Source organism: Melitaea cinxia, chromosome 14, assembly GCF_905220565.1.
Source record: "Melitaea cinxia chromosome 14, ilMelCinx1.1, whole genome shotgun sequence".
Taxonomy (NCBI): domain Eukaryota; kingdom Metazoa; phylum Arthropoda; class Insecta; order Lepidoptera; family Nymphalidae; genus Melitaea; species Melitaea cinxia.
Window position 1 is genome coordinate 6,480,260 of NC_059407.1, and position 104,528 is coordinate 6,584,787.

General features: G+C 33.8%; 1 protein-coding gene and 1 long non-coding RNA gene across 2 annotated transcripts; both read right to left on the bottom strand.

Moving 5' to 3' along the window:
* Window positions 1-9,569: 9,569 nt before the first annotated feature.
* Window positions 9,570-69,728, bottom strand: LOC123659715 (protein-L-histidine N-pros-methyltransferase-like). Its single transcript, XM_045594899.1, has 4 exons — window positions 69,660-69,728; window positions 69,172-69,378; window positions 31,012-31,202; window positions 9,570-9,781 (listed from the first exon to the last, which is right to left on the bottom strand). The coding sequence occupies exons 2-4, from the start codon at window positions 69,283-69,285 to the stop codon at window positions 9,751-9,753; spliced, it is 336 nt and encodes a 111-aa protein (XP_045450855.1). The 5' UTR covers window positions 69,286-69,378; window positions 69,660-69,728; the 3' UTR covers window positions 9,570-9,750.
* Window positions 41,458-42,476, bottom strand: LOC123659717. Its single transcript, XR_006744074.1, has 2 exons — window positions 42,110-42,476; window positions 41,458-42,036 (listed from the first exon to the last, which is right to left on the bottom strand). It is a non-coding gene; the product is annotated as an uncharacterized LOC123659717 (long non-coding RNA).
* Window positions 69,729-104,528: the final 34,800 nt, after the last annotated feature.

The following is a 104,528-nucleotide window of genomic DNA, read 5'->3' on the forward strand; positions in this document are numbered from 1 at the left end:
GTTAATAATCGTTAAAGCAAATAGCTGATGTTATAAAATCATCTGAAAATTCCTTAAATATCGTTCTATTACATAAATTGGGTTTTTTTTTCAATTAAGAAGCAATACTAAGAAAAGTCATTTCTTTTCTTAAATCATGCAATATGTTTTTATTATTCTCTAGGCAATTAATATAGGGCCAATTGGAATGGAAGATAGAGTGTCATTTAATATTGTTTTGTAACAACCCCTTCTTGCAATTAACGGTACTGCTATATTAGTTAGGCATATAATTAGCTAGAACAAAATTGTGTACATAATAAATTCATAATAGGTACTTATATACTCGACGTATCTATGAAGCGGCGTAAGTTGAGATAGGAAGAACTCCACCCCTCGTATGTAGATACCTACACGTTTGCTTTGCTCAAAGACATTGTCGCTTTCAGGCACCTCATTAGAGCGCGTCCCATGTGAGCCTACCCTCCCCTGCTCGCTCCCACCCCCCCACACACACAAAGGAGAGCAATTCTTTTCCACAGCTCGCCAACTCGGATAGATAATTACAGATAGGTACCAACCCGTTTCATGTTTATCTTAGTTAAGTCCGTACATTTAAAAGAAATTATAAGAACGATAGAAATATCTCTACTCTCTAATTTCCTATAACTCTATTCAATTTCTAAGGGGTACATAGAGTGACTTCAATAATATTTTTTTCTAACCTACAAGCGAGTAAACAATGACGATAAGTTCACATAATGCGGTGTGTGATAAACGTCACGATCATGTCAGTTCCTTACCGTCACACATAATACAACGAAGTTAGCTCATATAGACTGCGATTTCGCAATAAAAATCAAATTTGACGGCATATTATCGAACTGTCAACCGAACAGTTCGTGTCACAACCCCGAGCGACTCTCGAGTCGCAATAAACTATAAAAAGTGGATAGTAAAATGTTATAAACAATGAGAGCACGGCTAAAACGTTTTAGTGTTAAGAGTGGGCCCATAAACCGCCGACACGCACCCGTAAAGTATTAACGATAGCGACGAGAAAAATGACGACTATCAATGTACGAACCGATTTTCGGTCGCTAGGACGCGCTACAAATAATGGTGGGGCCGAATTTATACGCGGACCAGAATTGCCTCGATTGAATATTTTACCGCGCCACGAACGCGTCCGACGATATTTTTCTATTTCACCGCCCATTCCTACTATCAATTGCTTAGTTTCCTCTCTAATACTATTGCAGAGATCGAAGATTAGGAAGTGATGCAAATGATGATGCAATTTGTTTGTAGCGTCTAGTTTTCTTTTTTATACAATAAATAAGGTTCAATTTTTACTTCTGAAGGCAAATATAATAATTATATTAAAATATTACATTTCAATTATATATATATATATATATATATATATATATATATATATATATATATATATATATATATATATATATATATATATATATATATATATAGTTTTAATATGATGAGTACGTATGCTAGAGATTTGTGCGTCAATAACATAAGTAGGGTTGCCAACCATACTTTATAATAAAGTATTTTACTTTATTTTTGGTAAATATACTTTATACTTTTGCATACAAATAAAGTATATGAAAATACTTTATTTTCAATCTTTACTGTGATGCGTGAAACATGATACTCATTATGGGTACTTAACTATTTAACGGTACACATAAGGTAAAACGGATGATGGAAAGGATTTAAAATTACTGAACGAAATGTTAGATGACAGATGTGGTGTTTTGAATGTGACAGGACAGGTGACAATCTGACATTTGTCACAGATGTCACTACTCACTATCAACGATATTGTAGAAAAATTGACCGTTGGCTTTGTTTATATGCAGTTAAGGAATCAATGGTTGGAAAAATTGTTTGACCTTAGCGAAGATAACTGGCTTTCAATACTCCCTAACGTGTCCTTAAAAAATGCGGTTAAATTTGAAAATTTTGAAATGATAATTATAAAAACTAAATTACAAGACGGATTAAATGTTAAGATGCAGGATATATATTCCGAATGTATAAGACAAAAAAAAATCACTAATGATGATAAAAAAATTTCAGTGAAAAGTACAGTTGAAAAATGGCAATATATACTTAAAAATGCACCTGATAGCTTACCAAATATAAAAAAAAATTCTTACTTACTTTCTGTTCCCACTACTTAAGCTTTTACTGAAAGGGTTTTTTTAGTAATGAATCTAAAGTAGCGAGAAGAGAGAAATATAGCGTCAATAAATTTAATTAGAAACGAATTTTTATTTATATAAATTTAAATAATGATTTTTAAACAAGTTTGAAACATTTAAATATAACAAAAAATTGTTAGCATGTGCTAAAGGCACACAAAAATACGTTTTTAAAGCAATAAAAACATAAAATTTGAAAAATACTTTTTTTTTCTTCCAAATACTTTATTTTTTCCTATCCAAACCATTTTATACGTTTTTTTTTGTCAAAAAAAGTTGGCAACCCTAAACATAAGCAGTAAGACTGTATTAAATTAATATTATCTTTGAGAATTGTTACTTGTTATTTTATATTCCTTACTTAATTTAAATCTTTAAGCTATCTTCACGAAAAGAAATCTTGAAATATTTTTCTTTGTGCTAGCTACGTGAGCTTGTAATAACGACTTTACATTAAATGTTTTAAACAGATAAATTGTCCGTCGTTAAGAAGATTAAAGTTTGGAATATCTTAGATATAACTTTAAGCTTATAGAGTAATAAAATATTAATTAGAATTAATATATAAATTAAGAATTTATATATATTTAATTCTTAATTCGTTGTATCGATCCAAATATTAAATATTATTTAAGAAAAAGGATAGGTAATTCAATAATAACAATTTTGTTTTTGTTAAGTCTCTACCGGTAACGAGTTTAATAGGAACAAAATAAATGGAAACCTGCAGAATAAAGTATCCAGCGCTCCTTGTAAAAGGGAATCATGAATTATGATAGTTACTCGAGAAACCGGCGACTAGTGCTTTGTGTAGCGACCTATTTCACAATTGCAGGTAAAAATAAAGTAACTTTTGAGTGTTCTTTTAAAATACATAGATTTTTAATTTTTCTTGTTGAAGATGTACCTACTTACCTACCCAAGTGTCTATTTACTGTCGACTTTTCATTTATAATTTATGTACGAAAACATAAACGTTTTTTTCTTTCAGACGATGTTGCTTACAATTTTACATAGGTACCTACTTTTTGGCTTATATTATATAATAATAGCTGCAAGAAGTTTTTTTTTAAAACGACAGCAAGCAATAAGTTTAGCGTTTTGGAAACACAATAACCTTTAAAAGGCGTAAAGTCGCATCCCAGTCAGACTTTAAAATAAATTCTCGGAGGCGTATAGTTTATTGCTTATTGAGTAGGCCTGACGAAACGCGCCTGTGAAGCTAAAACATTTCAAAGTTAAATCTCAGTCAATATCACAATATACGTGGCGACATTGAAATTATCGCTCGGTGGGAGGTGCGCCGGGGCCCGCGATGAGATGGACTTGACTAAAACAAAATGAGAGCCGTTTGAAACAATGAGCATTGTCGCGATGTCCGCAGCGCGCGAGCGAGCGCGGGCGCGGACGACTCGTTAGCGGGCTGCGCGCCATTGGCCGCCGGCCGGTGGGCGGGGCGCGCGACAAACTGCGCACACGCAAATAGCGCACTCACACACAAATTAAAATAATAAAATGAAAGTAATAAAACAAAGTAAGCTCTGAAGAGTACTCGGTATCGAGCCTTAATGGCCGAGCGGAGGCGACGCTGTTTCGATTTATTGAGTCGCATTCACACCACCGCGCCGCTGACGGCGTTACGAGCATTCGACTGAATAATACGCAGTCGTTTTCATTATTGGAACTGTTTATGACCAATAATATATTATAAATCTAGAACATTTACATGGGCATTGTTATGGCATTAAAGCAATTATTTAAGGTGATTCTAGAATAAAAAAAGTAAAAAGTTACTACTACTTCTAATTCTTCAACTTACTTAGGTACATAGTTATTTAAGTATTATTAATAAAACTAGATTTAATAAAAACAAAGATAATCACGATTTTAAACATCAAGGCAAAGTTATTGTTTTTAAAAATGGCTTGTATCTTTTTATTATTGTAAATATTGTTTTTGTTTTATAATATACCTCCCTAGCCTGGCAATCAATTGTCTTATACTCTTAAAATGTAAATTCACGTAAGTACCTAATACACCCAATACTTTTTTAATAACAAACACATTTTTAACGAAATCTTTAACGGAAAAATACGTCGTGACAAATAATTTATTTAAATTAATCATATCACTTTCGTTGTCACCTTCTAGAAGATACATCGTGGTTCCAAATACCAGAATAAGTTAGATATGGAATAATAATAATAATAATAATAATAACAATAAATACTCTTTATTGTACACCACAAAGAAACATTACAACAAAAGTGATACATGAAAAGAAAGATGTACAAAGGCGGTCTTATCGCTAAGAGCGATTTCTTCCAGACAACCTTTGGGCATAGGACATAGCAAGAGAAAAAGAGAAGCGGTAGGGAAGTGTACAAACAATGTGTGTGTGGAAGACACTTTAAACGTTAAATTAGTTCGGTGACACGCAATACCGGCGTACGTATTATGTTAAGTATTCGCCTAATTTTATTGCTATATTCCAACGTAGTCGTAACATAAGCATAAGATTTAACGATACGCTCCTTAATTTAATATATTTATTAAAGGAAGCTTATTTTCTTAAAAATACGTAAAAACGAGAAAAACTTTGTCCGATTTTTCCGAATATAAATTAATTGTCAGTAAATTTCTTAATAAGACAAGTCGATGCACGATCAATTTAGTTCAGAAGGCTTTCAAATGAGAGAACAGTCGGGCCCGCTCCGCGTAACGAATGTCGTCTCATTTACTAATGTGTCACATACAGGCGGTGCTGTTTCACGGGCTTAAGGGGCGAGGGGGTGGTAGCGGGGATGGGGGATACGATGTGGGTATATGACCAATTACGGTCCATGGCTTTTACGTAGGTAAAAGTTAAGTCTTCAACTAAACACTGTCTATGGGTACATGTTTCAAGAGGAAGTCTCATTGCGAATTCCGTCTTTTTCTTCCGTCCCATTCATAATAAAATTGGTTTTGATTCTTTATTTAAGAAACGTTGCCAGCAATTACGATATATTTTTACTCGCTGTCTGATTTTGTTTACCAAAGGGAAGATGTAATGTTTTTCCTCAAAGAGGCGCGCTTTGTTAGTTAGTCGACTAGGAGAAAATATTTGACGTCAAAGCGTGATTGTGAAAAGGATCGTGATTATTACTGTGCGCGTAGTTAGCGGAGGCTTCATTAGACGGGGAGGAGGGCGGCGGGCGGCGCGGGGGCTACGGGAACTCATCTCGCCGGGTGCATCGTGGCTGCGCGCGCAAACAAATTAAAAACGTAAGACGCGCCCTAATCAATAGCCGACTACGCCGCGAAGCCGAATTAACTCGCCCGAATGAAAAAATGAACAAAATTATATTCGCGGGAGACCTCGATCCCCCGGCCTCCCCGTCCGCCCGAGGAAATTGCTTTTCTTTCAGTGGGCGCGCGGGGCGCACACACGGCCACGCGGCCGGCGGAGGCGACGCGCGAGAGGGTTAGCTCCGGCACACACAATATTATAATTTACGTTTCCTCGTATATCGCGTTGTAAGTAGGCACTTTACCTGGGCGTTTCACGCCTGTTCAGCCCTCGGCTCTCGCTAAATCTGAGCTTTATACGTTCACTTGATGCGAGGAGAGCGATATTAGTTTTCAGCCAGCTCCTGCGCTACTACAATATTTATTAATTCTCCTAGAGGTTACGTCTGTACGTACTTACACTACCGACTTTAAAATATTCACGAGATATTATTATTACCAGTTCAAGTACATGAGCTACTGCATAAATAATACACAAGCATATCGATAGGACTTATAAACTTATGAGGTTCTTATCTGCAAAGCGAGATCTCTGCTACCAGAACCTAAACGACATAAATTGTATAACATAATTATGTAATCCCACTATATATATTAATCTAAATTAACGAGTAGGCATCAAAACAATAGGTAGAAAATTAGTAAGTCAGTCTATCAGAGTAAATGAGTACATAGGGAGCCGAGGAACTCTCATTAATCGAGAGCGCTGGTCTAATCCACGCGGCAGGCCGCCCAATTAACGCGTGGGCGAAGATCTGCCGCCCAGCGCCGGCCAATGGCGGCCGCGCGGGGATTAATTAAGTAACTTCCCGGCAGTTCACCCTGACCCCCCACCACCCCACACCCCCGCACGTCCGCAGACTCCGCGGACACGCCCGGAAAACTAACCACCTAATGAGGGGAGATGACCTCACGTGTTTGTGTGCTTTGTCTACTTGTGTACGTACAAACTGTGTCCGAGCATCGTGTGCTCGTGTTAGTCTTTTGTGTACCCGTTATGTACTGTACTGCTTTGTGTTTTAAGTTTCATTCCCCATTAGATTCCGTTCGATGCAACTGGAGAGAATGAGAGGTATCTAAGCTATGGTGGTACACCCGCCCATAGTTTGTCTTCTCGATCGCTTTACTATTAATACTAGCAAACACAAAAATGTAGCATGACACATATTCGAAAAGTATTGTATTTGTTTCTTTGTATAACAAATATGTAAAAATGTAAAATATAAAATCAGTTAAAGGGATTTTAATTCAAAGCACGTCAATGTTCAACACGTAACTAAATATGAAATTTTTTAATTATTTTAAATGTTTATATGTTTATAACACAATGTAACGTAGGCGAGAATAAAGGTCAATTAACAAGGCAGTGTCAGAGAACCGATGACAGATGACAGAGCCTGTTTAAACGCGTGTCCTCTGCGGATGATTGAGCGACAAAATGAAATATATGCGTTAGATATAACCTCCGTAGCGCAGATGCTATATAATTTGTGACAGAGTAATCTTAGACGAAACTTTGTCAACTTTCTTCTCATTTTAGAAGGTAATGTTGTTAAAGAAAACTTCGAAGATACCTTGTTCGAAGGGCCTTTAATCTAAGAAAGGTCCAAGTCCATTCATTGTGGCCTTTTTATGGTTTCTACCTTGTTGTATAAAACCTTCGTAGAGTGAGATGAACACAAGTTTTTGCACAAATTTAAAATTGTGAAATAATCACATATGATACAAGTTCGGGACTTGACGGGACGATTTCTGAAAAGCAATGTAAATATAAATCTTTTCATCAAAGATTTCCTTTGTATGTATCTCATGTTTATGATTGAGGCGAGTATTAAATATGTAGTCAACTTCATAAATAAGTTAACAGCAATGAAAGTTTTATGGGCCCATATTCTTTATCATGCTTTGAATTTCATCAACGCTACTCTGAGGCCAGGTTTTATTGGTTGGGATATATATTTTGACAATTTGTTATAAACGGTAGGATCAATTTTAAAATAGATTATAACATACAACATAACATAACACCAACAGGTACACACATACTATAGATAGGTAGGTATAATTTTAATTGGGGTTCTATATTGTTGAATTTTTGCCATAGGTAAATATTTGCAACTTACCGAAATACTAACTACATGAACTCGCTACAAATTGCAACGACCGATATTTATTCAATTTAAAACTAGCTGTGCCCAGCGGTTTCACTCGCGTTCACCCGCGCGTGCGAGGATAAACGTACTAAAATATTTTAAAACCATTACTTGTAACTCGGGCGACTTACACACGTGCGCGGCGAAACGCGGCGTAGTTTCATTTCAATTTACATTATCTCTTGAATTCTTGAATTGAATGAGGACATTTTTGCTTTGATTTGAATTAATTGTTTTTAATGGCCACTATTGTCTATACAGTCCACACTACCTAGCATCCTCCATCGTCATCTCACATAAATAGAGAACTGTGATTTCATGAAATTCCACACAGGGAAGAGGCTATTTTTAATACTAGTTTATCTGTGTTTAGAATTGTCATATTTTTAATTATAGCAACGTAAACAAGTCGGTGGACATGAAACACAGAATACCTAATGTTTGTACATTAGGTATTCTGTGTATTTTTTCAACGTTTTTATTTAACTTGCAATGTATATAAGTATAGTGTGTATAGTGTGTGTATAGTGTGTATGTTTGTAAGGGTGGAATCTTTGACCTTTAATAATTAAGTTCAATAACAAAAATTTCAAATCCAGTAAATCTAGGAACCAAAAATATTTGTCCGTTGCCCATTTATATTGTAATTTGGAAATTTATTCTTGAATTACATTATAGGTATTATTTAAAACATTGTTAAACTCTATTTGAATTTGACTTCGTCTTTTTGTATTCGGTGCTGTGAAGAACTTCGATAAATGACTAAATAATAATATTATATTTTAATTAAATATTGCTGCGTTGGACTACTGTAATTTATTTGTACACTGTGTTATATCGATGTATACCTACTTATAGTTATGATGAAAATATATAGTTATAGTTATGGCAAAAACAAAACGGTCTAGTATAATCGTCGGCGCGGGATGCAGGGGTGCCAAAATAACTAATAGTTTTCGCGGGGGCGTGTTAGCATTTTTCTTCTGGCGGTGACGGGCGGGTGGCGGCCCGGGAGGAGGAGGCTGAGTCGACTTCGGCTCGCGGATCATTTACACTTCATCGGCTCTCTTAATAACACGTTAGAATCAGTTGTGATACTTTTGTTTCTTCTGCTGTGAAATCAAAATGTATCAATTTTCGGGATTGATTTGAGTACGATATTGATAAAGATTCATAATTATAATTAATATTGCATTACTCCACCATTCCACTCATCTCTAGTGTCTCTTACTCAAGTATTTTACTATCATATACAAATGTTTAAGACAATATTTTGCTTATACATTGACATCTCTTAGACAAGTACTTAAGCTTACTTAACTTTCATTATCGACTGTAGGTACGTCACCCTTTTTAACCATGATTATTTAAGGGGCTACACTACCTCAGCTCGAATTCAGATTTTACCCGTACTAAAACACATGAGAATTGAGAGCGCTGGTTGTTCATCGCGCGAAGTATATGTATTTTCTCCCTACAATCATTACCAATAGTTATTTTTTAAAAAACGCAACATATAAAATGTTCTTCATACTTATTTCAATTACCATGCCTAATCTCAAGTCCATAACTTCTATAGTTCTTCTATTCTTAGTGAGATATTAAGGTTTTAATACAAAAATAGAGGTAACTTTGCGATTTTTTTGTATCGAGAAAATTTTATGGAATCGTGTTTTCGAAACATATGAAAGATAGTTTATGTCCTGAACTTTACCATACATAAATTTCAAACTTAAATATTCAGTAGTTTGGAAGATATGGACATCCTGCCGAGTGGAAAATAAGCAATTTGAGGTAGTATACACTCTTAAGAGACTTTTTTTTAACTCATTTAGTAAGTAAATCATTACGTTCTTGGAACCTTTCAATTTCGTATAACATTTAATAAGCTCTCTATTGGTTTAATGTTTCGGGGCTCACGAATTGAATCGTGAGTATCTGGTAGGTGAATAAAAAGTCTCGTTTAGTCAAATAGTGGCGCATTTAGAGGCGTAATGAGATGCGTGGAGGCCATTTACAACGTGGAGCGGCGCGAAATTCTCGCTTCTACTAGATTCCGCATGAATGTCTTACATGAGGGATATTATTAGATTCTTTTATTTGCGGCTAAATTGCATAAAATTTGATCTGCGAAAAAAAACATTTATTACAAATATGTTTTTTATATTAGAGGTTCTGGTCGTTAGCATTTTCATTTTGATACAAACACTTGTCGCTCTAAGTTATAAAATGTGGCTACCCTAAGCTCAAACTCAATTCCCTCTACCTACATCTGTTTTACGTTCCAATGAATAGCTGCATGCAAATAAAGCTGCCTTATTGTTTCTTTGAAGGGTCTGAAAACGGTTTTGGATAGGCGATTTTTCATCGCGTAAATGTTTTAAAAGGAGTTAACAACCTTTATTAGAGGCACTAACTTCTCTATTCTTTACGACTGCGTTGTTTCGAATAGCGAACATACATTTTTACTTTGAACTTTTATTTTTTTTGTATAGAAATGTAATGTGATTAAAAGTAATACATGAAAGTGATACAAACTTTGGTTTCACAGATGTTAATTAAGAAAAAAAACCTTCATTTAAGCATCATTAAAGCTGACAGAGCGACGTGTACCTCACAGAGGCGGACGAAGTGTAAAGACGGGTACCGGGAAGGGAGCGATTAATCAACGCCCTCACAGTAGAACGCCCGGAAAATCAACCCTTTCGTCTTAATTACCACGCCTCGTTTCAGTCGCCGGCTCCCATTGGCCGCCTCTCGTGCCGCTCTGTCGCCCCGTTGTTTAATTGGTCGCACGTAATTAGCGCCGTATAATCACCAACCGCGCCGAAGCTTGCCGAGGGGACGACAGTCTAATTTAAATTTTTAATTACTCCTCTACGTAAATGTTTCAGCGTCGCCTATTGGTCGATTTTCCCTCGCCTCGTTTACATAGAAACAACGTCTATTGTCTTACCTGTTCAGTTAAATGCCTACTATATATTATCGCTTCTTCATTTATTAATAAAAACTAATAACTACTTTTGTTCCAAAGACGGACAAGGTAACTATTTGGCTACATTATTTCTACTAGTTATCATAAATATAGTAAATTGGACCATAACTAATTTAAATTATAAGTTTGAACATTAAACAAAAGAGTATATATGCATGTGTGTTAAATACATGGTAGAGTGTGTAATGTTGTTTTTTATTAATTCAATGTATTTTTATGAATAAAAAAATTTTGCATTCTGCACACCTAGTCCTCCATCCGCGCAATTTTGTTAAAAAGGTGTACAAAGTTTTTGTTTCACGTATTAAATATATTGAAGATAGATTAAGGTTTATACCTCTTGATTTCATTCATTATAACTTTTAATCAGAAAAGGATGGACGAGACAGTATCGTGATACTTTCACGTGAAAACTTTTCGATTGTCATTCAAAAGTTTTGTTACGAATATTCACAAAAAATATTTAGTACCCACCTACATGTAAAATTGAACATTGTGTCTCTTTGCTTTTTGTATTATTAGTCACTTGTTCTTTACATTTTTCGGGATTTTTCCAAGGTAAATTCCAAGTCCAATACCGATGATACCTTGAGTCGATGTTTAAGTAGGTACTTCAATACCTAGTGGGTACCTAAACTACTTATTCAAAGATGTCAATAATTCTAGCTAGTACCTATATTTACTTATATATTAATAATATATGTACCAGTATCTATAGGTATTATATTTACTTAATATAGTGATGCAAGTTGAAATAACTATTCAAAACATTGTCAAAGCTATTTAAACAGACTAGTTGTCGCCCACTGGTCTAAATTCGACCATTATTAAAAATTTAAATGAATAAAAAACAATAAATAATGAAAATAAAGAACCTTTTTTAAAAAAAATTCCCTTTGGCTACAGACTTTGACAGTCAACAAAAGATATGATATGCATGTGTGTGTTAAATACATGGTAGTGTGTGTAATGATTTTTTTATCGATTTAATATATTTTTATGCATAATTAAAAATAAATATTGGTATTCTGCACTCCTTCTCTATATAAACTATAAGTGTACGAAATTTCATACTTCTCCTTTCGCGCAATTTTCGTAAAAAGGGGTACAAAGTTTTTGCTTCACGTATTAATATATGTACAGTGAGAGCACATAAGACCTTACACAAATTTTGGTCTACGGCCATTTTTCGTTTTCTAAAAAAAATCTTAAAAACGTCTCAAACTTATTGCTGGTACCGCTAAACATTTCTGGTGTGATCAAAGGTCGTGCAGTCACCAAAAAATGTTTCGACTTTTTCAACAATGTCGTTTCTGCGTTTATAATGACTGGACCGTTATTCAAAACTGAGGTCCAATAGATTTTATGCAGGTATTATAAACATGTACATATGTATCTTGTACATATTTATCTATCTTGGTGGTCAGTGTATTTCAGTTGTAGTCAAGACTACTTGCATTGAATATTCTATATAGCGTAGAGCGTATCAAACACTCACCTTTTAGGCTATTAAGCCATTATATAAAATCGTATATTTTTATGTTTATGAAGCCGGGAAAACAATAAATATTTGATTTCTTATGCGTAGTGTAGCGGTAGATTAACGAAAAGCCTTGGCTGGTGTTTTGTGAATGGATAAACCGAACACGTTTATGGAAACAATTCCGCGAGACCCTAAAACGGGGAGCTAAGGAGGTGTTTATGCGGCCGCGCTGGCGGACTGACGTTGAGTGACGCGGCCGGTGCGCGGCTTCCCTTAATAAGGTAAACGAGCTGCAGCGTCTGCGCAGGTTTTTAGTATAATTAGCGACGAATAAATGTGATCTGTTTGAAAACTAGCTCTTTGATGTTACTTTATTCTAAATCATATTTTTTTTTCAGTTATAGTAAAACCTAGTTGATAAGCAGTAATCATAACTACCTGTACGTTATTTTCACTCAATTAGAAAATTTTCCGTATACTATAAGGTACCACAGGTACTATAGGTTGTTTCAACGCTTTATTTTCTGGAGTTCTTAGAATCTCTTTATATGTATCATATCATCTATAAAATCTCTTTTAGCGTTACTTATTTAGCAAACTTTTTGAGTACGGTAAAACACGAACTTATCGCTACATAGTAGAGCAGTGTCCATAATATTAAACAATATGACCGCGCGGTCCAGTTATTTTAAAACCGATAAAATTCAATTTTTACCAATTTGTACGCTTTTTGCTAATAAAATTTGTCGTATATTTTGTGTTAAAATAAGCGTCCACAAAAACCAAAATAACATTTTATAATTACATAGTTTAAAAATGGCACCGACAGACTTCATCAGAAAAATAATCAGCTAGTCAGCACGAGTAGTTTTTCTAAAAAGAATTTTGTCAACGTTATTTTTATCGATAAAAACGTGTCCGATTACATTTTTTATCCAATTAAAAGTGGTTCGGTGGGTTTTTACGATTCGTTATTAGTTTTTAGTGAGGTTTTTGCCCGGGGCACGGGTCAAGCTCGCTGAGACAAAGCGCGGCGTGGAGCGTCGCGTCGTGACGCGCGCTTGGTTCCGCGTGCCGGCCGCCATTCAGCTTTAATCGCTTCATTCACCGCCGGCGAGCGCTTTTTCCTGCGTCCGCGCCTCTGCGACGATCGGTCATGCATTCCGAGAGCAGCCTCTCGAGCGCAATCTGTCGCTCACCGGCCGGTATCGCGCTGTGGCAAATTAGGTAACGAGCTCTTACCATTTCACTGACATTCCATACCAGATCTGCTGACATCTCTTATTGTTTTACTTTTGATTTAAATATCTAAAAGCACAATACAACTTTTTGACGTAAAATTTCTCTAAGCACGCTTGACTTGGGGAGTAAGCTGGTGAATACGTGACGATAGCGTAACTAAAGGTGTGATCGTGCGAGGCGAACGGAAGTTGAGAGGGAGATATAAGCTAGGGAAGATAGAAAGAGAGACAGAGTTACGTTTCGTATATTACTGTAGGGGCAACAAAGTTTTACTTCAGTCGTGTCTAAGACACATTCGTTTTTTCTACATTCATTTCATTATTGAAAACATTGAATAATAACCTATTCTAGTTAATAAAACTAGTGCATTGTAAAAAAAAGCCTGTTTTAAACTTCAGAATTGATGCGCAATTTCAAATACCGGATTTGAATCGTCTGTAAATTTACTTTCACGAAAAAGAATTCGGAAGCTTGACTTGAATGTAAATAATTTGTTTTGCTTCTGAAACATAAAATTATACTTGTTTCTCTTCTCGTTTATTACGAGTTCAAGGTAAAAGTCTAAAAAAAAGTTGTTTCTTAACGTGATATAATTAACCCGAGTAGAAAAAAGGTCAGGCTCAACCAGATCATGTATCTGGACCGGATCAGGATAGAATAAGGCATGCCTGATCCGGCAAGCTCTATCAGGACCAGGTCCGGTCCAGACAAGGATAGCCTGATATAAAATATAATGAAGTATGGTAAGGCATAGTGGATCAGGACCAGGTCCGGTCCAGACAAGGATAGCCTGATGTAAAATATAATCAAGTATGGTAAGGCATACTGGATCAGGACCAGGTACGGTCCAGACAAGGCTAGCTTGATGTAAAATCTTACCAAGTATGGTAAGGCATACTGGATCAGGACCTGGTCCGGTCCAGATCAGGATGGCCTGAAAGAAATGACGCGAACTGAGCCTGAATCGCGCTATTAATGTTTTTAAGCGCACTTAGTATATATACAGCTATCAGGACAATCTAGCAGGGAGTATTCTACACAGGGGTATTTCTACACAGTGGAGCAGTCGTAAGTAATAGTAAATAGTAGTTAGTAGTTAATCATAAGAAGTTAATAAATAAAATTTAATTAATAATAATAATTAATTAATAACATAAAAATAAATAAAAATAATTAATATGTAAAGTAAAAACATAAATAAATAATACATTGGAAAAAATAAACGGAAATAAATATTATAATAATTATGTTAATACATATTTATATCAATTCGCTTTTTTTTTGTTAAACAATTTTTTCAAAAATATATATCCGTGTTTTTTAAAAGGACCGAACTGAACCCGCTGATCAGGTCCAGATCAGGAAATCTCATCTCATCCTGATCAGGTCCAGACTAATCATCTGCGTTACATGCCTTATCTAGTCCTGATCAGGCATGCCTGGTCCGGTCCTTCTAAGGAAGACGAAAAAATTTCTACTCGGGAACGTAGATAGGTAAGTACTGTTTTTTTTAACTTATGATGGCAAACGAGAATCTATTACGAGGAATTCTTACGAAAATCATTAAACCAAATAAAATAATTGAAAAATTCATTTCATAAAATCGATATAGATTCGAGAACAATGATATTGAAAGAGCAATTAAAAGCAGAAATAATTAAGCGTCGGTAGCGCTGCGGTTGCGTCGTCGTAAATTTCACGGTTCGTTGGAGTCGCGACGCGGGCGCAGTGCGTTTATTGCGACACGTCGAACCATCACGTACGCTGCATCGACTATAAAACTTATTTAATTAGCCATATTAACACACAGCATTTTATAATGACGTCAGATTTCAAACACTGCAAGTACTTTTTTTATAATTCAACTCATTAGTCACATTAATTCTTTTAATTTGTAATTTAGGTGTTTTTAGAGTTGAGTTTTGAAAAAATAAATACAAACACGTAATGTGAATTGCGTGACGGGATTAGATAAACAAATTAAAGATAATAATTCTTATACATTTCGTTTATACTACTTTCGTTATTTTATGTAAAGAAATAAAGAAAATCGAGCTTAAGTTTAAGAATAAATTAGTCAAATGAAATTAGTCTAGTATGAAAGGTAAATTAGTCTAGGATTACAAATAGATTGATTCGGCTTACAAAATAAAAAATGTTAGTAACAGCACTGCCATTCTGTGAATATAGTAAAGTCGTTTTATTGATAATATATAATACGTTTCAACGACGAACAGTTAAACGCAATAACCGTCAGACCATTCAAAGTGATTACTAGCAAACAAGAAACTTATACTGGGTATAACTCGGCAAAGTAGTTAGATCAGCGTCCGCTAAGCCGGCGTGAAATAACACTGCAACAATGACTACCCGCTACTCGACAGTATTACGTACTCTTAAATAATACCTGCCTGCAGCTCACAACATCAGTCGCCTTTCGAAACATTCAATTATATCAACTGCGACTTCTATCACGAAAGTTGTTTTTGTTTATCAAGCTCGGCATTTTGGTACGTTTCGGAATGCATCTCGATTCGCTTCGAAGAAAGTGTTACCGTTTTCGCGCAAATAAAAGGAAGTCAGTTATAAAAAATAATAATTTTTGTAACGACGATTTGTCCGTCCGAGGATCATGATGACATGATGACTTCATTAAATGTTGTTAAAAACAGCCGTTATCTGAGACGGACGGTTTTCAAGGAAATCTTAATAAAAAAAATTCCATAACGTACGTATAACGTTCTATAATCGAATAAATTATCGGATCAATTTTATTTTGTATTTTGTTCAGTATGTTTTCAAACGGCTAGGAATCAAGTCTTTTGTGTGTGTTATATGTACGAATGAAAATATTCTATGTGTCCTAGATTCTGGAGAGGTAGATGTTACAATTTGTCATATTGTCACATGTGCGGTGTACTAGATCAGTAAGGGTTACTATGTGTGATGTCAAGTGTTCTGACGGAGCAGCAGGATGTGGCGGTCAGCGGGCGCTCACGTCCGTGAGTCAGCCGCGCGCGATTCACTCGCTGTAACCCAAGCTGCGGTCGCAGCGGCCGCGCCATAACATAATTAAAAATGATTTAAAGCATTCGCTCCGGCTGCTTTGTTTCGCGCATTATATTTCACTTGTTCGCGTCGCCATTGCCGTCGCTCGAACTCCTCCATTTTAAACGCGTCCGTTCTTAATTCTGTCACAGTTTATAACCCTTTTATTAAACGGTTTTATTTAGCTCACCCCGTTTGTTTTATTTATTTTTTATTATTTATTCTTGGGTCAAATTTAGTAATTCAAATTTCACCCTCTTCCTGTCAACCGATTAATCTGAAATTTTGTATACACTTTGGATTTTGGTGACAATACAATTATGTTTATTCATTATCATTATAAATTCAAGATGGCCGCCGCTACAAAATGGCGGATAATTTATGTTTTATTAATCCCATCAATATGGGTATCAAATGAAAGGGCTCAACAAGCAGAATACAATATACTATAAAAAATTGAAATCCAAGATGGCGGCCGCTACAAAATAGCGGATAACGTAGGTTTTATCAATCCCATCAATATGGGTATCAAATGAAAGGGCTCAACAAGCAGAATACAATATACTATAAAAATTGAAATACAAGATGGCGGCCGCTACAAAATGGCGGATAACGTAGGTTTTATCGATCCCATCAATATGGGTATCAAATGAAAGTGCTCAACCAGTATAATCAATGTACTATATAAAATTAAAATCCAAGATGGCGGCCTCTACAAAATGGCGGATAACTTAGGTTTTATCAATCCCATCAACATGGGTATCAAATGAAAGGTCTCAACAAGTAGAATACAATTTACTATGCAAAATTGAAATCTAAGCTGGCCGCCGCTACCAAATGTCTGATAACAATTTTTTATCAATCCCACCAATATGGGTATCAAATAAAAGGGCTTGACAAGAAGAATACAGTGCACTATACAACCTCAATATTTAAGATGGGCCTTGCAATAATGAAGCACTAAATGAATTAAACAGAATGCGAAATAAAAACTAAAAACTAGAAAATAAAAATAGGTAAAAAAACTTTTTAAGTTAAACGGTTTTATGTTAAACATACATTGCAATGTTTAAGATAAATGTACTAAAAACCAAAAAATAATAAAATAGATACAGTCGTGGGAATTATAAACATATGCATAGACTAGAGTAAAATAAAACCGTGGGGCACGTCAATTGTCTACAAATTATCGACTTAATGTGCGATAGAAGAATCGTTTAATTCGTCGTTAAAATAGGCAGTTGGCCCGCAGACGGTGAGGAAATTACTTACTATTTTCTTGCTCATGGAAATTCCAATAGTTATACACTCCATGTAAATAAAAGAGATGTTTCAACTAGTTTATCGTTGGACATTCACACTGCTGGCTGGCGAGGAATCGTTTCACTGCTCGTAGTTTGTCTTTAATCGACAAAACATATGATAAAAGTACTACTCGCTCACCACTATGAAACCCTAAAACTCGCTTATAATCGAGCTTGCTAGCTTGTTTCCACATTCTAGCCCTACTTATCACACGTCCATCGTTGTCGGTTGAACAACTGCCTAATTATAGTGTAACATTACAAAACAAACATTTTAATCAACGATTGTAGACAATTGACGTGCCCCACGGTTTTATTTTAGTCTAGTCTATGCATATGTTTATAATTCCCACGACTGTATCTATTTTATTATTTTTTGGTTTTTAGTACATTTATCTTAAACATTGCAATGTATGTTTAACATAAAACCGTTTAACTTAAAAAGTTTTTTTACCTATTTTTATATGAATGCCCTTTTGGCTCCGGTAGCGCTACGCTTCTCGGAAAACGGTTTTGACGCAACATTTCTTCGATTAGTCGTGTCCGCTTTAATTAAGCGTCTGAATGTGATGCCTTTAATTTCCGAATATCGAAACAGCTAATTAATTAGTCTTTTTTAATTTATCGTTTTTTATAGCATTCAGCATTAAAATATATTTGTACTACCGGCGCAGTTTTATCCTTATTCCTTTCCTTGTTATTTCGTTTTATTACAGGTATTGTGAGGATTCTGTGATAGTCTAAAACCTGCCACGGTAAACTTAGCAACAAAATTAGCAAGTAAACAAACAAATTATTCTGTTTCATATATTAGTACAGAAGCAATTATTTTGTAGAAACAAAAGAGTATAAACACGATTCATAAATATATAAACATTATTAATCGTTTTCAAAGCGAAGGCGAGGAAAATAATAAAATTTTAATAAAAGTTTGGTGAACAATAGCGATATTAAGGCGGGAGGCGCGAGCTTTAAATAAGTATGAGAAGGATTAACTGCGGCTTGTTGACGCCTCGGTCGTCGGGTTTCGCGCGCAGAGCTCGTTTCTTGACCGCGGGGTGATTGCGTTCTGAGTACCCAAAACTAATTATCCACGGCCTTTACATTGTTTCATACATTACAGTTTGTAATGAGGACGACATTTGCGCAACAAATCGAAGGCTATGTTAAAATTTATTGTTTTTTTTTATTTATGAATCTAACTAAGTAGTTTTAAAAGCGCATATTCATGTATTCATAACTTATCTTTGCATTACACAGTTATAAAAAATATTGATAAAGGAATTGTCTAACCATAAAATCACTGTATTGATTATTGGAATAAAAGCATTGTATTGTATGTGATATTCTTACAGTTCGTCTTTCTGGAATATTAGTCGCATCCATACATCTTGTAAAACTGTTGCCTTTGCGCTGTTTACCCCGGTACATTCACTGTGCTCGCCTGCGATCCATCAAACGGTCTATCCGTCACTGACTTGCGCCGACGATGCGACAGACAGACGAACGCTTGTTTAATAGATTACGAGCTGACTGACATTACTATATGTTAGTGATAAAATTAAAATTAAACAACACTGGAATCTGTTTTTAGTATATATTTTACTACCATCCCGCCCCGGCTTCGCACAGGTATTTAAAATATTTTTTCTCCTAATTTTTTTGAAAATATAATATAGCCTATGTCATCCGCGGATAGTGTAGCTTCCTAACAGCAAAAAAAAATTCAAATCGGTTCAGTAGTTTCGGAGTCTATTCAATGCAAACAAACAAACAACAAAATCTTTCCTCTTTATAATATTAGTATAGATTAGTATTTAAAACTAATTGACCCGACAGAGTTTTCTTGTTATACGAACTTTCAAACGCGTAAAGTTTTGATAATCGTTGTTTTCTTTAAAAAATTTAATTTTCTGTTCAATTTATCTAATTTTTTTTTTCGTGTTCAGTAATCCTTAGGAAAAAAAAAATTAAATGTGTACAACTGTTCTCGTGTTTAGCGCTTAGCAATATTTAACAATTTATTTTTATTTGTAACAGATAGGTCTATAAAGTGTCTAATTTATTTAATTTTATTACACGCAGCGCGGTAACCGACAGCAGTATAAAATCAAAGGTTTGTTTTTAATTCATCTGCAGTGCACCGGAGCGAGCATCGTGCGCTGCCGCGAGAGCAGTAGGCATCCGAGTCCATCTTTGTTAATTAGTTTTTTGTGAGGCGGGTGGGGCGGTCGACGCCATCAAATTACGATGAGTCGGCTTTTCGGCTACCGGCGCCGCGCTGGTAATAATTATATACTCGTTACTACCGTGCTGCCGCGGCCTGCCGCTCACCACCGCCGCTGACCGTTCTAGACTAATGAAACGGGTGAAATCACTGATGCCATTGTACGAATGAGCATTCTATTGAGAGACATTCTGACATGTCATTGTTTTGCTTGCGATCTTGTGTTGAAGTAAGCGTTTGCTTGAGGTGGCAGTTGTAAAAATTAAATAACGAATTACATAATAAATCTCTACAGTGTTAATTATGAATGGTAATCAAAATAAAATAAATTAAATATAAATGGTAAATCGCTAACTTAGTAGTAGGTAAACTTCCCCCCAATACCTAAAAAATCTCGTGTTTACCTATAACTTGACTAAACTACCCTACCTCAATTTAAACTTCGTTTATTTATTTAGATTTAAGTAAATTGTAATAAGTATGAGTTTTTATAGTTTGTATTGATTCAATTTTTCTAGTTTATTTTCGTCTTACGTACCATTATAATCCAGGGCTTATATTTGATTTATTAAGTGCATAAAGAATGTAGCAGTGTAATCTGCTTATCTATAGCACTTTGTATAACGTAATCAATGCATCGATTCGTTTTTTTCTAATCACATTGCGTGAAGAGCATAGGGCCGTGCGCGAGTCGCTTAAGTATCGACGATAAATTCCATCGATAAAATCGGCGACGTCGACAGCGCGCTCGGTAATTTCTTAACGACAGCGTAACCCGGTGGCGACGCGTGCGCGTACGCATTTTATTTCTCTGAGATCGAGAAGCCGACTCGGAAATAATCGTCATCCACTCAACATAGATGGTAATCAAGTCGACTATTACGAAGATTTTAATGTTACTTTTTTTTGGGCAACGAATGAACGACAATCAAAGATTGAATCTCGCTCTATCGGCGCCTACACGTGTTCTGCTTTTAGAGCGTTATTAGAGATGGCCGATTGAGATACAACTTAAAATTTGCTATCAAAGCGTTGATTTGGAATGGATCGAAGCTAATTAAAACATGTGTATTTATTGAAGTAAAACTTCTTTACCTACGCTTGACTTGAGAAGCACTTCAGTCGTGTGGTCTAAAGGACACTCGTTTTTTAAAAATTTGAAACGTCTCAAAGGGATTAATTTTGATTTTGGTGACATATATATTTCAACATTTTAATGTTGTTCGTAAAATTGAATTTAGTTGACGCGAACGTTGTATTGTAATGTTACTCGATTATTTATTATAGAGTGAGGGCCGCGGCTACCGACTTAGTTGCTTCTATTCAGACACCGAATGAGCTTCCTTTTAATTAACAATGATATTAAAAGATAAATTAGGGCTGGAAATAAAATTTATTCGAAGATATTTATTATTTCAGTGTCAATATGTAAGTTATATAAGAAATTTGATTTATACAATACAATTGTAAGTGAAATAGGAAAAATACTATAATTTATATTCCCTCCTCTCTCTTCTATTTTTACTGCAAATAGATAACACGAAAATTGCTTGCAAAAACATTTCTGTGAGTTTAAATATATTTAATGATGTGATTTAATTATCATATCAGATTAATCAATGATATAATGTATAAAATAAGTTATGAAACAAAATTAAGGAACATAATTTATATAAACTAGTACTCTTGGTATTGAAAAGAAATAAGTTTTAAGATAACTCAAGACTGACAGCCCTGCGGACGGTAGCTATAGCGTGTATAGCTATGTTACATTATCTTTAATTAAAAACTGGAGAGGCCATCACTAGATTAGTCAGAGCGGTCAAAAAAAGGGTTACGAGGGATCAGGCGAAACACCTTCTCGATTCGTCACGAATCACAGCTTTATTTTTATTTGAGGGAGCCCTTTGTTGAAGTTAACCGAATTTGCTGTTCAATAAAAACACTCTAATTAAGAAATGTTCGGACTGCCGTTAAAAGTTTTAGCGTTCTCATGTTCTGAATGTTCGGACTCAAATTTTATCGCGTTAAAATATTTCATTAGTTAATTCTTGTGATCGAGCGTCGCGCTTTTTTTTATGAACGCAGACCGTTAAGCCTGTCCTTCGACATTCAATACTTTACTATGAGATAACTTACAACCTTCGACCTTTGTTTTGAAATTTCCTGCAATATTTTATTCATATATGTTTTTAAAATAAAACACTAAAATACAAACTTGATATGAAAAAACGTTTTTAATACTGCAAATTCAAGGAACTTTATTTATTTTCATTTTTTTGTCATAATATTTGTACATGGTATAGCATATATAGGTATAATATATATTGTATATAGGTATTCAGTTATTTGTGTAAACTAAACTGTTTGTTATATCAATTTAATTTTCGCCCTACAATCTATTATTATTTAATAGTAAGTATTATTACTTCGAACTAATTTCTAGAACGATTCCTAGTAAATTTAACGATACGTCTTATTTATCTCTAACACCGAGAAGGATTTTATAATTTCCGATTATATTATATTTTTATATAATAAAATTAGTATTCCAATGGAACCATTATTTAACTTTGGTTTTTAATATGACTATCAAAAACAAAATTTGTTATTTACCCGTGTATTAGGACTTTAACAGGAGCAATACTGTACATTAAAGATGTTAAAGAACTGTTTGTTGGTTAATCTATAATAGATACTGACGTCAACATAACATTTTTTATTTCTGTTTGTCTGTCTGTATCTTAGATGCGCATCACGGCGGTACTAATGAATGGATCTGAATGTAACGTACCTAGTATGATTTATGTTCAAAGTACGAGCTATGACACGGGATTTTTTGACAGAAAGGTAGAAAACAAACGTGCAGCGCCTAATGGTTAGCGGATACCTTAGCCCATGGACGCCAGTAACACCAACAGTGTTCCAAGCACGTTGCCGACTCTATCCCTGACCCTCCCTTGGAGCTCTTGCTAGCTTACTCTCCACAGGAACATAATATTAATTGGAAGTGTTATTATTTTCTGTGTAATCTTCTGTAAGATTGAGATAATCAACCTTCTTCTCTGGTCTACTTCTATAAAACTTTTTATCTTCAAATCTAGTGGGTGCGTTTCGCTTCGTGAGGCTGAACGTCAAAATAATCGTGACCGAAGTCACGTGTACAGTAAGTATATATGTATAAATTAAAAAGCTATTATTTATAAAGTGATGTGACAGATGCAAATGAACAGGACATTCCTTCAATGTGTCATCCGCAAGAGCGGGAGGAGAGTCGATTAACGTCCCGTAAAATTGCTTAAGATAATAAGAATTGATGAGCTTTTCTGTTTATAACATTTATGGTTCGTTCGACTACAAATTATTAAACAATATTGAATTGTTTTAACAAATAATAAATACTGTCTATGTCTATATTTTTTTTCCTAAATTGTGTATACGATTTAAATAATAGGTTTTTTAAAAGATAGCTTCCTGTGATGTTGTAAATTTTGCGACAAGGTACTGGCTTTTATAAACGTAAAAAAAAAGGTTTAAATTGAATGGTCCGAAGAAAGAGGTACTTTTCATCGAACTTATTTTGAAAGTGCTGTAAAAAATTAATTATGACGAAGTAAACCGTGATAATTGCAGATACGTGATTTTCTTTAAATAACTTATTTCAAGAGCTAAAAAACGATTTGAAAGAAATATAATTTCATTTGTGTATATTCCCGTTAAATATTATTATTAGCACCACTACTGTACTTTAATTTTTTAGTACGTACTTTAGAAATTTTAGAGACATTCTTATTTCTGAACATTTCTTAGCAAAAACGTTTTACGGAGTTGTTATGTCGTAAAGATACATTAATTGATAACAAATTATAACACACGCTAGCGTGTACCTGCCTCGGCTTCGCACGGTTGCAAAAACTATCAGTGTTCCTTATGCATATATTATACATATAAAGCTTCCTCTAGAATCACTCTATTCATTAAAATAAACCTCATCAAAATCCATTGCGTAGTTTTAAAGATCTAAGCATACAGACAGTGGGAAGCGACTTTGTTTTATACTATGTAATGATTATTAAAAGTCTGTTTTTGTTCATAGGAGCTACAGATGTTCTTTACACGTTACTTATAATAAAATAGACACACTATATATTACATAATATATTACATATACTATAATATATGAATACAACGTCACATAAATGTTTTAAAATATAGTAAATTTTTTGCGACAGAGCGACCACCTAAATTCTAATTATAATTATAAATTTATATGAACTTTAGCTGTTCAATAAATTTAAAGCTAATATAGCAAGGCTTAGGGAAAATATGCTGAAATCTTACTTAAATTAAATGTAAGAACACCAACGCGAAAGAAGTCTTGTTTTTATAAAAAAAGTCTTCATAGATTTTTACGTATCTAATCTTAAATGATTAAATACATAAAGTACTTTATTATATGAAACAGAAGTACGGAGTACTTTACGATGTAATATTTTATCTATCATTATTTAGATCTAGGTCTAAGAACAAATCCTGTTCAATATGAAGAGTATTAGAACTTAAAACAAACTAAGCAATTAGTAAATACTACACAAAGAAAATGTATGGGGTTATTTAAAAGTAATCATATAATTTATTTCATTCATACTGACTGCTCTACACTAATACGGTTGGAGGTTTTAAGGAATATGTTACATAAAAAACTCAAGACCAAAAATTTCATTATTCAAGTAGACTTCAGAAGCACTTTCGAATAATTACTTTCCAAATTATGTATTTACGTTATAATTAATGTAAAACTACCACCAATTGAGAATATATGTTCCGTTGAGAAGAACCGGCAAGATAATCAACATTAGACACTTTACATCGTCGTCTTTTTCCGATACGGCTAAATAACTATACAATCTACTCATTTATTATTTATATTGATGTGAAAAAATAATATAATAATAATAATAATAAACCACTTTATTGCAACTATAAAACTAATAAATAGCAAACCTTAATAAAAATGAATTAATGAAAAATAATTTACTAATACAAGTCTAACACAAGTCTATCAATATACTTAGAACAAAATCGAGGCGATGATTGCAGGCGAGTGGGTTTAAAAGCTTTTGTAAAGAGATTTTAAGTCACTTCGTAATAGAGATAGGTCTCGTGTTGTTATGGACATAATTATACCTCAGACAATTGCGGTGCAGGGTGTTAACGCGCTTGTGCTGACTATCGGGACCTTAGTTTAGTTCGAGGCATAACTATCATTTTTACATGCGTTTATTTTCTAACTACTAATTTGTGGTCTACGTCTTTGTATGTACGAAATCAGGTTTATTTAGGAAGTATATTTTTGTCCCCGACAGTATTAATTTAAACTTGGTCAAATCTACACGTGAATAATATCCATATCGGAACGATTTATAGCTAAATTACCGACATTTAATTAGTTGTATTAAGGAGTTCGTATGAAATAATTTTGAAAATAAAACCTCATTTTAAAATAAGTATAACGCGATTAAATCTACGAGTAGTATGCTATCAACATCGCGATAATGAAAACATCACTGGATTTCGTTATTTGAAAACAGGCCGTTAGCTTTCATTAGGTAGTGAAATAAATCAAAATAATACCAGCGTAAAGATGGCGCATGGAAAATCAACCCATCCCCGCTCGGGTGATTTATGCCGGTAATTTTCCAGACGGTTACGAAAGCAACCTGCGATTTTTCTTCGCACACACGTAATTAGATAATTTTAGACGATTTTTTTTCTTTTTTTACTTAGAAATAATAAAAATTTTATATTTTCGAAAGATTTATTTTTATCGAAAGCTGTGTACTCATTTAGACGGTAAATCATTGAGTAGGTAATGGTTACAAAGACTTTATTTACTTAGTTGTAAATTTTTTATTAAAAATATTATAAATATTTTTTTGCTGAACGTAGGCAGGTACTTAATATAACTCAGTCTGTGTGAGTCTGAAATAAGCTGACACGATTGTAAATTTATAAATGAACAAATCAAGCTCATGTATTAACTTCTAACTCAGGTTTAATTACTGACTTCACGCTTAAGCTTTTAATAAATTCAGAGATAGTCGGCTTAGCTCTACACGACCAAAAAATTTCTCAGGGCCCTGCCTCGCTCGGCGAAAAAAAGGACAGATTTTAATTTATAAGAGACAGGACAAACGATTAATAATTTATTTGTATCCTCCGTTTCTTGCGCGAGAGGGTCCGAGCGTTAAAAACAACCGTTAAAACCGGCGACTTTGTATAGCTCGCGCTTAGCCCGAAATGCCAATTGCGGGTAGACACAAGTATACAGCGAGTCGGAATGTCGCTTTAAAAACCTCGCAAATAAATAAATCGCGTCGCACGCACCGGTCGCGCAAAAAAAAAACAACCCCCATATTCGATTCTTTAATGTGATTTTAAAAAAATAGAAGTAAGCGGAGGCTGGCTTCGATTGAAAATGAATGAGGGCGAGCGCGATAGTGGAAATTAGCATTGAGCTGGGATTCAGGAGCGGCCTTTGTGCGATCATATCGAGGTGTATTCTTTGCGCTTTTTACGGCGACGCGCCCGCGCCCGCTCCCGCGCCCGGCGCGCTTTCAGCTCTTATTACGATTACGCGGCCGTCGCACGGCGTCGCCTTCTTCTTGTCGATAATTACGGCCTTAAAGACCGATGCGCGTACCGCAATCGAAGATCTATATGGAATTTTAAATGTTTAAACATCAACGCTAACTTTGTGCCTTACGGACTCAATCGTTTCGTCGATTTATACATAGGCATGTCATTTAAATAATATATATAAATTCGAGGCTACATATTACAATAATTCAATTTATTGTACCCACATGTGTTTTATATTCGTTTTCTAGAACAGGGTAAATATATGCTAGAGAAGATCCAAGGACAGCTCACGTTGTTTCAATGCGTAGGTATATAAAACATGTTTATATTAAAATTAATTTTACAACCTTATAATGGTTTTAATGAGTAGTAGTAATGTAGATACTGTTATTTGGTCTGCAAGGAGCGAGATTAAATCTAGCGCACTGCATTTTATAAATTAACGATTAAGCACATATCGAATAATAGAGGCAACAATGGGATTCAATGCAGATGAGCAGAGGGCGCGCGGGCTCAGAGGCGATCGACATTTGTATGCGATATCTAAGCTCACAATTGGACGCCGGCGCGAGTCTTCGCGCTAATGGTACACTATCGAATGATCGCTCGCCCGCTTGAAAAGCGGAGACCGCCTCGACCGACCACACGGTAGTTTACTACCCACAATAAACAAACATAATGCGACGATTTATTAAACACCTCAAACTAGTTCATCGATTCTAAAAACAAATAAATTAAATGTTAACTGTAAAATTTCCCTCGGTCAAAATGGTGAAATATGTAAATTAAAAAATTAAAAGCGCAATAATCATTTAAAGCCGTAATCAAAGATTTTTTAAATCGCTATCGCAATGCCGAATAAAACGTACTTAAATGCCTTTATGGTCAGTTTTAGCGCAATATAAAAAGGTCGAAGTAATTAAAATGTCCAAACGGCATTTTATTAATGCGAGACCTTTAATATTTTTGTTTATTAATTATACATACCCTTACCGCAATCTTAATGATCTTGACACGGAAGAGACGTGACTCATATTTTAAAGCTTTTGTAGTGTTATAAAATGAATAATTACACACTCTTTAAATATCTTTGAGTTCTAAATGAGGTTTGATTTCTTATGGTAGGTATATGGTATATGGTAGGTATTGTAGGTAATGAGTTTAAAAAAAACAATGTAATTAATAATTAATCATTACGTGCTTTAACTTTACAATAATAGGGATAATGGAAAAAAATATGAACACGATGATATAATAAGGCAAGAAATCTTCATAAGAAATATAAGGGTTTCTGGCATTTCCAAACGGGGGTATACAAAAAAATATTGTGGGCAGCCTACATACATAAGTAGGTATGTAATTTTTCTTAAAGTAAAAACTTAACAAATCATAATTAAGATTTCCCTTTACTACGTAATCAAATTAATAAAGTATCGACATCAATCAGAGGAAGCATTATATTTTCTCTTCAGTAGTTCTTAGAGATTTCTAAGAACTTATAACCGCGTCTTTTATTCAAGTTCCAATTAGTCGGTCAGGCTTACAATCTTTTGTTGATGAAGTTGAAGTCGCCGACAGAACAGGTAATTTCTGTAGTTGATTGAGTGCTCATAAAACGCGAATGAGCCAGCGAATTGGCACCCGATCACTGTCATCGAACCTGCCGATATTATTAGATATTGTGACTGTCGAGTCATACTGGCAATGTCCAAAGCGTAATTGTAAGCATTTCTTTATTATAATGTACATATACATTTCTTTTTTAGTACTTATTAGTAGTTGCTTGTTTTAAGACTTCATTTAATTGAACTCTTGAAGCTTTATATAAATGATACAGTCAATTTTCTTTTTTTTTATATGCGACATAATCGCGTGGCTTTTAAAAATTATTTTAAGATTTACAATAAAAACTGCTATCAGATAATTTTTGCCCTTGTATAATTATCAGATATAAAATATTAGTTGCCTTATTTAAACTTTTTAGTAATACATCGTGATAATTATTATTTTTAGAATCCAGTAATTATTTAAATGTGAAAGAAACTTGATTTTTTTGCTTGACACGCATAAGTTTATATGTGCGAACTTTAAAAAATCTAAACATAATAATCAAAGACTTTAGAAAATTAATATATTTGTATGTCTATTAGTTTCAAAATTGGGAACGAAACAGTCATGAACGATCACGCTTCGATTGTTTTTTTTTGTAAAATAAAAAAATAAATTCCAATAAATTTATCGTTTCTCGTGCTCGGAAAATATTTTGAAAAATTCGCTTGTTAACATGACTGATATCTGGCGTTGAGGGTAAATAGTTCGAGTTTGTATCGACGGCTGTCGCTCTGTGGGACAACAACGCGCCTGTCGAACTGAAGCCAATTGATTTTGGCAGTTTATTGGCCATGTCAACAAGTCCGCGGCGTCTGACGCGCTGATTGAAATGCGTTGTTTTTTTAATAACTTAGAATATAACAAAGCAGTTTTTTTTTTGAAAGAAAGAGTCTAAAGCAGTTTTTTTTAAATAAAAAAAAATGTATACAATTTACCTCATTTTAAAAGCTAAAATTGTTGTAAATAATTTATTTCAATGATTAAAATAGATATTATGCAAGATACTTTCACTTGTTATTTATTTTTAGTAAATCATAATTGAATGAATACAAATCACAGTTTCACTTTCAGTGATTGATAATAAATTAATTTAGACATTTACACCGGAAGAGGCAATAGTGTTCTAAGCGAGCGTTCATTGAGTCATTTATCCTAACTATGGAGCAATGATTAATATCCCGGATATTTTGCTTAAGGGGAGCCATGCTGACGTCACAACCGCTTCCTGATAGGTTATTTGTACGGGTAGTTTGATGAGAAAACATTCGAATAATTAGCTCTCAATTAATTAACAAACAACATGATCTACTTGACGTACTAGGTGTATGTAGGTTATAGAGTTTTACTTAAAAATTCGCTAATAATAGTCAAGTATTTATAAGATAACCAACGCACAATATATCAATATTCTAGGACAAATGCAAGTATGCTTCAAACGTATGAAGCTAAAAAACAAAAATATAAATATTGTGTGTTCTATTTTTGTTTTGTTTTTATACAATACTTGTAAAAGTTTTAGATTTTAGATGATGTGTTTCAAATAGAGACCTTTAAATAATAAATATTAGCCAGTTATATTCAAACACTGATAAAATGTCGTTTCTCTGACAAAACGTCGCTCTATCTGTAATTACAAACTCGTGGGAATTGCCATTTGTGTTCAGGTAGCGGTTTATCATTATCATTGTATATTAACCATAAATTGTATACATTGAAGAGTATGCAGTGCCAATAAAATTAGCGACACCTAAGCAATATGCAGAGCGATTGCGCGGTAGCGGCGGGGCTTTGGTCGACAAGTAGTAAGTGATAAATAAAGCGTAATTGAAAGACGGAAACAGCCAATGAGTAAATCTCGTCCGTCAATTTATTTAAATTATTTATTAGTGCCCGGCTATAGACACCCGGAGCCGCGATCGTTTTCAGTGCACGTTCACAGAGCGCGCTCCGGACGCGACCAGTGCGCCCTCGCGGCGTATTGTGTCGATATCGATAAAAGTTTATTAATTCTACAATAAAAGTTTAATATATATATTTTAAAGTAGGAAATTTAATGTATTTCTATATTATTACGAACCATAAATCATGTGGGAATATGAGAAATAAGACGAATTTCTAAGAGATAAAACATAGGTGTTATAGTAGTCACTAATAGAGATGCAGCACATCCAACAAATCTTTATAGTAGGTAATTGTAGGAACACTCTATCTTTAGTTTTGGTGAAGGAGGTACTCGTATATGAGGATAGCAACTGCATTACATGAATAATGTACAAAGATTCGTCACCATCTATGTTATCATTTCTCATAACTATGTAAAATAATAGAAAATAATGGTACAATTGCCCTGAAAGGTTATAAACGATTTCATTTACTTTATTTGCAACGATAGAAGATTAATCAGATACAGACAAGCGATACGGTCGAATAGCACGAAAACACTTTGTTTTATGGTGATAGTTTTATCGATAAATATACGTTCTAGCGGCGAGCTCGTAACTAGTGGCGACTCGAATTAGTTAATTTGTGCAGATACGACACAATGGATGAGGAAATAATATACTCACATGTACTTATGACTACCAGGAGATTGTAATTGGCGTAATTGGACGAATCTGGACGCACTTAATAATGTTTTATTGTCGTGATTGAAATGGCAATTCATCGTTTGTGTAAGAAATGATTCATTAACTACCAAGGTTAATGTTTTTATTTGAGACAAAAGTTTTATGAAAAACTTTTATTTGCTGCGATGAATAATTGTTTTATAATTATTCTCGTTCTTTGAGTTAATACAATACTTACCCGTTGATGTCTGTGGTGGTCCAGAAGTGTTTAAGGACAGCTTTGGCCAGCAAGTACCAGATCTGCGTCCACACCCAGCTAGACTTGTCGATGGAGTTAGACAGAAATTCTTTTGTCTCATCATCCGGCTCCAACTGGACGAACTTCTGCTGCAACTCTTCATTCACTCGACTTTTATCGACGCGGTACCACTAAAACAAAACATTATGTAAGGTGATTTTCTATATGGTTTTTTTTTGTTTACGGCATTAAATTTTTCGTATAATCTTTATGTGATATTACATTTCATTATAGTGGCTATCATGTTGATTCAATAATTGGTGGAAAAGGTGACGAAATGCGAGCCGTGAAATAAAAGATTTATTGATGATAGCCAACAAAGATTTTATATAGAGCCAGGAACGAGCAAAAAATTTTCTAATACTCAAAGATGAGTCTTGATCACCTCGGTAAATTAGTAAAGACGTTATTAATGTAACGCGCGAATCTCGGGAGCGTAATCGTAAATTGATGTTTAACAACTCCCCGGCTCAGATTTTAATGAAAGTATATAAAAAGAGTAATGGAGTGCAAATAAGAGAGTGTAGTATGAAAGAACCGTGTAGCTCGTCACCCGTTGTGTGTTTAAGTCAGCCGCCGCGGCCCTACAAAGAGCAATGCGGCGACTGTTAATTTCACGCTGCCTCGAATTAACATTTCTTTACGCCACAGAATAATAACGAATTAAAAAAAACTTCTCGCCTCTACATGTACCCGTAATGACGGCGGGCGGCGAGCGAGCGGGACGCCGCGAACTCATCAGCCCAACTTAATTAATGCCCGATCTGTCTTTATATTAAAATCGAAGTCGGCAGCGGCGGAAAAAATTGATAACACACGTACTTGAACAAATGGTCGTGTTATAAGCGGCTACAGAACAAAACAAACTTTATTTACGCCTGTCTTCTTATTCTTACTTAATGCGTAAGAGCTTGTTGTATTTTGTTTATTAATAAGTATAATTTATATGTTTATTAAATGACTTAAACTAATGTTTTCTCTCCGATATCTAATTGGCCAATAATCTTATTTAAAAATACAAAGTACAGTATAAAAAAGTCGAGACAAATAAATATTTATTAAGGAATACTGATGGCGAATCACGTTGGTGATTATGCAATGCGCCGTCTTTACATTTAAAATAACCTGCATCGGAACTACGGGATCCGACGAGGCGAATTCTCCAGACAGAATACAAATCGTGGAAAATTTTGAATGCCGCAGTCATTGATAATAATATTCTGTTTTCAGATTATTCGTTGAACGGTGATTTAATTTTTTATGTAACTAGAGGATGTAAATTGATAAGATCATATTAATACAGGCCTACGTGACCTCAGCTGCGACTGTCTCACGTGTTGATTTAAAACGACAGAAATAATGATATAAAGCTTATTATTATTCCGACACCTTGTTGAAGCTGGATAAGTCAAAACATATTAATAGTAATATATATCGAAGCGTTTATTATTGCCCAACACTTCATTGAAATTCAAAGATCAAACACGTGCTGAAAAGTCTAGATATACCTATCAAGATAACTGTAACTTAAAATGTGTTTCCGCGTTGTTGTTTTTGAACAATATGTAGTCTAAGAGGCGCCTGGCTTGATTATTTATGAGACCCAAGTTTAGGATTCAATTTCTGCTCGTGTAAAGCTAGGTTTGCATGAATAAAAAAATATGTATTTTAAAAATCTACCTGCTAAGACAGACAAATCGAGAATGATTTATTCAATTCGAGTTATCGAGGCCGAATGAGTTTTGTTTATTTTAGGGAGCTTATGTGGGTTACCGATTTTCTCATTCTGGTCAACGGGTGTGGCAATAAAAAAGTTTTTGTGCATTTTCTACAAGTCGACTAAAGCTGTCATATGCCTTGAAAGCGATCATTATCCTTCTTTGACTCGTTAGCGTTCAGGTCAACGGAGGTGCATCGATGGAACGAATGGAGGGATGCAGATCTTTTATCCGCCGGTCGTTCGCCTCTCGGCTAATGAATCAAAGACCTGCGAGCATATTGTCAATACAGAGCGAAACATTAACGTTGAATGCGTTCAACCTGTACAATGCCAGATTAATTCCCATTTAAGTGTGTGAAATAAATGTTGACGAGAGGCAATTCACAGGCGACTGTAGCCGATGTATTGCGAGTACCGGCTTCCAAGCTAACGTCCGATGAATAGCCGTCAATGCAGCAATATAATTTAATGTGTCGCATATTAGCTACTAATGACTTTGTCAATAAGTATTCGTATAACATTCTTTGTTCAAAGCGTAATAAGTACCTATATAATAATAAAGAATTTTACTTCTTACTTTACTTCTATAATACACGTTAATTAAGAACAAAAATATCAATGTCAAAATGTTAAAAAACAAATTTAGCTAGAACACATATTAACAACTTAGTTAACACGAAAACCTTTGTTGCATACAATTTACTACTGGATAAAAATATATTTGATTAAAACTAGTTTCACTCAGAAATCTTAAAATAACAATGTAAACTGTTTATTACGTTCTCGGTTGCGACAAAATAGTCCTTATGACCTAAACATTAGATTTTAACAGCAATTCTTTATAAGATAGATAGGTAGGTTAATTTGTAGAAGCACATAAATCATTACTTGTGTTTTTATGGTCATTGTTATCCGTTTTCAAGTCTCCAGCTAAGATGACGTAATTTTGTAGCAAAAGAGGCGATGTTTTGTTCATTATTAATTTAATAGTAAGCGATAACTTTTTTTCATACAAGATTAATCTAAGTACTTACCATAGCTTAAATCAAAGATGTATGTCGTAAGCCAAATCTTTGATTAGTTAAAGAAAAAGTCTAGCTGACAAAAAAAGCTGTACAAATAAATATTCAAAACAAAGATCTTTACTAAGAGGTCTTAAATCCGAATTCCACCTTCCATTGCAATGTTAGTTACTAAATCTGCGGTGAAGTAAAACTTTTCTGTTTCGGGAAAGTTCTTAACTATGCATATGTAAGCGTCAATAAGCAGGGGAACAGTGTTATCAAAACCTCCTCGTTAACAGGAAGAGAACCCTGTCCCCGAGAACAAATCATTTTTGTTAGTTGTTCTTTAATGTTATCAAAACAAACTAGGTAATTCTCGTCATTACAAAAACATCTTTAAACTACTTTCAACTAGTAAAAAACGAGTTCAAACAAAAAATAGTTTTTGTACCTATATATGTATTTATTTTCTTGTTATATGAATGCATCGATACATTACTCGTTATATAAACACACGTAGCGTAATATATATAGTAATATGTAGCTAAACAAATTCTTTATCGATAATTTAGTTTCCTTTGAAAATATGATAACTCATATTACTTAGATATAGTTTAAGTTAAAGTACTTATAGCCATTTATTTAGGAAGTAGATGCTTTAAAAGATAGTTGGAACTAAGTGGCGCATAGGATCTCGGTGGATTTGCCGTAAGCGGCTCGGGAGCTTGTTTGCCGGGCGCTCCATTAAAATGGGATCAGCCGTGATGCAGATTGCTTGGACGTTCAGCAAGAGCTGAGGAAATTTAAGTATAAATTTCTGTGAATAAGATCTTACATACAAGTATGCCTGAACATGTGGCAGTGATGTATGATGCTATGAGCTATTTTAAAATACATATGTACATTAGTAAAGTAATAACAGACTAAAAGCAAACAATAAGAAACGTTGACAGGTTATATTGTTTAATTATATCATGAAAATTTATACTCGCTTTACATTTCATACTTTAAATATACATTAGACATCTAATGGGGTGGTATCGGTACATAAATAATGTATTGTAATAGCCTCGTGGAAGTATAAATGTCTGTGAGTCTCAATTAAGTATTAAAATGACTTATAGCTTTAAAACAATTGATTTCGATTAACACTAGACAAAGCTACTAGCAGATATACTGTTTTATCTGCATTCTATACATTATAATCGATTTATGTACATATAGACGCGACTCAATATTATCAAAGAATAAAAGACATGTCTGCAAAAATATAATTTTATTTGTTGAGGGAGCTTTTTTTGTTAGTAGCTTGATAAAGTGTACTTTTAAAATATAAGTCGTTTAAGTGGTAATACATTTAATAAAATTAATTCAATATGTGACTAAATTAATAATTATGACCAATGGATACGAAAAACTTATGAAACAAAAAAAAGTAGGTATATAATGTAGTAAAATAAGTAAGTTACTCGGTATAATTAATTAAAAATTTTATTTAAGAAAAGCTACGTTTACTATTTGCATATCTCTTATTCTATGGTATCACGAGCAGCCTGGGGGCCACCGTTGCGTAATTGTTTTGAACTCGTCTTTTAATTGTTCTATCGGGGGACGGGATTTATGGGCTCACGTGACCTCGAGCCACGAAGGCATTCAGATTCATTTTCACTATTATTTCCGCACGCCAGACCATGGGAATGCATCCCGACAATAGCAATTTTAATCAAAGATCACTCGTTCTTGCCCAATAGAATTAACATTTAGAATAATTGAATCCATTGTTTTTGTTTATGTAACTCCGGGTGACCGTTACGGAACTCCGACGTAGAATCTAATCAGTATTTTGAAATTGTAGATTCAATATTCAATTCGATCAACATTTAAACATAGTATTTTGAAACATTGAAGTAAGTATTCGTTGTAAGTGGATATCGATGTTGTAAAACTTGACACGTGGAAGTGTACAGGGTGTGCAGTGTGAGCACCTATGAGATGCAATGTGATTTGCGCGTGGGCACGCGCTCGAAAGATTTACGAGTGTATTTAAACTGGTTTTACATTAAGCTCCAACTGAGCCGATTTGATCGTAAAATCAGCCGTTATGTCTCGAGACAATATCTTGGCTGCTTACCACCCAGGCCGAATGTTAAATTAACTTCAGGTTAACTATAGGTCAGGTTTGTGGCCGAATTGATTTCACTTTTTATATACTATTTATCACCAGTTTTATTTAATAACGTTTAGTGTATATTAAATTTGTGATATTTTTCAATCATAACTGAATTAGTTTTTTTTGGGATGTTACTAGTTACATATTACTAAAATAATATTTAACGTCGACAATGCAAACCTACAGAAGGATATAGGTATCTTCACGAGGAAATTAAAGCATGTTTTTATTGTAATCAATTCGCAATCATAAGCAAACAACGGATGAATTGAAGAAGTATATCAAACTGTTGGCATACAGTTATATTAAGCAAAACACTTATGAAGATGTTGGAATGAAAATTACTGAGCGGTAAAGACAGCAATTAAGCGAGCTCACGCCAAGCTGATTGTGCGGACGCGAGCGACTGCTCGCCCCATTGTCCGCTGAAATTAACAGCAGTGACAAAAAGCGGCGGCTTTTGAATCTCCGTAGAGTCCGCCACGAATTAAAATAACAATAAAATTGTTTTAACTTTGTAAGATATCGAGCTGCCGGGTCTTCTTTTTGCGGACGCCTAACACGCGATTAAGGAGCAAAAATCTTAAACATTGTCTACATTAATAAACGTTACGGTAACTCTACAAACTAAAAAAATATTTTATATCTTAATTTTATTGCATAAGGAAGTACGTTTTGAATAGAAGTGTACAAACAACGGTAAGGGAATATATATATATATCTATAATATATATAAACGCGAAAGGTCATTCATCACGAAATCTCCGAAACTATAACACCTACAAACTTGAAATTTGGCAAGTAGGCTCCTTATAGGACGTAGGCATCCGCTAAGAACGGATTTTACGAAACTCAACCCCTAAGGGGGTAAAATGGGGGTTGGAAGTTTGTATGAGAATCCCATGTTTTTGACGTAAGAGACTTGAAATTTAAAATGTAAGCTCTATAGATAGATGGTGAAAAGGTGTCCAAATAATGTATCTTTAGAAATCAACCCCTTTTTGGGTTAAAACGGGGGATAGTAGGTCGGCTCACTGATCGCGAAATCTCCGAAACTATAACAGTTACAAACTTGAAATTTGGCAGAAAGACTCCTTATAGGGCGTAGACATCCGCTAAGAACGAATTTTACAAAATTCGACCCTTAAGGGGGTAAAAAGGGGGTTGGAAGTTTGTATGAAGGTCCCATGTTTTTGAAGTAAGAGACTTGAAATTTAAAATGTATACCTTATAGATGATGAGAAGGTGTTCAAATAATGAATCTTTAGAAATCAACTCCCTTTTGGGGCTAAAACGGGGGATGGTAGGTTTACTCATTCATCACGAAATCTCCGAAACTATAACACCTACAAACTTGAAATTTGGCAGATAGGCTTCTTATAGGGCGTAGACATTCGCTAAGAACGGGTTTTACAAAACTCGACCCCTAAGGGGGTAAAACGGGGTTTGGAAGTTTGTATGAAAGTCCTATGTTTTTGGAGGAAGAGACTTGAAATTTAAAATGTATGCTCTATAGATAGTGAGAAGGTGTTCAAATAATGTATCTTTAGAAATCAACTCCCTTTTGGGGTTAAAACGGGGGATGGTAGGTTGATTCACTCATCACGAAATCTCCGAAACTATATCAGCTACAAATTTGAAAATTGGCAAGTAGGTTCCTTATAGGGCATATACATTTGCTAAGAACGAATTTTATGAAACTCGACCCCTAAGGTGATAAAACGGGGGTTGGAAGTTTGTATGAAAGTCCTATGTTTTTGAAGTAAGAGACTTGAAATTTAAAATGTATGCTCTATAGATGTTGAGAAGGTGTTCAAATAATGTATCTTTAGAAATCAACTCCCTTTTGGGGTTAAAATGGGGTATGGTAGGTTGACTCACTCATCACGAAATCTCTGAAACTATAACAGCTACAAACTTGAAATTTTGCAGATAGGTTCCTTATAGAGCGTAAACATCCGCTGAGAACGGATTTTACGAAACTCGATCCATAAGGGGATAAAACGGGGGTTGGAAGTTTATATGAAAGTCATATGTTATTAAGGTAAGAGACTTGAAATTTAAAATGTATGCTCTATAGATGGCGAGGAAGTGTCCAAATAATATATCGTAATCTATATATATATAAACGAGAAAGGTCACTGATTGACATCACGAGAACTCAAAAACCGCTGGATGGTCCATCCATCCAAGATGGACAAAGATGAAATTTGGCAGGGAGGTAGATTATAGTTAGTAGACGTCCGCTAAGAACGGATTTTGCGATATTCCATCGCTAAGGGGGTTTAATTGAGGTTGATAGTTGATATGAAACATATACAGTAGCAACAAGTTCGCCTGATAGGTTATTCCTACTGCAGCCTGAAAATAAAACTAAAAATGTGCTGTATAGAGAGGTTTTATAAAAATAACTATTAAATTATACTAAATTGTGCCTTTGAAAAAGTTACTCAGAGTGATAAGCATTTCAAGTGACTGAAATAAAAAAAAAAATAATTTGCGTTAAGCATCTTAATAGTAATTCATATCTTCATAACCACGCGGACGTAGTCGCGGGCAACAGTTAGTGTATTATAAAACAAAGTTCCCAAAAGCGTATGTGACCGATTCCCTCAAAATCTACTTAACGGATTTTCATGCGGTTTCACAAATGGAGAGAGGGCTTCAAGAGGAAGGTTTACGGAACGGCAAAGCCGATTTTGATAAAAGTTTCACTGGAAGTTTGCCGGGAAAACTTTGTGACAAACTGATTTCAACGCGGGCGAAGCCGCGGGCACAGCTAGTATATATATATATTTACTTTAAACAAACATCAAATTAGATTAACATATTTCTTACACGAAATTGTTCGATAATTAATCGTCGGTGTCTCGCTCACGAAATTGTGTGAGTCCATATTTCGAATCTATTTTTATGATTTTCATGGTCCGAATTTCTAACATCACAATATTCGGGCGTCAAGAGCCAATCGAATGGTGGTTGATTGAATTGATTTAAAAAGAAATGGAGACGGTAGAGGCGGCCTCATCCGGCGGTATTTTTATAGCCTGTACACGTCCCAGAACGCGGTGGCGACACATTCCCATCGAGGTTAAGTTTTTGCTCGCCAAGTTTCATTAGACACCGCGCCGCGGGGAATGAGGCGTTTCCTTATAATAAATGAGTTATGCCTTTTATAAAAATGCTTTTTTTTATATAAATCGAAAGTATGGATATTAATTTGGTTACGATTTTGAAGAGTAAAAGTCGACGTTCGCGTTGTGTTTAAAGTTTTTTTTTTATTTTGAATACTATATAACAGCGTTTGCGAACAGCCCTTTAAAATGCTTAAACGTTAGATTTTTGTATATAACTTAAAAGTAGGAATGGTTGATGATTAACACATTGTGTAACTAACAAGGTTCCTCACAGTATAATTAGATTATTTTTGAGAGAAGTCTGTTGATCCTTATTTTATACGCATATATCTATACATATATCAACTAAACTGCAGACTGGTTTCGTTTTTTAAACAAGATTTATATTCTGGGACTCTTAGGAAATAAAATAATCACAGCGGCATCGATTTGCATACAATGGTAAAATAATTTTACGCGCGTTTCGCCGCGCTTAATTCTACTTTTTATTTGGCCTTTCGCCTGCTATCTATGAATCAACAAGACTGGACGAGGAGCCCTTTAAGTGTTGACATTTTTCCAAAGCGAGAAGTTATTGTACGCCCAGACTTTGATATTTTATAAAAGTCACTAATTGTCCCTATCAAATAAGTTTTTATAACCCTGTAAGTTAATGTTATGATTTTAGAAACATGTGCTATATGTTTTAACGTTTTAGTACGTGCTTCGATAGGGAATTTCGCAAGTGCCAGACTGCGTGGCGAGGTCGCGCGGTTCACGGGCACCAGCAGTCGACTTGGCGCCGTCTACGAGCACAGATGTGTACCCTGCGTGCGGCAGTACATTCCCTTTTCTATACGTAGTACTATACTCATTTAAAGCTTAAAAATCAATAAAATGCCGTTTCTTCTCGAACTTTATTTACATTCAGAACAAACATCGCCTGTCATAAATTCACAAAAGTGCGAGCGAAGGCCGAGTAGCAACAAAGGGGCATGACTTTTCCCGCAAAAAGATGATCCTTAATCTGATTAAATCACCATCGCGGCGGACGTCGGACCGTGAAAGATTAATGAATATTTGTGCGAGGATTCCCGGAGCCGGGTTGGCACGTAGCACTGTCATAATCATATTAGCTGCGACCGGAGGTCGACTAGGCACGCACGCACGCACCGCTGGGTACACTGGCTCTTCGTCGACGCATCGGGGACATGCCGCACCGAGCGTGACACCCATCCTACATTGAAACTACGATATAACTACACAGCATTCGCGGTTACTACGAGACCTACTAAACGTACTATTAAACCACTTTAAATTTTGGTACTATTAAATGATTTTATTTTTCAAAACGTGTTGTTAATTTTTTGCCTATAATATACATGCTAGGAACAAATCGACATTTTTATTACGAAACAAAATAGTGAAGTATCTACGTAAACAAATAACAGTAATCATATTATTTTGTAAATACATCTACGTGAATTTTACTAATTAAATATGATACCATTTATTCAATAGTGTCAACGAAAAGTCTTTTAAATTGGTTTGCTTTATTTTAACAGGAATTCGTCCTATTAGTAGTTTTCATGAGACATTTATCATTGTATCCTCCATTGCGGACCCTATCTCAAAGTGAAAACAAAATATTCTATACATTATACCTACGTATGGGCCTTACCGTACTTAACTCAACGGCATTAGTACTTAATATAAAATAATGATTTTGACAATACTTAAAGTATATTTTTTTCACACATTTTTAGGTGAATTGTAGTATTGTAGGTATATCGAAACGACATTGTATTAAAGTAATTATGATCGCTACAAATAATACTATGTCGTTTAAATTAAATAATATAACATATAAAAGTCATGACTGTCAGAAATTTTTTTTGACTGATTTGGATTTTCAAACAAAAAAAAAATATATATATATATACACAGGTCATCAAAAAAATCGACCCACCCACTTTTTGTTTAATATTTATCGATTGTTTCACAGATAAGCTGATTCACACGTTTGTTTTTTATTTTGAGGGTCGGTTACGATGTTTGGCATCTTATTTGTCGTAAATTTTATTGAACTTGAAGGTACTTAACCATTTCTTATACAGAAACACTGTTGAGTACTGATTTGATGGTTTTACATCGTAACAAATTCGAATCGTTCTTTGAGTCCGGAAGAGCCCTTTGTAGGGATTACTTGTTAATAACGTTAAGTTTATTTACTGTGGCTGTATTTTGATTCATTTTGACTAAAAATAATGAACACTACAGAAGCTGAGGCGGCCCAAGTTGTGGCTTTGCTGCAACAAGTCATAAGTCAACGTATCGTGGCCAGGAGGTTAAATCTGAGCCGTTCTGCAGTTCGGCGAGTTTACCAAAGGTTTCTGGAGACTGGGCAGTATCGAAGAAGGTCTGGATCTGGAAGACATAGAGTGACAACTCAAAGAGATGACCGCTTTATAGTGTTATCAGCTCTACGGAATCGACACCTATCTGGTGTTGATCTCCAGCGACGCTTACGCGAAGATCGGGGGTGGCTATAAGTGACAGTACTGTAAGAAGGAGACTTCGTGAGCAGAATTTAAGACCACATAAGCCAGCAACAGGACCACAATTGACCACAGCTCATCGACAAGCCAGACTTCAATTCGCACGTAATCATATCAACTGGACCATAGGCCAATGGGAGTCAGTTCTTTTTAGTGATGAGAGTCGAATGACTTTACACGGTTCTGATGGACGCCGTAATGTCATGCGACGGCCAGGTGAACGTTATACCCAGTGTTGCATAAGCGAAACTGTCAGTTATGGTGGGGGCTCTGTAATGTTTTGGGGTGGAATATCTTTGACTGGACGGACGGAGCTGGTTTTCATACGAAGAGGTGCTTTAACTGCTGCACGCTATATCACAGAGATCTTAGAAGACCATGTGATGCCTTATGCCGGCTATATTGGAGAAAACTTTGAATTAATGCATAATAATGCACGACCACACGTAGCGCGCATCACCACCGATTACCTTCAAGAGGTTGGCATTCGGGTAATGTCCTGGCCAGCAAGAAGCCCCGATCTCAATCCTATAGAGCATATGTGGGACACCCTAAAACAAAAGGTTAGAGCCCGTAATCCAGTCCCTACAACATTAGGAGACCTGAAAACCGCCATTAGGGAAGAATGGAACTGAATCCCTCAAGAGACCATTAAAATCTTGATAAGGTCATTAAAACGGCGGATGCAGGCCGTCATTCGAGCAAGAGGAGGGAATACGCAATATTAAATTGCAACAATTGTATGCATACCATTTAAGACTAAAAAACTAGAGCGTATTAAAAATTAATCAAAAAATCGTGTAAAATTAAAGATTCTGATTTTTAAATCAAAATCTTAAAAAAAAAACATTTTGATGTTTTAATTGTGATTAAATTGTTGTAAATAAACAAGTTCAATAAAACATTATTCAGTACTAAAAAGTTTTGTTGTGATTTGTTTAAAAAAAACGTGATTATCGGTAAAAACGCAGGTGGGCCGATTTTTTTGATGACCAGTTTATTAATACTCAAAATTGTACGTTTTAAAGTTCATATTATACCCAATACTAAACTTTTTTATCATTTCCTACTCAAGTTTACCAAATTTTACTATTTTTATTTTCCATATCGACCTAAATTAGTTGACTAACAGAAAGGCATAAATGTTTTAAGTCATAAGAGTAAAAAATTGTAGGTACAAATTTCAGAACAAAAAATTTTTATATCGAAGTAAGTAACATTTCTACAAGTTCTTGCTCATTGAGTGTTTATGTTATGAATGGACCTATCATCCAAATTTTATGTACATACGACACATGTTTTCTGTAACAGACACACAGTTTATTGTAACAGACAAACACTGTGACTACTCCATGAGATATTCATTTTAGGGCACAAACCACTAACAATGGGATAATTTTCTTTTTGTGATGTAATAAATGAACTTAAATCGATATGAAGGTATATGTTACGTGCTAAAAATAAGTTAAGTGATAAATCTCAGCATTTAAAAATCAAAGTCGACATTTCGTATATTGAAAACGTAATAAACACACTCGTAAAAATATCAATTGAGGCCCATAAAAAATTAAACGTGAGAATGTATTGTTTCCTATGGACGTGCAAAAAAACTCTGCAGCGTTAACCAGGTCTCAGGTCGTTTTCGACTAACTCATTGAAACAAAAGTGCTTTTAATAAAAACTGCGTTTACGACATCGAAGTATATATACATTTTTTAAAAGCTTTTTATTAAGTATATTGTAACCAATCTAATATTAATGTAAATAATGTTTTTTTTTTTAAATATTTTGTAAATTATATTTATCAGACGTAGCTTTGTTTAATGAAATATACCAAACATATATTTTAATTCGTAATTATAAAATGAATCATCTTCATTAGTATACGATCCTAAGAGATCTCGTTGCCATTGAATATAATAATAACAGTAAATATTTATTAATAATTTCAAAACATTACACAGTAACAAAATAATTAAAAACACAGCCGCCACACAAAAGAAAAAAAATCCTTGGCTCTTGATTGAGTTCATATGCACGAGAGCGCGTTGTTATTAACGTCACTTCGGAGGCAAGTAATTAATTATTTGACATTGTTTGTGGTAGCAATAAAGGCTCCATCAATGATTCATCGAGGTGAACGGCGCGTGCAGCGCGGGCATTATCCGCCGTAAGACATCATAAACGGGCTACCATCATCTGGTCTTATAAAAAATTCATGTTCATCTCACATTTCGCCGCCCCTCTTAATTTCGTGAGCCTCTTCTAGGTTCGTGTAAAAACTTCGGGTGTCTTTTTATGACTTTTACTGCGGTATAATTGGGAGGGGCGAAAGCTTGCGTCCCCGAGGTGACATAAATACACCCCCCACACTCCACGCTTTCAACTACTCCGGCCTAATCTCATGTAAGACTATAAGGTAAGAGATGTTTTGGCAAGTATACGTTAATTTTGTTAGGAAACAAATAGTGACTTGGCAAGGATTCTCATAACCGTGAAAACTTAAGATTAAAAAAAAACTTTTTATTATTATACTTTACGATCGAATATCATACACTCGTATGTATAATTATAGTGCGGTCAAATAACCTTTGTTTCGATAAAGTTTATGTTACTTATAATATTTGCAATTGCCTATTGTGTGTATTCAAAGAACAAAAAACCTAAATTTTATGTAGATACAGTTACCAATATTGGTAAACGAAAAACATAGCTTTCAAGAGGCAGACACCAAATGCGAATTCAATTTTAAAACTAGTAGTGATGCGCCAGGCGATGCGGGTTCGGCATCGATGCATGTATTTATTTGCAAATTCCGAATAGCTTTCAATATGTAGAGGTGCGACTGACTTCCGCCTGTCGATCTCTTCCAATATAGTATCCGGGGACGTCACGGAGGCGGCACTTGTATTCGAGGTGGGGACGATTGGATTGAGCCGATAGTTTAGGTCGCAGTATGATAGATGAGCGACGCAAAAAACATAAACGTAATTGAGATTTCTATTATGAAAATTGATAGCGATCTGTTTTTTCTGTGTTTGTTTACATAATGTGAGTGGCGACAGTGCGCTATCGCGTTTCGGAAGAGCAAGCGGACGTCGATTTGTATATTGTCATTATTAAAGCCGGTGCGGAAAGTTTGGTTGCGTTCATCCATCATAGTGTGACGGGTGGCCGGACCGATATCGCTCCTAATTCGTATTGATTTCCCACTTAGCGTTTTTCTTGTGAATCAAGGCGCTCCACCCTTCCGTCTGACGCTTAACGAGCTGTTTGTCCTCCACTCGCGATCAACTTCGACGTGACCCGCTAATCCGAATGCGACATTTAATAAGACGCAACAAAGTAGAAAAGGAGTAAACATAATAATTTTAATTGGTTCCTATTACATACTTTTTTGTTATGTCTACGAGTATAGTAAGGAGTAACTTACAATCAACAGAAAATAGATCAGTAGATCTAACCTTTCTTATTATCTTTCATAAATAATTTATTTAATTATTTTAAGCAATAACTAGATGCTATGCTTGTTTATTAAAGGTTAGGTACGATGACTAATCCGAAGGAAACTGATTTTTATAAATTATCCCTACCGATAAGTTACTAAAGTCTAATTATTTATACAATTCTTTAGAATAATTTAAAGTGTTCATATAAAACACGATAGTGTGTTGTTAGTAAAGTTATCTTTACTGTTACTGTCGCGATTTACACAAAGCTAAAAGAATGAAAATACCGAAAATATCTAACGAATATGTGTAAATGATTAAAGAATTGCGTGGAAAAGTGAAAAAAAAAGCTTCTGGAAAATTTGTGACATTATTTTATAATTTTTAAGATTTAATTTGGGGTCTTAAAAAAACAAAACAAAATTTTGTTGCCTATATTCATTATTCGAAATAAAATAAAAAACCTACGTAAAAACTGACTTCAAAAACTAAACAGCAAAAAATAACTTTATAAAGTTTTAATTTGAAAAACATTTTCTTATGCAAACCCTTAGTAAAATACTATTATTTATATGTGATACCTACTGATAGGTTTAAAGTCGCTGCCAGGCCCAACAAAAAATAAATAATTAAATAAATAAATAAAATAAAACTAAATAAGCCTAAATGAATACTGGTAAATTACTGTAATGAAATTCCTACTACGCTCGGGTTGATTTGTTCTAGACAAAGTCACGGCAAGTGTTACATTTACTTTTGATAACCTTCTTCTTTTTAAAGTCGGTTAATGACTGTAAGATTATAAAAATAAATGTTGGTTTCTGTTAACCATTTTAAAATTTTGCCAGACTTTTAGTGGATCTTGCACTTTTAAAAGTTTTAAAAATATATTTTTACAATTGTTTCAACAATATAAAAATTATTTGACGATTATAATTTATATAACAGCGTTGGACTACTGTTCAGAAGATAAGTTTGACACTATTTAGTTTTTTTAACGCAAGAAAATTAGTAAATTATACTGATTCCAAGACGAGGCGAGTCCTTCGAACAAAATAAAAATAAAAAAAGTTATATACAAATATATAGAGATGTAAGCATATTACCGAATTTTAGCATAAAAATTAATATAACTTACAAGACGAACACGTAATATGTGTAATGTAATAAGTTCTTAGACAGTGTACATTTATGTAAATGCTGAAGAAAAAGATTGCGTCACCAAGGTCCCCCGTGGGGGTGGAAGCGAGAACAATGGTTTCGGTTCTCACACGTGTGGAGGATTATTTGCATTCGGAAATAAAGAGAGGAATGATAAAAGAAAGGCGCGAGAGGTCCCACCGCCTCGAGGCAGGGTGTGGGAATAAGGGGGAGGGGGGTGAGTCGGGAGGCTCCGAGGGGGGAGGGGGCTCGTTACGCGAACAATGGAGGAATAATGTACAGATTGCAGTGAGCGATGCGCCCAGTGCGACTCAGGTGTCTTAGTTGTGTGCGGACATCGCGCCTCTTGTATGGTTGACGTGTCGACGGTTGTATATATGTACATATGTACGTGTATACAGACAATGATCGAACATTATTAAGTACTGAAAATAAGAAATGGAAAACTAATAAAATGTAAGCTTTTAAATAAAAGATTCATAGATAAGATATGGTATATTTTTGTGGAAACGAAAACATAATTAAAGATATTAATGGAGTAACACTATAGGTACTTTATAGGTATGGCTATTTATCGCAATAATTATAAAAAAATACAGGCAGCGAGAAAAAAGAATCACCAAAAATATATTATCCTTTATTATATTATTATATTTGAATTTCGGCTTAATATCCTTAAACTTTTAATTAAAGTGTATAGGTACATTCTTATAAAAAGCCAAGCCATTGTTACAGTTGACTACATAAACTGTCACAATAAGACAAAAATAAATAATTGTGTTTGCAGGCAAACGAAGAAAAACCAACTTCAATTGTATCGACAAGTATACGTAGGTAGACGAAAAAATAGTCAAGTAAATACGCATTATCAAAGATTACTCCAATAGTTGTAATCAGATCTTGATGAAATTTAAATGTGACATGATCAACATCTGCTTTCGGTTAAATTAAAAATCATTAAAATCAGTACACCCAGTAAAAAGTTATGCGGATTTTCGAGAGTTTTCCTCGATTTCTCTGGGATCCCATCATCAGATCCTTATCATGGTACCAAACTAGGGATATCTCCTTTCCAATAAAAAAAGAGTTATCGAAATCGGTTCATAAACGACGGAGTTATCCCGAACATACTTACATTAAAAAACAAAAAAGAAAACAATATATATATATATATATATATATATATATATATATACACATACATATATACGGTCGAATTGAGTCACCTCCTCCTTTTTTTTAAGTCGGTTAAAAATAAATATTCTATTACAAATCGATCAAAAAATTGATTTAAAAATGCCAAAGTACTTTTCCCTTCACTTCTATAGATATAAATAAATATCGTCGTCCAGAGGTCGAAATTCGATCATAATAAAAATTTTAATTTGAAAAATAAAAAAATAATGAAAATATAGAATCATTTTTAAAAAATTTCAATTTGACTACAGACAGACAGAATAGATAATAATAACATTATACAATGTTTTTTTTTTTTATTGATTTAATATATTTTTATGCATAATAAAAAAAGAATATTAGCATTCTGCACTCCTTCTCTAACTATCAAAAATGTACGAAATGTCATACTTCTCCGTCCGTGCAATTTTCGTAAAAAGGGGTACAAAGTTTTGGCTTCACATATTAATATATAGATACTTTTCGCAAATGCTATCAGTAAGCGTTTAAAAAGCTATATTCGGTATTTAAATTAGGACAAAGCAATTAAGATAGTCGCAAGATATTCCTTAGTCGATTCTTGTTTGAATTTCAAAATGCGTTGAATAAAACATTTTTATCAACAGGGATATTATTGATATCATTATAAACTGTGAAAGTTCAACTGCTGAGCGTATTTAATCTAATAGGGGCTCGAATTTACTATTACAATCTCACAGTTCATCAAGTCTGGTCATAAATCAAGCGTTCTATTAAATACATTATAGGTTTTACATAATATGTTACTAAAACTGTCAAAGCGTCGATGCTCAACCATTGTAACAGTGATGTAATTGCAGTCTCTTGTACCAGGCTGCCAGCGAGGCCGAATCATTTCGTAAAGGATGCCTCCATAGGAAGCGCGGGCAATCACAACACAATCACCCCATCCTCGCGTGACACCGAAAACGTCCTCGTTCATAAGTATAAATTAAACCATTTAGAACGGTCGCCCGGCACCGACCGACCGACGATTAACGGAAACGTCTACTTAACTAATTTATCCCCGGGTGGTTTTAACAGAATGGATAGCAGTGATTACGGCTGATGGCGAAGATTGCACGATGCGGCTGTGCGTACGAGACGTGCACTCGGGGAAGATTTTAAACATGAGACTAAGCGAATTGTTTCATAATGTGGAATTTCATTTCAGCTTACGCTAATGTACACAAAGCAAATATTAAAATTAACGTTTTGTCGTAGTGTGTTGAACAAATTCACACGAACGATACACGATATAAAATTATAGTTTAAATGCATTATTCTTCATTTGAATTATTTAGACTATATAATTTTATAATATAAATTTATCCATGCATATTTGAGTTCAAACAATGTCGCGAAGTAGTCGTTATACTGGCCACCCATTATTATCAAGCGGCTTATACGATAGTCAGACGTTTGTAATCCCGCAAGCCTGCGATATTTTAATAACATTGATCAAATAGAACAAAAGTATGTGGACCGAGCACTCGACAGAGATGAAAGTTAAAAGGGTCGCGGGGCCCGTGGAGGGGGGAGGAAGAGCGGGTTGAATGTCTTATTCCCTCCACAATTCAGAGGTATTTCGTGTTTTTCATACGCAAATATATCCTCGTTACCGAAGCACACGTGAGTCCCGATTGCATGTATATAAGCTACAGATATAAGCTCGCGCGTATGATAGTTGTTAGAGAAAGTGTTTTCATCCATCGAACGCGTTTTGAGTTAGTATTTATAAAGTAATAAAAAATTATAATATTATAACTTGGCGTAATAAAGTGATTATGTTGCAACGACTTTGAAGGTTTTAGTGTCATCAGTTTATTGAGCTTCAAAAAAAGGTTTTACTTTTACTGAGATCAATTATATTCAGTCAGCAAAATAAGCGAGTCAATAACCTTATGTCACATGATCATACTCAAGAACGATTATAAACAAAAGCATAGATCCTGATTCTTCACTAACCACACGCAACAAAATTATGATAGTATCTAACTTTAGCGTTTTTAGTTTCTGGGTTTGACAGCAGACCCCGACCGAGACTGTTAATATATAATCTTCAGTCAATTAGTATTAAATTATTAGTATTTAATACTATTTTATACTTGTCGTTAATGTACAGAGTTATATTAGATAGTCCCAATTTGGAACAACATAATATTATTAAATAGCAAAATATAATAAAATTAATTTGAGGTACAATAATGATTTTTCTTTTATCCATGTGCCTGTTTAAAAGCATAGGCTTGGAGTAATTGTAAAGACTTGTAAACGAAAAATAGCCGACTTCAATTACATCGATAAGTAATACGACGTAGGAAGTCGATAAAACACTCTATTAAATACGCATCATTAGGGATAACTCGAAAAGTACTCATCGGATTTCGATCAAACTTAACTGGGACTATATGACAAACACCAGTTTTGAATTAAAAAAAAAATTAAAATGTTATCCATTTTCAGTTAAAGGTAGCACACATATAATACAGTCGAATTGAGTATCTCCTTCTTTTTTATAAAGTCGGTTAATAAGCGACGTTGTTATTTTCCATTCTTAGACTATAGTTCTTTGATTCCCGACTTTTAGTCTAATTAAGATCAAAAGCGTTCTTACTGCTATGTACTGATAGCAGAAGCTTTTCACTCTTTCTTTTATACTGATGTAAAATTCGAGTAGTTTGTATCGTTGTTCGTGATAATTTATCGAGCTATTACCACGTAAGTTCTCTACTTTTGAAATCATTTTTCTTTCGAACCAAACCCAACAACCAAAATGTCTAAAGGATTTTTTGAAACCCTTTCTAATTTGGTTGTTTGTTTGGTACGAGATCCCACTGCAAATTAGTGCGTGCATCGAGGTTTTGCTAAAACCCTACTTTTTATGTATATTTATGATTAGGAGAATATATATCGACCTGGTTGCCTATCAAGATGTGGCTGGTTAGTATTTTTAATTAAACTTTTGTTAATTATTTTTTGTTAAAAAATTTCGTTCACTTGTTTTTTAAATAAAATATCGTCTACATCACGGCAATATATATAAAGATACTCAAAAATCACGGTTGCACGGTGTAAACAGGTACGATTTCGATACTTTTATACGTTCGTAACGAACATTTATGATTTATATATCAAATTAAAACTATTTTTTCTTTCTATTTATTATTATATATGGTATGGTGGAAAACAAGATTCACCAAAATTATTTGTAAACAATAAAATGCCTCTGCCCTCTAGTGGATAATACAGGTAGTTCACAACGTTATACGATAGTTCGAACCAAAAATAACACCATCTCTCGTTACGACGACGAGGCGTACGCACCGTTACATAAATACGCGTTTAAATATTTACCTTTTTAAACACCCAGAAACGCTTATTTCTATTATAATATAATTAATGTAAATAATTTTTTTTTAAATTTTAACTTAAATTTTTATATAAAATACGAAGAAACTTTTTCACCGACCTAACTACAATTTCAGTACTTATTTTCAGTAAATATTTACATGCTTACATACCGATAGCACCGCTACCTACCGAGACCAATTGAGATAAAAACTACCCTATCTCCTAAGTTAGACCAAAGTGCAGATGCTTAAAAAATTTGATAAAAATTGGTTCAATAGTTTCGGAGTTACATACCGATAGCAGCGCCACCTACTGGGTCCAATTGAGATTAAACTACCTTATCTCCCTAGTTCGACCAAATTACAGATGCTTACAAAATATGATAAAAATTGGTTCAGTACTTTTGGAGTTACATACCGATAGCAGCGCTACTTACTGGGTCCAATCGAGATAAAAACTACCCTATCTCCCAAGTTGGACCAAATTACAGATGCTTACAAAATTGGATAAAAATTGGTTAAGCAGTTTCAAAGTTTATCGGGAACACACATCGTGACAAGAAATTATATAGACTAGCGGATCCGGCAGACGTTGTCTTGCCTGGAAAACAGTTACCAAATTTGATTGCTTACATCGCTGTGTAGCTATCGCTATAGCAGCGCCACCTACTGGTTTCAATTGAGATAAAAACTACCCTGTCTCCCAAGTTGAACCAAAGTACAGATGCTTACAAAATTTCATAAAAATTAGTTCAGTCGTTTCGGCGTTATATACCGATAGCACCGCCAATTATCATATGACGTTGTCCTGCCCGGAAAACAGCTACCAAATTTGGTTGCTTACATACCGATACCAACGCCCACACAGTGGGCTGAAATTCACGTTTCATGACATTCAAATTTATTTTTTCAAGTGACGCTTTTTTTTTGCTTGAATGCGATTGAGAATAACTGCTATATGCCTTATATAATGAACTTTCAGGTTTATAATCGTAAAAAGCGCACTTAGATTTTTTTTGTATGGATCTCCATAATCGCACAATTGCGCCTAATATCCTCTATACTTTACATTTACTCAAATTAATTGTGTGCTATATTATAAAGTGAAATTCATTAAAAAACCATAAAAAGATTTAATTATTACAATAAAAATATAATATGATAAAATTAAATAAGGCTATGAATATATTATTTTTATTATTGCCTTTTTTATCACTATCTTCAGAGTTGAACTCAAAGTCAGAGTTATTTCAGCAATGTTCCTAAACTCGAATTGAGGTATTTGAAGATTCAGCAGATCCATTGTTTCCAGCAAACACATTTTTCTTTTTCTTTGCATTCATTCGTTGGGTATTACTGCTGAAATAAGTGGATCGGACGAATTATCATCATTTCATCATTTCAGCCTAATACAGTTCACTGCTGGACATAGGCCTCACAAGTTCAAGAACTCATGTGTTTTGCTCATAGTCACCACGCTAGGCAGGCGGGTTGGTGACCGCAGGGCTGGTAAGTGTAGGATTGAAGTACAAAACCTAAATGTTTTCTACTAAAACCTGGTTTTGCTATTCATTTGTTTAAAGCGCGAGTGAACAGGCTCCTTCTGGGCGAACTCGCTCCATCTTCGACCTCGTCTGTGCTCTAGAGCTAGACTGAGGTCAAGAGTAAGCCCATAACATAATAAAAAAAAACATTGTTCCTTATGAAACAATATAAAATTAATGATCCTTTATAGATAGCATGTTAACAATAGAATGAACAGTGAAGCCGAAAAACCGTGACGCGTTTGATCCGTAAAAAATTTACACCCCATGCGCCTAAAGAAGTTTCACTTTAAAAATAACTTTTCTTTTGAGCTAATGGAAAAGAATGAAGAAAAAAGAAAGAATTCTAACAATAGTTATATTTAGAATATAACTTTAAACGAGCAATTCTTGTACATTATACATAAGATACTAAATTTTAAAATCTTAAATCTTTTAAAAAATAATGGAGTTAAGGCAAAAGTTTGGAGACCTTAGACCCCCATATAAAATCTATGGTATAGACGTTATAAGAACGTTTCAAATTTCTTGGTGATTCCCATGAACGCTGTCTTCGTTCTGATAGTAACCTTCTTGAAATTCCTTCTCACTTCTCTTCCTTTTATGATAAATCTTTTACAGTTCAAGCCTCTCGCTTATGGAATACCTTGCCATATATATATATATATATATATATATATATATATATATATATTTATGATATTTTATGATAAATCTTTTACAGTTCAAACCTCTTGCTTATGGAATACCTTGCCCTTGAATATCAAACGTGTACAAACACCTGCAACTTTTATTAAGACTGTTTGGAAGTATTTTCTTCAAACTCAACAATAAACAAGTAATTTATAATTATAATGCATATAATATGTATATATATGTATGTATGCATGAACGTGGGTATGTATGTATATATGTCAGTATGTATGTATGTATGTATGTATGTATATGTTTAATTATTTGAATATTTATTACAAATTAGCTGACCCGGCGAACTTCGTATCGCCTAACAGTGACTTTTAAGTATTATCACAAATCTTTTGTATGGGAGTATAGAAAAGTGTTGTTTTTAGACTTTTTAAGGAAATTTAAATTTTTTTTTAAATTTTTCTCTCCGTAAGAACCATCCTCGTACTTCAAGGAATATTTAAAAAAAAGAATTAGCGAAATCGGTCCAGCCGTTCTCGAGTTTTGCGCTTAGCAACACATTCAGCGACTCATTTTTATATTATAGATTTGTTGTAACTTATACACCTATGCTGACGCTAGACCATTTCCTTTGCCCTAAGGTTGCCTGGACGAGATCGCTTTTTAGTGATAAGGCCGCCCTTTGTACCTAATGAATATATTGTTAATATTTTTCTTTCTTTGCTATGTATCATTTTTGTTTTTGGGGTACAATATTTATTTATTTATTTATTTATTTTACAGGAAAACTTACAGCTAAATAACATGGATTTAAATATACAATTAGGTACATAAAGGCCAATTAAAAGTTTCCACATATAGGTACACAAGTGAACTTAAATATAGGACAGACACGTGCAATAATGCGCTAACAAAAGACTAGAGGACTAAAGTTAAAAAAAAATAAAATAAAAATAAAAATTTGTTTCCCTAAGCCAACAGTCTACCTATGGTTAAATAATTGTGTTTGCTCGCAAACTAAAAAAAAAACCGACTTCAATTACATCGACGAGTAACGTAGATCGACGAAAAAATTGTGGCGCGTTATCAAAGATTACTCAAAAACTAGTTATCAGATCTCAATAAAATTTATATGTGACCACATGATAAATATCAGATTTCGATTAAATTAAAAATTATTAAAATCGGTACACCCGGTAAAAAGTTATTGCGGATTTTCAAGAGTTTCTCTCGATTTCTCTGGGATCCCATCATCAGATCCTGGTTTTCTTATCATGGTACCAAACTAGGGATATCTTCTTTCCAACAAAAAATGAATTAAGTACACCCAGTAAAAAGTTATTGCGGATTTTCGAGAGTTTCCCTCGATTTCTCTGGGATCCCATCATCAGATCCTGGTTTCCTTATCATAGTACTAAACTAGAGATATCCCCTTTTCAACAAAAAAAGAATTATCAAAATCGGTACATCCAGTAGAAAGTTATGCGGTATAATACAACGTAGGTCGACGAAAAAAGCGTCAAGTAAAAACGCATTATTAGATATAACTCGAAAAGTAGTTGTTAGATCTCAAATAAATTTAAATGGGACCAATTGACACACACCACTTTTCGATAAAAAAAAAAAATTGTCGAAATCGGTCGACACGGTCAAAAGTTCTGATGTAACATACATAAAAAAAAAATACAGTCGAATTGAGAACCTCCTCCTTTCTTGGAAGTCGGTTAAAAACTGATCAGCCATAAGACGTTTTAGATAGTGACTTGTAGTGTTAAATAGGTCTAAATCCAGTTTATCTGCAGTCTCATTAAAAAATCTGCTCGCTCTCACCAAGTAACGATTCTGGCTATAATTAGTTCTAGTACTGGTTATAAAGATTTAACAGGGTCTTCTAGGTGATGAAGGAACTCTCAGACCGATACGTTCTAATAGCTCAGGACAGTCGACCGAGCCATTTGCAATGTTCAATAAATAAACTAGATCAGCTATGCGTCTTCTATTCTGTAGCGGTAGAACATGAAATTTGCGACAGCGTCTCAAATAACCAGGTATACATTCTTTTGTTCTGAATTGTAGATACGATAAAAAGCGTTTTTGTAGACGTAATAAATTGTATTATTATTATTATTTTAGACACTATAGATCATAGTCCATACCATAGATTTTAAGGCTTTCATTTTAAATACAATGTGACTACAATATGCCATCTATAGACGTTAGAAGTCATTAAGATTTGTAAGATAGTTTTGTAGTTAACATTGTTTATTTTTTTTTTACTACAAACGCGATTCTACTGTTGTGTACTAGACGATCTACGTGGTGACACCAACTTTGATGTTTGAACTGCGACTGACGCCTATTTAACGTATCATGACGTAATAGACATACACTATAGTCCTCCTCGACAAATAGGCTCCCTAAATTTAATTCAATTATATCATCTCAATCGATACAATGCATCTTCAATATTAGTTTTTCAAATGAACGAACTAATATTGAGATGTTAATAATGAAATGGACAAAAAAGCACTACGTGACAATATTATATAACTTCTTATTTATGTAGTATGAATTTATACATACATATATATGTATATGTAACCAATCTATCAACATATATGTATGTCTATTTATTGAGTTATTTTACATTATTTTCTATAACATGAAACTGTACACCTACACCGTCAATATATCATCTCCTTTGCTCTAAGGTTGCCTGGATGAGATTGCTTTTAAGCAATAAGGCCGCCTTTTTTACATTTTTAACCGACTTTTTTAAATCATCTTTTTTAATCGTATGGTGGTTTGTGTCATGTAGTCCCATTTAAATTTAATTGAGATATATTTTATAACAAGTACTTTTCAAGTCATATCTAATAATGTGTATTTGCTTGACTATTTTTTCTTCGATTTACGTTTGTATTATAGGTACTGCATAACTTTTCACTAATTTCAGATGTTTATGTATGCATGTTTGTATTTGTTTATGTATGTATACATGTATGAATGTATTTGTATAGTATGTACTATATTAATTATTTGCTCGTGTATATAATATCCCACCAAAAACATTTTCATGTAAAATGTTGCCAAGACGAGATCATATGGCTCGCACTGTCAAAAAATTATCAGATCTCATGTAGAGCCAAGCTTCTAACTCTACACGCCCTAACTCTACAAACCCTAACTTTACAAACTCTACACCTTAGTCAAAATACGTGGCTTGGCCGTTTCGCTACCGTCACGTGGGCGTAAGGTGAAAAATTTATTCACTGTTTATTACTTTTCTGTTATACAATAGTTCTATTAAAGAAAAAATAAAAAGTAAGAAGAATAATTGATATACATATAATACAAAAAAAAGAAAAAAAAAAAATATATATATATATATATATATATATATATATATATATATAAATGAGACAGGAAAGTCGTCATCTACAACATCGGCAGCCGGTAGTAACGAAACGGCCAAGCCACATATTTTGACTAAGGTGTAGAGTTTGTAAAGTTAGGGTTTGTAGAGTTAGGGCGTGTAGAGTTAGAAGCTTGGCTCTACATGAGATCTGATAATTTTTTGACAGTGCGAGCCATATGATCTCGTCTTGGCAACATTTTACATGAAAATGTTTTTGGTGGGATTTCACTTCTTTTTGTAAGTTGCTTATGACAATATTATAGCTGCATTTTACCTCCGACACATTTTATACCATAAATATCATCCAATCTTCACAATATTCGGTTTAAGCACGCTGTTTTTGATTTTATGTTGAACTGATATGCAAACGGTGACCTCCGCCAAAACTTAAATACCAAAATTACAAAATGTAAATTTTCGACATAAACTAATAACCGATTTTTATTTTTTATGTATTTTATTATTATTATTAATAACAAGGAGTCCCTATATCAATTTTCAGACCTCTAGCATCAAAATTTGCGGAAGTCTCATACAAACTTCCATCTCCTAGTTTAAGGGGTTGGGGGGTAAAAGTTCCAAGTTTTAGAATTTTTTTGTTGTTTGTGTACTAATACTAGCTTACATACCAAATTTCAGCTTTCTGGGACTTCAGGAAGTACTCTATGAATTTTGATGATCATCAGTGAGTGACGAAATCGGGGTTTTTTAGGTATCAATAAAATCTAAAGTATAAGAGCTATGCAATTGAAACTTTATATGTTTAATAAGTCCACTATTGACATCATATCCTGAGAATTTTGTTTATTTGGTATAATCCAAACCCAAGTTATGAGGGTCCAAAAAAACGACGAAACACTTCGAGAAAAGATAGGTAGTGCTTTTCTTTTTTTTTTTTTTTTTTTTTGTTTCGTCTTGGCGGGGGCACTACCGTGCCCCCAGATAAGGATTGTCACTAACATTACCTCATTTTTTCTTTTTTTTCTCTTAATGTAAATTTTACTGGTTTGGTTGTTGGGGTGGCGATACAGGCCGTGGCGATGCATTGACACGCATGAAACATCTATAGGCAAGGGTAAGCCTGGTTGTTGGCGTGGCGATACAGGCCGCGGTGTTGAGTTAATTAACTAGTGCAAACATTTTCTTTTTGAATTCTGTAATCGATTATAGTTGAATCGATACCTAAATAATTTGATGAAAACTATCTTTCTTAATTTTCTCCGCTTCTAGATTCAGAATTGAGCTGATATTTTATATTTTAAAATAAAAAGATATGAACAATTTTTTAAACAATATCTCTACTCATTACATTTTGGCCCAAAAGTCCCCATCTCCTTTCATTCTTTAGATAAGAATTAAGGTTAAACATTGGCCAGAATCTCGCGTAGTTTTAATTTTATACAATAACTAGTGTGCGTAGGACCTTACAATTTCTGCGCGCTGACTCCTGTCTCATGTGGTATCTCATTATTAAAGTTGGGGACAAAACATTAGTACGAAAATGGAATTTATTACTAATTTGATATTAAACAAATAATAAACCAACGGTCTGGCGATTTAAAACTTGTATAATGGTTTTTTTTACAAATCAAGTGTGACGTTCCAAAAAATGAGAAAACCATTTTAACAGACTTCCAAAAAAGAAGGGGGTTCTCAATTTGATCGTACGTTACCTCAGCTTTTGAATGGGTGGACCGATTTCGATGATTATTTTTAAAATGGAAAGGTGCTGATGCTTGTTTCATTTTAATACGCCACTTAGAACTTGAGATATTTACAATGGTCATTTTTTTTAAATACGCCTAGAAGCTACTTGTATGTTATATATTAAAGTAGTTTTAACGGGCAAAACCGCGGGCGGAGAGCTAGTATTATAAGATACTCCCCTCACATTAGATAGTTTTCCCTCTTTTACGATTATAAAATTATCGTTCGAGTCTTTTTTTATATATGACTATAGTCCGGCCGCTCAGAGAATGCGTTTCTGATAGATCGTGTTCGATTAGGCGATGTAACTTTGTACTGGCGTACAAATTTACGGCAAAATTTTAAATATCTTTTATTTACCTTATTAACGAGTGATAACATTAAAATTCGAATAATAATGCCAACTTACAGTAAATGTATTAATTTTGGGCTAAAATTATTACAATTACTTAATTAACAAATATAAAAACTTTAGCTTTTAAAAGTCAAACCAAGCCAGGCGCTGTTTTAAAGTTATGTCGACTGTTTGTTTTTGTAGTGATGTGACTAAATAACGAGGCAATTGTCATCGAATATTTTTGTAATCTTAAAATAATCTGTCGGTATAATATAAAATAAAATGTTATAATTTTATAATATATAACAGTTTAATAAAGGTACGCTCAAATAAAACTTACGAAAATTAGAGTCTTATCAGTCAGATGTATTAAAAAAAACATTGAAAATAAAATTACTTACAACTTTGATTTTGAAAAAGATGAAGATTCTTTTAAAAGAAGCATGTGAAAAAGTCACAAGAGATGACTGGATGAAAAACTAAAAAGATTATATTTGATGACTTTGACCGCGATATCCGTATAGATACTATGATTGACTAATTTGATTATACACGTTAGTGAAGACGACAGCGACTCCTCAAGCAAATTAGAAGATTAAATTGTTTGACATAGTCTTCATTGTTTGAGGCTTAAAGCTATATATTTCATAATATACATTTTCCAATAAATAAAGCATTTCTATTTTTATTCCCTTTGTTACATTCAGAAATTACGATTCAATAAAATTAACTGATTCATTAAAAAATTATTTACATTATGAATATTTATTGAATATATTGAAATATAATTCCTATAAAAAATAACAACATATAAATTAAATTGAATAAATATGCATAACAAATGCAATAAATAATGTTACTAAATTTTGTTTTTATCTTATTTATTTTATAAGCCATACATCAAGTGATTAAGTCGACTTAAAAATAACAACAATGATGCTTATACTCTAGATGTGCTAAATTTGATAAAACCAGAATCTATTTCGGCCAAGAAATTGTGAAATGGTATTAATTGTTAGATGAAGTTCAATCAATAGTGTTTTAAGGTGTTATCGTGTAATTGAATTAACATAAATAACAACAGAGCGACACAGTCGCAGTAGCGACAAAGCTCTTTAATAAAGAAAAAAAATGTTACTAAATATTATTAATATTATATATTTTACATCACTAGTCAAGACGAATTGACAGTTGTCAGAAACGCATTCTTTGAGCGGCCGGACTCAGGTTGGCAAACAAGCGTAGGGCGTATAGTTCACGTCATGTAAAAAGAACGCTGAAAGAAACTGGAGGGGGTGCGTTTGCGCATGTGTATACTCGCGCACAAAAGTACTACTGTTTTATTTTTTAATTAGGCTTTCACTCGAGGATTCGTATAATGGTTAGTGGTAGGTACATTAAAAAATACTAGAAATATCAGTGCGAATAATTCGGACTAAATAAGTAATTATCACTACAAAATTACAATTTTTTTTCAACAAAAGCAATAACAAATTTTTTAGTTATTGAAATGTCGTATTCAAAAATATTAATTATCCGTATTCTCGATATTCGTATCTTAATAGTTTTTATGTATTTAAAATGATAAATCGATATTTTTTTTAGTGAAATAAATAGTAAATGGAGTTTTACAAGTGTCCGTATGCTAATGTGTTGTGAAGGTAAGTGATAAATGCGGAAAAAACGTGAATTACGATTGACAGTGGTTTGTTTACCAAATAAGACTGTTCCAAAAAATGGACACTGTACGAAAAAGTTTTTTCAAGATTTGGCAACACTGTAAATCGCCGTTGCGCCTTTTGACAGCCAGCGTTCTTTTTACATGACGCGAACTATATATTATGTTAAGCGATTACCGTAGGATATAGACGCCTACAACACCAGAAGCATCGCAAGCGCGTCCCTATACCCTATCCCCGACGCCCATTGATCTTTAATTCAGTTTTTAAATGACTTTAAAGGAGATGGTTCTCAAATCGACTGATATACAAAAATCAATCAGAAGAGCATTGTAAACTGTAATTGCTTATTGCGAAAGAGCAAGAATCAATCAAAAGAGCTTGTATATATACAAGAATTGCTCGTTTAAAGGTATTTGATAACAATGATATCAAATTACACTTAGAAACTCTTTTTTACTAGTACATATTTGATGTAACAGAGACGTCTTGACTCTATCACGTATAACTTCATACTGAATACTGTATAGAAATGTTGCAATTTTTTTTAATTTTTTTCATTTAGGTTTGCAAATATATATAAAAAAACAAATATAAGACAATAATAAAAGAAAGGGTATTAAGAGGTTAAGATAAAGAGAAAGAAATAACACAAGCTGTATTCTTTGCACAAAAAAACGATTTTTAGCATTCATTGTTCCTTATGAAACAATAGAAAATGATCCTTTATATATACTGTATTAACTAACAATAGAACGTACAGGTGTGCAAATTTTTTATATCACTTGCACTTTCCATATTATTTTAATTCAATATAAGGAATTTGTATATTATTTATTAGGCATATTTTTTCTTTTATTGAGGTAGGCCACAGCAGATTATATCCTGCTTAAAATCTGGAGCAGGCTGTCTGGGGAACTACCACAACCTTACAGAAGATCACAGCTAAATAACACTGTTTCAATGCTTTTAAGTCGAATTGATAAACACTTTCTTTTTTAAAGTCAGTTAAAATCGAATTTAAGATCAATGTTCAATTTGCTAGTCAACAATAGTTTATAATTTCAGACTATATACCCATTATGTTACGCTTAAACTTATGGAAGAGTTACACCTCGCTCCAACAAGCCTTAACAGCATGTTCACGATTTTTAACAAAATGTAATGACTAATTATTTTTAATACAGTAAACAAATACAAACTAATATGCTTAACAATATACAGATTAATGTGAAAGAATAATTAAAAGAATAAAATCGATACAACTTTTATATATAAGAATTTTTTTAACACGATCTGAAGTCACATTAAGTGTTCTTAGTAGATTTCTGAAGCATGTTTCTTTTGTGAAATGATCTGGCAAGAATAATAGTAAAACTTTTTAGAGATGAAGTGGTAAGAATAATAGTATAATTGTGTTTGCTCGCAAACGAAAAAAAAAACCGACTTCAATTACATCGAGGAGTAATACAACGTAGATCAGATCTCGATAAAATTTATATGTGACCACATGATAAACACCAGCTTTCGATTAAATTAAAAATTATCAAAATCGGTACACCCAGTAAAAAGTTATTGCGGATTTTCGAGAGTTTCCCTCGATTTCTCTGGGATCCCATCATCAGATCCTGGTTTCCTTATGATGGTACCAAACTAGGGATATCCTCTTTCCAACAAAAAAAAAAAAAATGATCAAAATCGGTACATCTAGTAGAAAGTTATGCGGTATAATACAACGTAGGTCGACGAAAAAAGCGTCAAGTAAAAACGCATTATTAGATATAACTCGAAAAGTAATTGTTAGATCTCAAATAAATTTAAATGGGACCAATTGGCACACACCACCTTTCGATTAAAACAAAATTTGTCGAAATCGGTCCACCCGGTCAAAAGTTCTGATGTAACATACATAAAAAAAAAAAAAATACAGTCGAATTGAGAACCTCCTCCTTTTTGGAAGTCGGTTAAAAACTATTTTTAAAGGTGAGTCATTGTATTTATATTTATGAATGCACGTTTGTATGTATGCATGTAGATATGTCTGTATGTATGGCTGTATGTATGTATGCATTTATGTATGCATTTATGTATGTATGTATATGTTTAATTATTTGAACATTTATTATAAATTTGTTGTAATTTGTACACCTATGCTGACGCTAGACCATTTCCTTTCCCCCTAAGGGTTCCTGGAAGAGATCGCTTTTTAGAGATAAGGCGCCTAATGAATATATTGTTAAAATTTTTCTTTCTATGTATTATTTCGGTTTTTGGTGTACAATACATGTTGTATTATTATTATTGTGCCTGAGAGTGTATATATAGAGCTCGGACATATTCATTCTTTAAAACTAGTTCTACAATCTGTATACTAGTGTTAAATACAGATTTAAGTAAGCTAGTTCTCACATTAAATTTTATAAATAAATTCTTAAAATAGTGTTAAATTTTATAATTGAGGGTCCCACCCATCAAACAATTGATTTAAATATTAAAGTTCCTAAATATGTCAATAGATGTCACTAAACATAATTAAGTTACAGTAATAAGCTAGCTTTATTTTGACGTCAATAGATGTCATTACAATGCAATTAAATCGCGCAAACGTTTTCTTTAAAGTGTAATATATAGGTCGAATTAAATTTCAATAAAACAGTTCCAATAGCAGAGGTGTATTATTTAAAGTGAGTGAGTGAAGTGAAGTATTACGCAGCAACATTCTGGTGCCGAAACCCGGGAAAGAAGAAAGTAAGTGCTGAAGACAGTATAGTGCATAGTGAAAACTAAGTGCTCGTGCCTAAGTGGACTTGGATTGCAGTGTATAGTAAGGACTATGGAGTGAAGACTGGACAAACCGTGAGCACAGTGAAAAAATATTAAAGTGTATAGTGATGGACTTAGAAAAAATTCGTGAGGTTAAAAGTTAAAGTGTAGACTTAGAAAAATTACGAGTGCATTTGTACGGCCACTGGACTTAGTCTCTGGAGTGTTTCATGGACTTAGAAAATTTCGTGTTGTTAAAGACTCGTAAAAATTTAAAGAAGTGCCATAGACTTAGAAAATTTTCGTGTGAATCTTGTGTAATCTGTGGACGTCTGTAGAGTGTATCTGAGACATAGACAATTTTTTGTGTTCATTTGTTTATGCCTTTAACATATTTAAGGAAAGACTTATTGAACTGTCACAGATAAAGGATATTTTAAAAACTCATTTTAAAAAGTTATAAAGCTATAAATATGGATTTACTTTTGCGACTACAAGAGGAAATATATACACAAATTAATAAAACTTACACCAATTATAGAGAGATTATCGAAGTTATATATAGAAACCAAATTGGAGAATCTGGAAGCATTATGGAAGAAATATACTGACAATCATTATCAACTTGTGGGTTGCGCCTCAAAAACTGAACGAGAGAACTTACCTTACTTTACAGAAGATTCGTATACAACATTGGAAGACACCTATATTGACTGCAAACTTAAGATGAAAGAACATTTGAATAAAAGTAGAACCCTTGTCTCAGATTCAACAGGAAGTGACTTGAACATTAAAAATATCTCAACAAACCCTGAGGTAAAGCTTCCACAGATACAACTGCCCTCATTTTCATTTGCATATGAAGAATGGCCGAGTTTTCACGACATGTTTATATCATTAATACATAATAATCAAAGTTTAAGTGCAGTACAAAAACTTCACTACTTAAAGAGTAGTTTGAAGGGTGAAGCGGAAATGCTACTACGAAGCTTGTCAACAACAGAACTTAACTACACAGAAGCATGGGACAAATTAATGCGCCGCTACAATAACAAAAGATATAATTCAAATGAGATTATGAAAAAATTATTGTCTCAAAAATGTATTCTTAATGAATCGGCCACTGCTATAAAAAGTTTACTAGATACCACCTCGGTTTGTCTAAAGTCACTACAAAATTTAAGCATTAATACAGACTCGTGGGACGTTATCATCATCCATTTAACAGTATCAAAATTGGATTATGAAACACGAAGACGGTGGGAAACTGAAATCAGCCGTGTATCACCTGATGATTTCCCAACCTGGAACCAATTAGTCCAATTTTTAGAAACAAAATTCAGATCACTGGAGATTGTAACGGGATCAAAACAAGCAATACAACGTATAGCATAGAGCATTTCATTCAACTTTCCAAAAAGAGAATAAAAGAGAAATTAGCTGCGTAATGTGTTCCAGTCCGCATTTATTGTATCAATGCAAACAATTTGGAGCCAAGTCTCCCCAAGAGAGATCTGAGTTTATACAAACCAAGAGGCTTTGTTTTTCATCTACCCATAATGTGAAGAGTTGCCGCCAGTCTACGTGCTGTCGTTGATGTGGTAGAAGACATCACACCCTGCTGCATATTGAGAGGAGTCAACCCCAAGAGACCCTTGGCGAACCAACTGCATCTGTATCGTCAACAGGTGCAGCTCATCTTCAGGAGAGTTCAAAGTGTGAGAAAAAGGTTGTAGCCCATTTTGCAAAGAAAGGACATCAAGGTAAGGTGTTACTAGCTACAGCTTTAGTCAAAGTCAAATCACAATATGGCTGCTGTCAGACAGCACACATATTAATAGATCAAGGCTCAGAAGCCTCTTTTGTTACTGAGAATGTAGTGCAATCACTAGGTCTCAAGCGTACATCCGTTAAGTTTAGTAACAGGTGTAGGTGAAAGTAGACTTAGAACTAAGAGTATTGTTAACTTTGTGTTAGAGTCACTACATAATCCTAATTTTTCTGTGTCAAATAATGCTTTTGTTTTATCTTCACTCTTACTCTCTGACATCATTTCTTCCATCTAGTAAGAATTTCATTTTGAATTGGCCAGAGATCAATCACCTACTTTTAGCAGACCCTCATTATGCTTTACCTGGAAAAATAGATATAATTCTTGGAGTTGAAGGTTACAGTCAAATACTTTTGAATGGACTTCTTAAGCATCCTTCACCGAGTGGCCCGGTTGCTCAAAATACCCATCTGGGTTGGATTTTGTCAGGTAGGATAGGTCAATCAAACGAATTAACACCAATGATTACTGGCTTACATTTAAAGGTAAAGGAATAGAATATCCTAAAACAGTTCTGGGAGATTGAGAAAGAACCAGCAGGCCTAGCATGCATACAACGAGATATCTCTTGACGAGAGAGAGAGATAATGTCTACATCGAGTATTTTCTCGATTACCCTAACATGCACACTACGAGAGACAAAATTCTCTTCCGAAGACTTCGCCTTGTCGAGGTGGTATCATTCTAAATTTACACTACTTTTAATTATATTTAATTTTTTATTGAGTACTTTGATTGAGTATTAATTGACACTTGTCAGCATTAGACGTGGGTTATAACAGGTGAAGCATGTTACCTGTTATATCTGTTACTGTTATAGAAAAATAATAGATATCAATACCTGTTATAAAATAACAACCTGTTATTTAAGTTTATGCGGATAACGAATTTTGTTCTTGTAAATTGTAAACTAAATAATTCCCTTCATCAACCGACTTCCAAAAAAGGAGAAGGTTCTCAATTCGAGTGTATTTTTTTTTTAATTATCTCAGAACTTTTCACTGGGTAGACCGATTCCGATGTTTCACTCACTTTTTTATTGAAAGACATTTTTATGCCTAAATAGGTAAAAATTGTACACCTAAACCTAAGTCCTAACAAATAATAAGAAAACAAAGTAACTATACACTATTTTTAATCGAAATCTAAACTATATAGGTATACAATGAATATAAACACTAACTAACTATTACTAACTAACAACACTGACTAACTATTAAACTAATTTAAAAAACAAGAAATACAAGAATCTTAAAATTTCGCCTATCACTTCCAAAATTCAAAACACTTTGTAATTCGTTCGATTATGAAATTTCAATAAAGAAGGAATTTCAAAAATTAAACATTATTAACCATAATCACAACTGAATATCATTCTTATTTCTTATGTCGTAAAGTTGAATTTACAAGGTTATTGACCAATCGTGCCAAACCGGGATGAGCCAACGTTTGGATTCACAGTATAATTTCAAACGAGTGACACATGTTTTATATAACAATGTTCTCGGCCTTTTGGCTAAGATAAAAAGTGTATACCTAATTTAAAAAATATAATATGAAAAATAAAACGGCTTAAGTAAATTAATTTAATTATATATGTAAAACAATATGCTCGTGTTGTGCTTTATATCTTGTCGCACATTAGATAATTGTAATTCTATCACGCATTGTTTTAGAATAAGAAGCAACAGGGCGCAAATACGTTTTTTGTGCCATTATATGGCACACTTCACTCGACTTTTCGCGCTTCCTGCTCTTCGTATACCGAAATTATATAATTATAATAGGGAATCGCCATGGTATACAAAAAAAGACACCCGGTTTTATTTATTTTTTATTTATCGTCTTTCTCGTCGATAATATTGAAGACGAGAAGTTTCTCTTCTTAAAACGTCTAAATTCGACAAAATTACGATGTCATGTTAGCTTCCGTAGAGATAAATACCACAGATCACTAAAATTTAATGATTATCTCTTCTATTGACGTAACGAGAAGAGTATCACGAGCACGCATGTTAGCTACTGTAGACATAGAGAGATAATACGAGAAAAGGGGTAGACAAAGTTTTGTCGTGGCGCGCATGCTAGGCCTGCTGATATCATTGCAAGAAGAATAACAAAAGAGGAGAGAAGATGTGAAGAAATATATGAGACTACAACTACAAGAAATAGTGAAGGTAGATATGTTGTACGAATGCCATTTCGAGATTCTGATCCACAGTGTATGTATGGAAAATCAAAGGATATCGCTATGAAACGATTTACATTGTTAGAACGCAAACTGAGTAGAGATTCACATTTACGGATAGAATATGCAAATGTTATGTCTGACTATCTAGATAAAAATCACATGGAGGAAATTAAGAATCTTTACGATATTGAGAATCCTTATGCTGTTTATCTTCCACATCATGCCGTGGTACGAGAGGATAAAGAAACGACAAAGGTCAGAGTCGTATTTGATGCATCATGCAAGGGAGTAAATAATGTATCATTGAATGACTCGTTAATGGTAGGCCCGAAACTTCAACAGGATTTGCGCCACATATTAATGAGATGGAGAATACATCCATATTGTATTGTAGCAGATATAACTCAGATGTATAGACAGGTGGTGGTAAGTAGAGACGATGCGGATTTTCAGCGTATATTGTGGCGCGTTGATCCAGACAAACCAATTCAACATTTCCGATTACTCAGACTTACCTTTGGGACAGCCTGCGCACCATATTTGGCAGTGAAATCTCTCCAACAGCTCGCGAAGGATGAACAGGTGAAATACCCAGCTGCAGCGAAAATAACGCTAGAAGACTATTATATAGATGACTTGTTGACTGGCTGTGAATCAGAGAATGAAGCTATTGGTATTTATAAAGAAATGAATTTACTAATGAAAGCAGGTGGATTTCAGCTCCAAAAATGGTGTAGCAACAGTAAAAAATTGATGAATTTTATTGAGAAGGAAAATCAGAGATCTAAGGATACTTTTGTTTTTAAAATCAATGACACTATCAAGGTTTTAGGTATTTCATGGAATAAAAGGTCAGACATGTTTGAATATACATACAACTTACCTGAGATTACTCCAACAATAACAAAGAGAAGAGTTTTATCGGATGTGGCTAAGCTCTATGATCCAATGGGTTAGGTAGCCCCAGTGTTGATAACAACCAAAATCTTGATACAAAAACTGTGAAAGTCTGGATTAAGTTGGGATGATAATATAGCCCCGGAGCTCTTAAATGAATGGATTCACTTTAGAGACGAATTAAATGACATAAAAATGATTAACATACCTCGATGGCTGTCTACTAAGAAAGAAGATCCTGTTGAACTTCACGTTTTTGCCGATGCTTCTCAGGCAGCATATGCTGCAGTTGTTTATATTAAGTCTACAGATAAAAAAGGCAATACTTACGTTAATATAGTTACAGCAAAAACTAAAGTTGCACCAGTGGAAAGACAAATTTCAATACCAAGACTGGAACTGTGTGCAGCGTTGCTTGCTGCTAGGTTGATTTTGTAATTTTAATTTAGAGAAATTTTCCTTCCTTCCTCTGTCCTCTTGGTGGGCGGGATGTTTAATACAGATTTAAGTAGCTAGTTCTCACATTAAATTTTATAAATAAATTCTTAAAATAGTGTTAAATTTTATAATTGAGGGTCCCACCCATCAAACAATTGATTTAAATATTAAAGTTCCTAAATATGTCAATAGATGTCACTAAGCATAATTAAGTTACAGCAATAAGCTAGCTTTATTTTGACGTCAATAGATGTCATTACAATGCAATTAAATCGCGCAAACGTTTTCTTTAAAGTGTAATATAGAGGTTGAATTAAATTTCAATAAAACAGTTCTAACAGCAGAGGTGTATTATTTAAAGTGAGTGAGTGAAGTGAAGTATTACGCAGCAACACTAGATTCTTTCACCCCCCCTTAACTTAAGGTTATGAAAAATAGATGTTGGCCGATTCTCAGGCCTACTCGATATACTACGCACCCAAAATTTCTAATCAGTCCAGCCGTCTCGGAGGAGTATTGCAACTAACACTGTGACATGAGAAATTTCACACACACTATATTTTCACACACATATAAATTCAAGAAGTGAACAATTTTAAAAATAGTTTACTGTAAAGTGTTTAAATCACAGTGTATGTTAAAATAGTATGAAACAAATTATATTTAAAGAAAATAAGAGCTGAGCTTTAATGTCAAAAATATTGAACTATAGTTTTCAATTAACATATAGCTTTTTAAAATATGGATTTCGTGCTTGATGGTAAAGAAAACATCTTCATTAAACCTGTATATTTGGAAGAAATTCTGAGACATCTATCAAAGTACAGTCGAGCAGCCGATTGAATTAGAACACTACTCTGTAAGAAAACTAGCCTGTGTACCAGAGTATACTATTTATAGGCTATTAGCTAATGCATATTCTTACCTCATTCTGATCAAACTCCTGCAAATGTCGGTCATTTCTCTGTTTTTCATACAAGGCCCGAGCTAAAGCACTTCTTGGTCGGTATAAACCATTTAATCCAGAGTTATTTGCCATATCTTCGTCATCTATGTCTTTGATAGTTTTAATTCTTGTTTGAAGTTTATTTAAATCATGACATTCATGTCTTAAGCAGATTTGTAGATACTCCTTTGTGCAATAAGAGTAATAATGAAATTTTGAACAAGTAGAATTATTTTGTAACAAATGCACACATGACACTAGAGAAAAATATATTATAAATCGCAATACAAAACACATTTAATAAATTTGTATAAGAAATATTTATCGTAAAATACCTTTACACAATAACCTCAAATTGTTTAATTCATAACTTCATCGTCGATGTGCCGCTTTTGATTTTTATAATATTATTTATTTTGTATGGTTATATTCAGATAAGACATAAGCTAAGCAAAAATAACAATTACCTATCTTTAAAACCAATAGGTTTTTTTTTATAATATTCTGTCAATCTGTCAAAAATGTCAAAGTCAAATATGTTTTGTTCTGAAAGGCAAACCATTCCTGAGGACCGTTGAAGGTTTAAAAGTATAGAAAAATTTATTTTAAAAAACATATTAAACTCTAAACTTGTTGAGAAATACACGATTATTGCAAATGTTAAAAGAATTTAATTTTAAACTACAAATTTATTTCTCATCATTAAATAGGTTAATTTTTTATTTACCTATTTTTTAATGAGAATACGAAAAAATATTTTTTATTAATAACTTTCAACTTAAACATTAAGGTTAATTAACATAGTAAACAAATACAAACCGTGCGTTGTTTGGATTCAACTGATGCCCTCGCAACAATCTCACGTAAAACAGTATTCATCATTTTGCTTTCACAAACTTATCCGCAATGTCGTCTGTAAGTAGCTATTATTTCTTAAAACGTGTATCTATCTTTGTTTTTAGATAATATATTAGGCTGACTGAAATTACAGACAAGAACAGAATATTTAAACTAACAATTTCCGATATATTGTTAGGTAAGAGGCAAACTATTTTCTGGATATATCTGTCGATAAAAGATCGATTAAATCTAAGCTCCGTTTCGGCCTTGGCCGTGACCGACCGTTCACTGTCTCACCGATGTGCTCGACCACTTCTTGTAGTTACAAAAACGATTAGCTTAAAAAAACGGATTGAAGACTATTTGTTATGTTTTTTACTTTAACTGTTACTTATAGGTACGGTTTTAATTAAATAAATAATAAAAAAACTACTGATACGACTAATCTAAAAATTATTTTTCAATTTTTATTAAAATGCATATATTAAGTACACTCTACGTAAAATAAATATATTGAACACTCGACGTAAAATAATAAAATATATAAAAATATTCAAGTTTTGGAATAAATGTGTTTTTTCTAAAACTTAAAAAATTTAAGTCGTTTACTTAATTTAATTTCGATTTACATCGCCAAGTATAGTACAACACATATTATTAGGTATAACTCAAAAGGTACTCGTCAGAACTCTCCTACATTTAAATCGGACCCCAATAACGAGCTTTCTAATAATGAAAAAAGAATCATCAAAATCCCCAGTATAAAATTATAAGCTAACATAAATGATATACATTCAAATCGGGAACCTACTCCTTTTTAAGTCGGATAAATAGTCAAATTTATTTCCAAAACTGGACTAACTTAACCGGGCAGCACAATACGTCATTTATTAAAATTAAATAGTTCAAATTTATGAACTACTAAAGATGAATTCGAAACACATTTTTGGCTGGAGTAACTAAAAATAAATAAATAAAGAGGATAAGTTAAACACAAGCCATGCTGGTATAGCTGGTGAGAAAAGACAAATCTACGTCATGGACCACTTGACGCCTGAACTGAAAAAATTTCATCCTTTTGCTAGAATAACAGCAAAAAAACTAAATTACAAATACGTATGGATAAAGGATGGACATGTATTTTAAGGGAAACGGATGGCTCTGAATGTATTGTTGTAAAGAATATCGAACAGCTGGAACAACTTAAAATTTAGAACTGTAATTTCGAATAATTTAGTCTTTTATTTATTACATATAAAATTCTATAATTTGAAAATATATAACCAAAATGTTAGAGGGATCAAAAGCAAAACACACGAGGTAAAACTTAATATTTTATCTAATGACTTTGATATTATTATACTAACAGAAACTTGGCAGTATTTGATGGTGAATTTATTGATAATCGCTATACAGTTTATCGTAGAGACAGAAAACAGAGTAATACTCAAAAGGTTAGTAATGGAGGGGGAATAATGATCGCAGTAAAAAGTAGTATTATTTCTAGTCGTTTATCACAGTGGGATAGTATTTGCGAAAATCTATGGGTGACAGTTGATGCAGTAATACAAAATAAACTTAGTCAAATAGCTATTTGTACTGTGTATATACCACCACCAGTCAAAAGTGAAGCACTGAATACATTTTTAATTAACACATCTAGAATAATTAACGCAAATGAACATGTGCTCATTATAGGTGACCTTAATTTAAGTAGTATATCATAGTCTGTATTACCAGAAGTAAATTATATGCACCCAGAATATGGTAATTGTCTTGGTACTTCTCTTATTGATTTTATTGAAGAAAATAATTTGAAACAATTTAATAACATTTTCAATTCCAATGAAAGATTACTTGATTTAGTCCTCACTTGTAATACGCATGTCAATGTCATCAAATACCCAAGCCCCAGAAAGATTAAACTTCTATAAGGCAAACTATGGTAATATTATCAAAGATTTAAATAATACACCCTGGCTTATTTTATTTTCAAATTGTCATGATGGCAATTCTATGCTCACAATATTTTATAATAAAGTGAGGGAAATCATTGAAAAACATGTTCCTAAGACTGAACGTAAAAACAGTAAATTCCCTATATGGTATAACTATAAACTAATTTCCATGTTGAAACAAAAAAATAAATATAGGTTAAAATTTAAAATATTCAAAAACCAACGTGATAAAATTCATTTTGAATCTCTAAGAAATGACAGTAACAAGTTAATGAAGGAATGTTATGATAGATATATTGCATCAGTTGAAGATACTTTGACGAAAAATCCCAAAAGTTTCTGGACTCATCTAAAAAATATGAAGCGGTCATCAAATACATATCCCGCAAAGATGAAGCTTGGTGATAAAGTTGCCACTGATGGTTCTAGCTTGTGCAATCTCTTTGCGGATTTCTTCACACCAGTCTACGACTCGAGTGAATATTCACAAAATTACTCACATGTCTTGAATGTTATCTCAGGTAGCATTTGCAATATTAAAATTACCATTGAGGATATAATCAGAAAGCTGAAAGGACTTGATGTAAGAAAAGGATCAGGTCCGGACAATTTTCCTCCTTTATTCATTAAGAATTCCATTATCATTACTACTTCACTTAATATATAACAAATCTTTATGCACAGGTGTTAGCAAGAATAGTCCCTGTTTATAAGAATGGCGATCGTGAATCTATAACCGACTACAGGCCTATATCAATACTCTCAACACTATCGAAAGTCTTCGAATCTTTGCTACACCCAATCTTGTCACGCCACGTTCACCATGGTCTCTCAGAATCTCAACACGGATTTATTGACTGCAGATCTACCATAACAAATCTAGCTAATTTCATGAACTTCGTTACAACATCTATAGATGCGTGTAGACAAGTCGATGCAATTTACACAGATTTCTCAAAAGCATTTGACAGGGTAAACCACAAACTGCTGGTGGCAAAACTCTCAACTTTTGGCATAGGAGGGCCCTCTCTTGGATCTCTTCATATTTAGCCAACAGACGCTCATACGTAGTTATCAAAGGTCACAATTCTCTATTTTATCTCGCTGTGTCTGGTGTTCCTCAAGGATCAATTTTAGGACCATTACTATTTAATATTTTCATTAACGACATTACTAATTGCATCAAGAATTCCAAATGTTTAATTTATGCTGACGATTTAAAGCTTGCTAAAGAAATTACCAATAAGCATGACGTTAAGTCTTTACAAGAAGATATCAATAGAGTTTTCGAATGGTGTAAGTTAAATGGAATGGAGCTTAACCCTTCCAAACGTTCATATATTACTTTCACACGTAAACGGTTTTTTGTTGAAGGAATATATGTTATTGGTAAGCACCAATTACAGAAATTGGAGTACGTTCGCGATTTAGGTATCACTATTGATGCTAAGTTACGTTATAATGTACACATTGATAACATATGCAGGTCGGCACGCAAGATATTGGGGTTTATTTTTAGAAATTCTAAACAGTTTAAAAAACTTAAAACCAAAAAAAAATTATTTACTTCATTAGTAAGGAGTAAGCTAGAATATGGAACGCCCATTTGGAACCCTAACTACCAGACCCATAAAGATAGATTGGAAAGTATACAGAGACGGTTTACGCAATTTTATTCTATTGGACAGGACAAAAGAATACCCTACTACTCGCGGCTAAATAAGTTTCGGTTAAACTCACTCTCTAACCGGCGCAAGCTACTTGATATGGTATTCTTACACAAACTAGTGAATGGAACTGTGGATAGTTCAGAACTCCTAAGCAAAATTTCAATTAACGTTCCATCTCGCAGACCACGATATTCCCTTTCACTATTTGCTTCTAAAGCGCATGCTGTAACTACCTTAAGAGGAATTATATGTATATATTTAATACCTTTGCATATAATTAATTGTATTTTTTTTAAACATGCAATTCTGTTGGTGGTTCTAATTAAATAAATGAAAAAAGTAAATATACAAAATTCAATTAAAAAATATCTTTTAATACTTACGTCTTCTTGTATCTCTGGAATGCTTAGTTGATGAAAATTAGTTGCCATTGTTGTTTCACAGTATAAAAATAAAAATAATGAATAGAGGTTATGTTTTTACTATTTTATACCGACTGGAACTGATCACTTTAAAATGATAAGTCAAATGTAGTTGATAAAAGAGATACACGTGACAACGTAATAAAAAGATATAGTTTTTTTATTCGATAAAACACTAAGTATAAACTGATAAGAATTAAAGCACTTTCGATTGCCTTACTTGCTCAATAAAGCACGTATGCCTTTTTTGAAATTATTAATATCCCTCATTAATGAAGCTAGAATTTTCACTATAGAAAAAAGAATTGAAAATTTATTGGTTTTGTTAATAATTGTGTTTGCTCGCAAACGAAAAAAAGCACCTTCAATTACATCGACTTGTAATACAGCTTAGGTGGACGAAAAAATAATCACGTAAATACGCGTTATCAAAGATTACTCAAAACATAGTCATCATATCTCGATCACATTTACGCGACAAGCATCAGCTATCGATAAAACAAGAATCATCAAAACCAGTACACCCAGTAAAAAGTTTTGAGGTATATATAATACAACGTAGGTCGACGAAAAACTAGTCAAGTAAATACGCATTATTAAATAGTATACCTAAGTCGAAAAGTGCTTGTCAGGTCTCAATTAAATTTAAATGGGTCCACATGACAAGCACCACCTTTCGATTAAAAAAAAAGAATAATTGAAATTGGTCTCATCCCTGGGTCCTCCCTGTAAAATGTTCTGAGGTAACATACATTTAAAAAAAAGTGTATGTTTCAGCTCCGATGCACGATCGGAGTTTACTCTTTCAGATCGACAGTCTAAATAGGCACAAAAAAGGCTTACTAGTCTAAGAAAAAGATTCATCATATATCAAATGGTAAATAAACAAATCAAATAACGCCATCTATCGGCGTTATTAGAAAACGTCGTAACGCCACCTGGCGTTACGAGAAATGTAACAAGGTCTTTCGTTCAGTAGATTTTATTCCTCAATTTTTTTTTCGTAAACGAGTTTTTTCGTTTCGAGTAAACTCCTATAAATTATTCAAAAACGGGATATTTACCATGTTTTTTATTTTCATTTTGCGGAGCTCGATATTTCTACAGTAGCTAAGAATGTCTTGTTCACGAGAAGATGGTAAATATCCCGTTTTTGGATAATTTTAGCAATAAAAATAACCATATTAATTAAAAAATCTTATAAACTCCAAAAAATTAAAAAAAAAAAAACGAAAATACAATCGAATTGAGAACCTCCATTTTTGGAAGCTGGTTAAAACTTTGATCTGTAATATTTTCGTGTTGTAGATACTAGAGATTTCATTTTAAAATAGCATAATAAGTCCGCGTAGGAGGTAATATTCTGAAGTTGTGCTCTGACAAAATCGCACAGATGCTAAAGAATAAAGCTCGTTTTTAATCTATTAAAGATTAAAAACGAGCATAGCAAAATATAGTCTAACTCTGTTTCCAATTTACCCATATCTATACAGGGTGCTGTGTGGCTACGGCACTAAAGAATTTAGCCACCCCCTCTCTTCCCGTGGGTGTCGTAAGAGGCGACTAAGGGATAACAAGGTTCCACAACCACCTTGGAACTTAAGAAGCCGACCGATGGCGGGATAACCATCCAACTGCTGGCTTTGAAATACACAGGCCGAAGACGGGCAGCAGCGTCTTCGGTGCGACAAAGCCAGTACTGCGGTCACCAACCCGCCTGCCCAGCGTGGTGACTATGGGCAAAACACATGAGTTCACGTTATTTTTGGCGTAAACTTGTGGAGGCCTATGTCCAGCAGTGGACTGTATAGGCTGTAATGATTGATTGATTGATACAGGGTGTCCCAGAAGTCGACGTCAAGCCGGAATCGGGTAACAGGCTAAGTCATAATAGTTGTCAGAAAAATATAAAAAAAAATCTAGGTATTGTATTTTAAAAATTATAGACGTTCAAAAAAAAGTAGAGGTCTGTGACGGTTTCTTTATCCCTGCTGCTACAGATATGTACTTTTTTGGAATTTTTTTTTCTAGTGTAACCCCGAATACTTCTTCTTTAAAGTCTGAACTGAAATTTAAAGTCAATTTCTTTAGTTCGGAAGTAAAATGTCACCATTTGCCCAACCAAAGATTCAAAATAAATACTTAGCTCCGTTTTAACTGGCCACACTGAAAAAAAAATGTACTAGGTGAGTCAGGCTAGTAGCTTTAAAAATTAGCGCGTTTAATAATGATTCTAAAACCGTATCACACTTACTAGTTTATTCCTCGAATTGCGGCCATTTTTTTATTTTCCAAAAAACACAGTTTTTAAGTGTTTTATTAGTTTACTTAGAAGTGATTCTGATGTACCTGTGGCTTTCCAAAAGGCCGTAACTCTTGAGATTCTAGCTAGAGGAAGACCAATAGACTGATTTGATGAAGTGTGGGCGAGACAGATAGTGATGTTAACGTAAAAGAGACGGAAATAGTAATTTTGCAATCTTAGAGTGAGACAGGTAGTGATGCTAACGTAAAAGAGAGGGAAATAGTAATTTTGCAATGTTAGAGCGAGACAGGTAGTGACGCCAGTTATTTGCCTTATAAGGCTACACTTATAAGGCTACACTAACACTAATACAGATCAGTACATTACGTTCCTTCGTTTACTGCGCACCTTTCTGTTTCCGTTCGTGTTGATACCGTACTTATCAACTTTTGCTTCGTTTATTGAACTTGTTTGCCTGTGATTTAGACTGTTTAGTTTCTCCCTGACTGACTGCCTTTGCTTTACTCTGGACTGTGATTGTGAAGTGCTATCATGGCTGCCTACACCACACAGGAATATGCCAACATGCACCTCATTTATGGGGAATGTAGATGCAATGCGAGCGCTGCAGCTAGGCTATACCGTGAAATATTTCCAAATGCAGCTCGTTATCCGGATCATCGAATCTTTACAAATGTGCATCGTTTACTCTTCTCAGAAGGCCGACTCCCAATTCAAGTACGACGTGAAGATCGAATTCCCCTCCCCTTATGAGGATATTGTTCTAGAAGCTGTTGAAGAAGATCCGAGTACTTCAGTACGTGCAGTAGAATTACATACAGGAGTGCCCAAAAGTACAGCTCATCGAATTCTTAAAAAAAATTAGCTTCACCCATACCACATACAGCGTGTACAAAGTTTACTTCCCGGGATTATCAGCCCCGCGTTACTTTTTGTCAAACAATGCAGAAAAGTACCGTGATGACCCAAAATTCTTCGAAAAAGTTTTATGGTCTGATGAGTCGACATTTTAAAAAGACGGTTACATGAACCTGCACAACTTACATGAGTGGCATGTAGAAAACCCAAATTTGATGAGACAGGACCGATCACAATATCGTTTTAAAGTTAACATGTGGACTGGAATATTAAATGGAAAGTGATTGGTTTTGTTGAGTTGCCGGAGGTCTTATCTGGGGAAATATATTTAAAATTTCTTCAAAATGATTTACCAAATCTCTTGGAAGACGTGCCACTAAGTATTTACAGGGACATGTGGCTTCAGCAAGATGTCTGTCCAGCGCACTATGCCCTCTCGGTCAGGGAATACCTGGATCAGGAATTCCCAGGTGGATGGATACGATTTCGTGGCCAGCCCGTTCACCACATTTAAACCCACTGGATTTCTTTTACTTAATATATATATATATATATATATATATAGCTTAAATTTAACCGGGTTGCGGCAACGATTAATAGAAACAGCTGAATTTGTAAAGAACGGAAGATAACGCGATCTTTTTTAAGAAGATGTCGAGCTTGCATTGCGGTTGAAGGAAGGAAGTTTGAACATCTGTTGTAATTTAAATTAATCAAAGTTTTTCAATTATTTTTCTTTCATTTAATAACGTCAATATCAAATATCACAACAATATATATACAATGTACGGATCTTATTGACACAGAAATAAAACGATGTGTTGCTCTGTAAACAAAGCCTGCCCTTTATTTGCCTGAGTTATATTCTATTAGACACTTACACACTATTACACTCTAAACTTAAGTAAAACTCACCTGTAAACAAAGAAACGACATTTAACGTTTATTATTCACAGTGTCAATTTCTTTATTAATCTTTTTTAATAATCTAAACAAATTATATAAGGTTTAGTCTTAACCGCAATATCATCTTTTCCCAATCCATCAATTTATAATCTCTTCATTTGCATTGACAGCACTGCTTTACGGCCAGTACGTAACATTCAAATCAAAGAAAAGTTTATCTATTTCTTTACATCTCCCCCGCAAAGGAAGAAAATTTTCAGTAAAATTTTCGAGGACATCATTCGCATCTCTATTCTTCGTCTTCTTGATATCTCATTGTAGAAACTGGTATCAATTTTGTGATATGGAAAAGATTTGACTCCATTTTTTTGTGGCTTGTATTTATTCTGTATATAGAATTAGAAAATTTTTCTACTATTTTAAACGGTCCAATTCTTAGTTCGTCCAATTTCTTCCTATTTAGTTTATTGCCATTTTCCACATATACCATGTCTCCTATATTAAATTCATAGTATTTTCTGTTTTTATCAAACATTGTTTTGTTGTAATTATGCGACTTCATGGTATTTTCAAGGGCAATTTTTCTGTCCCTAATCCAATCACTGTGTGACTTTTTTTGTCTTAATTCCGTTGGTAAAATTGTGATATCTGTACCATTTAAAAGATAGGTAGGTGAAAAACCGGTAACTGAATGAATGGTTTCATTGTATTTCTTAACACATTCATGAGCAATGGTTGTCCAAGATTTTTTTTTTCTTTCCTTCATTTATTCTGCATCTCATTTTATTGACCAATGTTTGGTTCAACCTTTCATTTAGACCATTGGAAAACGGAGCATTCACTGCTGTAAAAACCATAGCTTTTTGCTTGTCCTTTAAAAATGTCTTAAATTCTTTTGAATTTATTCCAGGATATTGGTCGGTTAAAATCATACCAATGTCCTCTACGTCTACTATGCTCATAACAAGTTTTATAAAATCATTGGCACTCTGAGTTTTCGATGTTAAGATGAATGCATACCGAGTAAAGTGATCTACCAAGAGATGCAGATATTTCTTTGTAGATCTTGAACCACCGAAGCCTCCAATTGTGTTATAGACATTATTTCAAACGGCTTCGTGGCCGGACCCAGATGTGACATAAAGCCAAATTTTTCATGTCCCCTTGATTTGTTCTTAATGCATATTTCACAGGTCCTGCAAATTGTTCTTATGTTTTTTGCCAAGTTTTTGGTTGTAAATAATGGGCTCATTGTCTTCTGCATCTGTCCAATTCCGATATGACCTAAGTCTTTATGTATTGTTATTAAAAGTTTTATGCTAAATTCTTCCGATATAACTATTTTCTTTTTTTTTTTTTTTTTAAATATATAGACTAGCGCTTGACCGCGATCTCACCTGATGGTAAGTGAAGATGCAGCCTAAGATAGTGCGCGCTTGCCTAGAAGATGCCTATTCACTCTTGATTTTTTCTCTTTTTTCTTTGTCTTTTTAAAGTAGATCTTGTCTCTTACAATTAACTTGCTTTTATTATTTTTAATTTCTTCATTTTTATACTGATCCGTTACAATATCGTCCAGTTTCATAAAGTTCACAACTTTGAGTTGCTCATCTGCGTTTTCATTTGACTCCAACACGGAATTCCTGCTAAGGCAGTCCGCTTCTAGATTTTGTCTTCCTGGTGCATATTTTATTTTAAATTCATATTGTGATAGATAATAGGTCAAGTCACCTAATTCTTCATCCGTTCTCGATTTCAAATTCATGTTTTCGAGCGGTTTATGATCTGAGTAAACCGTGAATGGTTTTCCTATCAACCAGTATTGCCAGTACTTGACCGCTTCTTTAATAGCTAGGCATTCCAAATATATTGCTTTTTTTTCTTTTGTGCTTCATTAAGTTTTTTTGAAAAGTATGCTACTGGTTTTTCCGTTCCATCAGGCTGTATCTGTTTTAAGATTGCCCCAACACCCTCTAATGAAGCATCCGTATAAATATTTATAGGTAATTCTTGGTCAAAAATCTCCAGTACTGGTTGAGTACATAATACGTTCTTAATGGTGTCGAATGCCTTTTGACATTCTTCCGACCAAACGAATTTTTGATTTTTTCGCAGTAAGTTATGCAACGGATCCAATATTACTGCACTCTTAGGTATATATTTGTGGTAAAAATTGATTTTTCCTAAAAATTGTCTTATGTTCTTTTGCGTTTTTTGAACTGGAAAATTCTTTATTGAAATCAAGTTGTCCTTCAGTGGCTTAACCGAGTTGTTCTGTATAATATGACCAAGATATTTTACTGAGTTTGAGGCAAATGTACACTTCGTAAATTTTAACCTAAAACCTTCTGTTTTGATGGCCTCAAGTAGTTGCGTCAGATGATTCATATGCTCAGCAAATGTTTTTGAAAATATAAGAAAGTCATCTATGTAGTTGACGGCGAAATCACTAAGTTTGTATTTTCTAAGTATATTACTTAAAATCCTTTGGAAAATCGCAGGCGAAGTCTTAAGTCCAAATGGTAGACAAGTCCACTGGAAATGTCCCTCCTGTGTTACGAATGCTGTTTTTTTTCTGTCTTCAATTCGCAAAGGTATAGACCAAAATGCAGAGTTGATGTCTAATGTTGTATAAAAATTACAATTTTTGGTCTTTATCATTAAGTCTTCAATAAGGGGAAACGGTTGAGCTTGAGGTATTACTATTTTATTTAAGTCTCTGAAGTCTATACATAGCCTGGATTTTCTGTTTTCTTCTTTCTTGAATGCTAGAGTAACCGGTGCAGCAAATGGGCTGTAAGATTCCTCTATTAGCTTACTATCTAACAATTTTGCAATTTGCTCTTCTATCTCTTTTTTATCTTCTAATGTACATCTGTACGGTCTCTTACTGCAGTATTTATCTATTAACAGGTCTATTCTTGCTTCATATCCGTTGACAGTGCCTACATCGTATTTGTTTTTCGCAAAAACTGATTCGTATGTGCTTACTAAATTGCTTATTTCAGATTTTTGTCTTTCATCTAAATGGTTTATTTTCATTTCAAAGTCTTCTTCTTTTACGTGTTCGTTGAAATTAATTGTGTAGTTTTCTATTTTTTCCAGTTTGTTTGTGTCACGGTTCAAATTTAGTTTCTAAGTTATTCTCAGGTCTTCATTCTGTGTCAACCTGAAAGTTTGTATTAAGTCAAGTCCTATTAAAAAATCATACTTGAAGTTTTGTTCCTCAATAATATACACATCCACATTTTCCTCCAAGTCTAATATTTTTATTTTCAAATTAGTCAAACCACTTGTCTTTTTCACACCATTAATTGTTATTAAATCTGCTTCATTCAATTTTTTTCCTTTTCCTTTTATTTTCAATAATCTAGAATTAATTAAAGAAACATTAGAGCCTGAATCATAAACTCCTTTTATTTCTAATATATCATTTACTAGTAGTTTGACATATATTAATGGTGTGACTGCTCGTTTTTTTGATTACTACCATTTAACTCCGTTTCGATCACAGAGTTGTTGACATGTTTAATGAAATCTTCCTTTGTGTTATCCCTTTCCTTTGGTCTAAACCAACATGTAGCTTCCGGATGGTAACGACCGGCTTTATTCAATTTCTCACAAATTTTACATGGACGTTTTTCTTCATTTTTATCATTCGTCTTTATTAAATTTCCATCTCCGATTTTCCTTTTTGGCAGTAAATTTTTCTTATTTACCATATGTTCATACTTGCTTACCTCATTAAACAAATCCACAGTATCTCTGAGTGTTTCTCGATCAATTTTATTCAGAATGAATTCGGGCAAACCAGCCGCAACGAGATCTACCAAAGTGCCTGTATCAATCGATCTCCTCATATCCAACAGAAGTTTTTTTTTCGTATGGCATAATCTAACAATGATCCATCTTTATATTTAAATAAAAGTGCATGTGTTACCGGGCTCCAGCCTTTGTTTGCAAATGACTCGCAAAATTTGTTCTTCCATGTTGACCACTCCGAGTCGATAGTCAATTTAATAATCATGGAACTGTACCAATCTATACAACTCTTGTCCATAAACAGTCGAAGTAATTCAATCTTCTTTTCGTCTGTTGTAACATCAAAGCGGACGCACTCTTTTTCAAAAATATCAATCCATTGTTTTGCGTTTGGGTTCTTACTTGTAAACTTTTCAATTACAAATTTTTCTGCTATATATTTTAGGTTTTGCTGTTTCGTTTCCTGTGTGTTTTCCAATAATTTCTCAAACAATTTTTTCACTGAATTAATTCCTTTTGCACTCATAGCAGTAGGTCGTTCTTGGCTTATTTCATCTAAAAACTGATCCCCGAATTGTAAGTTATCATCTTCGTCTACGTAAATTTTTTTCAGTTCTTCTGTCAGTGTAATCCAGACTCTTCGAGTTTGAAATCTTTTCATTAAACTGTTTTTCACTTTCCTGTAAGCCGATGTTTTTAATATCTCTTTGTGATGATCAGCTGCTTGTAGGGTTTCTGGTATAGCATACAACTTCTCATCGCTTGTTGTTATTGAGGTTATGGCCAGTATATTAGATTTCCCATCACTTCCCGGCAGCATCGTAAATTCGAAACGTAACTTCTCCATTTTCAACTGATTTCAATAAACAAGAATGTCGTTTTATGATGTACGGATCTTATTGACACAGAAATAAAACGATGTGTTGCTCTGTAAACAAAGATTTATTTGCCTGAGTTATATTCTATTAGAAACTTACACACTATTACACTCTAAACTTAAGTAAAACTCACCTGTAAACAAAGAAACGACATTTAACGTTTATTATTCACAGTGTCAATTTCTTTATTAATCTTTTTTAATAATCTAAACAAATTATATAAGGTTTAGTCTTAACCGCAATATAATCTTTTCCCAATCCATCAATTTATAATCTCTTCATTTGCATTGACAGCACTGCTTTACGGCCAGTACGTAACATTCAAATCAAAGAAAAGTTTATCTATTTCTTTACATATATATTCATTTGTTTATCTCTGAAACGGCTGGACCGATTTTGACGTCACTTTCGCTGGCAGATAGTTGATGTAATAAGAAGTAACTTCGGCTAATTTTATTTTAGAAATCTATTTATTTTATAACTCTGCAAACGGAAAATAACTTTTTTGTTAAATTTCTCGCGGACGAACCCGAGTAGAAATTTTTTCATGTTCCTTATAAGGACCGGACCGGGCATGCTTGATCTGGACCGGATAAGGTATGTAACGCAGAAGATATATGTGGACGTGATCAGGATGAGATGAGATTTCCTGATCGGGTCCAGATCAGGAAATCTCATCACATCTTGATCAGCCGGTTCGGTCCGGTCCTTTTAAAGAACACGAATACATATTCTTGAAAAAATTGTTTAATAAAAAAAGCAGAAGAAGACTCCCTGCTAGACTGTTCTGATAACTGTATATATACTAAGTGTGCTTAAAAACATTGATAGCGCGATTCAGGCTCAGTTCGCGTAGTTTCTTTCAGGCTATTCTGATCTGGAACGGACCGGGTCCTGATCCAGTATGCCTTACCATACGTGATTATATTTACGTCAGGCTTATCCTTGTCTGTACCAGACCTGGCCCTGATAGAGCTTGCCAGATCTGGCATGCCTCATTCTATCCTGATCCGGTCCAGATACATGATCTGTTTGAGCCTGACCTTTTTTCTGTCGGGAAGTCGCGAGCACAGCTAGTTATTATATAAGTAGTCTCTGACAACACAAACCTTAATAATGTTCAAACTTTTAATTTAAATTAATAATGGTCGAATTTCGACCGCTGGTGACAACTAGTGTAACGTAAATATTTCAAATGGCAGTAACAACAATCAACTGATGGAGCCAGTGTATCACAGGTTGCACAAAAGTATCTTTGTCAATTTTCAGGTGAATGGTATTAACACGTCAGATGCCTTGCCTTCAACACGTCTAATTCCAACGCACTATAAGAGCAAGAATGTCAACGAGGCATCATTTTTAATAACTTCACTAATAACTGATAACACTTAAACAAAAGAGTTAGCTGCGAATATTTCTGTTATCTTAAACTTTTGCCATTAATATTAAATATATTATTATTATTTATTTATTCCTAATTAAACCAACAAGATATTTTGCAATGTCATATGTTAACAGTGCCATAAAATTAAAATTTTAAGGTCTTTTCTTAAAAAAAGAAAAAAAATTACGCAAATTATTACAATTACATATTCTTCATATCCTACCGAAAAACTTTTGACACCTTAATTGTCTTTAATTTACATACATCATTTATAATTTTCTAAATGAAGATAATAGGTATCTGCTAAAACTTCAGTCAAGGTCCATATTGGTATTCTTATCTGTTATTATACTGCTTAATTGAAATTTCTTCTCGTTGCTGTGATCCGGTATGAACGGTAAGTGAATGAGTAGTTTTCTAGGTAGCAATTTAAGTTCCCCAAGATAATTTTAGCATAGTAATATGGTCGTGATTTTGGACTTTCACGTCCTTAATATAATTATACGACTTAACGATGTAATCTTAGGATTTATTTATTTATTTTCTGACGTAGCGTAGGTACAGATAATATGTTTAATCTACGACAAATTTCATACTTTCATAGATGTAAAACTACTTATGTCTGTACAGTAAAACTAGTTAAATATTTATTAATTTTTATTATTATTTTAAAAATATGATATCTACTTAACTTTTTTTAAATTATTAGTTTGTAATATTACATGATATAAATAAAAAATAATACTCGCTAAATAAGATGTCTCATTTCAGCAGGCTTAATTCGAATGCAATTAAAATAAAAATCAAAACAATAGCTAATTTTGTGCAAGCTCAATATGGGTTCTCGATCACGCTCGGATTGCCTGAAGCGCGTCTGCGCCAGCGCACGCGGGACATTTAAAATAATTACAAGCCATCGGAGAAACGTAACAGCCAGTGTTTTGAGACCATTACTTATTTTTTAATTCCAAAAATTATTTTAAAAGCGCACACTTAGTGATTGAGTGCTATACGACTATCGAGGTGTTTAGCTTTATGTATATCTAGATCTAGAATATTTTTTTGATTTTTTTTTCGTTCTATTATATTTGTAATTCTTAGGGTCAGTTTTACCAGTTAAGGGTAAAGTTAGTCCTGGAAATAAGTTACGATTAGACATAAACAGCAGGCGATAGAAATAAGCCATTAGGATCTGTTTCACCTTAATAAACTATAACTTTTAGATTCATTTTTGCGAATAGAAATATCTCATAAATACAAATGGTCGATGGTAAACGAGAATAATATATCAAAAACTTTTATCTATTGGATGTGGCCATCCATCAAATAGCGTTATCTACAACATGTGAAACAGTTATAATAATTCTTATATTTTTTTCAATAAAGGAAATCAATTTTATATCAACTCAAACTATTCCTATGTTAAGGAGGTAAAAATGTATCAAAAGATAGCAGGTAATATATTTTAAAACATCCGTCTCGGTTATAATTACTCCTATTGTTGAAGTTCACGATAAAGTGTTTAAAAACAAAAGCAAATGGTCAGTTTAATTTAAATCCGTGCTTGTAGTTTTTGCACCCTCAACCGCATTCTCACAGCGGCGAGACTTGATGCACTTCACTTCTGATTGGATCATTACCGAGTTCATCATACCCCGTGCGATCCACGGGCTACGACAGAGAGGGAGATACCTACTTCCTTCGAGAAGAAAGAGCCGCACGCGGCACGGCCACATCGTCCAGGAATTATTTCATATCATGATTATTGGAACTTTATTGCACTCTGTAACTAACAATTGACATTAGGAAATGCAATTTCATATTGATTTCGTAATCTCGTCCGTCGTTTATTTTTATCAATGCAGCAAATCTTTCTATGATTTGCGGCTAACCATCTTCGGTCATGTTTGTTGTTTTGTTGCGGTGTACGTTCCGAGAAAATGTCATTAAAAGCTCGATAGGGGGGATTAAGCCGGTTAAATTTTCACGTAGCGCGGCAGGAAATCAGTTTAACAGTCACAAAGGGTGGGAAGAAACCGAGAAATTATCTTTTCGTCGGAGTTAAAACCGCTAAACGGGCAATTACACGTTACAGATTGGGTTATGGAATGATCAGAAAATAATAATTTTTCACACCGGCCGGAAGGTGTCGTGGTGATCACGTACATCAGCCGCAATGTACTGGATCTTCTCTGATTTCGGCACGAATATAGTAATCACGTTTCTAATAAAAATCCCTCAGCCAAGCATCTGTTGTATTGCGTAACCGCATTTATTGTCGTTAATGGTCGAATTTCTTCGTGTTAATTTATAACCGAGGCAGTCTTCCCGTGACTCGAACTGTTATCGTCAAAATACATTTTCATGCGTATCGGTTGCAACAAAAGTATCACTCTTTGCACTTAGCAGTATTATTATCTGTAATTATCACACTCTATTGTATACCTATATGTATATAACAGCTAATTTTTGAAAATCATTCAATGGCCTTTAATTAAATTAAAAAAATTGTTTTCAACAAAAAAGAATATATTTTAAAAGGCTATTTTGTTTTTCATGCAATTGGCTAGAGCAGCATAAACGGCGAGCATTACTATAGAGATGGATCCGAATTAAATATAATTCGTATAATCGTAGCTCGGGCAATAATACAATAAGACAAAAGCATAGTACGAGTGCGGCCAGCATTAGTGAGGGAACGAAGGATTTCAATTTTGAACGTGATGAGGCGAGTTTTCATTTACGTACTACATTCGATGATGTTCGTATTTGTAATGATTGCGTTGAACGGTGGATTACAGGCTAACAGCTCGTAGTAATCTTTAATCAAGGTTTTATTTATATTTTAAAAGAAACGTTTACGAGTTCAGTCGGTTAAAATATTGATTCCATTTGTACCTTATCCATTATAATCGATGTATTAAATATTTTACAATTGCGCGATTGTGTATGTTGAATACGAGATTTTTCTTAATCATAATAAAACAAAGTGTACCATAAGGATTTTTATACATACACACTGTATTTTTTATTACTTTTCAAATATCAAGGCGTATAAAAATGCGAGTAGTTGAACTATAAACAAAAGAACGTTAAACGCTATGGATAGGAGTCATACCTCATTACAAAAGTTGAAGCTCGATGACCGCCGACAGGCTTGGTAGTTCAAGATGCTAATTCGAGCTCTTTTTAAGAGCTTGTATCTTAGCTCTATCAGGGAAATTTAGTCATTATAAGTATTACCTTAAAGCTCAAATTAAAATACTCATTTCATTTTATAAGTCTTTTCTTTCTGAAGCGCCGAAGGTGTTCGTTAGGCAGTTCCATAATTAAAAATTAAATTGACGCCTGCGCGGCGAGGTGCTGAAAGTTGTACAAGCATTGCTTGAATTATGTTTTCGCAAAACATTTTTATGTACGCAATAAATATTTATGTCTACGAGAATGAGGTATTTATATCTAAGCGTATTTAATATTTTTAATTACAAGACAAGATAATGTTATAATATTATACAGCTATAAAATATGTTTGTAACATTTTGACATATTTTCAGATAAAAATGTAAATGAAGTAATTGTAACCACTTCTATGCTATCAATAAACTTAAATAAAGTGTAACCTGAATGCATAATTTCTTTTCTCCGCAATTTAGTTTACAAAAACAAATTGCGGCTCATTCCTCACGCATCATCGCCCTGACCGGGCAAATAATTAAAGGCACTAATAATTACCGGCCGGTGCTTAAAATGCAAATGTTGTCGCCCGCAGAGTCTTCAACGCGTAATGTATGCGAATTGGGAACAGATAAGGGCACGAGATTTACACTTCGCCGTGTCATGTCTTGTACCGTTCGTTGACCGAACGTTGTGGTTTATTTTTTAGGGTGTTGCGAACTTGTTTATCGAGCTAATATTAAATAATTAAACACATATACATCCATTCCTTTTAATTACTGCAAGAGAAAATTTTTTTAGCATTCGTCTCAAATTTTATCGCGATCGAAAATATTTTGCAATAATTAAAAAAGTTTGAACAAGAATTATAAAAGATGTATAATAAATATATTTTGTTATAACTTGATTTTATGATAACGTGCAGAAGATCAAAATGCAATTTAAAAACAAATTAAGCTCTAAACCTTAATTTTATTGCAATTTTTACAATGTTTTTGATTGAAGACGAACAACGTTGGCACGTTACCGTGACTTAATAATGGGAAATTCGTCATTTGGGCTCTATTATTTCTGCAACTGTCGTTCCATTATGACAGTTAAATTTTTAAAGTGTCATGTGATTTTTTAAAAAGTTTTGTAATAAATCTTGAGACTTAGTTTGTTTTATTAATTAAATGTTTCATCATCATCATCATCATCATCATCATTATCATAATTTCAGCCTATTGCAGTCCACTATTTACATACTAATTACTTACATAGGCCTCCACAAGCTCGCGCTAAAAATGGCGCGAACTCATGTGTTTTGCCCATAGTCGTCACCACGCTGGGCAGGCGGGTTGGTCACAGCAGGGCTGGCTTTGTCGCAGCCAAGACGCGGCTGCCACTTAAAAAAAAAAAAAAAAAGTTTTAGTTCCAACATTATTTTAAATTCTTATGTTTACAGCATTGAAAATCTATTTTTGAGGCTATTTAACATTTAAGAGAAAATTTAATATACAACTATCAAAATTTTACACAATCTGTGTCATGCTAAGAAAAAAAAACAAACTTCTAAAATTTAACCACCTCGTTCTTTTGTGAAATACGACATTATTTGATGTCAGGTAATGCGATACCAGTGTAATAAAATTGGTAAAAACCAAAAATGTAACACGAGGGAAGGCTTTTGTATCAGTATGTTTTTTTAGTACCACGACGTTTTCCGCAAGTCGGGAAGGTTCGACAACAAAAGCTAACAAATCCCGCTTGTCCAGCGGGAAGCGACCGTGATTTAATACAAATTATTATTAGACGACATAAATAACGCGGTGCGAGGGCAAGTCCGCCAGAAGCTGCTTAATAAGTAATAAAGGGGTCATCGTTCATATGGCAGTGTGGGGCGGAATTAACCCTGTACACATGGTATTTCTATTTATAATGACAGGAGTTATCAAAATGTTACAAATGTTTCTTTCGAAATCCTTAGTAGTCTTTGATGATCTATTCCAAAACTTTAACGTAAATTTATTCTTATGATAATTTATATTAATTAAATATTTTACGAATATTTCTATTATTAATTTATATTAGCTACCACTAATAAAATATTAAGTAAGTTATATTTTTTTAGTGTCTATTAATGTTTAGCACACATCCAAAATGATTTTATTTTTTAAGATCATATATTTTTCATTCATATATTCTTCATATTTTTCATATAAGTCGTATTTGATTAGTATCTAAACATATTTCGTAAGTAATTAAAGTATTTCGTAAGTAATTGAAAATGTTGGTCCTAACATGTTATTGCACCATAAATTAAAATGCTTCAATCAAATAAAAAACAAAAAAAAAACAAAACTATAAAACTTTTTAATAGAAATTAATAAATAAAAAGTTTCTATAGTTTCTTCTTAGTTGTATTTATTTTTATCATAGAACAATAATCAATGTAGGTAATTAATATTGCAGTTGCGTATCCTAACACGATGTAGTTGTTTATTATAGCCGCAATTCATTCATCGCTTTATTAGTAAGGTGCGTGAGACGCATGCCGAGCAGCGTTGGTCGGAGGGAGATTTCTTAACTGATTTGTAACCCTTTACGTAACCTCGTTGTATTTTGCAGACGTGTTCTTTGATCCTACAGTACGTCATTTTTGTAAAACTATATAAAATCAAAAAGCTTAACTTTAAGTGTTTGTTAGTTTATCTATAAGATATAAAAATTGTGAGTCATCGATGTCAGTACATCGGTCTATACAAGTATATATAACTAAAAACGAATCACCGAAAATGACTGCATTTTTCATGTTCGTCATTATCAAGAGAAGTTTGGTGTAAAATAAAATTACGGTAAATTTGATATATTCACGAAAAAAAAAAACAAATCGCGGTAAGAAGTTCCCTAGGTCAGTTTGTAAAAGATGTTTATGAGAAAAGAATATATAGATATTGAGGTATATAAAAACAATACAAATATTTTAACAAATTTTGTCTCTGTCTGTCTATATGCTTGTTTTGGTCACGAACTTGGACGTAATTTTCCTAGCTATAATCCTTAACATCTAACTTATAATTTGGTGAGGTTTTATCTAGGAACTGAGTTATTAGTCTATAAAAAATTGTCTTAATGAAATAGTAACGAAATCTTTTGATTAACATGTTAATGTTTCGTGAGTTTTTACTCTACGTACACGACGTACAGCTATCTTATTATAGCTTTAAGTAAAAAAATATTTTATCTTTTATTAACTATTTATAGGACAGCTTTCATTCATTTAATAGTAAGAATAAAAAAGAAATAGATTAATTTGTATTCTATAGAATTAAGTCGTATTCTTACACTTCAAAGGTAAAATATATTTCGGAGTAATCACTACAATATTAATTCACTTATATCAAGCTCCTGAAATAATTGAAAGCCTCAAATTCGAAAGGGTTGCCGCAGAGTTACAAAGCGCGTAATTTCTGCAAAGCCGAGTTCCCATTACTGTACTAATCGGCAAAGTGCCGATGCTCTAAATATCGCTTTACGCATATTTATCGAACCGTAAATAAAAAGTCTATGAAAAATATAAATACTCCCCCTTTTTTCTATCGTTTACCGAGTATCGCGTTTTTTTCATAGAGTCAAAAGCTTGAACAGACCACTTTCGCATTATGGAATTGCCAAAACTCCATTTGAGATTTATTTGCAAACGGCTTACGCATTAGCGTATTTGTTGAAATTGCGACTTTATTGCTTTACTGAAAGATGTTTTTTTACAGAAAAAGGATTATGTTAGATAGGTCGTTCAGCGGTGTAGGTTGGCAGTGAGCGCAGAAATGAGATATTTTGGCAGTATTACACAAATTGGATAGCTTTCGACACTCAACGGAGTAGGTTCCGAACTTTCGCGGGGAAAATTGAATTAAAAATATCATAAGATGTAAATATGTATGGAGATCGTAATGATGCTGCTTCTGCAGTGGCTTCGTGGTTGGTTCGTTTCAAAATAAATTAAATTTCATTTCCTTAGCCACTTACAATTTTGAATGTTCTTTTAAGAGATCTTCGTATGGTATGCAATAAAAATAAAAATTTGATGTTGAAAATATATGAATATCCTATTAGTACCCTATTAGACGCCGCGTTGGCGCAGCGGTCACAGCCATGGATTGTACTTGTTGCGCTGGCGGTTGCGGGTTCGATCACCGCACATGACAAACATTTGTATTGGCCATACAGGTGTTTGCCGTGGTCTGGGTGTTTGTGCAGTCCTAGTGGGTCTCCCCTCCGTGCCTCGGAGAGCACGTTAAGCCGCCGGTCCTGGTTGTTATTATGTACACCTGATAGCGATCGTTACTCATAATAGGGAATATATCCGCCAACCAGCATTGGAGCAGCGTGGTGGATTAAGTTCTGATCCTTCTCCTACATAGGGAAAGAGGCCTATGCCCAGTAGTGGGATATTACAGGCTGTAGCGATCCTATTAGTATGGTAGGTATTAGATGATAACTATCTATACTTGTGTTATAGTCGACTCTGTGAGAGTGGTTTTTATTATATTTGAATAGGTAATCAGTAGTAGTTATAAAATATAACGTGTAGTCCAATTTTTTTTTGTACTAAAAAGGAAGACATTTTGAAGATTGTATTTTAAATATTTCGTAATCTTATTTTTCTTACTTTAGAATTAACAAATATCAAACCCCTAAACAATAGTAACTTAAAACACGGAATGTAGAGAAAACTTTGAACGCAAACCTCATCTAAAGTTGATATTTATACTTTGTCTTATAGGCTTAATGAATGGCATTTGCAAAACGAAGATCTATTACTATACATATAGGTATAATGTATATATAATACATATTATGTGGTTCGTACGCATTCAAAATATTTTCGTGACTCGACTGCTAAAAATTAAACAACAATTATGTGTAATCTTTCCTTATAATCTTGTCGATCGTTCTTGATGATCCAATTTAACAGTCCAGCTATAATTAAAATAATTACCTGATTTCCATAATAATATATAGGTGATTTTTACCATCTCGCAGCATCCGAATCTGTAATTATCTAACGACAAATATATAATTAAATTGAGATCGGGTTGCATGTTTTTATCATTACAATAAAATCTATTTTAATAAAACTAAAAGTAAATAATACTATGTATCATATATATCAGCTGTGTGGCTTTGGCAGTAAAGAATAAAGCCACCCCCTCTCTTCCCGTGGATGTCGTAAGAGGCGACTAAGGGATAATATAGTTCCACTACCACCTTGGAACTTAAAAAGTCGACCGATGGCGGGATAACCATACAACTGCTGGCTTTGAAATACACAGGTCGAAGACGGGCAGCAGCGTCTTCGGTGCGACAAAGCCAGCTTTATGGTCACCAATATGCCTGCCCAGCGAGGTGACTATGGCCAAAACACATGAGTCCATGCCATTTTTGGCGCGAACTTGTGGAGGCCTCAGCCTATCGCAGAGTTGCTGGACATATCCAGCAGTGGACTGCGATAGGCTGAAGTGATGATGATGATGATGATGATGATGATGACTATGTATTGATATTTGTTACGGGGAATAAATTTAGGAATCTTACCCGGTATGTGTATATATTTTAAATAATTTTATCAAAGAAATATTTTATACATCTCTGCATCTGTGTATCTTCTAAGTCAGCTATAGATAGGTACTTGACACTAGAAAATAATGGAATTAGTATCTAAAGTAGATTGGTTAAATTAGAATATTCAGAAAGACAAACTCGGACAAAATTCAACAACATTTTCGTTTATTATTATTTAACGTATTGAATTGAATAGCATATACAATGTAAATTACATTATATGCTGTCAAGACTCAGTGATTAGAACATATAGACAGAGATAGACAGTAATGGGTTATAAATCGTTTAGTATTTGTTATGTTATGTTACTTCAGAATTTTTGTCAGGAAACTATATGTTCCAGAACATATTCTGAAACATAGGTATAAAATATGTCAATTCACAATAGCGTAGCAGATTATGCTCCAATAATATTCTTTAAATTACACCAAAGTCTTATTATTATTCACAAATTACGTACATAATAGTGAAATATTTAGTATAGTTTAGTTTAACATATTCTTGGCGTCCGGTCACAGCACTGGTTTGTGGCTGTTGCGCTGGTGGTTGTGGATTCGATCCCCGCACATAGCAAACGTTTGTATTAGCCATACAGATGTTTTCCGTGGTCTGGGTGTTTGTGCAGTCTTTGTGGGTCTCCTCACCGTGCCTCAGAGAGCACGTTAAGCCGTCGCTCCCGGTCGTTATCATGTACACCTGATAGCGATTGTTACTCATAGTAGGGAATATATCCGTCAAACCGCATTGGAGCAGCGTTGTAGATTAATTTGACCCTTCTCATACATGGGGCAAGAGGCCTATGCCCAGCAGTGGAATAGTACAGACTGAAGCTTTTAGAACACATTGTACGTTGAAATATTGATTTTATAATCATAAACACGTACGATAAAAAGGAAGTAACTGACCTGTTATTATTTACGATTAGCTTACGTAACAAAAAATCGAAATGATAACAGGAAAAAAGCGTCACCTATAATTTTTGATAATTACGCGTAGCCCAAAATTAAGCGGACTACTTGAGCGTGGGATGAAGACACACATACATATGTAAATAATTGTTTCTTATTAAAAGCAACGTTAATCATTTTCGGGGCTGATTCGTAGGAGCGTACCATCGCATTATGTTTAAAAATCGACAGCTATAATTTCTGTTCAATCAAGATTTAATTGTTTTAATGAGTCTACATGCGTGAATGGCCGCTCCAATTATTGTTTATTTTTAATCGCCCCAAGTGGTTTTTATGTTCGCAACCAGCACGCATGGCGGCCGCGAGCGATCATTTTCATTATTTTAATAATGTAAACTTCCAATAATAATTTACAGTGATTTGGGGTTAAACACGTTAAGAGATATTTATGAATTCCTCGAGAGGTTCGAAGCAGTTAGCTTAGTAATTTGATCCTCAATCAGATGTTTTGTTATTTTTGTTATGCCTATCGGAGCTCGTTTAGTTGCAGTATATCAGATATTTGAATACGGACCTTAGAAAAGTAGTTTACATTAGTAGGATGCATTTACAGTTAATTAGCATAGAAAAATAAACTATTTTACATTGAATATTCATCTATGCGTATGGTAAAGTTCTTAATAGCTGTTTTTTTTGGCATAGAAAAAAATATTTTTCTACATTTTTTAAATATTTTCTTTACATAATAAATTGCTAATAGGAGCAACGCTGGTCCCAATAAACTGCGCAGTATCTTCGGCAATTATACAATCGGCACAATTTGTAGTTGTCAAAATAGATTTGGCCTGATTGTCAATTGAATCCGTCATTATTAGTAAGATTCATAATTGAGAGACAATTTGTATGCCATTTCGGCCAATTAAAAACAATTGGTTCGAGCTTGTACGGATACATAAATCTTATAAGCTTCATTTGATTTAATCCTAGATTATTTGAATTATACGCGAAGATACTTTAGTGAGGAAAATAAGAGTCTTAATTGAATGTCACAGGAAAAAGCGAAGTTAACTCATCTTTTTAAGTAATGTCTTTTTTTAAACTTAGTTATTTTTTAAGGATCATATGAATACTAAGACCAGTAATTACTAATTACTCTTTGGTAGATTGAGTTGTTTACCTAGAACAGATTTAGTAACTTTTAAAAGTTGTAAAAAGTTTTGTAATCGTTTTTAACTGACTTCAAAAAAAGGAGGAGGTTACTCAATTTGGCCGTATATATGTTTTTTTTAAATGTATGTTCGGGGATAACTCCGTCGTTTATGGGCCGATTTCGATAATTAGGAGATAGAATAAGGAGATATCCCTAGTTTGGTACCATTATAAGGAAACCAGGATCTGATGATGGGATCCCAGAGAAATCGAGGGAAACTCTCGAAAATCCGCACAACTTTTTACTGCGTATACCGATTTTGATGATTTTTAATTTAATCGAAAGCCGATGTTTATCATGTGGTATATTTAAATTTCATCGAGATCTGATTATAACTTTTGGAATAATCTTTGATAATACGTATTTATTTGAAATTTTTTTCGTCTACCTACCTTGTATTACTTGTCTATATAATTCAAGTCGGTTTTTCTTCGTTAGTTGCAGGCAGCAAACTAAATTATTGGTATATTTACGTCACTATTATTGTGACGTGAGTTAACTGATTTTCAGTAATAAGCATTTAAACTAAAATAACATTAAGAAAGGTTGGATGCGATATCAAGAAAAAATTATATTTTATAAATTGGTAACAGAATAACACTAACATTATGGCTGGTTGTGCCTAATCGAATTGAAATATTAATTCCGATCTTGTAATTAGGTTCATATGTTAACAATTTTGTTCTTAAATTTACTTATTAAATATTTTATAAAATGCGTCATAGTATTTTAATCTTTTGTATAAAATTATATAAATGACGAAAATAGGTAAGTTTACTTTCGCTGCCTTTAATATATTTTATATTATTAATCACATATATCGTTATACATTTATATCAACTTTCTTGTAAAAACTACTTAAAATAATAAATTTTTGATTATTTAATGTCATGTCATAATAGTAATAGTCAATGCAAGTATGTCGAAGTTTTTTTTTCTGATTTTCTTTACACGGTTTTTACAACGACTAATCTGAGATATCACGTCACGTCTATATTGGACCAATCACATTTTTATCGTATACATATAATATTTTTGGTAATTAAAAAGAATCAATATAATTTATTGTAGGACGTTTTTATTTATTGAAGTTGTTTTAAATAATAGCATTCGTAATCAAATCTAGTTAACATAGAGTTAGGTTAGACATTTTTGTGTCTTTAGAAATATAAGAGAAGGAAATTTCTCCAGCAAAACCTTATTGTAGGTTCTAACTAACAAGTTAATACAGCCTCGGGCGGGTATAAAGTTTATATCGCGTTTTGTATTATGGTTCATTTTCTTAGAAATTTTTGCTTTGTTTTAGGGCTATCTACATAGATATATATTATTGTATTAATGACTACTATTGTAAATAGAAATTTAGCGAAACTTTTGAGGGATTTGTTTCAAAGACAAGAGAAGTAACGAAAAACAAAATAAATTTGTTATAAAACAAATGTATAATATACTCACATATTTTACGGTTATTTATAAATTGAATAATCCGAAAATAAACAATCAAATAAATTAAATCATTACTGTAATATACATTTTAAAGATCATTACCTGAAAGTGTACAGCCCTAAAGGTCTCAGGTGGAACAGTGGGTCGCCAACGGCGTTCGGACGCTGCACCGGCGCACTTCGCGCTCTTTGATCGATCAGTACCCAACAATTAGTGCACGATCTATTCACTAATCATTGAACAGCATTGTAACAATTATTAAACAACGGTTTTTATTAAATTAGACCATACTTATATATCTGTCTAAGGAAAATGCAATCACTTTAATGTTATTAATTTTTTCTTGCCATAATTGGCCAAAATATACAAGGCGCAGTTTGTAGTGACTCTACTTTCTGATCCGGGGGTTGTGGGTTCGGTTCCCGCCCCGAGTCTGGGTGTAATATGTATATTTATTTATATATGTATTATTTATACGTATGTTTATCGAAAAAAAAAAATATATGTAGCTGTACCAGTCGGCTGTTACCTATAACACAAGCATTAAGTTGTTTACTTTAGGAACAGCTGACCGTGTGTGTTTGTTGTTGTAAATTTTTAAATTATACTGCGACAGGTCTAACAAGAGAAAAAGAGAAGTTAATACGATATTTTTAGTTGGTATATTTTGAACTATATGAAGCCTTGAGAAAATATAATATACTCACAATAAAGTTACGATTTAAGTAATTTGACCTATTCAAAGTTAACAATAACCTTTAATTAAAGTAAGTAAAAAATCAACCCACGCTTAAAATACGTAATGTCAAGATTATTAGGAGTAGTGTAATAATTATCATATAATTACAACTGAGATGTTAAACACATGGTTTTAAGTAAACAGAAGGCACAAAACGGCGTCTTGTTGAACAGTTTACCGAACAAACAGCATTAGAACGAAATTGGCCATTTTACTAAAAGCGGACAAACCTCAATTAGGTACAATTCTAATAGTGACTCCATAGAAATAAATAAGAGTTGCCTCCATTAGAGGAGAGTTAATCTCGATGACGGAACACATTACCAGCGGCGGTAATGAGCGGAGCGTGAACTCGGAACAATTTACAAACTCCTAAAGGCATTTGGAGGTACGGACCGATTTCGTTGGCCCTAGCTCTGGGATAATAACTAAACAACACGCTGCCATTGTGACGGATATGCAAGCCTTTTGATTGTTCCGTTCGAGATCCCGCTACTCCAGACTACTAGAGACCAGGCGTACGAAATATCTTCGACGTACAGATAAATTGTGTTCTTTTTATGTGAGGATTTGTACTTAGTTATTAACTACATTTGGAAAGGTTTATTATTTACGGTTTACAATTATTAATGATCTATCGTGTTTTTATACATAATTTAATTTTAAAATCTTGTGTTAAAACTTATTTAACTTATTAAGTACATCAAGTAACTTTCAGTAAGTATTGCATGAATCTTAAAACACAAAAGCCTTTTATACAATAAACTAGGTAAATTATTATGAATGAAGATAATGTTAAGCGTAGCCTCCAGCTATGATTAGTGATTTTATGAACGCTGTTGTTTTGTTCCCAAGTGGTCTAGTGCTTGCGATGCAGTGGTAATAAATACGATGCACTGACACCTCAATTTCGAAATCTTTAGGTTTATAAAGTTCGACGTGACCGCAATGATAGAAAATTAGCGCCATCTTAGTAAAGTTAGGGTGAGGAATGGGCGCCTCGCGGCAGTACCGCGCACAATACTTGTACCACCTCCATATTAGCGTTAAGTGTTCAGAGATGGTGAAGCGCGGGCTCGCATACCGATTAGAGGACCCAAACAGCCCGGTTCGCCTGATTTTGATTTATTCCTAATTGTCCAACCTGCTTTGCATCCCTAGATATGGTATTACGATAATTTATCCCTATTGCATCAGGTTCTAAGCGGTGACCGTTCGCTAGCCGCGCAGCGATTGATAATAATCGCTCGCGAAGTATAATGGCGTACACCCACGGGTAATTATTGTTGTGCAGTCGTGAGTTCGTGCACCGTTGGAATGCATCTCCTTCGGGGGTTGTGCTGTAAACCAACACGGCTCAGCTCGCCCGCAAATAACTGATCGCTTCCCCGTGCTAATGATAGTGCTCGCCGCGTCCTCTTTACTCGACGCCGATAAAATAATTACGAAAATTTATAAATATTTGCGCTCGGGAGCAACTTACTCTTGTTCAAATAAGTGAGTAACAACTTTTAAACTTGTTGCAATAGTTATACATTTATTAAAATCAGTATGATTATTCTTGTACCTACTTTGGTGTATAAAGACAAACATAAAATGTTGTTCAAAGAATTGTAATAAAGGTTTTTTCTTTTCAAATGAACAATGAAGTCATTCCACTGTCTGGTGCAGCATCACTTCCCGCCTCGGGGTGCCATCCGAGAATGCTGCAAATACGCTGAGGTTGCATTGACGTTTGGTCACGGGGCATCGTCGGTACTCCCGCAACGTTAATGGGCCATAGTGGCCGACGGCTCCGTTATTCCTTGTAGTTAATGATTGGCCGGCATTAAGTCCCGACTCTTCCATGCGATTATTGGATCTAACAGATAATTTTATATCGCATTGTCCCGAAGCGTAAAATTTTCTGTTATTACTACGGAGTAGAACTTGCCGAGACTGTCTTTAGATCTCTGAATCGATATCAGTTAAACCTTTGAATAGCATTTCATTTAGAAAAACATTTATGAAAATATAAACAGTAGTGACGTTTGCAACATTCAGAGTTGGTCCAAACAGGTGATATTAAGTTTTTTAAAACAGACGCCTATATAATGCGTTAAGTCAATAGTAGTTCGAATTGTAAACATTTGACGTGTTATTTGTAGTCAAAGTTTGTACCACAATCTAACGATACATTCGATTCTTCGATGTTGAAAGCATTGTTACAAGAAATTATGAATAGAATTATCAAGAGCGTCTCTGTTAGGTCGGGTTCGCACCTCACGAGCGCCATTCTTCCCGCGCTTGTAATGAGATCTCTAAATCAAACAATAGCATTAAAGTGTCAATACGAACTCGATAACACCTAGCCGTTTTCTTTTGCGGAATTATAGCCATAAATCCGTACAAGCCCGTTTACAGTCTACGATCGCTGCGATAGATAGTGTTTCATTTGTGTATTGTTATCCGACAGCGTGTCTCATTTTGTTATTAATGCGATATACAAAGCTCAACACAGCCGCCTCTTATTGTTTCTTCTTGATGTTTTTCTGAGTTTCAATTTTAACTTTTACAAAATTCATTTGATATTTTTTGAACCTTTAAGTACCCCTTAGTTGAATAATAATACGAAATTTAAAAAAAAAAAGTATTTAAAGTAACGAGATCTAATTTTTAAATAACAGCTATCTGTCCCTTGATAAATTATTATTAATTTTAAAATCAGATAACATTAATGATTCGTATTCTAATCGAAAGGCCAGGTTTTTAAATTTGGACTAGTACCACTAAATTTACAACGCATTAGCGCAACGGTAACAGCACTGGTTTGTGGCTGTTATGCTGGCGGTTGTGTAAGCGATACAGAAGTTTGCCGTGGTCTAGGTGTTTTTGCAGTCCTTGTGGGTCTCCCCACCGTGCCTTGGAGAGCACATTAAGTCATCGGTCCCGGTTCTTATCATGTACACCGGATAGCGATCGTTACTCATAGTTGCGAATACATCCGCCAACCCACATTGGAGCAGCGTGGTGGATTAAGCTCTGATCTTTCTTCTAGATGGGGAAGACGCCTATGCCAGTGGTATAGGCTGAAGCAAAACGCGACCACTAAATTTTTAAATGCTAAAGGTAAAACATTTACCTTGTATTGCCGATGGAATACAACATTGTAAAAAACTTGTACGTCTGAAGTATACACTTTTATTTTAGGAATATTGGCCAACCTGGTCATGTAGCATCAAAATTCTTCTTTTTGTGAATCAAACCAAAATATGTTGGTCGATACAGTTAAGTCTATCTACCTCTACCAGGTTACGTTCTCCATGCTCTTGTCTTAAATTTTCATTAACTTTGTTAGATTAAGGTAAATAATCTCGTTATCTATTCCGACTTTATATTTTTTATATCTAAGATGATGTAAATCAAGTCAAAGTTTTAAGTACAATATCGAAACGCTCAAAGATACGAAAAAAAAGCTTTAGAGCGATGATGAATATGTACACGTGTAAACTTGTATAATGTTTGAAATTTACATACGTATGCAATGCATGTGTTAAGAAAAAGAAAGTAAAGTATAAATAATAAGCAATTTATCATATATTCATACTTTATTAATCTAAGAATTATTATCTGATCCGTGAAATTAAATACTTTTATCTTTAAGAAGCGTATAATGAATTAAATATCTTGTAACAATTTATCACTAATATTATTACATAAGTACTTATTCATTATAATTATATGTATAACATAACTAATGCATAATAATACTTATCTTTTTCCCCGAGAGCTCCGCACCGGTCGACGTCTCAAACAAGAATGCCCAATCGAGTCGGAACACTCGTTTTATAGACGATGACAAACAAGTATGACTCCTACCCACCTGTTATATTATCAAATATTACATCTATTTATTTACTTATTTACACTTTATTGAACACTAAACAAGAAATAAAATAAACAAACAACATTAACAATAAATAGTAAACAAAAAATGTACAAAAGCAAAGTAGATGATATATTGACGGTAGGTGTACAGTTTAATTTTATAAAAAACAATTTCAAACAACTCTATAGACATTTAACTATTTCGTTACTTAATATAAAATAATCTGACACGGCCATACTGACAAGTACTTCGCTCTCGAAGTACAATCACAAAATCCCCCATCAACAGTAATTATTTATTATATTATTATATATTAGTAATTAATTATTACATACATAATACTTATAGGTACATTTGTTTACTTAGTGTCAATAATCGTTTTATAATCACAATGCTCTAATCAATAATCAGACCTTACTGTGCAGATCAAACACCCCGCAGTCAGTGAAGCTTAATCACTCGCAGCCAGTGAATATCATACAACAGCTAAGGTTCCAATTCATCCATAATCCGTAATAATACAAAATATATTCATAATCCGTAATCCATAATCCATCCATAATCCATAATAATACAAAATATATCCACAATCCGTAATACATAATCCATTCATAATCCATAACAATACATAATATTTTATACTAATTATAATAAATCCTAATACACTATAACTATCCAACTAGGCTGCAACAACTTCGAGAAGGAGGCCGATAGGAGGATTCGGTTGGGCTGGGCGGCGTTTGGCAGACTTCGTCGAGTCTTCACTTCGAAGATTCCGCAATGCTTGAAGACAAAAGTTTTAGAGCAATGCGTCCTGCCTGTGTTAACATACGGAGCCGAGACGTAGACGCTGACGAAGGGACTGGTCCACAAGTTTAAAGTCGCTCAACGTGCAATGGAACGGGCTATGCTTGGGGTCTCTCTCAAAGATAGGATTAGAAATAAGACTATCCGCGAGAGAACGAAAGTAACCGACGTAGCCCACAGAATTAGCAAGTTGAAGTGGCAGTGAGCTGAACATCTGTGTCGCAGAACCGATGGCCGTTGCAGTAGACGGGTCCTAGAGTGGAGACCGCGTCTTGGCAAACGTAGTGTGAGACGTCCTCCGGCCCGTTGGACCGACGATCTACGTAAGGTTGCCGGTGTAGGCTGGATGAGGATTGCGGAAGACCGGGATATCTGGCGCGAACTTGGGGAGGCCTATGTATAGCAGTGGACTGCGATAGGCTGATCTGTATAATAAATCTTCTACAACAGCGTTTTGCCCAGTCCACTCTCCAGGCCATAAGCGAATTTTTTTCTTTCGCAACTATGTTTCTTAAATTTCCAATACCTTTTAATGAGAATCTGTCATTATTTAATATAGTCCTAATCTTATATGGCCTAGAGATTACATCCATGTTATCTCTACGTGCTTGGTCAAAGCGATCTTTAAATTTATCAGCAACAATATTAAGACGTTGGTGTGCTAACCTACGATCAGCAGTTACGTCAATGATATTATGATCTTGTATTACCTCATCTAATCGAGCTTGTATACACGGAATGTTACAGTTTCTACCGATAAGCAACCTAATAGGTGAAAAGCGGGTCGATTGCTGTAAAGCAGTGGTTAAGGAAAGTTATACTTTCCACAGAACGCTCGGCCAGTCTGACACATCGGTACAAGAAGAATTTGTTATTGTAGCTACGTATCGTTCGACTTGGCTGTTCCCCCGGGGAGTACCAGTCGCTACCATGTGATGCCTAGTTTGCTATTCATCAAATAACTGTCACAAATTTCTTGAATATAATTGTGTTTGCAGGCAAACGAAAAAAAAACAACTTCAATTATATCGACAAGTAATACAACGTAGGTAGATGAAAAAAATAGTCAAGTAAATACGCATTATCAAAGATTACTCCAAAAGCAGTTATCAAATCTCGACAAAATTTAAATGTGACTACATGATAAACATCAGCTTTCGATTAAATTAAAAATTATCAAAATCGGTACACCCAGTAAAAAGTTATGTGGTTTAATACAACGTAGGTCGACGAAAAAAACGTCAAGTAAAAACGCATTATTAGATATATCTCGAAATTAAAAAAATTAGTTCCACGATCGGTTATTATTAAGAATGACGTACCGTAGTCCGTGAGAGAACTTCGTCAACCCTCGACTTGTTCCTCGGCACCTGCTGTGGCAGCTTGGTGGATGCTGGTCCACTTGAATTCAACACCAAGTTTTTTTATGCTCCGACACCAGCCTTCAGCACCATTGTCGTTATTCTCTGGGTCGAAGACATGTAAATATAATAATAATAATTTAATTCAGACATATGTCCATATTTTTGTTAGTTACATTTTTTTCCGAAACTATGTTAGTTTAAACAATTGTGACAAAACAAATTATACCAAATCAAAACCACACCAAAATCAAAATGAATATACTAAAATTCAATCAAACCCAAAATTAAAATCATCACCAAATTCAAAACTACAATTCAATATTACAATAATTAAAATTTTAAAAATTTAAATAAATACTAAAATTTAAAATTACAATAGTTAAATTTAAAAACAAAATCAGTGCTAAAATTTGATTAAAACTGAAATTAAAATCAATAAAGAAACAAAAATCAATATTAAAATTAAAACAAAATTAAAAATAAAACTAAAATCCAAATTTAATCAGTTAAAAGGATAAAAATAATGACATTCAATTTAAATTAAAAATAAAAAAAATATAATATATTAAATTATCACAAATTATCACCCTATTCAACATAAATTCAAAATTAAAACCAAAATCAAAATTCAAAACTAAAATCAAGACTAAAAACAAAAATCAAAATCGAAATTGAAATCAAAATTAAAATAAAAATAAAAAGCAGTGTTATCCGAGCGCCGATTTGAGGCAATTGCTTCTTGAATGGCTTTTTCCATCAGACCTTCTAGTAGTTGGAATGGCCCCATAACCTTCAAAAAAAAAACACACATTATTGTAGGTAAATTTGGGTGATATCCCACTTCTGATGTTAAGAAAAAGAAAGTAAAGTATAAATAATAAGCAATTTATCATATATTCATACTTTATTAATCTAAGAATTATTATCTGATCCGTGAAATTAAATACTTTTATCTTTAAGAAGCGTATAATGAATTAAATATCTTGTAACAATTTATCACTAATATTATTACATAAGTACTTATTCATTATAATTATATGTATAACATAACTAATGCATAATAATACTTATCTTTTTCCCCGAGAGCTCCGCACCGGTCGACGTCTCAAACAAGAATGCCCAATCGAGTCGGAACACTCGTTTTATAGACGATGACAAACAAGTATGACTCCTACCCACCTGTTATATTATCAAATATTACATCTATTTATTTACTTATTTACACTTTATTGAACACTAAACAAGAAATAAAATAAACAAACAACATTA

What these genes read in the sequence shown, in the direction of transcription:
- LOC123659715 (XM_045594899.1), bottom strand. Translation starts at nt 69,285, where the DNA reads ATGGCAAATAACTCTGGATTAAATGGTTTATACCGACCAAGAAGTGCT. An exon ending in AGGAGTTTGATCAGAATGAG is followed by an intron (nt 31,203 to 69,171) that starts GTAAGAATATGC and finishes GTTTTGTTTTAG; the next exon opens with TGGTACCGCGTCGATAAAAG. An exon ending in ACCACCACAGACATCAACGG is followed by an intron (nt 9,782 to 31,011) that starts GTAAGTATTGTA and finishes TTTTTTTCGCAG; the next exon opens with ATCAAATTTTATGCAATTTA.